The sequence below is a fragment of the Bubalus bubalis genome, chromosome 9, assembly GCF_019923935.1.
Source record: "Bubalus bubalis isolate 160015118507 breed Murrah chromosome 9, NDDB_SH_1, whole genome shotgun sequence".
In the NCBI taxonomy this organism is placed as follows: Eukaryota; Metazoa; Chordata; class Mammalia; order Artiodactyla; family Bovidae; genus Bubalus; species Bubalus bubalis.
The window spans coordinates 87,735,842-87,880,020 of record NC_059165.1 but is presented as its reverse complement, the minus strand read 5'-3'; the positions used below and the strand labels follow the sequence as shown (position 1 = coordinate 87,880,020).

The 144,179-nt window shown below is 38.4% G+C and overlaps 1 long non-coding RNA gene across 1 annotated transcript; it reads right to left on the bottom strand.

Annotated features, from left to right (window-relative positions):
* Positions 1-49,187: 49,187 nt before the first annotated feature.
* Positions 49,188-124,929, bottom strand: LOC112586951. The gene is made up of 4 exons (XR_006641425.1): positions 124,618-124,929; positions 105,200-105,263; positions 52,661-52,791; positions 49,188-50,130 (listed from the first exon to the last, which is right to left on the bottom strand). It is a non-coding gene; the product is annotated as an uncharacterized LOC112586951 (long non-coding RNA).
* Positions 124,930-144,179: the final 19,250 nt, after the last annotated feature.

Below are 144,179 nucleotides of genomic sequence, written 5' to 3'. Positions count from 1 at the left end.
AGGGTTTGAATAAATACCTAACATTTTAGTCTAAGCAGAGTTCAAGCTAGACTCAACACGGTCAGGGTGTTTTTAATCCTTTCTTGCAATCAATCAAAAAACTAGAGTCTATTCTGTATACACAGCAAATCAGGCACTATAACAGAAGGTGGTGGTGATTTTAAAAATCAGGATCCTTGCCCACTTTAGGAAGTTTGCCATCTGAATGGAGAGAAAATTGAATGCCAAAATATCTAGTGATACTTGGGCATTAATGATAAAGGGCCAATAAATGATCTGTGTAGACCACAGGAGCCCATCCTTGCAGCTTGGGGAACAAGCTCTGGGTTGATCTGCCAGAGCTTCATGGTAGAGGAAAAATATAAGCAGGTCTTTTAATGATGAAACACTCCATATGGTTTGAGAAAAATGCACAGGCAGAAAAAATCAGCACATTCCCAGAAAAATGAGGGAAAGTAATCAAGAAGAGTTAAGAATCTGAAGAAAGACGGAGGAGCAGACTAAGAAGGTAAACTTTCCCTAAGGGATACCAAGTGCAGATGCTTACCAAGCATATTGAGTTTCTTTAAGGAAAGCTTTTTACTGCTAAAGGCCGCCTGTCTTATAAGTGAGCAGGGACTTGGGTAGAGACAGTGTTTTCCATTTTTAGTATGCAAGGGTACACTTTTTTTTGCATAAATGTGACTGCATGAATTGTCATGAATACCCTGCAGGTTCAGTTTCAGTTCAGGTTTATGTATGAAGGATGGGACACTTTATGTATGAACAACTTCTAAAAAGTCCTACTCTGGCAAAGAATCCATATATTCATAGCTTTTAGACATATCTGATCCAGAGTTTAGGCTTAAGTCAAAACGGATTTTCCTAGGAAAATGTTAGTAAGTAACATCCCGGGATATAGTCCAGAAATAATCAGTTTCCATTACTTTGCCAACTCCAGGAGTTGGTGATGGACAGGGAGGCCTGGCATGCTGCAATTCATGGGGTCGCAAAGAGTTGGACACAATTGAGCGACTGAACTGAACCGAACTGATGATATCCTCCAAGTTTTATATGGTGAGTTTAAATTGAGAAAGCTTGTTAAAATATATACCTAGGGATTTCCCTGGTGGTTCAATGGCTAAGACTCCATGCTCCCAATGCAGGGGGCCCAGGTTCAATCCCTGGTCTGGGAACTAGATACTGCAACTAAAGATCCCGCATGCTGCAATGAAGACCAAAGATCCTGCATGACAGTACTAAGACCCAGTGCAGACAAACAAATACATATATTAAAAAAAAATATGTATATATTTGTTACAGAAAAGAACTAACTTACTAGTAGCAAATATTTCTTTAATTTTCCTCCCTGTTAAGCTCTTTTCTCATACATTGTTTTTATTCTTACAAAATACTAAACATACGAAGCCACAAACTCAAAACGAGTGAAAGACAATGGCTGAATGTGAGGTTTGTTCCTCTCCATTTCAAAGTGAAAATGTTGTCACTGTCCTAATTCATAAAGGAACCACTCAGGGAATATTTAAACTGCCAACTATATCTCCATGCAATTCATGTAGTATAAGAAAAGCCTTAATTATTCATATTTAAACCTGTGTAAGTGACTCACAATCATTTATTGAAAGCTTTAATAGCCTAGGTTGTTTCATGGAAGAAGGGAAATACCTGCCAGAAAATCCATTAACATGCCAATAATTTCACTGTTTCAGCAAGTGGTTAAGGTGAAATCAAGAAGGGATATATTTGCATTTCAGCTTAAAATAATAAACTGACATTTGCTTAACATTTCTAAGTGAATTTACACATCTTTCCCACAAGCCTTTATTTTTGTATTAGTTGCTTCTAATTTCCAGATATACCCGTGTGTAGAGTTAACACCAAACTAAGCCTGAAGAATTCATTCAAGAGAGGTGGAGACACCAGAGGAGAACAGGAAGCCCCCAGTGACTATTACCACACACGTAGTTGTATAGAGACACCTGGTCAGAGGCACAGGTTCCTTGGAAAGAAAGAATCTGAGCAGATGAGTTGGCATCAGGTCAAGGACAGGTAAGACTTTCAAGAGAAAACAGAGAAAGGGAAGCAAAGAGAACAGGATGACAAATTAAAATCCAGGAGTCTGATCACAGAAAGGAGAGATGGCATGCCAGTTTTAATCAAATTTTAAAAGCTGATGGGATCAGAAGGAAGAAGTCAGAACTTTGGGGTCAAAGAGATGTGCTTGTTCCTTGGAAGGGCTGGACCTTAGAGTGGGGCCTGCTTGATAGCCAGGATCTCTCACAATTGCCCTCAAATGCTTTGCATTCGTTTGCCTCTGTATGTATGTGAACATTCTGCCCTAAAACTTGCAGTCTAAATTTCTATCTTTTTTTTCAGCACCTTTCCATTAGTGAACTTCAGATACAAAAATAGAGGTTCAATAGGTTCCATGGGGTTAAAGTGTGGAAGGAAAGATTTTCTAATTTAGAGTTCTGAGCAAAAGGCTTCCAAAACACTGTCTTTCTTTCTATCTTTTTGCTGTCAATTATGAGTTTCATTTTGCCTGCAGAGAAATTTTGTTCATGAGCAGCTTCTTTCCTATAGGACAGAATAACACTTGTGACAGCATCCTCAGTGCCTCATCATTGATTTATTTTATTCACTATGGTGGCAAAGATTAAAACCAACTCTCCAGTGAACCTGTAGATTCTTACAGAATTCAATTTGAATTCAGCACAAATGAATGAGCCATTAAACATGTTCCCTATTTTTCCTGTCACTGTATGATATTAAATCCTTTAAAATTGTTAGCTGTTCTTAGTAATTTACACTGCTTGAAAATAATATGCAGTGACATAGCAAACAGAAGTCAGATCTACAGCTGATTTAACTCACTGTACTCCAAATCACAATTCATTTTCCCACTGATACATCAGAGTTGTCAACTAGAAGATGTCTATTATCCTTATTACAGTAACAGAATTTCTATTACAGTGTTTATGACAAAATTTCATAGAAAATACTTTCTGTCGTGCCTTGTGAGAGAGCTCTTATTATGTCTCGAAGTAAACTAGATACCCTAGAGATCCTATTGTAGAGAAGCTGGAACAAGAACATGATCTAAATTATTTGTTCTTAGGATGGGAAAGAATAATAGATTTGATGCTGTTAAGTCACTTCAGTTGTGTCTGACTCTGTGCAACCCCATAGACGGCAGCCCACCAGGCTTCCCCGTCCCTGGGATTCTCCAGGCAAGAACACTGGAGTGGGTTGCCATTTCCTTCTCCAATGCATGAAAGTGAAAAGTGAAAGTGAAGTCACTCAGTCGTGTCTGACTCCTAGCGACCCCGTGGACTGCAGCCCACCAGGCTCCTCTACCCATGGGATTTTCCAGGCAAGAGTACTGGAGTGGGGTGCCATTGCCTCCTCCGATAGACTTGATGAGTGATTTCTAATGTTTGACCAGAGTCTAGTATTTTTGTGTTACTATAAACCACCTGATCTTTAAATTAAGAACATCTGGGTGAAGCATTAGTTCATAGAGATTTTTTGTTAAGGTCAATTCTGAATTACTATTTATGCTATGAGTTTATGCTCTTGCTTAGGAAATTAGTTAAGGCGGTAAGTCATTTTATCCCTGTATTTTGTGAAAAGCAGTACTCAGCTAGGTGATACTGGCTGTTACTTTCCAAGAATACTTGCATGCCCGCACCGGAGTTTGAGCATATGCAGCATAAGGGTGGCAGTGTAATCTGAACAGCACCCACCTAGGCAGTTTCTTTTTTCATTCCCACTCAGAAAAAGAAGAAAGAAAAAGAAGCCCTATGGAAACATTTGTCTGTTCCTACTTAGACAGAACAAATCATCTTTCTGTTTACAAAGACCTTCCATTTTACAGGAACATAAAAACTCAGTTGTCACAGCTAGAATTTATCAAACATGTTAAATGTAATACCAACCATGCTACTAGCAAAGCAGTCAGTATTCCGTGGGCAAGGTTGATGAAGGTCTGCCAGGGATCCTATAATTCCTTCTATAACAAAGAAATGAAATGATGCTACAGCAAACAGAAAGGAATTGCTACTTGAATTGGTTCCTCTGAGCTACCTGTATGAAATATAAATTATAACCATATTAGAGATCTTTACGGGGTTTCCCAGGTGGCGCTAGCAGTAAAGAAACCACTAACCTGCCAATGCAGGAGACACAAGAGACACGGATTGAATCCCTGGGTCAGGAAGATTCCCCTGGAGAAGGGAATGGCAACCCATTCCAGTCTTCTTGCCTGGAAAGTTCCTTGGGCAGAGGAGCCTGGCAGGTGACAGTCCATCAGGCCACAGAGAGTCGGACATGGCTGAAGCAACTTAGCATAGTACACAAACAAAAAGTGTTTATTTCACTGCTTTATAAGTATTAGTCAAATAAGTGAATGAATATATTTCACTAAAAACACAATCAGCAATATAATTCTTCTAAGACATCACATTTGAGTCCAATGATTAAAATTTTTACATAGGCGCATATACTTTTCCATTATTGAAAACAATTTACAGAGGAGTCTCTGTCAAAATACCCAATTCTTATATTTAAGTATCATTAAGTTTAAAATAGGAGTCATCTTTGTAAAGCTTCCAAGATTTATTTCTAAAAGACTGAATAAATAAATATTCTGAATTGTACTTATGTCTCAAGCCAAACACTACTTGTCAGAGTCCTGAAAGCAGCAACCTTTACAAAAAAGAAAAGAAGAAAGAAAACCAGGCACTGTTTTCATGTGATTCCTGGAGGCTTCTGCATTCAGAGCCTAGAATAATTGAAAACCACATTTTTTTTTCTCTACAAATACAAATAGAGAGAAGTTGGCCTCCTGAAGATTTTGAGCAATCTCAGACTCAACAACTTCTCCAACATCAATGTGTTGGATCCAGCTGAGACAGTAAGGGGAATACACTTCATACTGGAGGCTTGGTATCAACTACCAGGTCCGGCCCATGGCATCTAACCTTGTCAATGTGGGTGAGGTAGAAACATTCAGTGTGGTCAGTGTGTCTATTCAGTTTAGTTCAGTTCAGTCGCTCAGTTGTGTCCGACTCTTTGGGACCCCATGAATCGCAGCACGCCAGGCCTCCCTGTCCATCACCAACTCCCGGAGTTCACTCAGACTCACATCCATCAAGTCAGTGATGCCATCCAGCCATCTCATCCTCTGTCGTCCCCTTCTCCTCCTGCCCTCAATCCCTCCCAGCAGCAGAGTCTTTTCCAATGAGTCACTCTTCGCATGAGGTGGCCAAAGTACTGGAGTTTCAGCCTTAGCATCATTCCTTCCAAAGAAATCCCAGGGCTGATCTCCTTCAGAATGGGCTGGTTGGATCTCCTTGCAGTCCAAGGGACACTCAACACCACAGTTCAAAGGCATCAATTCTTCGGCGCTCAGCTTTCTTCACAGTCCAACTCTCACATCCATACATGACCACAGGAAAAACCATAGCCTTGACTAGATGGACCTTTGTTGGCAAAGTAATGTCTCTGCTTTTGAATATGCTATCTAGGTTGGTCATAACTTTCCTTCCAAGGAGTAAGCGTCTTTTAATTTCATGGCTGCAGTCACCATCTGCAGTGATTTTGGAGCCCAGAAAAATAAAGTCTGACACTGTTTCCCCATCTATTTCCCATGAAGTGATGGGACCAGATGCCATGATCTTCATTTTCTGAATGTTGAGTTTTAAGCCAACTTTTTCACTCTCCTCTTTCACTTTCATCAAGAGGCTTTTTAGTTCCTCTTCACTTTCTGCCATAAGGGTGGTGTCATCTGCATATCTGAGGTTATTGATATTTCTCCTGGCAATTTTGATTACAGCTTGTGCTTCTTCCAGCCCAGCGTTTCTCATAATGTACTCTGCATAGAAGTTAAATAAGCAGGGTGACAATATGCAGCCTTGACGTACTCCTTTTCCTATTTGGAACCAGTCTATTGTTCCATGTCCAGTTCTAACTGTTGCTTCCTGATCTGCATACAGATTTTTCAAGAGGCAGGTCAGGTGGTCTGGTATTCCCATCTCTTTCAGGATTTTCCACAGTTTATTGTGATCCACACAGTCAAAGGCTTTGGCATAGTCGATAAAGCAGAAATAGATGTTTTTCTGGAACTCTCTTGCTTTTTCCATGGTCCAGCAGATGTTGGCAATTTGCTCTTTGGTTCCTCTGCCTTTTCTAAAATCAGCTTGAAAAACTGGAAGTTCACGGTTCACGTATTGCTGAAGCCTGGCTTGGAGAATTTTGAGCATTACTTTACTAGCGTGTGAGATGAGTGCAATTGTGTGGTAGTTTGAGCATTCTTTGGCATTGCCTTTCTTTGGGATTGGAATAAAAACTGACCTTTTCCAGTCCTGTGGCCACTGCTAAGTTTTCCAAATTTGCTGGCAAATTGAGTGCAGCACTTTCACAGCATCATCTTTCAGGATTTTAAATAGCTCAACTGGAATTCCATCACCTCCACTAGCTTTGTTCGTAGTGATGCTTTCTAAGGCCCACTTGACTTCACATTCCAGGATGTCTGGCTCTAGGTCGGTGATCACACCATCGTGATTATCTGGGTCGTGAAGATCTTTTTTGTACAGTTCTTCTGTGTATTCTTACCACCTCTTCTTAATATCTTCTGCTTCTGTTGGGTGCATACCATTTCTATCCTTTATCGAGCCCATCTTTGCATGAAATGTTCCCTTGGTATCTCTAATTTTCTTGAAGAGATCTCCTGTCTTTCCCATTCTGTTGTTTTCCTCTATTTCTTTGCATTGATTGCTGAAGAAGGCTTTCTTATCTCTTCTTGCTCTTCTTTGGAACTCTGCATTCAGATGCTTATATCTTTCCTTTTCTCCTTTGCTTTTCACTTCTCTTCTTTTCACAGATATTTGTAAGGCCTCCCCAGACAGCCATTTTGCTTTTTTGCATTTCTTTTCCATGGGGATGGTCTTGATCCCTGTCTCCTGTACAATGTCACGAACCTCAATCCATAGTTCATCTACAGTGTGTCTGTAGTGATAATGTATCCAGATCATCAGTTTGAAAATCCCTGTGCCCAGGTTTTCATATGATTATCTGATGCTCAAATAGCCACTGACTGAGTTTTACCTGAGAATTATGACCAGCAAAATCTTGGTTGGGGGGGAGGAAATCTCTAAATTTGAAATGAATACAGATGATTTAAAGAACCCAGGAGACATTAAGATGTGGGTTCGATACTTGGGTCAGGAAGATCCCCAGAGGAGGGCCTGGCAACCCACTCCAGTATTCGTACTTGGAGAATCCCACTGACAGAGGACCTTGGTGGGCTCCAGTCTATAGGGTTGCAAAGAGTTGGACATGACTGAAATGACTTGGCACACATGCACAGATGATTTTAAAGAGAAATATATAACATGATAAGCACTTCTCACTAGAGCCTAGACCTGAATGCCTGACTCTGTAGATAAGAGAATTTTAAGTTCACTGTATCATAGATCTCAACTAAAACCATAATTAATTTGAACCCAGATGAAGAGAAGAGAAAGGAGCAGCAGAAGGTTAATCATTTATCTTCTGATGAAAGATACTGCATTTTGTTCTTTGAGTTATGAAACACAGACACTGATCCTTGCCAAGTTTTCTCTTACTCCCTTTTCCCTGTACCCTAGAAAATAAGTTTTTCACTTGCTATGTCAGAGATCACAGTGCTACAAACTCCCCTCATCTTTGTCCTGAAGAAAGATATCTTTCTTCTTGAAACAATAGAAAGAAACCTATGCCTTCAGCCAGTATTTCTATTACATTTCAAGGACCTTGGGGGTGAAAGGTGTTTCTGTCTCTTTTGAGGTTTGGGTGATGGGTCCATTAGACGGTTAGTGCAGTTTTCATCTGGTGGCAGAATTCACGGTTCCAAGTAGCGAAGAATTACCATCTTTTGTGGGCCAGATGATATCACAAATGGAGGAGGAATAATCATGTACTTTGCCTCATTTTAAATTTGTCCAGGCATTCAGCTACACAAACTATTCCTCTTTGTTCTGTCTTAAATGACAAACTGGGGAAAATACAAAGGAGCACTAAAGAAATTTATCCCAAATTACTGCAGGGAATTGAATTTGTGGCTCAACTGAAATAGGTAACCACTTCTATTTAACAGGCTATAAAGAGGTATCAGATGGCACTGTGATGTATGTTCTTTACGATGACCTTTGGCAGGCTCTGGTGGGGTCCTGAGGCATTTGAGGCAACGATTAATGGTACTGCTTTCTTGCGAATTTTCCTGTTAACACTCTGTGAAGAAGAGGAGTCAAAAGGTTGGTTTCTTATCTAATAGTTTTTTGGTGCATTTATTTCACCTCTTGCAGAAGGACCATCAAAGAAGCAACGACTTTTAGAGGGAAAGAAAGGAAGGAGACATTTGAATGCCAACATTTAGTAATTATGATATGTGGACTGCATTTGGCCTTCAGTTAGGCCTGCTATGATACCTGTCATTTTGTGTTTAGGTATGTAATTTGGACTTAATTAAGGCAATTTTCAACTAATGTATGTTAGAAAAGATTATTCTCCGCAGTGGTTCTCTGATCTTACTTATTGCAAAACAGTGATGTAAATTAATGTAGACAGAAATGGGAAAAAAACTACTCTTAATTGAGGATAATATTCAATAGATAATTATGACTTTTCAAGAAAAGTAAAAAAGTTATATGTATAATTAAATTCAATTTATTAAAGTCACTTTCTACGTCTTTATTCAGATTTTCCAAAGCCATGAGAATAGAGTTAAAAATGTCTCAAACTTCTAAAATTAAATGTGTTGTTTCAATAGAAAATGCCCTTCCTGATTCACAATTAATCTAAAATCAGTAGTACTCATTTTTTCTTTTTGTGCATTGTGTGGCATGTGGAATCTTAGTGCCTAGACAAGGGATCAAACCTGTGCCCCCTGCATTGGAAGCACAGAGTCTTAACCACTGGATTCCAGGGAAGTCCCAAACAGTACTCATTTTCAATGCTTCCAAGCTTCCTTAGGTTACCTAAATTATGTATATTATAACTGTCCTTAAGTCATCTTTTACAGAAAATTTACTAAGTGTTTTGCAAGACAACACTGGGACACTGGAAACCTAAAACTCCACGCAAAGATTCACTCACACTCAAACTGAAAGGAGGAAGGAGAAAAAGGAAGAGCCTGTGGCAAGTTATTCTTAAAAAATAAAATGCAGAATACATACTCATTTTAAGATAGCCACTACTCTGGATTTCATGATATTCCACTATGTGCAAACATTAAAGAAATAAACAAAAAAAAATGAATAAGAGACTTCTATAGAGAATGAAAGGAAACTAGAGATCTTAGATAAAGAATGAAAAAAAATTAAAAAGCAGAGTAAATGAAGGAGTTAGATGAAAAGGAAAAGTAGATAATCTGCATAAGAAAAGAAGTTGTGAAACACTCTTACTAGGATACTTGTCATTTTGCGGACTTGTTGCCTGGTTTCAAATTCAGATAGTATGTAAGTGGACTACTGCTTATCTCTATATAGTGCTGTGGAAAGGGAACAAGGAGAAAGTGGATAATTAACTAGAAGCAATGATTTCCAAAATGAAAAATTTAACAGAAAACAGGATAATTACATGGCACCTATTTCTCAGCATGTGAAGGAAAAACTGAAACACAATGAAAATATTGAGAAATATATCGTCATGAGAGATAGGACCTCACTTCATCATTCAACTGTTAGGAAGTCTACAAGAAAGAAGGGGGAAAAAAAAGAGGGAGGAATTTATCATACAAGTAATACGAGAAAATATCTCAGTCATAATATTTGTACTGAAAGGGCCCATTGAGCAATGCCATCAACAAAACCATCAGGATAGATTAGCAGCAGCACCTAAAATATAGTAGGTAAACAATCGGGATCCGCTAAGAGAATCACCAACAATGGATGCTAAAAAATGAAGAAATGATGCCTTTAGAGTGTGAAAAAAAAGATATTTTATCTATGATTCTATGTTCAGCCCACCTATCAGTTGTTTGAATATTTGATAAACATTTTCAAAAAAGCAAAGATTCAGACTTTATCATCTATTCATTTTTCTTTAATGACGAGAAGATCTCAGGTGTACTCTTGGAAAATAAAAGGAAAATCTGAAGATTAAGTGAAATGGCAGCACTAACCCAGGAGGCAAAAAAAGGAAAAGGGAAAATACAGTGCTTTTCTAATGATTTTACAAATATCAAAACAATTCGCTAACAATTTTGTGCCAGGATTACAATATTAACACACAAAGTATAAAATTATTTAGAACATAAAAATGAACAATTAGCTTAAACCGCAGCGTGTTGTAAAGAATGCTAAAGTGCCGACCTGGGTCTGAGCGACAGGCAGCTTCTTAGATGTTGCTCTGATAGAAGGCAGGCCCTTTTACAGTGGTTATCACAACATTCGTGACAATGCTTGAATTAATGCATTGTATGTAAACTTATGTTACTAATTTTACCATTTTTTATGGATACCGTTAAAATATTTTGCTTCTGATACACAAATATTTCATTATTTTAAAATGGGTACAGTTGTACTGGTATGTACTAGTTGAACAGCAGCTTTGAATGGATCCAATTTTGAAGAGAAAGTGAAGCTCCTACAAGAATATCTCCAAGAAGAAGAATGAAATGGAGTCAAACAGTTGGTAACTCCTGAAAAACTGCTGGAAGATATTTGGGATACAATAAAATTACTTCTCTCAACAAGAAAACAGAAATGTAAGAAACTCATAGTCTAAAAATGAAGCAAGCTCAGAAAGAAGATTTTAAAAGAAAAGAGTATTTAACCTTGATGCTAGGAACATGCTCCTTTGAGATGCACAAGTATTAGAACCCAGCAAAGGGAATGTAACAGGAACATATTACTAATATAAAAATAAGGCAATGATATAAATACTGTTCATCTGAGCTCATCCTTTAAAAACAATCTCTTCTTAAGACTCTTCCGTAAATAATTTATGATAACAGAGGAGAATGTGGATTGTATCAACCATAACAATATTTATGGCAGGTAGAGCTGAAAGAGTTGAAGATATAATTAAGAAGGAATGCTGGCAGTAAATGGTAGGGAGCAAGGAAAAAGTTTGCCTGTGCCTATAAGGTGATGGAGCAATAAGGAGAAATATAAGCATATTATTTAAAGTTAGAAGTAGGAAAAATAAAAATAAAAACAATATTATAACTATTAAATATTGGGAAGGGAAGGAAAGATGTTCCATTTGAGTTAAACCTCATTTTCCATAGTGGAGAAGCAATAGGAAGCAACTATCCCCAACTGATAAGCCAAGGTATAGTAGTATGTTTATATTACTTAGAGGAATGAAGGTAAAAGAGCACCCCTTCTGCCTCTCCCAAACTAAAAACAGAAAATTCCGAGTATTTACTTCCAGGGGACTAGAGCTCAGAAAAAGTGCAGAGCAGAATGTTACCAAGGATAAGGTGTTTAGATTTACTATTTCATAAAAATATTTTAATTATTTGAACACATAAGGACAAAGGAAAGTCATTATAGGAGATTGATAAGTAGCCTGACCAAATCTTTGCTGGGGAATTGGAATCAAGTGGAACCCTGTAACTCCCAACATACCCGCTCCCCACCACCCTGCCCTGGCTAGTTACAAAGGTCCTCTATGCCTCTATGTTCCCTGGCCTCTTGTTTGTAGAAAAGCTGAAATCTACCAGGCCTCCCTGAGTTACAAAAGAGAAGGCTCAAGCAGTTAATGGTTAGGACAACAGAATCACAGATTCAGTGTTTGATGCATATTCCTGAGTTATTTTATAGATACTAGAACTGCCACTTGGCTTCCTTGGTGGCTCAGCAGTAAAGAATCTGCCTGCAATGCAGGAGATGTGGGCTTGATCCCTGGCTCAGGAAGATCCTATAGAGGAGGGCAAAGCAACCCACTCCAGTATTCTTGCTTGGAGATTCCCATGGACAGAGGAGCCTGGCGGGCTACAGTCCAGTGTGTAGGAGAGAGTTGGACACAACTGAAGTGACTGAGCACGCACAGAACTGCCACCAGAGGGAAAAAGCTAACTGCAAGATGACCAGACGGTAGCCATGACATAAATTGCTCCATCTTGAATAGTACTGAATCTGTGCCTAGCACAATTCTAAGAACTGGTGTTAAGAGAATGGGATTAACTGTAACTCATGGTAATCTATACCTTTGTGGGCATCAAAATAATTGTAGTTTTTTTTCTGCCTGTATATTTAGTGGGCAATTAAAACTGTCCACAAAGAGATGCCTCAAACTCATGTTGGTATCTTTCGCTCTAAGGCCTCAATGTTCTTTCTCAGCTTGAAGCAGTTAACAGCTACATAAGATATACCTTCATCCTCATCCCACAGAAATTCCCCCATTCCACAGGAATGATATCTGATGGATGGAATTTGTAAGCAGCTGTTTGCAGGAACCCACCCTCAGCAGAAAACCTGTTTTCTCATGTCACCTTAGCAAGGCTATATTATAACTAACCTTAAACCAGACACTCTCACGTTCCACTCATGTCTGGCCCAAACACACTTTTCAAATCTTTTGATCACAGAATACCTTGCCTAACTTGTTGACTTTTCCCTTAGATCAAAGAAGTAGAAATGAGGAATACGTAATTAACAGATGATCAGTTTTCTTCCCAGACTTCCCCTTCAGTAATCTCATGAACAAACTGTGTGAACAAGATAGCATCTAAAAAAAGACGGTGAGGAGCTCACAAACGTGCATGCAGTGGGAGACGGCTCCCAGTCTGATCCTCTGTCTTGACGATTAGCTGAGATTACTTTCCCCTTGCCCTTTAAAACTTTCATGGCTGAGCAGAATCTTTGGAATTGTTTTTTTGGGGGGCATGAATCTGCCTTTCTCCCCAGATTGCTGGCATTCTGGTGAAATGTGAACTTTTCTCTCGATCAACAACTGCCTCTCAGGTATTGATTTTTGGGCTGCAAGCAGCCAGACCTGAGTTTGGGTAACCGAATGACACCTTAAGAAAAATGGATAATGAGCATGGACATTTTGTTGGGAACACAATTTCTGAAAGGAAAGCAGCAGGACAAAATTTATCCTCAGTTTCTCTATAATGAAACTGAAGTTTAGAGAGTTAAATAATCCAAAGATTATTGATAGTAAATAGAGAGTACAGAAGTAGATATTGATCTCCCAAATTTCAAGCCCTTTATATCCTTTGAGATTCACCCTTTTTCTAAGCTCCTTATATTCATATAAAAGAGCAATATGTTCCAAATCTTTTTTTCATTCTTTTTTTTTTGGTGCTTATTTTCCTACAAAATGAAAACTTAAAAAAATTCTCTCTGCCTTTAAAGTGACTTAATTAAAACCAACTACATAACATATATTAAGGGAAAGAAACAGTGCAATGTGGTAAGATAATGCGTTCTTCTTACTGCAAGTAATTGGTAACCCTGCAATTATCAGGATTCCTGTAATTCCCTACACCCCATTGCCTTAAGACAAAATGACAACTGCCTAGATATCTGTTTAATAAAACATGGAATTTTTGCAAAGCAAAACCCAACTTCACATTGTATGCAAGAGAAACTATCCTTAATAAAGTAATTCAGAATGCTTAAAAATAAAGGGATGAACAAAGGTATGAAAGATAAATGAAAACAATAAGAAAACAGGAGTTATTTCCTGATATCAAATAGACTAAAATTCAGACCAAAAGGCATTGGAAATTAAAAAAAAAATACAACATGTAATATTTGTTAAAATAAAGTGGAAATTAGGCTTGAAGACCCACAAGCAGACAAAACTATTTAGCCACATATGCAAAACTTAATCTAATTAATGCATGTGAAACTTACATAGGTTACCGTAAATGAATGAAAGTGAAACTTAGATTATTTCTTATAAATACCTTTGACAATCACAAAGGAAACATAAGTTATCATCCTAAAGTGATAGAAGAAAATCGCTTTTAACCAATTCTTTGCTCTCTGGAAACACCATTCTGAAAAGCAATCACTGTGAGGTTAAATAAGTTGCTCATTTTCATTTTGTAAGCCATCCTGTAATAATAAGCCTCTGAAGTTCATACCACTTTCCCATCTAAAGTCTTCCTCTTTGTGAACAGTTTGTTCCTTACTCAATAAAATATTCACATCAAGCAAAGTTCTTGGAACTTTTTCTTGACAAACTAAAAGCCACGATTCATAAAGAAGATACAATAATCATGAAATCCATGTACACAGAAATCATTTTCATAAAGCAGAAATTAAAAGGAAGTAAAGGGTAAACAGAAACCACTAAAAAGAGGAGTGTCATAACTCTCCTGTCTAAACTCTCAGTCTAAAATCAAGTAGATAGTAAGTAGGCAAGGATATATAAGACCTATGCAACACTGCCAACAACATATTAGAATAGATACTATGTAAGTCCAAATAGACAATATTTCTTCTTCAACACAAATGAAATATGCACAGCAATTTACTAAATATCAAGTCATAAAGAAATCTCAGTAAGTTCCATAAAATAAAAATAGAAAAAAAAATTCTTTGATGACAATGCAATGAAAACAGAAAATTAATAACAAAATCAGAAAATTCCTCAATGTTTACTGAAGGAAGCACTGTGTGAAATAATTCTTAAGTAAAAGGGGTAATAAAATCTGAAATTTCTATGCTATAAAACAATCAAAATAGACTACATAGCTTATGCAAAAAATTAATATCAATGTAAAACAACCCATGACTATGTAAGAAAGTACAATTTACTAAAATTGAGTCCAATAAAGATAGAGAGCTTGAGCAAATCATTTTCCACAGAAGAAATAAAGTTATCAAATTTCTACCCTACAAAACAAGCACAAGGCCCAGATGATTTCACAGGGAAATAAAATCTAGTCCTAAAAAAAATATGAAGCTATCAAAGTGTTCACTCAATATGTCAGCAAATCTGGAAGACCCAACAGTGGTCACAGGACTGGAAAAAGTCAATCCTCATCCTAATTCCCAAGAAGGGTAGTACTAAAAAATATTATAACCATCAGACAGTTAGTTGCACTCATCTTCCTGACCTTATGCTAGTAAAGTCAGGCTTAAAAGCTGGCATGCTAGGCTTCAGCATTACATGAACCAAGAAACTTCCAGATGTCCAAGCTGGGTTTAGAAAAGGCAGAGGAACCAGAGTGAATTCCTAACATTCACTGGATCATAGAGAAAGCAAGGGAATTCCAGAAAAACACCTACCTCTGTTTCATAGGCTATGCTAAAGCCTTTGACTGTGTGGATGATAACAAACTATGGAAAGCTCTTAAAGAGATGGGAATACCAGAGCATCTTACCTATCTCCTGAGAAACCTGTATGCAGGTCAAGAAGCAATAGTTAGAAGCCTGTGTGAAACAACTGATTGGTTCAGGATTGAGAAAGGAGTGCAATGGGGCTATCTGCTGCACCCTTTATTTAATCTATACACAGAGCGCATCATGTGAAATGCTGGGCTGGATGAGTTACAAGCTGGAATCAAGATAGGTGGGAGGAACATCAACAACCTTGTTGCAGGAAGACGGACCCCTTCCAGGGCCCAAAACTGGGCTCTTGTCTAACACTCGGAAATGAATTGTCCGAGGAGACACATGTGCTGACAAAGCAAGAGATTTTATTGGGAAAGGGCACCAGGGTGGAGAGCAGTATGGTAAGGGAACCCAGGAGAACTGCTCTGCCATGTGGCTTGCAGTCTCGGGTTTTATGGTGATGAGATTAGTTTGCGGGTGGTCTTTGGTCAATCATTCTAATTCAGAGTCTTTCCTGGTGGTGCACGCATCACTCAGCCAAGATGGATGCTAGCGAGAGGGATTCTGGGAAGTGGACGGACACGTGGTGTCTCCTTTAGACCCTTCCTGAATTCTTCCGGTTGGCGGTGGCTTATTAGTTCCATATTCTTTATCAGGATCTCCTGTCATAAAACAACTCATGCAAATAGTTACTATGGTATCTGGCCAGGGTGGGCGGTTTCAATCAGTGTGCTTCCCCTAACAACCTCAGATATGCAAATAATACCACTCTAAAGGCAGAAAGTAAAGAGGAACTTTCTTGATGATGTTGAAGGAGGAGAGTGAAAGAGCTGGCTTAAAACTAAATATTTAAAAAGCTAAGACCATGGTATCTGGCCCGATTACTTCATGGCAAATAGAAGGGGAAAAGGTGGAAGCAGTGACAGATTTCCTCTTTTTAGGCTCTAAAATCATGGCGTATGGTGACTATAGCCATGAAATCAGAAGATGATTGCTTCTTGGCAGGAAAGGTATGATAAACCTAGACAATGTGTTGAAAAGCAGAGACATTACTCTGCCAATAAAGGTATGTATAGTCAAGGCTATGGTCTTCCCAGCAGTCATGTATGGTTATGAGAGCTAGACCATAAAGAAGGCAGAGTGCCAAAGAATTGATGCTTTTGAACTGTGGTGCTAGAGAAGACTCCTGAGATTCCCTTGGAAGGCAAGGAGATCAAACCAGTCAATCTTAAGGAACCTGAGTACTCATTGGAAGGACTGATGCTGAAGCTCCAGTATTTTGGTCACCTGATGCAAACAGCCGACTCATTGGAAAAGTCCCTAATGCTGGGAAAGACTGAGGGCAGAAGAAGAGGGTGGCAGAGGATGAGATGGCTGGAAGGCATCACCGATGCAATGGATATGAACTTGGGCAAACTTCAGGAGATGGTGAAGGACAAGGGGGCCTGGCGTGTTGCAGTCCATGGAGTCGCAATAGAGTCAGACATGACTATGCAACTGAACGACAATGAAAAAATACATTTTAAACATTGTTCCAGAGGATAGAAAAATGAAAAATAACTCCCAAATTCCTTCCATGAAGCTAGTATTAATATAACACTAATACCTAAACTTGAGGAAGATCTCCTCTCTCACACAAACACCATTAACACATAATTAACTAATTATAATGACTATAGTTCAACAGTAGAAGTCTACTAATATATTAAATTAAGAGACTTAAGGAGAAAAATGAGATAATTATCTGAAAAGATGCTTAAAGGTCTTTGAAAAAATTCAACATCTATTCCTTATGGAAGCATTCAACAACAGGGTACTTCTTTGTCCTGTTAAAAAAAAAAAGGCAACAAGCTTGTATCAGATTCTTCTTTTTTTACTGGAGATTTTTGAGAAAGGGAAAAAAAAAAAAAAAAAACTGTGGTACTTTCTAGCAGAAAGACCATAAAGAGTCTTTATCTATAAAATACTTTTATAAGAATAGATCTTTCAGTAGAATAATTGTTTATTTTTTGTGATTCAGATATGGATTTGTAGGGCATGATTTATTGGAAAAAGTTACACAAGCTATTTAAAGGGGCACACGATTGGTCTACTTTGGCTGAAATGATTCTCTGTTCAAGTAATGTTACATATACACTGCTTAAAAGTCTGTATGCTAAATCCAAACCAGAAGACACCTTTATAAGGGAGGGAAAGGACATTTTGGGGATTGTGTTGACAGTCTTATATCATTCCAAAAACAGAACCTATATATTGCTATTATCTGCCCTGTTTTAGTTATTAATAATTTTAGTACTGCATAGGTTCTACACTTTGTATAGAGCATGCTTTTACAATCCTACTCTGGATATTATCTATCCATTTAGAAGGAAGACAATGGGGACAATACTGACAAGGGGTAGAGATAGGTATAGGAATAAAGGTGGAGGTGGAAATGGACATTTGATATGAAGCCAGATTTAGAGACTTTTTATTTAATGTTGCTACCTCATTTAATGGGAAACAACAGTCCTTCTTACCAAAGTAAGGAACAAAGTAAGCGTACTCCCCATCTCCATCTCTATTAAAAACATTGTACTTGGGGCACTGATCAGTGAAATCAAATAAGAAAAAAACAGAGGAAAAAGAATTGGAAATGAAGAAGTAAATAGATCTCTTTGAAGATGATATGACATTCTAACAGGAGAACTCAACAAATCAAAGGTAAACATTACTCAGTAAATTAACTAAGTTAGAAGTGTGTACATTTAATATGCAAAAACTAAAAGCCTTCACTTATGTAACAATGATCAATTAGAAGTTACAAAGAAGAAAAAAAAATCCCATTTACAATTCCAACAGAAAACCTTTACAAATACACTTAAGAAACATATAACACTTAACGAGGAGGCCAGGAAACACTTCTGAAAGATACAAGAAATGCATTCCTTTTTCTTGGACAGAAAGATTCAGCATCGTAAAAAGAGCAATTATTCCTAAATTCATATATGAATTTAATGTGATCTAAATAAAAATACTATTTTTCTAGATCTGAACAGATTTATTGTGATTTCATGTGTAAAAAAATATGAGAAAAGGTAGGCAAACTCTAGGACTAACTCTGTAAAATAGTAAAGCAAGCTAGAAATTATCTGTAATTAAAACAGTTTATCAATTTACATTCCCACTAATAGTACAAGAAGGTTCTCTTTCCTCCATATCCTCTCCAGCATTTATTGCTTATAGGTTTTTTGATGATGACAATTGTGACCAGTATGGGGTGATATCTCATTGTAGTTTTTTTTTTGTAAGTTAATTTATTTATTTTAATTGGAGGCTAATTACTTTACAATATTATAGTGGTTTTTGTCATACATTCACATGAATCAGCCATGGGTGTACATGTGTCCCCATCCTGAACCGCCTCCCACCTCCCTCCCCATCCTATCCCTCAGGGTTGTCCCAGTGCACCAGCCCCGAGCACCTTGTCTCATGCATCGAAGCTGGACAGGTGATCTATTTCACATATGGAAATATACATGTTTCAATGTTATTCTCTCAAATCATCCCACCCTCACCTTCTCCCACAGAGTCCAAAAGTCTGTTCTTTAGATCTGTGTCTCTTTTGCTGTCTCATGTATAGGGTCATCATTACCATCTTTCTAAATTCCATATATATGCGTTAATATACTATATTGGTGTTTTTCTTTCTGGCTTACTTCACTCTGTATAATAGACTCCAGTTTCATCCACCTCATTAGAACTGATTCAAATGCATTCTTTTTAATAGCTGAGTAGTGTATATGCACTGTAGCTTTTTTATCCATTCATCTGCCAATGGACATCTAGGTTGCTTCCATGTCCTAGCTACTGTAAACAGTACTGCAATGAACATTGGGGTACATGTGACCCTTTCAATTCTGGTTTCCTCAGTGTGTATGCCCAGCAGTGGGATTGCTGGGTCATATGGCAGTTCTATTTCCAGTTTTTTAAGGAATCTCCACACTGTTCTCCATAGTGGCTGTAGTTGCATTCCCACCAAGAGTGTAAGAGGGTTCCCCTTTCCCCGCACCCTCTCCAGTATTTATTGTTTGTAGACTTTTTGATAGCAGCCATTCTGACCAGCATGAGACGGTACCTTAATGTGGTTTTGATTTGCATTTCTCTGATAATGAGTGATACTGAACATCTTTTCATGTGTTTTTTAGCCATTTGTATGTCTTCTTTGGAGAAATGTCTGTTTAGTTCTTTGTTCCATTTTTTGCTTGGGTCATTTATTTTTCTGGAATTGAGCTGCATGAGCTGCTTCTATATTTTTGAGATCAATTCTTTGTCAGTTGCTTCATTTGCTATTATTTTCTCCCATTCTGAAGGCTGTCTTTTCACCTTGTTTATAGTTTCCTTTGTTGTGCGAAAGCTTTTAAGTTTAATTAGGTCCCATTTGTTTATTTTTGCTTTTATTTCCATTACTCTGGGAGGTGGGTCAGAGAGGATCCTGCTGTGATTTATGTCAGAGAGTGTTTTGCCTATGTTTTCCTCTAGGAGTTTTATAGTTTCTGGTCTTACAGTTAGATCTTTAATCCATTTTCAGTTTATTTTTGTATATGGTGTTAGAAAGTGTTCTAGTTTCATTCCTTTACAAGTGGTTGGCCAGTTTTCCTAGCACCACTTGTTAAAGAGATTGTCTTTTCTTCACTGTATATTCTTTTTTTTTTTTTTTTTGTCTTTTTAAAAAATTTATTTATTTTAATTAGAGGCTAATTACTTTACAATATTGTATTGGTTTTGTGATACATCAACATGAATCCGCCACGGGTGTACACGTGTTCCCAATCCTGAACCCCCCTCCCACCTCCCTCCCCATACCATCCCTCTGGGTCATCCTAGTGCACCAGCCCCAAGCATCCTGTATCCTGCATCGAACCTGGACTGGCGATTCATTTCTTATATGATATTATACATGTTTCAATGCCATTCTCCCAAATCATCCACCGCCCCCCCCCCCCCCCAACCCAGAGTCCAAAAGACTGTTCTATACATCTGTGTCTCTTTTGCTGTCTCGCATACAGGGTTGTTACCATCTTTCTAGATTCCATATATATGCATTAGCATACTGTATTGGTGTTTTTCTTTCTGGCTTACTTCACTCTGTGTAACCGGCTCCAGTTTCATCCACCTCATTAGAACTGATTCAAATGTATTCTTTTTAATGGCTGAGTAACACTCCATTGTGTATATGTACCACAGCTTTCTTATCCATTCATCTGCCAATGGACATCTAGGTTGCTTCCATGTCCTGGGTATTATAAACAGTGCTGCGATGAACATTGGGGTACACGAGTCTCTTTCAATTCTGGTCTTCTTGGTGTGTATGCCCAGCAGTGGGATTGCTGGGTCATATGGCAGTTCAGAACTAACACCCAAAAAAGATGTCCTTTTCATTATAGGGGACTGGAATTCAAAAGTAGGAAGTCAAGAAACACCTGGAGTAACAGACAAATTTGGCCTTGGAATATGGAATGAAGCAGGGCAAAGACTAATAGAGTTTTGCCAAGAAAATGCACTGGTCATAGCAAACACCCTCTTCCAACAACACAAGAGAAGACTCTACACATGGACATCACCAGATGGTCAACACTGAAATCAGATTGATTATATTCTTTGCAGCCAAAGATGGAGAAGCTCTATACAGTCAACAAAAACAAGAGCAGGAGCTGAGTGTGGCTCAGATCATGAACTCCTTATTGCCAAATTCAGACTGAAATTGAAGACAGTAGGAAAAACCACTAGACCATTCAGGTATGACCTAAATCAAATCCCTTATGATTATACAGTGGAAGTGAGAACTAGATTTAAGGGACTAGATCTGATAGATAGAGTGCCTGATGAACTATGGACTGAGGTTCATGACATTGTACAGGAGACAGGGATCAAGACCATCCCCATGGAAAAGAAATGCAAAAAAGCAAAATGGCTGTCTGGGGAGGCCTTACAAATAGCTGTGAAAAGAAGAGAAGCAAAAAGCAAAGGAGAAAAGGAAAGATATAAGCATCTGAATGCAGAGTTCCAAAGAATAGCAGGAAGAGATACGAAAGCCTTCCTCAGCGATCAATGCCAAGAAATAGAAGAAAAGAACAGAATGGGAAAGACTAGAGATCTCTTCAGGAAAATTAGAGATACCCAGGGAACATTTCATGCAAAGATGGGCTCGATAAAGGACAGAAATGGTATGGACCTAACAGAAGCAGAAGATATTAAGAAGAGGTGGCAAGAATACACAGAAGAACTGTACAAAAAAGATCTTCATGACCCAGATAATCATGATGGTGTGATCACTCACCTAGAGCCAGACATCCTGGAATGTGAAGTCAAGTGGGCCTTAGAAAGCATCACTACGAACAAAGCTAGTGGAGGTGATGGAATTCCAGTTGAGCTATTTCAAATCCTAAAAGATGATGCTGTGAAAGTGCTGCACTCAATATGCCAGCAAATTTGGACAACTCAGCAGTGGCCACAGGACTGGAAAAGGTCAGTTTTCATTCCAATCCCAAAGAAAGGCAATGCCAAAGAATGCTCAAACTACCACACAATTACACTCATCTCATATGCTAGTAAAGTAATGCTCAAAATTCTCCAAGCCAGGCTTCAGCAATACGTAAACTGTGAACTTCCAGTTGTTTAAGCTGGTTTTAGAAAAGGCAGAGGAACCAGAGACCAAATTGCCCACATCCGCTGGATCATGGAAAAAGCAAGAGAGCTCCAGAAAAACATCAATTTCTGTTTTATTGACTATGCCAAAGCCTTTGACTGTGTGGATCACAATAAATTGTGGAAAATTCTGAAAGAGATGGGAATACCAGACCACCTGACCTGCCTCTTGAAAAATCTGTATGCAGGTCAGGAAGCAACAGTTAGAACTGGACATGGAACAACAGACTGGTTCCAAATAGGAAAAGGAGTATGTCAAGGGTGTATATTGTCACCCTGCTTATTTAACTTGTATGCAGAGTACATCATGAGAAACGGTGGGGTGGAAGAAGCACAAACTGGAATCAAGATTGCCGGGAGAAATCTCAATAACCTCAGATATGCAGATGACACCACTCTTATGGCAGAAAGTGAAGAGGAACTAAAAAGCCTCGTGATGAAGGTGAAAGAGGAGAGTGGAAAAAGTTGGCTTAAAACTCAACATTCAGAAAACGAAGATCATGGCATCCGGTCCCATCACTTCATGGCAAATAGATGGGGAAACAGTGGAAACAGTGACAGACTTTATTTTTGGGGAGGCTCCAAAATCACTGTAGATGATGACTGCAGCCATGAAATTAAAAGACGCTTACTCCTTGGAAGGTAAGTTATGACCAACCTAGATAGTATATTCAAAAGCAGAGACATTACTTTGCCAGCAAAGTAGTCTAGGTCAAGGCTATGGTTTTTCCAGTGGTCATGTATGGATGTGAGAGTTGGAATGTGAAGAAAGCTGAGCACTGAAGAATTGATGCTTTTGAACTCTGGTATTGGAGGACTCTTGAGAGTCCCTTGGACTGCAAGGAGATCCAACCAGTCCATTCTGAAGGAGATCAGCCCTGGGATTTCTTTGGAAGGACTGATGCTAAAGCTGAAACTCCAGTACTTTGGCCACCTCATGCAAAGAGTTGATTCATTGGAAAAGACTCTGATGCTGGGAGGGATTGGGGGCAAGAGGAAAAGGGGACGACAGAGGATGAGATGGCTGGATGGCATCACTGACTCAATAGACGTGAGTCTGAGTGAACTCCGGGAGATGGTGATGGACAGGGAGGCCTGGTGTGCTGTGATTCATGGGGTCGCAAAGAGTTGGACATGACTGAGCGACTGAACTGAACTGATGGCAGTTCTATTTCCAGTTTTTTAAGGAATCTCCACACTGTTCTCCATAGTGGCTGTACTAGTTTGCATTCCCACCAACAGTGTAAGAGGGTTCCCTTTTCTCCACACCCTCTCCAGAATTTATTGCTTGTAGACTTTTGGATTGCAGCCATTCTGACTGGTGTGAAATGGTACCTCATTGTGGTTTTGATTTGCATTTCTCTGATAATGAGTGATACTGAGCATCTTTTCATGTGTTTGTTAGCCATCTATATGTCTTCTTTGGAGAAATGTCTATTTAGTTCTTTGGCCCATTTTTTGATTGGGTCATTTATTTTTCTGGAGTTGAGCTGTAGGAGTTGCTTGTATATTTTTGAGATTAGTTGTTTGTCTGTTGCTTCATTTGCTATTATTTTCTCCCATTCTGAAGGCTGTCTTTTCACCTTGCTTATAGTTTCTTTTGTTGTGCAGAAGCTTTTAATTTTAATTAGATCCCGTTTATTTTTGCTTTTATTTCCAATATTCTGGGAGGTGGGTCATAGAGGATCCTGCTGTGATGTATGTCGGAGAGTATTTTGCCTATGTTCTCCTCTAAGAGTTTTATAGTTTCTGGTCTTACTGTTAGGTCTTTAATCCATTTTGAGTTTATTTTTGTGTATGGTGTTAGAAAGTGTTCTAGTTTCATTCTTGTACAAGTGGTTGACCAGTTTTCCCAGCACCACTTGTTAAAGAGATTGTCTTTTCTCCATTGTATATTCTTGCCTCATTTGTCAGAGATAAGGTGTCCATAGGTGCGTGGATTTATCTCTGGGCTTTCTATTTTGTTCCAGTGATCTATATTTCTGTCTTTGTGACAGTATCATACTGTTGTGATGACTGTAGCTTTGTAGTATAGTCTGATGTCAGGCAGGTTGATTCTTCCAGTTCCATTCTTCTTTCTCAAGATTGCTTTGGCTATTTGAGGTTTTTTGTATTTCCATACAAATTGTGAAACTATTTGTTCTAGTTCTCTGAAAAATATTGTTGGTAGCTTGATAGGGATTGCATGGAATCTATAGATTGCTTTGGGCAGTATACTCATTTTCACTATATTGATTATTCCAATCCATGAACACAGTATGTTTCTCCATCTATTTTTGTCATCTTTGAGTTCTTTCATCAGTGTTTCATAGTTTTCTATATAGGTCTTTTGTTTCTTTAGGTAGATTTATTCCTACCTACTTAAAATAAAGTATTTTATTCTTTTCGTTGAAATGGTGAATGGAATTGTTTCCTTAATTTCTCTTTCTGTTTTCTCATTGTTAGTGTATAGGAATGCAAGGGATTTCTGTGTGTAATTTTATATCCTGCAACTTTAGTATATTCATTGATTAGCTCTAGTAATTTTCTGGTGAAGTCTTTAGGGTTTTCTATGTAGAGGATCATGTCATCTTCAAACAGTGAGAGTTTTACTTCTTTTCCAATCTGGATTCCTTTTATTTCGTTTTCTGCTCTGACTGCTATGGCCAAAACTTCCAAAACTATGTTGAATAGTAGTGGTGAGAGTGGGCACCCTTGTCTTGTTCCTTACTTTAGGGGAAATGCTTTCAATTTTTCACCATTGAGGATAATGTTTGCTGTGGGTTTATCATATATGGCTTTTATCATGTTGAGGCATGTTCCTTCTATGCCTGCTTTCTGGAGGGTTTTTATCATAAATGGATGTTGAATTTTGTCAAAGGCTTTCTCTGCATCTATTGAGATAGTCACATGGTTTTTATCTTTCAATTTGTTAATGTGGTGTATCACATTGATTGATTTGGAAATATTGAATCCTTGCATTCCTGGGATAGAGCCCACTTGGTCATGCTGTATGATCTTTTTAATATGTTGTTGGATTCTGTTTGTTAGAATTTTGTTGAGGATTTTTGCATCTATGTTCATCAGTGATATTGGCCTGTAGTTTTCTTTTTTTTGTGGCATCTTTGTCTTTTGGTATTAGGGTGATGGTGGCCTCATAGAATGAGTTTGGCAGTTTACCTTCCTCTGCTATTTTCTGGAAGAGTTTGAGTAGGATAGGGTAGTTTTGATTTGCATTTTTCTAATAATGAGCAATGTTGAGCATCTTTTCTTGTGTTTATTAGTCATCTGTATGTCTTCTTTGGAGAAATGTCTGTTTAGGTGTTCCACCCACTTTTTGATTGGGTTGTTTGTTTTTCTGGTACTGAGTTAAATGAGCTGCTTGTATATTTTGGAAATTAATCATTTGTCAGTTGTTTCACTTGCTATTATTTTCTCCCATTCTGAGGGTTGTCTTTTCACCATGTTTATAGTTTTCTTTGCTGTGCAAAAGATTTTAAGTTTAATTAGAAGTAAATGATGGTGATAGGCAAGTACACTGTACTTAGTCATGTCTGACTCTTTGCGACCCCATGGACTGCTGCCCACCTTGCCTTCTTTTCCAGGCAAGAATACTGGAGTGGGCTGCCATTTCCTTCTCCAAGGGATCTTCCCAACCCAGAGATCAAACCTGTGCCCCTTGCATGGGCAGGCAGATTCTTTACCACTGCACCACTTCGCAAGCCCCATAGAGATCTCTAGTATGGTATAATTTATATTTCATACAGATAGCTCAGATATATGAAAAACTGCTGCACTTGACCCTCTGTAAAAGAAATGCATATTTAAACCACACCAAAACTATTTCTCACTTATCAAGTTAGCAAAAATTTAAAAGCTTGATTACACATTTTGCCGATTAGGTTGTAAAGAAACAGCACTTGCTTATATGTACTTGCTGGAGTACAGATTGTGCAATCCCTATGAAGGTGAACTTGGAAATATCTAGGAAACTAGATAAACATATATTTGTTCACCCAGAAATCCCACAATTATGACCCTACCATGAGATGCAACTTCAATAATCTAAAAATACTTATGTACACATTTACTGATTTTAGTGTTATTTGCGATAGAAAAATGTTGGAAACAACCTAAAAGCCCAAACATAGGAGAAAAAACTATGATTCATGGAATGCAGTTCAGCTGTATATAAAAATAAAAATTATCTCTAAGAACAGAAACAAAACAATTGCTGGGATATAATTTTAAGCAAAGTATAATTCTAAATATAATTCCTCACTAAAAGGAACCAGGACCCCTTGGCATTAATACCAGATATGAGATAGGAAATGTTAAAAGTAAGCCTGAAATAAATTGTAAAGAAACTAAGGAAGTGCCAAACACTGACGAAGAGATGTCAAAAGGACAAAGGAATTCTGTTGTAAGAGCTCCTGCTCGACAATTTGAATATTAAAAAAAAGATTAATAATAGATTATGACATATTGAATAAAAAAATTCATGAGTCTTAGTAAGATGAAAAAGTTCTTTACAGAAGAATATAAACTAATAAATATACAATAAATTATAAAGTATAAAATCACAGTCTAGTTCAACATTCAGAAATTGAAGATCATGGCATCCGGTCCCATCACTTTAGGGGAAATAGATGGGGAAACAGTGGAAACAGTGTGAGACTTTATTTTTTTGGGCTCCAAAATCACTGCAGATGGTGACTGCAGCCATGAAATTAAAAGACGCTTACTCCTTGGAAGGAAAGTTATGACCAACGTAGATAGCATATTCAAAAGCAGAGACATTACTTTGCCAACAAAAGTCCGTCTAGTCAAGGCTATGGTTTTTCCTGTGGTCATGTATGGATGTGAGAGTTGGACTGTGAAGAAGGCTGAGTGCCAAAGAATTGATGCTTTTGAACTGTGGTGTTGGAGAAGACTCTTGAGAGTCCCTTGGACTGCAAGGAGATCCAACCAGTCCATTCTGAAGGAGATCAGCCCTGGGATTTCTTTGGACGGAATGATGCTAAAGCTGAAACTCCAGTACTTTGGCCACCTCATGCGAAGAGTTGACTCATTGGAAAAGACTCTGATGCTCGGAGGGATTGGGGACAGGAGGAGAAGGGGATGACAGAGAATGAGATGGCTGGATGGCATCACTGACTCGATGGACATGAGTCTGAGTGAACTCTGGGAGTTGGTGATGGACAGGGAGGCCTGGCGTGCTGTGATTCATGGGGTCGCGAAGAGTCAGAGATGACTGAGAGACTGAAGTGAACTGAACTGAACTGAAGTAGATATGAAAAGTTTATTTCCATTGGTCAGTGTGATTCAGTAGACTCACCATGGAACTAAAACAGAGAAGCACTTAGGTGCTAATACTAACAAAGACAAAAAATTTAGAGAAAAGTAGAAGAAATAGATCTGGTTCTCTTTCACTTGGGTCCATACAGGCAGACTCTTTCTAGAAGGCATATTACTAATGAACAGAGAAAGCATTCCCAATATCTTTAGACTTTATTGCAAATTTGTCAGCTGTAGAGGTACTACTACCTGCAAACAAATCCATTTTTTGAGTTTTGATCCATTTGATTAACTTCTTTTATATAATTTTTATCTGAATGAATTTCTGTATTTGGCCAGTTTACTGTCAGACTTTTAGTTTCATTTTTTATCCCAAGTATATGTTTAGCACAAGTTCTGTCCTTTTAAATAAATGGACAACTAAATTGTAGATTCTGAAAGTTATTAAAGATTGATGAAGATTTTATCATCCCCATTCATAGCATTCTTCTTGTCCAAAATTAATTCTCTGAATAAGAGAATATAACTATTTCTTAATACTCTCCATCAGCTTTCATAATAAAATTTCACTTTCTTTTTTCATAGACGAATATATGGAAAGCAAAGTAAATCATTTTAAACTTCTCTGCTAGTCTAAGAGAAAAATGAATGACTAATAAAAGCAATAACCAAGGTTCTAGGTTAAAATGGTAGATGGAAAATACACACCTAAATTTACTCCTTTCTGAAGTAGAACAAAATTGGATCTTAAAAACAACAACAGCAAAAAGAACAACCAAAACCCCCAAATACAAACAAAAAAGTTGTCAGGAAAATAGCTACTAATTTTTGAATTGAAAGTCAAATAAATGAATGGTCACTGATTAAGTAGATGTAATACGGACAAACTCCAAAAGCTGCAGTGAAGACTAGCTAGAAACATATCTAACTTACACTCAAAAGGTTCAGGAGCTGGCAATGTCAGGGACCTCCAGTGTTTCTGGAAATGACAGTGAAGGGAGCACTGAGTGGGTAAAAGAATAAAATAAAAACATGGTAAAAGTTGGGAATCTTTTAAAACCCTAGATGTCCTTCCAGACTCCACTCTATAGAGTGAATGCACCTCCCCTACCCCAACAGAAATATGAAAGTCATTCTTCAGAAAAGTTTTAAGTGGAGAATCTCTGGATCTCTGGACTGGTCATACTTAGCACAGTTGTGGGCCTGGAAAATAATAAAAGCAGGGGCACTGGGCTTCCCTGGTGGCTTAGTGGTAAAGAATCCACCTGCCAACATAGGAGATATAGGTTCGATGTGTGATCTGGTAAGATCTCACATGCTGTGAAAAAACTAAGCCTGTGGTCCACAATTACTGAGCCTGTGCTCTAGCGCCCAAGAGCTGCAGCTACGGAGCCCACACACTGCAAATACCGAAGCCTGCATGCCCTAGAGCCTGTGCTCTGCAAGGAGAGAAACCATAGCAATGAGAAGCCCCTGCAACGAGACAGCGGCCCCCACTCACTGCAACTAAAGAAGAGTCCACACAGCAAAGAAGACCAGCACAGCTAAAATAAACAAATTAATAAAATTAAAAAAAAAATAGGGGGACTAAGTGGAGGATAAATAGAGACTATTGAATGCTGCTGGAACCACCAGCTCTGCCCTCATCCTCTCCTCACCTCCCAGAACTCTGGCAGCTAAATCTAACATCTAGGTTGGAGACTGGGAGATCTTTCTCTGGAACATCTGATCAATCCAGAAGGAAATTTATAAAGACATTGACATCTGGAGCTTGGCAGCTAATGATCTGTCAAGACCACCCTACTGTGAAACTATAAATCTGCAAGCTCCATTCCCATACTCAGAACATTCAATCAGCTTTTAAACCCTCATTTTTTAAGTAGACAATAAAGGATCTACAAACATTTAAGGAAAGCTAACTGTGGAAAATTCTGAAGGAGATGGGAATACCAGACCACCTGACCTGCCTCTTGAGAAACCTGTATGCAGGTCAGGAAGCAACAGTTAGAACTGGACATGGAACAACAGAAAAAGGAGTTCCAAATAGAAAAAAGAGTATGTCAAGGGTGTATATTGTCACCATCCTTATTTAACTTATATGCAGAGTACATCATGAGAAACGCTGGGCTGGAAGAAGCACAAGCTGGAATCAAGGTTGCTGGGAGAAATCTCAATAACCTCAGATATGCAGATCAGACCACCCTTATGGCAGAAAGTAAGGGAAAACTAAAGAGCCTCTTGATGAAAGTGAAAGAGGAGAGTGAAAAAGTTGGCTTAAAGCTCAACATTCAGAAAACTAAGATCATGGCATCTGGTCCCATCACTTCATGGCAAATAGATGGGGAAACAGTGGAAACAGTAGCTGACTTTATTTTTTTGGGCTCCAAAATCACTGCAGATGGTTGCTGGGAGCCGGCATATTGCATATTGCATATTGAGTGCAGCACTTTCCACAGCATCATCTTTCAGGATCTGGAATAGCTCAACTGGAATTCTATCACTGCCAGGAGCCAGCGTGAGGAGCTCCACCCATGACAAAGGTCATGAGGAAGGAGGCTCGGCATATGCAAAGGCAGGATCGAGCCTCAGGAGTCCCCCTGGAAATTCTTGAGCATCTACCCCCAAAACCAGAGTCTGCCTACTTTCTGCTTTGTGCTCTCACCTACACCTCTGACTTTACAGGGGGCTGTCCCCCACTACCTCTCTCTGAAAAAAAGAATTAACTTACAGCTCCAGTTAATAAAGTTCCTGGGTGTGATAGTGTTTCAACCTACAAACTCCTTTGGAAGTCCTCTAGCCTGCCTGAATAGGTTTTTCCAGCCACATGTGATTGCTCAGAGCCTCCCAACTGTGAGAGGCAGGAGATGTTCTAAACTGTCTGAATACAGATTCCTTTGAGCAGTTAAAAGATTGATTAGAAATTGTATTGGTGAAGGGTTTTTCACTTGTGGGCCAATGTTTGCTGCTAAGTCTCCATATCCCTTACCTGCTGTGTCCCTGGAAGTGTATTGATTAATATAATTGGTGTAAGTAGTAGCTTTAATGTTTGTAACCTGGGACCCTTGAGTTAATTCTTTTTCTTGTTATAGCCCACCACACCTTTGCTCTGTAGGAATGCAACTTTATCTAATGCTTTTGGAAGGTGGCGCTTGACTTATCACCTTTAGAGAAAAATAAGTTTTCTGAAGAAAGGGTCTTAAAATGTTAACAGGCCTCCGGGCCAGAAGATGATGCAAATCACCTAAGCTTTTGCATATGATAAGTTTGCAGGAAGAAAGCCTGGCTTGCTGCATGACTCTACCCCTTCCCCCATTATCCTCTATGCATAACTTAAGGTATAAAAACTACTTTGGAAAATAAAGTGCGGGCCTTGTTCACGGAAACTTGGTCTCCCCATGTCGTTCTTTCTCTCACCTTCTGGCTGAATTATTCAGCCTCTTTTCTCCACTGAATTTCCTCACTGAGCTATCCTTATTTCAGCCTCTTTTCTTCACTGAATTTTCCTACTGAGCTATCCTTATTCTATTACTCTTTATATTCTTAATTAACGTTTAATTAAGCAGTTGTTTCCTGATCCTCGCCGACGCCGTCCCCGCTTCGAATTCACTGGATCCCCCGGGGCTGGACCCCGGCAATGGTGACTGCAGCCATGAAATTAAAAGACGCTTACTCCTTGGAAGGAAAGTTATGACCAACCTAGATAGCATATTCAAAAGCAGAGACATTACTTTGCCAACAAAGGTCCATCTAGTCAAGGCTATGGTTTTTCTTGTGGTCATGTATGGATGTGAGAGTTGGACTATAAAGAAAGCTGAGCGCAGAAGAATTGATGCTTTTGAACTGTGGTGTTGGAGAAGACTCTTGAGAGTCCCTTGGACTTCAAGGAGATCCAACCAGTCCATTCTAAAGGAGATCAGTCCTGGGTGTTCTTTAGAATGCAAATCACCTAAGCTTAGACTGATGTTGAAGTTGAAACTCCAATACTTTGGCCATCTGATGCGAAGAGCTGACTCATTTGAAAAGACTCGGATGCTGGGAAAGATTGAGGGCAGAAGGAGAAGGGGACGACAGAGGATGAGATGGTTTGATGGCATCACCGACTCAATGGACATGGGTTTGGGTAGACTCTGGTAGTTGGTGATGGACAGGGAGGCCTGGTGTGCTGCAGTTCATGGAGTTGCAAAGAGTTGGACACAACTGAGCAACTGAACTGAACTAAACTGAACAAGAAGTTGTTGTTCAGTTGCTCAGTCATGCCTGACTCTGTGACCCTATGGACTGTAGTCCCTCAGTCTTCCCTGTCCAAGGGATTCTCCAGGCAAGAATACTGCACTGGGTTGTCATTTCCTTCTCCAAATAAGAAGTTAGCAATCAGATAATCATAATCACTAAGGAAAAAAAGCCACTTAGAGGACAAGAACTGTATGGGAAAAGGAAACAAAAGAAAAACAACTATTACTGATACCTTGTTAAATATAAGGATGGCATGACCACATCAGGGAATAATCAGGAAGGAATAGTACTCAAAGAACAGAAAAGTAGATCTCGGAAGTTAAAAACTTGATGGCAGAAAAGAAAAACATTAATGGATAGGAGGGAAGGTTAATTTGAGGAAGTCTCATAGAAAATAGAGCAAAAAGACAAAGAGATGAAAGGGATAAGGGAAAATTAAGAAAATAGGAGTAATTTAAGAGTTTCAACATCCAAAAAGTAGTAGTTCTGAAGGAAAGAACTAAGAAAACAGGAGAAAATCATCCATCAAGTAATTAAAGTCAATTTCCTAGGAATAAAGGGCATTATGAAAAGGCCCACTGAATACCAGACACAATGGATAAAAATAGAACCACACTAAAATATAACGCTAAGAATTTTCAAAATAAGAAGATCTTGAAACTGTCAATAAAGCGAGAAAAAGATTAATAAATCAAAATGAACTTTTCTAGAATAACAAAGAAAATAGTAATAACTTCACAACTCTGAAGGGAAATCATTTTCCAGCTAGAATTCCAGGCTTAATCAAACTATCCGCCTACTAGAAGTGTCAAATAAAGATACTTTCAAACATGCACAAACGAAAACAATGACATTATTTTGCATTCCACTTTCAAAGTGAGGAAGTAGATTAAGAGAGACACAGCAGAGACAAATGAATCCTAGGTTGTCTGCTGAGAACCAGGCATGGCTCTGAATTATTTAAGGTACAGGATGGGTTCTGTAACAAACTGGTCTCCCAAATATAGTGGCCTTAAAAAGACAGAAATTTATTTCTCTCCCATGTAACACTCTAAGTTGAGCAATGAAGGTTGGTGGAACATTTATGCTTCACACAATCATACAAGGACCCTCTCTCCTTCTGCCTTGTTGCTCATCCAGATTGTTGGACAATTCTGATACACTCAGAGCTTGCGGATATATCTATGTATTAGCTTGTGGAGAAAGAATGAGCATAAATTCAGATTAAACAATTAAAGTAGTAGTTCACATACCTCACTTCCACTCTTAGACAGTAAGTAAGAACTTAGTCACATGATCACATCTATCAGAAGTGAGTTTACAAAATATACTTCCTAGTTATACAATGTGTCCAGTTTAAATTCTTCTATTATTGAAGAAAGGAAAAGAAGGCTTTGTGATATTGTATATAGAATCTGCCATAGAGAACAGTCTAACCTGGATAATGTTTTAAAACTTGTGGACAAGCATTGTTGCTCCCTGTATCCATGGCCATCCTTCCCTCTAGAATGAACAGACAGATATAGTGCAAATCAATGGAAACACAACTTTTTAAAATAGGATCTTCAAAAATTATGATGCATGTCAGACACTGAATGATGAAACAATACAGAAATATGCTTCTAACTGAATGGCAACATAAAAGCCTGAGTACTTCTCTCTCAGCCAACGTCTTAGCAAGACCCTCTGGGCTCTCACAAGCCCAAATCAGAAGAAAACATAAATATTTCAAAATAAGAGGAGTTTCTTAATTCCTAATATACATAAGTGTTTGTATTTGCATAGATTATCTCTGTCAGGATATTTAAGGAGCTGGTAACAGTGGTTGCTTGTCAAAAAAAGAACTAGAAATATTTTTACTATTTCCTTTTTGTTAACCTTTTGAATTTATATATTATGCATTTATATCCCATCCAAGAATAAAGGATGAATTTATATCCCATCTAAAAATAAAGTAAAATGCATTCCTTTAAAAAATACAAATGCATATACCCTCTTAACCAGACATTTCACTTCTAGGAATTTATCTTATACATATACCAGTACAGCATTATTCACAGCTAAAACAGAAGAAAACAATCTAAATATTCAATAGTAGGAGACTGATGATATTAATTATGCATATCTACACAATGGAATACAATACAGCTTCAAAAAGGAATGAAAACTGGAAACTGACTAAAACAAAAATATAAATTGTGATAGGTAGCTACATGAGTGATTAAGTGAATGCAGGCTTTGGCTCTGATCATGACTTGATTTCAAAAACATCTAAAATATTACTTTGAAGGAGAAAAAGACAGACTGGAAGACTGAAAATGCAATGGCAGGATATTAAACTTAAATGACATAAGAATGCATAATTGTTTGCCTTCATCTGTGAATCAAAATCTGCTCAAAGTCATACTTCTGTTTAAAATAGTAATGGCAATCATATTGCTGACCTGGAAATGTATAATGATAAATCAGCAAAAACACCAGATTTGGTGTTTATGATTTGGGTCAGTGCTTAGCTCTTTCACTTAATCATTTTGTAGCTAATGCTATAATACAGGGGTCTCCAACCTCCCTGATCCAATGCCTATGATCTGAGGTAGAGTTGATGTAATAATAGAAATAAAATGTACAATAATGCAATGTGCTTGAATTATCCTGAAAACATCCCCTCACCCCTGGTTTGTGGAAAACTGTCTTCCATGAAACCAGTCTTTGGTGCCAAAAAGGTAGGGAACTGCTGCTCTAACAGACACAAAAGGTCTGAAAGCACCTAGTGCTCCCTGAGGTTGGGCTGGGGAGCAGAAGGAGAGAAGGCACAGCACCAGAGTCCACGGGGGCAACGGACTGAGTTACTATGGAAGTTCAGTGTGGGGAGCCAGAAATTGTGTAGATAAAAGTTGGGGTTCAGAATCAGAAAAGATACAGGATGTTAAAACTTAATTCTGCAAGAGACTGAGTCTCTGGTGCCTGGCGTTTTCAACAGGCACCCTGGGCACTGGCAGGCTGGCTCTATTTTGGCAGGATGTTGCCAAGGTACTGGTTGATATTTACACAATCTTGGAAAAGGCAAGGAACCTCAATTTCCTTAGCTGTGATCTGTAAATAACAACACATAACCTGAAATGATATATGTGAAAGGACTCTTACACATGTAAAGTAGTATTAATTTATTTACTACTGCCATCAGGGTAACTACACTGATCTAGAACAAGACCCACATTTCTGTTTGTAGGACTCACCCCTCTCCATGTGCACAAAGCAATTAAAATCACATCTACTACACTTTCACCATCTTACTGCACCATGTTCTTTCCTAAGGCTGTGCTTCATGGTGTCCTAAAGCCATTCCTAACTTGTCCTATATTGGAAGTATCCTAGAGCACATTCCTACAATAACTTCACTGCTTATAATGTGAGTTTTCTGTCCCATGCCATTAACTTCATAAGACTAAACCAGAGACTGTGTGATAGGAATAACATCTTAGGATTCTCTTGCAGAGGGAAGAGAAATCTCCCCTGTGAAATTAGGGGAAAAGAATGGCTCTTCAAAATTGTCTGTAGTGGGTCAAACTGTAAAATTATTCCACAATTTAGTTAGAAAATCAACAGTTCATTGGCTTATGCTCTGCCTGCATTATACCAATGTACACAGTAGCCTTTAGCATTCATAATGTCTATTAAATGGCCATAGGTAACCTCCTTTTGTTTCTAGCATTATGCAGATGATCTTAAATAAAGTCACCTAGCTAAATGTCTATGCTGCTGCTGCTGCTGCTAAGTCGCTTCAGTCGTGTCTGACTCTGTGCGACCCCATAGACGGCAGCCCACCAGGCTCCCCCGTCCCTGGGATTCTCCAGGCAAGAACACTGGAGTGGGTTGCCATTTCCTTCTCCAATGCATGAAAGTGAAAAGTGAAAGTGAAGCGCTCAGTTGTGTCCGACTCTTCGCGAGGCCACGGACTGCAGCCCACCAGGCTCCTCCGTCCATGGGATTTTCCAGGCAACAAATAGACTTAAAAAGTCCTAAACCTGAATGACTGTTTTGATCAGGCATCTCTCATATGTGTTTAGTGTGAGAAGTACCTACGCAGGATAAGAATATAGCACCTTAGGGTGTGCACCCTTACGCACTGCTACAATCTGAAAGAATGAACATGTTGAATAAATGGAAATTTAGGTCAGAGAAAAGTAAGATTTTTTTTTACAGTGCCATAAATTTAGGAGCAAAACATAAGAGATTTATCACTATGGCAGAAGTGGTTAATTGCTTCTCAATCCCCATTCTCCTTTCCTGCTCATTTTTATCTGGGCAGCTTGCCACTTAGCTAAAAGCCTATATTCCCTAGTCTCCCTAATGTGTGGCAATTCCCTGCCTCAAATCTTCTATAAAATCTAATGGAGGATGAATAAATATATATGAAAAAATTATCTGTAAGCTTACCTCTTTGATATACCAGCCTGGAAAGATGGTAATATCTTACTTTTCAGCTAAGAACTGCATTAGCCTGACCTCTGGAACAAGGGGTGATGGAGGTTGGCAAAATAAGTTTGTCTGCATACCTATGCATATGCATATAGGCTCATTTCTTACCATGAACCATAACCAAAAAGACAAAAAAGAGCAAACACGTCTGGAATCAGCTTTGTAACTCTAAAGATGATCTTCTGCTACAACATACTTCTCACAAGACATCCATGCTCTTCTGAGATGACAGAGGAGTTAAGAAAGCATATATCATAGATTTAGAAAAGGGTCAGAAGCAAGGTCAGAAAGAAAAGCCTCAGAAGCAAGGTCAGAAAGAAAAGGGTCAGAAGCAAGGGTCAGAAGCAAGATATAGTCAGAAAACTATATCTCCTGCCAATTCTGATCTTGGATCTTATAACAGATACCAAAGTACTTTTGTTCACCTTGGTTCCCTAAATCTCAGTTCAATGTCTGCAGTTGGCCCTATCTGGTGGGTATTCTTACTTCACACCCACCCTGAAGTCTTGCTTCAGGACTTCTGCAGTTCAAAAAGACTAATTTGCTATGCAACCATATCAAGTAACAGAGCTGGACTGTCCTTAAATAACGATATGGCTTCATTTCCTAAAAATATTGAAGTCACAAAATCTGTTTCTGGACATCACCAAATTTAGGGTCTTGGTCTTTAGGTGTCAAAGTACTACTATCTTCATTTTACAAGTGAAGCACAGGAAGATCAAAGACTTAGCTGAGATCACTCCACTTGTTTTCTAAGAAAAGACAAGAATCCAGGTCTTCTGTTTCCTAAAAGTTACTCTTTTTTTAAACTCCATGGAAAGGGGTTACTTAAAATATCTACCAAAAGAAAAAATACATTGCAGAAATTTCTTCAATTTGCTTATCAGCAAGGGAATCTGTTAGATATTGCCACAAGAATGCTCTGAAAGAAACCACCCACAAACTACCCACTTGTTTTCAGTGGCTTAAAACAAGTCATTTGTTCTCACAGCTCTGCAGGTCAACTGGGATGGCTCTGCTTCATTCTTATCCTTTTCCCAGGACCAGTGAACTAACTAAAGAATGTCCATCCCATGGTGATGACCTTGGCATAAGAGGGCAAGTAAAAACACACGATGCCTTTTAAATACGTCTATTGGCCAAAACAAGTTACATGCTCAATCCCAACATCACTAGGATAAGAACATATACTCCAATCATAGAGGGAGGTGTCACTGAAAAGTAATGTGGCCAAGGATGAAGAGGTACAGTCCTCTTGGGAACTGGTACCAGCCAGAGCAGGGATGGGAGAGATGCTAAGTGAAGAGCTGGAATAATAAACTAGTCTACCATAGCATAATGTATTGGAATAAATTAGAATTTTTATAAAAGTATATTATTTGTAGCCAAATCTACCATGGATGAAGCTCACAACAAATTCTTTCATATTCTTTAAAATTCCTTTAAGTGATTACATTTTCGAGAGGAACCAAATGTAATCCAAAACAATCTTTTTTTTTTTTTTTTTCAGGAGAGAACTGATAAGAAAGACAAAGAACTTGATTGATGAAAATTGACTACAAGCAGTATTTTTAAAGGAATCTCATTTAGAGAAGTAGGTAAAATGTTTATAACTCATAAAAAAAGATGTAATGGGTGAAGCTGGATGAATATCAAAGAGCTGAAAAATTTCAGTTCAATAGAACTTCAACTAACAAGATATGTTCATCACTAAGCTCTGTTTGTTGTGTATGTATAAAATGGATATTTTTTAATGCTGTGCCATCTGCCTATTAAGAAAGTGTCATGATTCTCTACCAAGTAATTGTAATAAGATATCATTCACAAAAACTATTCTTTCATGATACTTTAAGAAGTCAATTCAATAGGGAAAAAGGTTAGAGTTTTTCTTTTTTTTTTGTATTTGTTTTTGTCAATATTGTTGGTGAGCTTACAAGGACATTTCAATGATGAGACTTTTATTTCAAAATAAACTATTCCAACTTATGACACTCTAAATTTTATAATGTAGGAGCTCTTCTAAATAATATGATTTAAATTGACAAGCAGCATAACTCTGCTACAATCACAGGTGCACGATATACTTTTGCTAAGTAAATGTATTTATCATTGAACTGTCAAAAATTGGAATTTAGTTTATTGTTCCATCTTGCTGGAGAAAAAAATCTGAGTTTCTCCTCTGAAGTCAATTAGTACTTCATTTGTAACTACCTGCTTAGAATATGTTAACACCAAAAAAATCTTAAAAGTGTGTTTTCATCATTTGACAAAATATTTCTTTTAAAAATTAAAAAATAAAAGGGCTACTCTCTTGTCATTGCTAGATGAAGTAACAAATATTAAGGAAATGAATGTTAAAATGTTTTTTAGCCAAGACATGGAAGCAACCTAAGTGTCCATCAACAGATGAATGGATAAAGAAGATATAGTACATATACATGATGGAATTTTACTCAGCCATAATAAGAATGAAATAGTACCATTTGCAGCAACATGGATGGACCTAGAGATTATCATATTAAGTGAAGTAAGTCAGACAAATAAAAATATCATATGATATCACTTATATGTGGAATCTAAAAAAAATGATATAAATGAACTTACTTCCAAAACAGGAGTAGACTCATAGACATAGAAAATAAATTTATGGTTACCAAAGTTAAAAGGTGGGGGTGTGGGTTGGGGAGGGAGAAAAATTAGGAGTTTGGGATTAACATATACATACTACTATATAAAAAATAGAAAAACCACAAAAGCTTTTGACTGTGTGGATCACAATAAACTGCGGACAATTCTGAAAGAGATGGGAATACCAGACCACCTGACCTGCCTCTTGAGAAACCTATATGCAGGTCAGGAAGCAACAGTTAGGACTGGACATAGAACAAAAGACTGGTTCCAAAGAGGAAAAGGAGTACATCAAGGCTGTATATTGTCACCCTGCTTATTTAACTTCTATGCAGAGTACATCATGAGAAACGCTGGGCTGGAAGAAGCACAAGCTGGAATCAAGATTGCCGGGGGGAATATCAATAACCTCAGATATGCAGATGACACCACCCTTATGGCAGAAAGTGAAGAGGAACTAAAAAGCCTCTTAATGAAAGTGAAAGAGGAGAGTGAAAAAGTTGGCTTAAAACTCAACATTCAGAAAACGAAGATCATGGCATTGGTCCCATCACTTCATGGCAAATAGATGGGGAAACAGTGGAAACAGTGGCTGACTTTATTTTTTTGGGCTCCAAAATCACTACAGATGGTGACTGCAGCCATGAAATTAAAAGACGCTTACTCCTTGGAAGGAAAGTTATGACCAACCTAGATAGCATATTCAAAAGCAGAGACATTACTTTGCCAACAAAGGTCCGTCTAGTCAAGGCTATGGTTTTTCCAGTGGTCATGTACGGATGTGAGAGTTGGACTGTGAAGAAAGCTGAGCGCCAAAGAATTGATGCTTTTGAACTGTGGTGTTGGAGAAGACTCTTGAGAGTCCCTTGGACTGCAAGGAGATCCAACCGGTCCATCCTAAAGGAGATCAGTCCTGGATGTTCATTGGAAGGACTGATGCTAAAGCTGAAACTCTAGTACTTTGGCCACCTCATGTGAAGAGTTGACTCATTGGAAAAGACCCTGATGCTAGGAAGGACTGGGGACAGGAAGAGAAGGGGACGACAGAGGATGAGATGGTATCACCGACTCGATGGATATGAGTTTGAGTGAACTCCGGGAGTTGGTGATGGACAGGGAGGCCTGGTGTGCTGCGACTCATGGGGTCGCAAGGAGTCGGACACGACTAAGCGACTGAACTGAACTGAACTACTATATAAAAAATAGAAAAACCACAAGGACCTACTATATTGCACAAGGAATTATATTTAATATGTATAATGTCTATTTAATAACATATAATGGAAAATAATCTGAAAATAATCTATATACATGTATGTATGTATAGGGCTTCCTTGGTGGCTCAGTCGTAAAGAATCCACCTGTTAACACAAGAGATGCAGGTTCAGTCCCTGGGTGGGGAAGATCCCCTGGAGAAGGAAATGGCAACACACTCCAGTATTCTTGCCTGGGGAATCCCATGGATAGAGGAGCATGGCAGATGACATGACTTAGCAATTAAACAACAACAACAACAACATGTATGTATAACTGAATTACTTTTCTGTGTATCTGAAACTAACACAACATTGTAAATCAACTATGCTTCAGTATGTAAATGGTTAAAAATTGTTTTTGATGCTCCTATTATGTCACATTTTTAGGGCTGCAGACTGTAGTGAAGAATATATGTAGTGAAAGTCATAGCAAATACATAGAGCATCCACATAGAGAATACACTGAATTTTAAGAACTGAATCATTGAAAAATTACCACTCTTCCAGATTTTTTAAATGCTTTAATTAATAATTTCATTTATGATATTTCCCTTCAGCTTTCTAAAAAATTTTTTTTATTGATATATACTTATAGATTTGATTTATAGAGGAACTCAGGCTAAAAAGAGATCACAGTGAAGGGCACTTATGAACAACAACAAATCAAGGTTTTCTGTCTTTTTCAGTAGCCAGTTCATCACCATCACAGTGCTCCGAGTCAACCCAGAGGGCCAGGGTGGGGAGGGAGGTGCGGGGGTTCAGGATGAGGGGGGACATAGGTACACCCGTGGCCAATTCATGCTGATGTATGGCAAAACCAATCAAGTATTATAAAGTAATTATCCGCCAATTAAATAAATAAATTAAAAGAAAAAGCAATCTCTCTGAAGCCCAGTCTGTAGACGCTGAAGCTACTGCCTTTGAGTAAGGCAAACAAAACCACCTCTCTCTGCCTTCCATGACACCTGGCAGTTTTCATCTGGTAATTTTTTGTCCTCACAAAATGGGATACTCTCAAACAATTGTGAGGAATAATTAATATGATTACAGAGCTTATTAGGAATACTTTTACATTTGGTACATTAATTCTAAAGAGTTCCAAAATATGCAGACCATTTCTGTTTGTATACTATAGGTAACTGGAATAGAATGCTTTATAAGATTTGTTAAATATTCATAATGATTTGTTGAATAAAATAATAAAAACAATACTAAAGACCAACTAGTCTCAAAATTTTAAATAAAGTTTCAACAAAGAACATGGATTTTTACAACGGCTTTAATGTTGGTATAATATGAATAGAAAATAAAGGGTAGCTTGCTATCTATGATATCAATCATGAAACCCTTTTTCTAAGAGGCAAACAGGCAATAAAAATGATCATTTCTCATACATCATCCTATCTAAATCAATGGAAACTTATCCTAATGATTAAAGTGGCTTAAATGTTTAGCAGTACACCCATTTTGTTGTTGTTCACAAAATTAAAATCTCAACATGTTCTTTATTTCATGGATACCTAACAGTGGAAAACACAGACTTAATGATCCACAACTGCTTCACTGGCCACCAATTATGGGGTTTAATTATTATCCTCTTTATTTATGATTTTAGTATAATTGCTTCTAGTTTTTTTTATCTATAAATATCTTTATGGAGTAGATATAATATTGTGCACAAAAAGAACTATCATTGCTTTTGAAATTTAAATTTAGAATATAAATATTCTCATTATTAACAACTTTTACAAGTCATCTTTTAGTCTGTTTACTAAATCCTATATACCTACTACCTAATTATCATTTACTAGGTTACTTCCATTTTAAGTCATTATATATAGTACTATGATGCACATGTCTACATATATTATGGTTTTAGGCATTTCAGATAGGTTTCTTAGGCTGTATTTCATAAGTGAAATTATTGGGCCAAAAACAAGGGAAATTTTCAGACATTATGTTCAAATTCCCAAATTACCTTCCGAATGAATTTATGACCAATAATTCTTCCACTAGTTTTTCATTTGAGTGACAGCCTCATTTCCATCTCACTAGCATTTGAAAGTAAAAGTGTTAGTCACAAGTAGTGTCTGACTCTTTGTGACCCCACTAACTGTAACCCACCAGGATCCTCTGTCCATTGGATTCTCTGGCAAGAATACTGGAGTGGGTTGCCATTCCCTTTTCCAGGGGATAGTCCCAACTGCGGGATTGAGCCTGGGTCTCCTGCACTGCAGGCAGATTCTTTACTGTCTGAGCCACCCGGGAAGCCTTAGTTTTATTCTAAAGGAGACTGTGTTGATCTGAAAGATGAGAAATGACATTATTATTGCTTTAATCTACATTTCTTTCATCACTAATGAGGTTAATTTATCTTAATGATTATTTATATATGATAAATGTTCTGATTATCTAATTTCCAAAAAAGATTTCTTGAAATTAAAATAGTCTATCCAAAAATGATACAAATGAACTTATTTACAAAATAGAAACAGATTCACTGACTTAGAGACAGAACTAGCTACCAAGGGGAAAGCTAGGGAGTAGGGATAGACTGGGAGTTCGCAACTGACATGTACCCAGTACTATATTTAAAACAGGTAATCAACAAAGACCTATTGTATAGCACAGGGAACTCTGCTCAACATTCTGTAATGACCTAAAAGGGAAAAGAATTTGAATAAGAATAGATATGTGTACATGTATAACTCAATCACTGTGCTGTATACCCGAAACTAACACCACATTGTTAATCAACTATATTCCAACATCAAGTTTTTTTAAGTAAAAAAATTCAAAATATTTTAGTCCCCATTAACTTGTCTTTTCATCTGGAATAAGAAATCTCATTTCCTTCTATTTAGTAAAAATCAGACAGTGAAATATTTACCACGTACCCCTCTTATCCTGGAAACTGGCCCTGGCCTTCTGTGACTGCACCTCTCTCTACGAGGCAAGGAGTCCATGGGCCCAAGAGGACATGCTACCTAAAGTCTGTGTGGCCCACTATCTCTGTCCAGATGCCCAGCCCCTGGAATTTCTTCTGTGCGTGGATCTAAGTCTATGCCAGGGATTGTGCGGGCCCAGGCCACAGGCTTCTCCTAGAACTGTCACTGTAGGACCAAGTCCTTCATGGATTTGGACTCTTCCAAATCTCACCTCTTGAGTATGTTGTTTCTCAACTCATTCACAAAATTGATCCCCAGAGCTTTATATTTATGTTGCAGCTGGTTGCAGGACCAAGTTACTAAACACAAGGGAACTGGAGTCAGTACTGATTTGAATTCTGGCTCTGCTTCTTATTAGCTTAAAGACTTTAAGTAAGTGACTTAATGTCTATAAGTAATACAGGATTAGGATTATAGAAGAATTATTTAATATATAAAGCATTTGGCATATAAAGTCACCTGGTAAATTATGGTCTTCATTATAAAAGAAGAAAAAAATCAGGTATTAGTTAATGATGCATTCTCTTCATCTTCTGAGTATGTATCCAGGCAGAATGTGAACTTACGTGTAGGTGTGTATGTGCCTGTGTTTACACATGCGGTCACAGAGACGTAGATTTAAACTAAAACCTGAATGTTAAAGATTGATTAAATTTGGCTTGAAAGGTCAAAAGTACTAAAAACATATTCAATCTACTTTGCATGAAATCACAGCATGATAAAGAGCATCGAACTCAAAATCAGAAAGTCTTATATTCACACTGGACTCTTAGGAAAGTAACCACTCTGAACGTCAATTTGCTTATCTATAAAGTGACAATAACAGTCTTTCTCTGCCCGTATAAAAGTATGAATTTATATATATTTGTTTACTTATTTTATATTTATATGAATTTATAGATATAAATTGTAAAATTTTATCTGCCTTTAATATTAGTAGCAAGTATCTACAGTAGTCACGTAGTGATATAAAGTAGTATCTATAGTTACAGATGTCTGCAGGGATTATAGACAGTACTACCTATAGCAGTTCCTGTGGTTGGTTTATATTCACTATTCTAGTGAGACTATTTTCACTCAGAAGCTAACTATATTCATTAGCTTCCCTGATGTCTTGTTGAATTAGCATTAAAAATTAAATGGAGGGATTCCCCTGGCGGTCCAATGGCTAAGAGTCCATGTCTCCAATGCAGGGGGTGTGGGATCAATCCCCGGCCAGGGAACTGGATGCCACATACCACAGCGAAGAGTTCGCATGATGCAAGTAAAGATCCCAGGTGGTGCAATTAAGATTCAGCACGGCCAGATAAACAAAATAAATAAATAATTAAAAAAAAAAAGGAAAATAAATGTATTCAATGAGACAAGGAGGGATCAAGTCAGTCTGAAAACCTTTAACTGTGGGCACATGGAAATGAATTCAACTCAATCCAATCATCCAGATAGGAAAATAAATGTAATAGACCTCATTATTTGTGTGTGTGTGTGTGTGTGTGAGAGAGAGAGAGAGAGAGAGAGGGGCAGGCTGCATGCCATTGCAGATATAGTGACAAATTAGGCATATAGATTCATTCTGTGTTGAAAAAATAAAAAATCTATGGATTTTTTATGTATCTCAGAAACATAAACAGAGCAACAGGTAAAAACAAACTGCAGAGGGATAAGTAAAAATTGTTACTTTCCAAACTTAATACTAACTCTCTTGGTTTCTTTAGTATATTAAATTTTCTCTGTGTCTTCTCTTGATGCTCTATAGAACCCTTTATATCTGAAGCTTATTTTTTCCATTCTGGAAAATTTACTTCCATTATTTCTTCAAATATTTTCTTCTCTGCAGTTTTACTTTTTTTTTTCTTCCTTCTGAAGCCTCCATTGCATCTTCTATTCCAATCCTTCATACCTCTTTATCCTTTTCTTTTACATTTTTCAACTATTTATTGTTTCCTAATGACTTCTGGTGCTTTCACACTGTGGTGCTAGAGAAAATTCTTGAGAGTCCCTTGGACAGCAAGGAGATCAAACCTGTCAATCCTAAAGGAAATCAACCCTGAATATTCTTTAGAAGGACTGATGGTGAAGCTGAAGTCCAATACTTTGGCCACCTGATGCGAAGAGCTGACTTACTGGAAAAAACACTGATGCTATGAAAGACTGAGGGCAGGAGGAGAAGAAGGCCACAGAGAATGAGATGGTTGGATGGCACCACCGACTCAATGGACATGAGTTTGAGCAAGCTCCGGGAGACAGTGGAGGACAGGGAAGCCTGGTACGCTCTAGTCCATGGGGTCGCAAAGAGTTGGAGATAGACTTAGAGACTAGATAACAACAACAAATGACTTCTGGAGGGCTGCTGAATTTGATTTTCCAATTCAACTAAATTGTTCTTCCGCTATATCCACCAGATATATTCATCCCATACATTAGGTTCCATACTTCAAATAATTATTCATACCTAAATTTTCTACTTGGTTACTCCTTATAATTCTAGTTGTGTTTTACGCTGCTGTTGTCATCCTTTATCTCTTTAAAATTAGTATGGCTATTTTAATTTATTGGCTCAGGTATTAGAACATATTATGATGTAGTAGTAAAAAATCCCAGCCCCAGTGGTTTAACTCAAGCAAAGTCCATTACAAGCCCCAACAGCGCTTCAAGGCAACAGCACGTGGTGTTTGAGCAGCACCGAGGGACGGAGGCTCGACCGCCAAGTAGTTGTACTGTCTAGAGCATGCAATCCATTGGGCCAGCACAGCAGGGGAAAAGTGCTCTGGAGAATTTTGACCTGGCAATTAAAGGCTTCATACAGAAGTAATAAATCATAATTCTGACTTACAAAGAAGTGGCCCAGGACTGGTCACATGATCCTGTCTAACTGTAAAGGGGGAAATGGGCAATTATTCTATTTACCTGGAGAGAAGAAGTTGATATGGATGAACAGTACACACCACTGGAGTCCTTCTGTTCCAGTGCATATGTTTCAGATGACATATACTATTCTATTCACTGCTTTCCTTTTGAGGCAGTTGAACTTGTCAGGTAAAGAGGAAGTTTCATCACTGTAATGTTTAACAACGTGTCCATTTGACTAGGCCACAGTACCCAGATATTTGGTCAAACATCATTCTAGAGGTTTCTCAGTTCAGTTCAGTCGCTCAGTTGTGTCTGACTCTTTCTGATCCCATGGACTGCAGCACACCAGGCTTCCCTGTCCATCACCAACTCCAGGACCTTGCTGAAACTCATGGCCATTGAGTTGGTGATGCCATCCAACCATCTCATCCTTTGTCATCCCCTTCTCCTCATGCCTTCAGTATTTCCCAGCATCAGGGTGTTTTCTAATGAGTCAGTTTTTCCCATCAGGTAGCCAAAACATTGGAGTTTCAGCTTTAGCATCAGTCTTCCAATGAATATTCAGGATTGATTTCCTTTATGACTGACTGCTTTGATCTCCTTGCAGTCCAAGGGACTCTCAAGAGTCTTCTCCAACACCACAGTTCAAAAGCATCAATTCTTCAGCACTCAGCTTTCTTTATAGTCCAACTCTCACACCCATACATGACTACTGGAAAAACCATAGCCTTGACTAGATGGAGCTTTGTTGGCAAAGCCATGTCTCTGTTTTTTAATATGCTGTCTACGTTGGTCATAGCTTTTCCTCAAAGAAGCAAGTGTCTTTTAATTTCATGGCTGCAGTCACCATCTGTAGTGATTTTGGAGCCCAAGAAAATAAAGTCTGTCAACTGTTTCCATTGTTTCCCCATCTATTTGCCATGAAGTGATGGGACCAGATGCCATGATCTTAGTTTTTTGAATGTTGAGTTTTAAGCCAACTTTTTTACTCTCCTCTTTCACTTTCATCAAGAGGCTCTTTAGTTCCTCTTTACTTTCTGCCATCAGGGTGGTGTCATCTACATATCTGAGGTTATTGATATTTCTCTCAGTAATCTTAATTCCAGCTTGTGCTTCTTCCAGCCCAGCGTTTCTCATGATGTACTCTGCATAGAAGTTAAATAAGCAGGGTGACAATATACAGCCTTGATGTACTCCTTTCCAGATTTGGAACCAGTCTGTTGTTCCCCATCCAGTTCTAACTATTGCTTCTTGACCTGCATACAGATTTCTCAGGAGGCAAGTCAGGTGGTCTGGTATGGTCTGGTATTTCTATCTGTTTAAGAATTTTCCACAGTTTGTTGTGATCCACACTGTCAAAGGCTTTGGAGTAGTCGATAAAGCAGAAGTAGATGTTTTTTTTTCGGAACTTTCTTGCTTTATTGATGATCCAGCGGATGTTGGCAATTTGATCTCTGGTTCCTCTTCCTTTTCTAAAACCAGTTTGAAGATCTGAAGTTCAGGTTTCACGTATTGCTGAAGCTTGGCTTGGAGAATTTTGAGCATTACTTTACAAGCGTGTGAGATGAGTGCAATTGTGTGGTAGTTTGAGCATTCTTTGGCATTGCCTTTCTTAGGGATTGGAATGAAAACTGACCTTTTCCAGTCTTGTGGCCACTGCTGAATTTTCCAAATTTGCTGGCATATTGAATGCAGCACTTTCACAGCATCATCTTTCAGGATTTGAAATAGTTCAACTGGAATTCCATCACCTCCACTAGCTTTGTTTGTAGTGATGCTTCCTAAGGATCACATGACTTTGCATTCCAATGTCTGGCTCTAGGTGAGTGATCACACCATCGTGGTTATCTGGGTCATGCAGATCTTTTTTGTATAGTTCTTCTGGGTATTTTTGCCACTCTTCTTGATATCTTCTGCTTAGGCCCATATCATTTCTATCCTTTATTGTGCCTGTCTCTGCATGAAATGTTCTCTTGGTATTTCTAATTTTCTTGAAGAGATCTCTAATCTTTCTCATTCTATTGTTTTCAAGGAATTTTTTAAGATGAGGTTAACATTTAAATCAGTAGATTTTGAATAAAATAGATCAAAATGTGGGTGGACCTCATCCAATCAGCTGAAGGTCTTTTTATAAAAAGACTGACCTCCCTATAGGAAGATGGAATTTCATCAGCGGACAGCCTCTGAACTCAAAGTGCAACATCAGCTCTTCCCTGGGTCTTCAGGCTACTTTGCAGATTATGCACTTGCTTCCTCTATCAAGTGAGTCAATTCCTTAAAACAAACCCAACTCTCTCTTCTCTCTCTCATCCCTTCTCTCCCCCTCTCCATATATACTTATCTCTACTATGGATTTTGCTCTGTTCAACCCTGATTAATACACTAATGAAGCTTGAGTTGTGCACTCTCACTGCCAAATGGTTGTATATTTTTGTACATCTTCAGCAATAAGATATTTTATATGGAATCAGATAAGACTGCTGTCTCTTTCCTCTATTTCCATTTCTATTCTAAAACATATGCGTCACAATAAATCCTGAGTATAAAGTTATTACTAGCTACACCTGTGTAAAAATAGCTCTGGGGGACTTCCCTGGTGGTCCAGTGGTTAATAAGCTGCCTCACAATGCGAGGCACACCATTCAATCCCTGGTCCAGGAAAATCCCACATGCTGTAGGACAACTGAGCCTGCAGTTGTCTGCACCACGACTCCTGAGACCACACACCCTAGAGCCTGTGTTCTGCAATGAGAGAACCACCGCAATGAGAAGCCCTCGCACTGCAAGTTGTTACAACTATAAAAAGCCCGCACTCAGTAATGGAGACCTAGCAAAGCCAAAAATAAATAAATACATATTAAAAAGAAAAAAGCTTCTGGGAATACTAGTTTAGTGCACTATGCTAACTCATCCTGTCTGTATCATGATGTGAAAAAGGTCATGCTGTACTATGAGAATGTGCTTCAGTGTCCAGTACTGAGAATACAAAGGAAGTGGTCTGAAGTACACAAATCTAGAAAATAATATGTGAAAAATGATTCCAATCATCAGATATGTAAAATTATACGAGAATTTGTTTTTCAAACCCTGCCTAGTCAAAATGGAAGCTCTCTGTTCTTAGAAATATACTTGAAAATTCAAAATACATAATCTCAAGTGCAGCATACAATTTATCTTTCTTGACACAATCATGCAAAATAGGATTAATCAGATGTGCTGTGACTATAACACACAAAACTATTGCAGTATCAAAAACATGTCAAGTTTGTGAAGCTGTATGATTTATGTCCAGGTATCAATAAGAAAATCAAAATTTGAACAATCATATAGAAAAGGATAAAATATATTTGTTTTAAAGTCAATTATCTTTGATTATACAATTGTTGACAAAGAGGTGAATGAAGAGAATAAACAAACAAAAAAGGAAAACAGTTTTATAGGAATATGTGTCCTAGTTGTTGCTGTTATTGTTCTTTAGTTGCTAAGTCATGTCCGACTACGTGACCTCATGGACTGTTGCCTGCCAGGCTCCTCTGTCCATGGGATTTCCCAGGCAAGAATACTGAAGTGGGCTGCCATTTCCTTCTCCAGGGGATCTTCTCAACCAGGGACTGAACCCATGGTTAAATAATACAAATAGTTTTTTGAGATTTAGTGATATTTGTGTTATCTGTCAGTTTTTAAATATGTGTACTTTATTGCTATCTCTTGGGTCAGCCTAAACAAATAATCATTTTCACACCTGATTTTGTGTATTTGTAATTTTGTTTTTCTTTTTTTGTAAGATATAAAATGGTATAATTTACAGGCCTCATAATCCTGGATCCACCCCTTCCTGGAAGTCTCCATCATAGATTCCCCTGTAGTCCCCATGGAGCGAGACCAGCGTCGGTAGGGACTCCCTCAATGCGGCCCGCAGGGCTAGGGGCTGGCTCGCGCCCCCAGGCCCCAGAGGCTCAGAGCAGAGCTCACCATGTGGTCTGTGCTGGCCACAACAGGGGCAGAGCGCTGAGCCTGCTGCCGCTTCTCTTATCTTGGAATGTAGCCTGTCAGCCTCTGCGGCGCAGCGGGGTGCTTCAGGGTCATGCTCCCATGTTTCAAGATTTTCTCAGGGTGTCTTGTTCATAAATAGCTGTCAGCAGTTCTCCTGAGGGACAGCAGAGTCAGAAGCCGCCTATGTCAGCATCGTGCTGACGTCACTCTCCAGAGGTCTCGTTCTTGCATCTGCTGAACCCATGTCTTCCTGAGAGTATCAGCTATTCTGTCTGGTTCATGAAAAATGGCACAAGATTACACACTGAATCAATCAGTCCAGGTGAGTTCAGGAGGCAGAGATGAGTCCCCCCAGCTGAGTATCTCAGGCTACACAGAATCCCTGGTGACCTTTTGGCTGGCCCTCCAGCTGGCAGCTACTCCATTCAGGGTTTCTTTCAAGTGAATGACGGAGGTGAATCAACAGAGGCAGGTTCCCTCTGCTCTTGAGGTCGAAAACTAAAAGTTAAGAGGGAAATAAACGCAGGAGAAGAGCTGGTCAGTCCACACATGTGAGTAACTCACGGCTGGAGCAGGCCTTCTTCGACCTGCTGAACTACTCCCTGAACTGGCAACAGCACTGATCCTCTGAGCTGTGGGGAAAGGCACGTGTTTGTAGCAAAACACAACATGAGGCCTTCTAAGCAAGTAAAAGGCAAGTGAAGCTCAACAAAGCTTTCTTTTTTCAAGTTTTAGCATGTATCACATTACCTGGAAGGCTTGTTTAAACATAAATAGTTGGGTATTACTAGCTTTCTGATTCAGTAAGTCTGGAATTAGTCAATAATTTGCATTTCTAATAAGTTTGAGGTGATACTGATGCTACTGGTCTTTGTAGCACGTTGGAGAACCACTGTTCTATCCCATTCTCCCACTTTCTGCCTCTGCTCCAGGCTGCCACCACCCAATTATCCTGTGCAGACAATTCTCAGAAGGTCTTCCATCTATGAGGCCGGGGAGAGTGTTTCTCCTCTGTTAGTTCTTAAATTCATAGTTCCCTTGTGCTTCTATGATTTCTCCAGCATTCATTTAGGAGGACAGAACTTGAAACCTGTTATTTCATCATCTTGGCAAAACCAGAAACCACCCCTCCTTCAACCTCCTCCTGTCTCTTTAGTTTAATATTTACTTAAAACCTGGGTGTGAGTCATCCTGGTTTTGCCAATTAAAAATAAAATAATATAGAGAATGCCTCATTAAACTGTCTATTCCTGTTCAATTAAGTAACATAAAGTACATCAAAACTGCGAAGTTGTCATCTGAAATCATGTCCAACAATAGATTACCTCTATTACAGCAAGTTCTCTCTGGAAAACCCATTAAAATAAAAGGTCAGTTTGATGGAGAAGGAAGTGGTAAAAGATTGTGAAAAGAAAGCAGAGCAGTGCAAAAAGTTTCTAAACTAGAGACTGTGAACCCAAAGCTATAGTTACATAAATTGTAGACCAAGAATTTTCAAACTGTTTAATGTTTCCCTTATGTTGGAAATAAATGTCTTCAGAAACTTGATTATGCCACAGTATTCTAATTATATACATAGGTTTTTAAAAAATCTATTGCCATTTAAGTAAAATGTATAACAACTCATATTAAAGTAATAGTTTATAGCCAATGACTCATTGTAAAGGGGTGAACTGAGTTTTTTTTAAATGAAGGAAAACAAAGAGGAATAATAGAAGAAAGAAAATTTTATAGAAAAGTTTATAAGAAAAGTTTACATATTAAGTAAACTCTATGGTGACACTGGCAACTTGTCAAAGGCAAACCTTTTCATCTGAATCACACACACACACACACACAACCCACAAACAAACACACACACACAAATATTGCCTTTCTTGTCTGTAAGTGACTCTATTTATACTCTTTCAGGTGGAGTTCCTTTTGATTACTCTAAGCATGTCTGCTATAGGATAAAAACTAAACTGCATACCTAAAATTAAAAAAAAAAGATAAAAAAGAAGTGACTGAACTATTAGAAAAAGTTATACATACATTGATATAGTAAACATGTAGTTTCTCACAGAATTATTCTCCTGGGATCCTCTCTCTTCCTACTCCCCTAATCCAACATATAGAGAAACAGGGCACACTTTGAAAAACCCTGCTCCAGTGGATTTAAAAGAACTGAAATCAACAACAGCGCAGATTTAAAAGGAGGCTTTTTCTCTTTAAATTGGGAAGAGTTGAGGATAATATCGCAGCTCCTCAGACACAGCTCTCAAGGGAACCACAAACATAGAGCTCAGTGCCTCAGCCTGGCTGCCACAGACTGTGCTTCTCTTCAAGGGAAGCCGAGGCCCCCTGGCCACGGCCCTGTGCTCCCTGAAGAATGGCTATGAAAGATGAGTGCCAAATTACAGTAATTTAGACCTTTTAGCAATGTTCTGGGAGCAGACAATAACTGACATTCATCTGTGGAGTGGAGCAAGGTTAATGATTCAATCCCATTTTTATTATGAAGGAATCTTACCCTGCTGAAATCTGCCAAAAGAAAAAAAAAAAAGAATCAATATGTATTGTTTCTGCAGTGTTGTTAGGGGTCATAGTTCTAAGGAGAACACTGTTTAAGCTAGTCCTTCGCTTACCATGTAAATTATTCTACCTAAGTGGTTCAAGAAAAATGAGTATATGGGATGCTAACTTGCAGATTCCTTGATGCAGATTTAAGTAAAGTGAAAATCTACTCTCTGGAGTCATGACTGTGGTGAATGGTTCCCTGGTACATGTCAGAAATGTTTGTCAAGACATTCCATTGATCGGGAAATGCCTTTGCCCATCTAACGATAGAGCCTCAGATCCACAGAGAGCAGCTTTCCTGACAGTACTGGTTTCTACTGGATATATGGCTGGCATCTTTAGCTATAATAGAAAAAATGACTACTTTGGAGGTCCAACAAAGTTTGGGAAGTATCAGGGTGCCAGAGAAAATCACTGGAAGATGTCACTTGATTCACAACTTTCTGTGAACACAGAAAGTTCAACTTACAGAGCTCTGTATCCTTGGAGGGAAGTCTTAGTGGACTCAATTCAAAGAGTTTTCTTTGAACATGAAGGCTCCAGCTCTCCATGGGGTCATGCAGCGAGAATGAATTGGTGGTACCTTCACCTGTGTAGTTGCTGAAAACAACAATAAAGAACCTCTTCAACATAAAAAACAAAACAAAGCAAAACCCAAACAGTACAATGCCTGCGCTTAAGATGCTACCATTCTCTAAAGCACAATGTGCTGAATGCTCAAGAACAGTTTTGCAACAAGTAACCTGTTCACTGAGAGAGCAACTATAGGTACATTTTTTTTTCCAAGGCAGGAAATCTGTGAGTGGAGGGGGACAGTAAAGGCCCAGGGTGTCCTCCCCTGCCTCTTTCTCCAATAAAACAGAAAAGAGGCCCTCTGATGGAACTATAAACCCAGAGAAAAACAATAACTCTGTGTGGTTCCCTCAGGGTAATGAGTCCATGTGTCAATTGAAGATTTCTGAATGCCAGTACCTTTATTGAAAAGTATTCTCAGTGGTGGACTTTCTAGTGTTGTAAGAAATCAATGGGGAAGATAATGTGTGGGAAGGAACAGGGACTAGGACTTAAAAAATTCAAGGCTTTGTTATCAGAGGGATTTGGAGTTTTAATCTCACAAAGACAAAAGACATCCTTGAGCTAATTCTTTCTAGTCTCTGAGAATTATTTTCCTTGTCTATGAAATGAGGACTGACAAAATTTTCTCTAAGATCCATTTAAGTTTAAATATAGCACCTGAGGACTCTATCCTGTGCAAAGGCTTAAAATCACTCATCACCCATGATGCCATTCTCTTTTCTACCCTTGGTTTAAGACTGAGGCAGCATTTTGGTGAAGAGACGAGTCAGGCAGTTACTGCTGCTTAGTTGCTAAGTCATGTCTGACCTTTTTTGTGTCCCTATGGACTATAGCCTACCAGGCTCCTCTGTCCATGGGATTTCCCAGGCAAGAATACTGGAGTGGGTTGCTATTTCCTTACCTGTGTCTGAATATTGGCACTTCCACCTATCAGCTTCATAATTCTGAGTAAGTTGGCTAACAGATCTATGCCTTAGTTTCCCCACCCGAAAAATGGAGAGGAAAACAATCTGTCTTATAGGAGTAGCTGTGAGAATTAAATGTGTTAAGTCAGTGATGACTTGCAAAGTACCATAAACATCTGAATGTTTATACAGAAGATTCCACAAAATTGTAGGTTTTTTTTTTTTAAATCACATTTTACTCTCCAGTTCAGTTCAGTTCAGTCACTCAGTCGTGTCCGACTCTTTGCGACCCCATGAATTGCAGCACGCCAGGCCTCCCTGTCCATCACCAACTCCTGGAATGCATTTACTCTCAAGGAGACCAAAGATGGTGGTCCAGCATTCTCACTTTTGCCTCTCAGCATGGATCCATATTCTTCAAGATCCTTTCAGAGGCCGGCAACCATTTCTGTTTACATGACTGTTAGCAGTAAGAATCGATTCTGTTCCGTGAGCTCTCTTGCTGCTATTACTTTAGATATTTGTTTTTGTTGCCTTCACATTGAAACAGCATGGAGAAAACTATTGATTTCACTCTCTGAAATCTGAGAGATCTGTGCTTTTATCAGGCACTCTTCATTCTAAAAATAACTGCTATTCAGCAAGATTTTAATTTTTTCCCCAGGTTTCTTAAGATTTTTTACATGCTGCCTGCTTTTTATCGAGAAGAAAGAGGAGAAACATTTCTATAAAAATCATTTCTTTCTTCAAGAAAAGGAGAAGTATAAAAATGTTGGAGATAGGGTAAGGGAAAGAGCAAGTCTGTGATCAAGCTGTCTGTCTAGTGTGTCTGTGAGTGAGAAGGAAACAGATGGAAGGAGAATTACTACAGGCAGAGAGAAGGAAAGTGACTGAGAGACCAATTTTAAGCAGAATCAATTAAAGGGAAGTAGAAGATTGGAAAAAAAAAAAATAAGCACATGGCACCAAAAGGAGAAAGTCTGATGAAGAGTGAAGAATAATAAAAGCGTATAGTAATTCATGTATGTGACAAATTCAAGCCACATTTGAACAGAAACGCCAAAGGAAACAACAGAGAAGGATCTGATGGGACATTCCCTTCACTCACATAAAGTGATGGTTCTTTTCCCTAATCTTTCTTTAATTTTTTTGATTGAAATACTTTTACTTGCAAATTTCTAAAAGTTATTGCTCTCGTGTGCCATTTTCATTCCTTTTATGATTTTTATTAAGACTAAATAATTCAGTGAAATATAAATATATGTTCTGTCCCTAAGTATTTCCCCTCCTCCATCCCAGGAAGGTGGTTAGATCACCATTCAAGTCATCTACAGAAACGATCTGTGGTGGTACACCAAGAAAATGTGCTTAGGCTTCTGTGTTTATCAGTACGACATTCCAGATATCAAGCCCACTGAAAATAAGAAAAAAACATGGAAAATAAATATTAATCCATATAAATTCTTCCCTGACCTGCCAAGAAACTAAGAAATGGTCAGGGGCTTACAGCAACAATGAAGCTGGGAGATCCCAGCCAGGCTGAGGACATAAGATCTCATTATCCTCCCAGCCGTTTGAGCTTATTCAAAGCCCCTCATTCAAATGGTTTGATCCCTTTTTCCCCTCAGAAGAAATAGTTAGGGGCCAAAAATGAAGTCAAAGAGGGAATTCATAGAGTGCTCAGATATGGTATAAAAAACATTCCAAACATAATGTGCATCCAGGTCACCTAGAGATTTTTTTTAATAGCCAGAGCCCCAGGTTCCAATCACTAAACATCCTGTGATTTTAAGAAGTCCCCTGGTGTGCAGTTAAAGAAATGATAATGCGGACCATTATCCTAGGATCTGCAGAAATTTACCAAGTGAATGCTCACTTTCATGAGACTGGCTGTCTAAATCAACCGAACTGCTGAGCCAAGCTCATGCTGGTATAAAGTGATTCAGATATATGTGAAAAATATGACAGGTATGTAATCTGTATGTATTTACATGGAGAGAATACATATTTTACACATGCCTGGGTATGTGTACACCTCTGCTTGTGCACTTGTGTATCTTTTTTGGTGCTTTATATTCAGAACCAATTATTATTAATTCTATACAACCACACCAACATTGTACTCTTTCTGCAGTATTCTATGTATACAGTAGGATATAGGGAGCAATTTAGAGTTGGTCTATATGAAACCTTTTAAATTTATTTATTTTAGCTTAGTGATATATCTTGCGTAAACGGCTATTCACCTAAAAAAAAAAAAAACTCAAAAAATCCCTTTATAAGTCATATGGAGTTAAGCAAACATCTCAACAGCTTGTGTCATGTATTTCATTAATTTATTCAGCAAGCATTTTTCAATATTCTGTTTAAAATAAGAACTTAAGTAATTCACCTACAGTAGGTCACGTTAAGACCTAGTGAGAAGTGAGGTAAGGGCTCACCTTTCTCTCCTCTACTCTTTCCCAAACTCTACATATTTATTCTAAAAGATTAACCCAATGTATAAAAGCAACTGTAGTTTTTCTTTGGGTCACCTGATGAAATCACCCCAAGAGTATCTTTTTATAAATTTAAAAACTCTACTGATTAAATTCAAACCCCACAGAGAATATTCCAAATTGAGAAATTTAGGTTAAGAAAGATAAGCTTAATTTCTTTAGAAAATAAAATGTCTTCTGTGAATTCCTTGTATTTACTTTTTTAAGATTTCCATTTACTCTATTCAGAGACTGAATGGCAAAATTTCTTCCATGTCAATAGAAGAAGGATTTGTATCTAAATTGTACGATACTGGAATAGATACAGACTACAACTTAAATATTGGTTTTAGGCAGATGTTCATTTCAGAAACTTCTAATATCTCACTTGTATATAATAAAGAACAATGTATATAATAACATTCAGTTAGGGTTTAACATTCTTAGAATAAAATAACAGAAAACACTCACTGCCTGTCTCAGTGATAATATTTCAGAAGCTACTGTGGCCTATTTATGACCAACAGAGAAGAAGTTGGAGGTCTCTATTTCTTTTACAAGTGATGGTGGTTTGGGGAAATAAAGAATGTGTTAATGCTTCGGTAAAGACATGGGTTAGCAATAACATTAGCATTGCTTGTAGGATAGGATCAGAAGCTGGAGACAAGTATGACAGAGATGCAAAATCAAGGCAAATCTATGTTCTTCACCACCTGCCTGTTTCTTTGTGAAAAATAACTTTTATCTGAAAAATTAAAAATAACCTAGAGAGTCCCTTTCAGGTTTCCCGCTGAGGTAGAAGGCCATGCCTGCCTTTTAGTGCTTTATGAATCAGCGAACTTTTTCACAAGCATCGTTTCTTATCTAACAGTCAAACAACTTCAACTACTGTTGTATATTAGATGCTAAGGAACCTTCTTACCTTTACTATAATACTGTATGGTTCTACTCCCACACTGCATTTTTACTTCAAAAACACTGAATTTTCATTTGTTCTGTTACTATAAATGTCTCATGGGTGGAGATTCATTTCTGAAAGCAATAAAAAATTCATTTGGTTCATAAAAGAACTGTTTATGAATTGTACTACCAAAGCTGTTCTTGATATGCTATTAAAACAGAATAGTTGAGAAATCCCATTAAATCTCTAAAGAAATTTTTTAAAGTTACCATTTTAAAGGACTGACTTTATCATTGTTATTCAATATGCCTAAGCAATAGGTCCATTCTTCTAAATCCTAAATAAATAGTCCATTAGAAAAACATGGCCAAATGGTTTTAATCTAGAAAGAGTAGCTATTAAGTAATACCAAAACCAAGCAAATGCATCAGGACTTTAAATTTAAAAATTTTAAAACAGTGAACAAAGTATCTCATTTCTTCTACAACATAAGCAGAAGAAAACTTCTCTAATGTTTCTCCACATGTCACAAATCACAGTATTATTACTACAGATGAAAAGTGTCAATAGAAGAATCATTCAAACACACAACAAATTTGACTCAGAAATTATTTGCTTAACAAATCACCTGCAACGCAGGAGACCCTAGTTCGATCCCTGGGTTGGGAAGATCTGGAGGAGGGCATGGCAACCTAATCCAGTGTGCTTTCCTAGGGAATCTCAAGGACAGAGGAGCCTGGCAGGCTACAGGCCATGGGGTTGCAAAGAGTCAGACATGACTGAGTGACTAAGCACAGCACAGCAACAAATTACAAATTATTTTGGTTCTAAATGAAAAGTTTGATATGGAACTTTATTTGGTGAATCAGTCAAATGAACTCATAATAGAAACTCCAAACTTCTACCCAAAAGGGTTTTAGGGGTTAATAATATGGTTGGAAGGGGATCTTGAAGCTAAGCTTGCAAAGTACTCTGTACTCCATTAAGAATCTGTGACCTATCTACAACAAAGAAGAAGAAATGGAAAGTTGAGGGTGGGGTGTCAGGGGGTCTTAAAGACACAGATGCCCCTAGTAGTGGAGATCAGGAGAGTGGAGATGATGTAGAAGGAAACTGAAAACAAAGAAAGAAAATGAAGCCGTCATGTTCCTCACACACTGCATAAACTACGTGGAAATATCCTTTCAGCTTTAAGCATTCAGGAAAAACTGATCCAGCTAAAAGGGGTCTTTATAACTTGTATAAAGGCAAGTTAAATTTCACATTCAATTTCTTAACAATTACTGCCTCTCCCCTAAAGAGAGGAGATCCTCAGGGGTCATTTGAAAGAACTATCCTGGATTAGAATTTTGCTTCTCCACTATTATCTGTATAATTTTGAACAAGTTACTTGACCTCTCAGATTCTTACTCTTTGAATTTAGAAATTTTACTAATGAGCCTCTAAAGCGGTGCATGGTATACAACAGGCACACCATAAATGTGGATGAATGGATGACTGAATGGATGCTTACCTAGGTTATATGAGACCTGAATAAGCATGTACATAAAATGCGTGACAACCAATAAGAATGCAGCAAAGACTGATTTTTTTTTTCCTTCTCCTACATCTCCCACTACCTACTACTATGACTTCTCTCTCATTCTTTAACGGATCAAAATAAAAGAAGTCAATTATTTAAGGCAAATCTCTAGTTATTTTGATTCCCAGAGAACAGGAGGCCAAGGGAGGTGGGAAGAAAAGGGACAGTGACAGAAATCCAGGAGGTTCCTTCCCTTTCCTCCCTAAGCACCTCCTGACATGGAAGCAGGAAGCATGGGCATGGGCAGAGCTGCTGTCAAAAGCTTCCTTGGAGGCTAGCCTATTCCAAACTCTAGTACTTTCTCTTGGCAAACGGTGACCAGAGGTTTGGATCCAGCATTCACCTACACCAAGGCACTTGGAGGCATATACCGTGACCAGTGAGGAGTCAGTGACTTTGCTGGTAGGGTCAGGAAATAAGTTAGCAGTGGTCAGCTACTGGCTCTAGGCTTTCCTTCTCTAGCCACTCTCAAGGGTAACATCCAACATGACCCCAAGTCCTAAAAAATACATTCACAGATGATGCAAGCCTCTCCATAACACTTAATATCACAGGAATATTCCTGGCCCCAAGTGACCATTTGGAGTAGGAAATGGCAGCCTACTCGTTTGCTTGCCTGGCAAATTCTGTGGACAGAGGAGCCTGACAGGCTACAGTCCATGGGGTCACAAAGAGTCGGACACGACTAAGCACACACAGGTCACCATTAGAGACAGACAGTCTACTGGGAATGCCCAGCTGCACCTAGCAGGATTCTGCAGTCGCCTGAAATATATAGGCTTACTCAAGTACTGTGAAAGGCTGTTTTGAAACACATAATTATGTACCAGAGTATTACATTTGGTTACTTTCAGCAACCTTGTCTTTTTTTTTTTTTTACTGAAGTATAATTGTAAAAAGCAAAAATAAAGACTGTTTTAACATATTGGCAACTCTTGGCAATTGAGTAATTCTATTTAATTCTACCATTTAACATACTGGTGATTCTCCTTGGCAATAGAAGGGATTACATTGAGGAAAACAGAACCAAAATGCCTTTATCAAAGATACTGTCACCTAAAGATGCTGCTGCTGCTGCTAAGTCGCTTCAGTCGTGTCCGACTCTGTGCGACCCCATAGACGGCAGCCCGCCAGGCTCCCCCGTCCCTGGGATTCTCCAGGCAAGAACCCTGGAGTGGGTTGCCATTTCCTTCTCCAATGCATGAAAGTGAAAAGTGAAAGTGAAGTCACTCAGTCATGTCCGACTCTTAGCAACCCCATGGACTGCAGCCTACCAGGCTCCTCCGTCCATGGGATTTTCCAGGCAAGAGTACTGGAGTGGGGTGCCATCGCACAGAGCAAAAACTGACAAAAGGTATTCTTTCTTCTCATGGAAGTTGATGACAACAGCTTAACTTGCCATTCCACCCTTATTAAATTCATCCCCCTAAAAGTTAGGTTTTAGTGCTAGTTCTTCACCTTGGGTCAGAACTAAACATTCTTCTGTCTGTGTAATATCATGAACAGCATCTGGTATTTAGACACAAGCATATTCAAAGCATACATCAAAATAATACAATAGAAGAATACTTCTTTACTGGGATGGAGAGTGAACAAGATCTGTGGAGGGAAAAACGACTCTCAATATTTGAGGAAAATCTTTAGCAATGAACAGTAGGAGACTGTAGAAACTGAAAATGAAAAACAGAAAAAAGTCTCTCTCTAAATCTAATTTCCCTTTCCTAATTCCTTTCGTTAAATTGTTTTCTTCTCCCTCTTCCATTGCATCTGTAAGTGGTTAACTGTGTCTAATGTTCTCAGAAAGACTTTGGAGCAGGGGGTAAGATGCTAAGATCGCTTAGGTATAGGCCTGCTGAAAATGGAGATGTAAAATAGGTACTCCTTAAGTTTGTGTTTCAGACCAGCATTTTAGCCGCCAAAAACCTTTCATATCAGACGAGCTTCAGTTTTAATCATCCATCTTCCTCTTACAAGTTGTGTGGCCTTGGAAAATTTACTTACACTTTCTGACCCTCAACTAACCTTTTGGAAAAAAGATATGGGAAAAATTAGTGTTCCGTGAGTTGAAATTTAATACCAGAGAGAGATTGGAGACAGTTAATTAACATTTGTTGTTGTTGTTTCTGTTAGTCCCTCAGTTGTGTCCAACTCTTTGCGACCCCATGGACTACAGCCCACCAGGCTCCTCTGTCCCCGGAATTCTCCAGGCAAGAATGCTGGAGAATTCCCTTCTCTGGGGGATCATCCTGATCCAGGGATTGAACCCTGGTCTCCTACATTGCAGGCAGATTCTTTACTGTCTGAGCCACCTAGGAAGTCCAATTAACATTTATTAGGCACCTAATATATGCCACACACTGCTCGTTTATATGTTTTCTTTTATGTAGAATTCACAGCAAGCTTTTCAGTTACATGTCCTCTGTTCTGAAAATGAAGAAAGTGAATTTTAATGAAGTAAAGAATGAATGAACCTCTGTCCAAGATTATACAGCCATTAAGTAGCAGAGATTTTAACACAGAGCTCTCTGAGGCACAGACCACACACATTACTGCTATGTGGCCTCCCAAGGGATAATATGGATAGAAATTTTGGTAATATTGGGGCAAAAGGGGTTGCTAAATAGAGCTGTAGTGGGCACAGGACTCGGATTTCCTGATATCATCATAAAACTAAACAACCATAGCAATACTTGTAATTATTGTAAATTATCAGAAAGAGAAAGTAAATACTCAGAATCAAAGATGGACTGTTTATGATATTTCTGAGATTAAACCCTCCAAATAACAGGTCAGTTAAATGGGTACATGGACACACTGAGAGATACATATGCACACACACCCAACTTCATACACGTTTACATACAGGTACACATATGTACACACATACACTCATGTACATGTACACATACATACAGGCACTCAGGTACTTAACATCTGGATTTACAAGGGAAAAAACTTTCAAGCCCATAAATAAAAGCAGAATCTTATTTCAGATTCTCTCGGGATCTTAATTTAGGTTTTAAATTTCCCTTTATAATTCGAAGCATCTGGCCTAGGAACACCCACCCTCGGCTCTGGTATTTGTGATCCATGTGAAAAATTTCAGTTGCTAAGTAGGAACTTCTGGTTTCAAGTGATAGTCCAACTCAGCCCATGCTTTCCGATGATGAAAAGTATAAGTTTCTTCTACCTTGGTTGGCTAAACGTGGGGCCAGCCTGCAGCAGCAGAGGAGGCTATGATAGACACCACCTCCTGCCAAGACAGAACCACTCTCAGCCAAAATGACCTTATCAGACAGTTTCCCAAATTACAGATAAATGAGAATAAATAATTTAAAGAACTGTATCCAAGAAGGGAGCTCTGTGATGTTCAAAAGTTAGAAGAATAGAAAGAAAAGGCAAGATGTTGAAAAAGTCTGGAAATTAGCTTACCTGAGTATCTGATCTAGAACCATCCTTTTCAATCCTGCCTTATTAACTTTGGTATACTCAATCAGAGACAGTAGAAAAATAGAAAGGAACTAAGACATTTAATTACATCTAAACCAATGCTATGATAGTGACAACTTCAAATTTAGAAAGATATCATGAAAAAACTCTGCTTCTGTACAAATTTATTACTGCATGAATGGTAAAGACTTATAACCCAAAATATGATACAAAAAGTAATCTGATTATCTGTCCAGTATGTGCAAAACCAGTTCTCTGGTCAATTTTGATAACTGCTTATTCTTCTTGCATTCAATTTTCTCCCAGAACTGGCTCATATACGTATCTCTGACCTCTGAAAAAAACAGAAATACCAGCTGGTAAGATCCATCCAAGTTCATCTCTAAAGCATGGCCATTATCTGGACTATTAGCTCTGTCCAGAACAGAGCACATTCTTCCCCTCAGTACATTTTCACTAGGCTTGTTACAAGAAACAAGTGACTAATCAGGGAACGCCTAACGTGGCTGGAGATATCACAGAGATGCTTTCAAATACTTGCCCCAACCCAGTGAGATAGGTACTATGATCACACATCACAGGGAGGAAACCGCGATCAGGTTACCTACCCAACGTTTCTCATTATACTGTGACGCTGCAGTTGAAGCCAACACTCTTCATTCCATTCACGTTCCCTGGGATCTTGTGATTTTAAAAATGATGAAAATGTTCATCTAAATAATAAACAGCACCTAGAACCTCCCAGATTTTCTCAAATGTATCTCTTTTAGGAACAGAAAACCCCAGGCACCGGGAAAGGAAAACATTCCAAAATAACCTCAAGGGCTTGATGCTTATTAAATGGCAAGATGGTTCAGTCGAAAAAGCTAATGATGCCAAGGAGAGTCAGATTTTCTCCAAAGCTTCAAGGTGAAGACAAATAAAGCTCTCAGCAGCATTACAGATAATGAAAATCATCAACAATTCCCTGCTTCTACTGTCTTGCGCTGATACTTCCGTCGTGCAGATCACCCTAATTTGATTGCAGGATTTTTTTCCCTTGTTGTTGCCAAGAACTAGAAACACCGTGGGATGTAATAAAGTGGTGTTCTGGGTCTTTTATTGTCATTATTATTCTAATTCAGTTTTAGAAATTAGATGTGACTTTACTGGCTAAGAGCAGAGCTCTCCGTCTTTTCACATAAGGTGTGCCAGTCAGACATCCCCAATCACGTCACCTCTTATTCATCAGTTTTGCAAAGGTGCCCTGGGGAAAGAGCCATGGCAAGCAGAGAAACACCTGTAAAATGCATTAAAAACTCTTCTGAGAATGATTTTTCTCTGGGACTGAGCCACATTTACTAGGCGACAAACAGCCTGCTGGGCATTCATTTTATCAGTCAAGTATGCTCGAAAGCTCAATGTTCTCCCACAGGTCTCACTAACTGTACCTCCACCCTGACATCTTTTTATTTTAAACAATGTCAGAATTAGCTGAATGGTCCTAGTCCTAAGGAAAGGGCCAATGCTGCACTTGAAAAGCACTAAGGTATCCCCAAGAGATATATAACCCACTCTCAAACCAGGCATCCTAAGTTGAATTCAAACTCTGTCCTGAATTAGCTAAATATTTTGTGCAAGTTAGTAAGCCTCGATTTAATTCTCTCCTGTCAAAAAGAGCTTATAATACTTTAGAGGGTGACTGTGAGTATAAAAGACACAATGTCTTTTAAAGTATTCACCATAATGTGTGTTACTTAATGAGAATCTAGAAAAGTGGTTGGTAAGTATATGTTTGTGTCTGTATATAAAACGTAGGGACATTAGCAAAAGGAAAAAGAATGTCTTTGCCACCAAAACCAAGAGTTATATGGCCATGTAAGTTTAAAAAAAATATATAGGTTTGAACATAGGGAAACAGATTTTTTAACCGAAGATTTCCTTAAACTTAAACACACATTAGGAAACCACTAGAGAAAGCTGTAATTAAAAAAACAACAAAAAAAGTGGAGTTTCACGGATGCCAACCAGTCAGCTGAAAAGAGACACACAAATGTTAAATCAACACCCAGAAAAACTGTCCCTAGAGGGCTTCATGGGAGGTCAAGCCAATTTCCACCTCAATCTGAAAGAAAAAACACCAAAGGCAAGCAGAACAAGCTCATGAGATAAATAAGGACACAACAGACTGAGAGAAAAAGGCTTCTCAGGCAAATTACCTAAAGTGAAGATGTCCATGCTCTGTGTATGTCCACAATTCCTTCGGAAACAGCTAGTACAGAGACGTATGAAGAAAAGCCAAGGTTGAGAAGTGCCTGGAAAGTGTCACTGTGTTCTTGGGCTCCCTTTTCTCACTGAGGAAACCAATCGAACTTCCAATCTACCAGAGATGATACTGTGAGGATTAAATAAGATTGAGCCTTTTTTAAAAAAACACCAAACTGTTACACACTGTTACACTGAATGTAAGTTGGGACCACTTAGTAAGGAACAGGTGAAGAGAAGGTCAGGATTTATTATAAAATCTAGAGAAATAATGGAATGAGACCTTGCTACTCAAAATGTATTCTATGAACCAGAAGTATCAGCATGATCTGAGAACTTGCTAGACATGTATCAAAACTGATTGAAACATAATCTGCATTAAAAAAAGATATTTAGGTGATCTGGGTACACGTTAAACTTGAGAGGTATTTGCACACTAGCTTTATAGAAGGAAATATTGAAACTTGGCAGAAGCTGACCATAAGAAAATAAAGCTAAAAATAAAACATGGTGCTAAAAAGACATAATAGGCTCCAAATGGAGACACTTATGCTAAGCCCCACATGAGGAAACCAAGACTTAATACCTAACCTAAATGCTGTTTCAGCCCATGTCAAGAATGTAACCTTTAACCAGTCAACTTGGAATTACCCAGTCAGCACTAGTAAGATAATCTACCCAAAAGATTCCTCCATTCCCTTGAGAACGGTGACCTTGCCTGAAACAATGCATTTTTTGCTAGCCCATGTCAAGAATGTAACCTTTAACCAGTCAACTTGGAATTACCCAGTCAGCACTAGTAAGATAATCTACCCAAAAGATTCCTCCATTCCCTTGAGAACAGTGACCTTGCCTGAAACAATGCATTTTTTGCTAATAATTTCCTTTTACACTCATTCCCTTTCTGCCTTTAAAAGCCTTTCCTTTCCTTCAGTTTGGTGGAGAGTCCCTCTCTATTTGATATATGGGATGCTGCCCCATTCCCGAATCATTTAATGAAGTAAATTTTATCTTTAAGTTTATTTGGTTGAATTTCTCTTGTTAACAGGTTTGGTAGCAGGAAGGGCATCCAAGGGGAACTTCTTACGGCATTCAAGGACAATGAGAAACACAGGTATGGTACCCTAGAACCCCGTTTTGAGTTCATGGTCTTTATTATCACCATTTTCAAGGACCATGGCTAAGTTCAGCAGGGTTCTGAGCTCCACTCTGTTGTGTTGAGCTCCTGATCTAACTGTCTTTCCAGTGCAGGGCATAGCAGATCAGCTTGAGCTGGAAGATAGTTCCATCTGCTATCTGAGTCCCAGACCTTTGGTTCAGTTGGATTGGAACTCCCTCAGTTTCAGTTTACAGGCCACATTTGCTGGAGAATGCTGGTCTGGTTCACACTGGAAATTGTTGGTGGTGTGTACGGTTTTCTCTTGTCTAGTCCACTAACATCTCTTCATTATTGTTACTGTGTTAAGGTACATGTTTCTTTGTCTTGGTTTGTCTAGACAAGGTCTATTGTTAATGGAAATCTTGGGGGAAAAAAACACAAAAATTGAGCACTGGTTGAGTATTTATGAGTTCTTAGAGCACTCACTACACAGAATAAGTTGGTCATGAAACAAGTTGGATTTATCCTAGGTCACCTGCCAAGTGGAAGAAAATTTCCATGCCAGGTAAACTGTGAAACATCACACAGTTCTTAACGGCGTGGCACATCACTTTTAGGTATTAGTTTGGCTCTGAGAACACAAAGGCTTAGCTAAAAATAATTGCAACAATAACAAAGTAAAAAATTGGGATCTTCAAAACACAAAATGTTAAGTGTGCCACCTGGTGGCACACCTGCTTATTTTATGTCTAAGAACTACAGTCCCCAAAGCTATCAGTTCAGTTCAGTCGCTCAGTCGTGTCTGACTCTTTGCAACCCCATGAATCGCAGCACGCCAGGCCTCCCTGTCCATCACCAACTCCTGGAGTTCACTCAGACTCACATCCATTGAGTCAGTGATGCCATCCAGCCATCTCATCCTCTGTAGTCCCCTTCTCCTCCTGCCCCTAATCTCTCCCAGCATCAGAGTCTTTTCCAATGAGTCAACTCTTCTCATGAGGTGGCCAAAGTACTGGAGTTTCAGCTTCAGCATCATTCCTTCCAAAGAAATCCCAGGGCTGATGGACTGGTTGGATCTCCTTGCAGTCCAAGGGACTCTCAAGAGTCTTCTCCAACACCACAGTTCAAAAGCATCAATTCTTCAGCGCTCAGCTTTCTTCACAGTCCAACTCTCACATCCATGCAAAGCTATAAGTATCTACAAACACGGCAAAGTCCTACCAAAGACACAACCTAGAAAGTATGCCCATTATGTGAAACATTTCAAATCAGTTCAGTTCAGTTCAATTGCTTAATAGTGTCCAACTCTTTGTGATCTCATGGACTGCAGCAGGCCAGGCCTTCCTGTCCATCACCAACTCCAGTAGCTTGCTCAAACTCATGTGCATCGAGTCAGTGATGCCATCTTACCATCTCATCCTCTGTCATCCCCTTCTTTTTCTGCCTTCAATCTTTCCCAGCATCAGGTTCTAATGAGTCAGTTCTTCACATCAGGTGGCCAAAGTGTTGGAGTTTCAGCTTCAACATCAGTCCTTCCAATGAATATTCAGGACTGACTTCCTCCAGGATGGATTGGTTGGAACTCCTTGCAGTCCAGGGAATTCTCAAGAGTCTTCTCTAACACCACAGTTCAAAATCATCACTTCTTCAGTGCTCAGCTTCCTTTATGGTCCAACTCTCACATTCATACATGACTATTGGAACAACCATAGCTTTGACTAGACAGACTTTTGTTGGCAAAGTAATGTCTCTGCTTTTTAATATGCTGTCTAGGTTGGTCATAACTTTTCTTCCAAGGAGCAAGCGTCTTTTAATTTTATGACTGCAGTCACCATCTGCAGTGATTTTGGAACCCCAAAATATAAAGTCTGTCACTGTTTCTACTGTTTCCCCATCTATTTGCCATGAAGTGATGGGACCAGATGCCATGATCTTAGTTTTCTGAATGCTGAGTTTTAAGCCAACTTTTTCACTCTCCTCTTTCACTTTCATCAAGAGGCTCTTTAGTTGTTCTTCACTTTCTGCCATAAGGTTGGTGTCATCTGCATATCTAAGGTTATTAATATTTCTCCCAGCAATCTTGATTCCAGCTTGTGCTTCATTCAACCTGGCATTTCATATGATGCACCCTGCATATAAGCTAAATAAGCAGGATGACAATATACAGCCTTGATGTACTACTTTTCCTATTTGGAACCAGTCTATTGTTCCATGTTCAGTTCTAACTGTTGCTTCCTGACCTGCATACAGATGTCTCAAGAGGCAGGTCAGGTGGTCTGGTGGTCCCATCTCTTGAAGATTTTTCCATAGTTTGTTGTGATCCACATAGTCAAAGGCTTTGGTGTAGTCAATAAAGCAGATGTTTTTCTGGAACACTCTTGCTTTTTCAATGATTCAGTGGATTTTGGCAATTTGATCTCTGGTTCCTCTAAATTCAGCTTGAACATCTGGAAGTTCACGGTTCATGTACTGTTGAAACATGGCTTGAAAATTTTGAGCACTACTTTGCTAGTGTGTGAGATGAGTGCAATTGTGTGGTAGTTTGAACATTCTTTGGCACTGCCTTTCTTTGGGATTGGAATGCAAATTGACCTTTTCCAGTCCTGTGGCCACTGCTGAGTTTTCCAAATTTGCTGGCATATTGAGTGTAGTGCTTTATCACAGAATCATCTTTTAGGATTTGAAATAGCTCAACTCAAATTCCATCACCTTCATTAGCTTTGTTCGTGGTGATGCTTCCTAAGGCCCACCTTATTTCACATTCCGATGTCTGGCTCTAGGTGAGTGATCACACCATCGTGGTAATCTGTGTCATGATGATCTTTTTTGTATAGTACTTCCATGTATTCTTGCCACCTCTTCTTAATATTTTCTGCTTCAGTTAGGTCCATATTGTTTTTGCCCTTTATTGAGCCCATCTTTGCATGACACGTTCCTTTTTTTTATCTCTAATTTTCTTGAAGAAATCTCTAGTCTTTCCCATTTTATTATCTTCCTCTATTTCTTTGCATTGATCACTGAGGAAGGCTGTCTTATCTCTTCTTGCTATTCTTTAGAACTCTGCATTCAGATGCTTATATCTTTCCTTTTCTCCTTTGCCTTTCGCTTCTCGTCTTTTCTCAGCTATTTGTAAGGCCTCCTCAGACAACCATTTTGGCTTTTTGCATTTCTTTTTTTTGGGAATGGTCTCTATCACTGCCTCTTGTACAATGTCATGAACCTCTGTCCGTAGTTCTTTAGGCACTCTATCAGATCTAATTCGTTGAATCTATTTGTCACTTCCAGTGTATAATTGTAAGGGATTTGATTTAGGTCATACCTGAATAGTGTTTTTCCCTACTTTCAATTTAAATCTGAATTTGGCAATAAGGAATTCATGATCTGAGCCACACAGTCAGCTCCTGGTCTTGTTTTTGCTGACTATATAGAGCTTCTCCATCTTCAGCTGCAAAGAATATAATCAATCTGATTTTGGTATCGACCATCTGGTGATGTCCATGTGTAGAGTCTTCTCTTGTGTTGTTGGAAGAGGGTGTTTGCTATGACCAGTGTGTTCTCTTGGCAAAATTCTATTAGCCTTTGCCCTGCTTCATTCTGTATTCCAAGGCCAAATTTGCCCATTATTTCAGGTATTTCTTGACTTCCTACTTTTGCATTCCAGTCCCTTATAATGAAAAGGGCATCTTTTTGGGGTGTTAGTTCTAGAAGGTCTTGTATGTCTTCATAGAACCGTTCAACTTCAGCTTCTTCAGCACTACTGGTCTGGGCACAGACTTGGATTACTGTGATATTGAATGGTTTGCCTTGGAAACGAATGGAGATCATTCTGTTGTTTTTGAGATTGCATCCAAGTACTGCATGTCAGACTCTTTTGTTGGCTATGATGGCTACTCCATTTCTTCTAAGGGATTCTTGCCCACAGTAGCAGATATTTCAAATATACAAGATAATTGGCCTAAGTAGTATACCTTAAAGTACTTTATAGGCTTTCATATCAAACAGAATGAAATACTTATTTTAATTGGTATACAAAACATTTCAAAAGGAAGACTCCCAAATAACTTTATTAAAAAGTTTGTTGCTAAAGGCTAACGAGAATTTAAAATACAAGATCATAAACAAAAGTGAAGCAAACCATTAGCTTTACAGCTACAAGAGCTCCGTCAGACACTAAAATTAATACCTGGATCCCCCAACACTGCATACTCCAAGGGGTTGATCTTTACAATGCTGGTCCAGGGATCAATGTCTCAATTATTATCATCTGGAACACATGAAAAGAGATTATCTTCAAAGGGCTTATGCAAATTTTTCGACATCAGACTCACATGCCTTCTTGTCTACTCTCAAAGGAGAACCTTCCTATTGGCCCCTTTCAGAGTTGATACAACTCGGAGAGATTTTCTGGTAAATTGCTCTGGTATTCCCTTAAACAGCTAAGGTAAACTAAAAGTTAATGAAGAACTTTGTCAAATTCTGGAACACTGAAGCTACACCCCCTAGTTTAAACCTTACTTGCCTGAAGTCTGCCAACAGGATCTTCAGAAAACTGACAGAAGCCAGCTGAGGGTAAGATGCTTTACCAGAATCAGCTCTCCTGGATCTCTGTCTGTAGTACTCAGTAGAAAGAAGAAAATAAAATATCTTTTGCAACCTCATTGGGAATGCCTCTTGAGTCCAAAGGGTTGTTTAGTACTGCCAGAAATATTTACTGTTTGTCCCAGCTAAAAAACTTACAAAGTAGCTCTGTGGTCAGAAATTGGCCAAATTGCAAAGCCTACTAGAAACATTTTAAAAGCCTTCTCCCTTAAACTAAAATAAAACTACATATCCAGAGGGAAAGAGAAACATTTTAAAGCCCCTGTAAAAGAATTTATGGGTGGGTCAACCTATGATATCATTTAAGTTGCAAGCCAATTCCTTGAGGAATTGAGAGCAACGGTCCTTAAAAATCTTTGCAAAACTAGAAATGCAGCTCCAGAGGCAATCCAAAGTTTACCTATTCCTTTTTACCAATTTCAAAACCTCCTCTGTTTCTCTTAAATGACTTATAACCTGCGTTCTTACCCTGTACCTTTGAGATGTAAATGATAAAGTACAAACTTCAAGGAAGCAATTCTTATCAGTGAAAGAAAAGGAGGGTGGGGAAAGGTCACTTGAAACGTGGGCAAATGAGATGTTTTAAGTGTACTGAAGCTATGACGTCTCTTCATGCATCTATATGCTCACACGTGTCTCCATACATGTGTATATGTGTGGTATTTTCTACCTCCACTTGGTAATGCCAAAACTAATCTGTAAAGGTATTTAACTGTTCTAAAGAAAATTAAATGCTTATATGAATTACATATTCACAAAATTCTTAAAAATACAATAAAACATAGTCCAATACTTTTCAGGTTCACATGACCTGAGATAATAAGCATTAGTAAATAAAAGCCAGTTTGTTGGTTAAATTAAAGAGGTATGTCTTTAGAGTTATCAACATTAAAAATAATTCTGACATACAACTTTCATTCTAACCTAGATTTATTAACAGTCCATTAGGTCATGTCAGAGCTTAGAAAATTTGTGAGTCAAACTAAACAAAACAAAAAACTTGGGATGATTGCTGACTTTGTCTAATGGCTCATGAAGTTTTTGTGGGTAATATAAACATAAGTGCTGAAGAACAAGTAAACTGAATAGATGTAAGTACGATAAAGAGTTTTAGATGAACTTTTCACAAATCTTTTTGAGATCCTGAAACAAAGTTTTGCTAAGTTAAATTAAATGATAGGGGCGAGAGAATATTGAGATGGTTGGATGGCATCATCGACTCAACGGACATGAGTCTGAGCAAACTCTGGGAGACAGTGAAGGACAGGGAAACCTGGCATCAATGAGGTCACAAAGAGATAGACATGACTGAAGGACTGAACAACAAGTCATTAAATATACAGATCATTTCCAAATGAGTTATTAATTACTAAACACAGGTTTATCCACTTTTGTTTTCCTTTTACAGAGAAGTGGAAAGATCTATCAGTAAATATGTTCTGTGGCACGCTGAAAAATTAGTTATGAGAAATGAACCGAGATCATTCTGTTGTTTTTGATAGTGATCAGGATCTTTAATTACAGCAAGAAGGATCTAGTTTCCTGATCAGGGATTGAACCCAGGCCCCCTGCATTGGGAGCACAGATGTCTTAGCCACTAGACCACCAGGGATATCCGCTTGTGTGGTTTATAGACCCTTAAAATTTTATGGCCTCCATGGCTGTCACCTCTCCAGTCCTGAGTCATAGATTTAAACAGAAATTATCAAGGCATTCATGATTCAGGATTTGCTTCCATTGGCAGGGCCCTACTTCCTTAGTTTGGAGTAAATGCAAATGAGGCTATAACCAGGAATGTTTTCTTAACTCTTGAAAGTTTGCAGAATCTTGAATGTAAAGCAACAAATGACCCCCAAAATCCTTAGACTCTCTGGCCTAAGTTTTCCCTGACAATGCAATAGCCCTTGATTATCTTTTAACTGAATAAGGAGTTATATATGCTGTGGCCAATACTACCTGCTATACCTGGTTTAATATTTCTGGGCAAGGTAAAGCTGTTTCATAACATCCCTGAGCAAGTCACATGGCTTAAAAAGGTGACTCCTTCAATGGGGACTTCCTTTGACTTATTTGATTTTGATTGGTTTGGGTCTTGGGGACAATGGCTCCAAACTGCATCCAGATTGGAACTATCCTGCTTATAAGAAACATAGTAACCTCCTGGCAGTTTGTGGGTTCTTAAAGGTTTTAAATGTAAGCTCACAGCCATTGGCCTCTAAGCATATGATTTCCATAACTAGAACTTCAAAAATAGAACAAAGAGAATGACCATATTAAAAAACCTGAAGTTGTGGCCTGTCATTTATTACAGAGATTAAGCGAAATGTCATGACCAGTGGATACCGCATAAAGGATCAACAAAAGCTTTGAGAACTACAGAACAGTAGCTGAGAGTGACCCTACTGCTTTATAATTTGATTGCATTTCTCAGTTGAGTTGAGGGTCTGATCAAAAGGGGAGGATTTTTTTTTTTTTTTTTGGGTAGGGGAGGATTGCTAAAAAGAAATAACAGGGCCAAAGTAGATTCACTTGTACTAAGCCTCACATAAGCAAAGCAAGACTTAATTGGTTCAGTTCAGTTCAGTCATTCAGTCCTGTCCAACTCTTTGTGACCCTGCAGACTGTAGCAAACCAGGGTTCCCTGCCCACCACCAACTCCCGAAGCTTGTTCAAACTCATGCCCATCAAGTCAGGGATGCCCTCCAACTATCTCATCCTCTGTCATCCCCTTCTCCTCCTGCCTTCAATCGTTCTCAGCATCTGGGTCTTTTCCAACGAATCAGTTCTTTGTATCAGGTGGCCAAAGTATTGGAGCTTCAGCTTCAGCATCAGTCTTTGCAATGAATATTTAGGATCGATTTCCTTTAGGATTGACTGGTTTGATCTCCTTGCTGTTCAAGGGACTCTCAAGAGTCTTCTCTAACACCACAGTTCAGAAGCATCAATCCTTCAGTGCTCAGCTTTCCTTATGGTCCAACTCTCACATCTATACATGACTACTGGAAAAACCATAGCTTTAACTATACAGACCTATGTCGGCAAAGTGATGTGTCTGGTTTTTAATATGCTGTCTATGTTTGTCATAGTTTTCCTTCCAAGAAGCAAGCGTCTTTTAATTTCATGGCTGCAGTCACCATCTGCAGTGATTCTGGAGCCCCCCAAAATAAAATCTGTCACTACTTTCACTTTTGCCTCTTCTATTTGCCATGAAGTGATGGGACCAGATGCCATGATCTTAGTTTTTTGAATGTTGAGTTTTAAGCCAGTTTTTTCACTCTCCTCTTTCACTTTCATCAAGAGGCTCTTTAGTTCTTCATCGCTTTCTGCCATAAGGGTGGTATCATCTACATATGTGAGGTTATTGATATTTCTGCCAGTAATCTTGATTCCAGCTTGTGTTTCATCCAGTCCAGTATTTCACATGATATACTGCATATAAATTAAATAAGCAAGGTTACAATATACAGCCTTGATGTACTCCTTCTGCAATTTGGAACCAGTCTAACTGTTGCTTCTTGATCTGCATACAGGTTTCACAGGAGGCAGGTAAGGTGGTCTGGTATTCCCATCACTTTAAGAATTTTCCACAGTTTCTTTTAATCCACACAGTCAAAGGCTTTAATGTAGTCAATGAAGCAGATGTCTTTCTGGAATCCTCTTGCTTTTTCTATGATCCAACAGATGTTGGCAATTTGATCTCTGGTTCCTCTGCCTTTTCTAAATCCGGCTTGAACATCTGGAAGCTCTCGGTTCATGTACTGTTGAGTCCTGGCTTGGAGAATTTTCAGCATGACTTTGCTAGTGTGTGAGATGAGTGCAATTGTGTGGTAGGTTGAACATTCTTTGGCATTGCTTTTCTTAGGGATTGGAATGAAAACTGACCTTTTCCAGTCCTGTGGCCACTGCTAAGTTTTCCAAATTTGCTGGCATGAGTCCAGCACGCTTTCACAGCATATTCTTTTAGGATTTGAAATAGCTCAACTGGAATTCCATAACCTCCACTAGCTTTGTTCGTAGTGTTGCTTTCTAAGGCCCATTTGACTTCACACTCCAGGATATTTGGCTCTAGGTGAGTGATCACAACACTGGGGTTATCTGGGTCATGAAGATCTTTTTTGTATAGTTCTTCTGTGTATTCCTGCCACCTCTTCTTAACATCTTCTGCTTCTTTTAGGTCCAAACCATTTCTGTCCTTTATTGCACCCATCTTTGCAGGAAATGTTCCCTTGGTATCTCTAATTTTCGTGAAGAGATCTCTAGTCTTTCTCATTCTATTCTTTTCTTCTATTTGTTTACACTGATCACTTAGGAAGGTTTTCTTATCTCTCCTTGCTATTCTTTGGAACTCTGCATTCAGATGGGTATATCCTTCCTTTTCACTTTTGCCTTTCACTTCTCTTCTCAGCTATTTGTAAGGCCTCCTCAGACACCGTTTTGCATTTTTGCATTTCTTTTTCTTGGGGATGGTTTTGTTCCTCTTAATTCTCATTTATATCTGTTTATAACCTACATAACGCTAGTAAAATAATGCTCAAAATTCTCCAAGCCAAGCTTCAACAATACGTGAACCGTGAACTTCCAGATGTTCTAGCTGGTTTTAGAAAAGGCAGAGGAACCAGAGATCAAATTTCCAAAATCTGCTGGATCATCGAAAAAGCAAGAGAGTTCCAGAAAAACATCTATTTCTGCTTTATTGACTATGCCAAAGCCTTTGACTGTATGGATCACAGAAACTGTGGAAAATTCTGAAAGAGGTGGGAATATCAGAACACCTGACCTGCCTCTTGAGATGTCTGTATGCAGGTTAGGAAGCAACAGTTAGAACTGGACATGGAACAACAGACTGGTTCCAAATAGGAAAAGGAGTACGTCAAGGCTGTATATTGTCACCCTGCTTATTTAATTTATATGCAGAGTACATCATGAGAAATGCTGGGCTGGATGAAGCACAAGCTGGAATCAAGATTGCTGGGAGAAATATCAATAACCTCAGATATGCAGACACCACCCTTATGGCAGAAAGTGAAGAACAGCTAAAGAGCCTCTTGATGAAAGTGAAAGAGGAGAGTGGGAAAGTTGGCTTAAAGCTCAACATTAAAAAACTAAGATCATGGCATCTGGTCCCATCACTTCATGGCAAATAGGTGAAGAAACAGTGGAAACAGTGACAGACTTTATTTTTTGGGGTCCAAAATGACTGCAGATGCTGACTGCAGCCATGAAATTAAAAGACGCCTACTCCTTGGAAGAAAAGTTATGACCAACCTAGACAGCATATTAAAAAGCAGAGACACTACTCTACCAACAAAGGTCCATGTAGTCAAAGCTATGTTTTTTCCAGTAGTCATGCATGGATGTGACAGTTGGGACTATAAAGAATGCTGAGGGCTGAAGAATTGATGCTTTTGAACTGTGGTGTTGGAGAAGACTCTTGAGATCCTTTGGACTGCAGGGAGATCTAACCAGTCCATCCTAAAGGAAATAAGTTCCGAATGTTCATTGGAAGGACTGATGTTGAATCTGAAACTCCAATACTTTGGCCACCTGATGTGAAGAGCTGACTCACTGGAAAAGATCCTGATGCTTGGAAAGATTGAAGGCAAGAGGAGAAGGGGATGACAGAGGATGAGATAGTTGGATGACATCACTGACTCAATGGACATGAGTTTGAGTAAATTCCGTGAGTTGGTGATGGACAGGGAGGCCAGGTGTACTGCAATCCATGGAGTCACAAAGAGTCGGACATGACTGAGCAGCTGAACTTACTGAACTGATAACCTACATAAGGTAGCTTTCATCTCCAGCATAGAAAAAGCTAGAGAAAAATCATTCCTTTTACATCAGTGTCTGCTCCATTGAACAGAAGCAATATACAGTGCTGGAGGTAACCTTTGGAAGTAACTTGACAATAGCTCTTCTTGATCTCAACAAATATATATACATATATTTTATTTTTTCTTGTTTACAAGTTTTACAATATCTATAGAACCAGAAAAGTGACACTCTCAAGTCATACCTGGATTCTTTTTATGATACTGTAATGGTTGATACATGTCATTATATATTTAAGACCAACATAATGTATAACACAAAGGTGAACCCTATTGTAAACTATAAACTTCAGTCAATAATGTCTCAACATTGTCTCACTGCTTGTACCAACCGTATCATACTAATGCAAATTGGTAATAATAGGAAAAACTGAGGAGAGTGGTGAGAGAGTATATGGGAATTCTACTTCCTGTTCATTTTTCTGTAAACCTAAAACTGCTTCCAGAAAAGTCCTTTCTTACTAACATTTTACAAACTGTATTGAATAAATTAATTAGAGTCGACATGGGGATAAAAATGGGAAAGAATTCTTGGGAAAAGATCCTGATGTGATAAAACATAATGACAAAGTTGGAAGCTTAAACACATGGCTGATTTATTTCATCATTGGGCTTCTTCTTTCATTTAATATTTATGAAGAGAGAAGCATTTCACCTATGTTATCAAGAAAAAAACAATTATTTGGATCCAATATAAATATCTGTACTGTGTGGGTAAAGTCAAAACGTAAAGACTGAAGTTTATTTCATAATTCAAGTTTAGATTCAAGTTGTCTCTGTGGTGATTGCAAGTAAATTACCTAAACATAGTCATTTCCAACACTGTTAGCTCATAGCACTAGACAAGAATGCCAAGAGAAGAAAAGCCTTAACATTATACAATAAAAAAACAATGTATTTTGTTTCTGGGGTTCAAGATGCACTGTGTTGGAGGCACTCTGAGACAACTAACCAAGTTAGGGTTTGGGATGTTCTATGTTTCTCTACTGTCCTGGGACACAGAAAAGGGAGGCAACAAAATGAGGTTTCTTTATCTGCCATGCAAATTCTGAAATAAAGTATTTTTGTGAGCTTTCTAAGTTGACTGACATGCTATCTCTAATTTGATCTTTGAGTATAACAAATATTAACATTTATGTACTTATATTCCTAAGTATAATTTTATTTTCTACTTATATTATGGATAAAAGAAATGTTCACATACTGAGGTACAAGAAAGTCATTCTGACTAATACATGAGTTAACTTGAATTTTATGTTAACTAAAGCAGTCTGTTTGTGGTCTATCAAACACACGTTTTACATATGCTGTCATTGGCCAGAGGTAAAGAATATCCATGTGAAAATAAATACAAAAAGCCTCCCTTCCTGAGATTCCAATGTTGGTACTCCTCCAGTATTATAAGACTGTCTTTCCCAGTGCCATATTGTGTACTTGTTGATCTGTTTTTCCTTTTTTTGAAGCCCCGAAGGAATGTATTCTTGACTTGTTTGATGTTCTTTAGTTCTGATAAGACATAAAATTGTGCTGAAAATGCTTCTCTGAGGTAGACTCTCCTAATTTTCTGAGAGACTGTCTTCTGAGTTATATTCCTCAGTTTGGCTCAGATAAAACTCTTTTCTACTCCTAGTATAGGTTTTTTATTGATTATTTTCATTGACATGATTAAACTATTGCTTTCCAGGTGGTCTGACATGGTAATGTGCTAGAGCACTAAATCCTCCTGCCTGAAGTGAGACAGGGAAATCTGTCCCATAGACAGGCTGGCAAAGAATGTTACCTGTTGCAAATTGCAGTGAATTTAGTTCAGTGGTACTGACCTGTTTATTTCATAGGTTATTTTGCAGGCACAGTTCTTTGTCTCTACTAATGCACCAGGAAGTAGGAAGGAAGCAGAATGACTTGTTGAAACTCTAGAATAACAAAAAGGGACTTGTTTGTAAAGATTCTGTTCTGCTCCATTAGTTCTCTCTGGTGTAGCTTAACTTCTGACTCTTGAGTTTATTGTTTCACCAGAAGCCATGCTTTGGGTGTTGCTGTATCTTTTTCCTTTGGAGAGAAAGGCTGTGTCTCTGGATCACTTGAGGTGATTTTATTTTATTTTTTTCTAATGAGAGGGTTACATGTACTCAGGTCAGCAACTTCTTTAAGATCCTAACAATGACAATTGTTTCACATGACTCCTAAGTGTCCACAAACGTCACTTTAAGTCATCCAACTACAACTTGAAAAATCCTTGCAGCGTTAGAAACAAACAGCTTTACAATTTAGTGACTGTCTCAGAATTCTTGTGCTAATAATCTAGCATCATTTCTAAGCACTTTTCCCTCTACCTCTCAGAGCTTTTCTGAGCTGCTGTTGCCATTCTGCACTGCATTTTGGGGCACTAGATTTTGAAAGATTTTTGCCACCTTTACTTTGCTAGAAACGGTATAGAAAAGAAGGAAGAGCAGACATCCACATATAAACTGTATATGCCTGGCCACTCCACTTGTTAACTCGCTTTACTCACGAGCAACCTCACAATAGATGGAGAAGCCTCCTCTCAACTCAGTGTCATTCAATGTCATTAGCATGCGGTAAATTTCTAAATTTAAAACATAAGATTCATCCTGACAAATCTAAATATACCATTTTCGTCAATACAGAAATTTGTTTAACCTTGTTTCTTTAGAAGTTCACTGGTCTAAGAGGAGATGATACAAAGGGCAGAGCAAGTCTGATTCTTTCTGACGCCTTTATTCCTTAATGAAAAAACTGTTTTCCTTTCACATACAAAATGAATTAAAAACCCAAATTAAAGAATACTTCCTTATATTAAACATATAATGTTATACAGGGACTGTTAAGCTTCCAAGGGATTCTGGGTAAAAGAATCCAATTTTACAGATTAAAGGTAAAAGTGAATGAAACCATACTTTGAATAGTAATTTCTGAAGCACATATCTCTCTTTATTTTATCAGCACCAAGAATTTATGTCTTTATCCAAGCTCTCCACCATCCATCTTAGAATTGCCTGAAGTGCTAAGGGGAAAATCATTAAGACATTTACTTTTCTTTCCTTCAATAACAATGCCTGTAGGACAGAACCCATTGGGTGAGTGGAAAAAGCCAGGAGAGACCACTGAAAATATAATTACATAAATGAAGATGTCAGTCTTTGACAAAAGAAAAACCAATTTGGCATAAAGTTACCACTTTTAAATACCATTATTTAGTAAACAGAAAATACAATATTACTATAAAATTCTGAAACCTTTTGTTGATAGCCATAGGTAAAACACTACAAAACTAAGCAATTAAAACATGGTCTTAAAAACTAGCTCAAGAATGGCCCTTCTCATGCCTTGGGAATAAAGGAATAGATAGGCCAATGGGATAATCACATAGGTCAAATATATTCCAAAATGATCCAAGTCATTGTGATATTTTTTTCTAGAAGCCTGACTAGGTACTTTGATGTCTCAAGCAAACATTTTGAAAGAGATATGTGCTAGTTTTTGATTGCTATGTAACAAATTACTACAAATTTAGTGGTTTAAAACAACGCTAATTAATTATCTCACAGTTTCTGTGGGTCAGGAGTCTGGGCACAATCTAACTGGGTCTCCTGCTCAGGGTGTCACAAACCTACAATCAAAATGTTGGCTGGGAAGCATCCTTATCTGGAGGTGAGTCCTCTTTCAAGTTTACTCAAGTTGCTGGTGGAGTTCAATTTCTTCAATTTCTATAGGACTGAGGCCCTCAGCTCTGAGAGGCCACCCATTTCTGTAGGCAGTTCAGATGTGGTTGTTTGCCTCTTCAAGGCCAGCAGGAGAGCTTTCTTTCAAGTGCATCACCTAAAAAAGTCAGGCCCATTTGCAAAATTTCTTCACCTCTTCCACATAATATAACCATAGGAGCAATATCTCATCGTATGAACAGGTTCCATTCACACTGTGCACATTAGGGGATTGAACAGAACCCTGGTCATTCAGTATTATCTCAGGTCTTTCATAGGCCCCTTCCAATGAACTTGGTACTGACTCCCATCCCTTTCCTTAAACATAAAACTCCCTACAGACTATAGACCTTCTTTCTTCTCCAGTCTCCATCTATCTTTTCAGCCAGGTTAATATGTCTACAGGTTAATAAGGTCACAGAGAGACCTTGAGTCATTTTCTTATCCCCCTTTTTCTCTGGTTCTCAACGCAAGCTTTTCAAAAGTTCTGACTCTGAAATTCCATACATTCCTCTCTTGCTTGATTTACCTCCTAAAATAACAGTCTCCCTTGAATGGCTTTCTATTCTAGAAAATCATCACCCACTACTTTCCCAGGTTAGTACTGCTATGTTGAGGCCTCACGTGTCCATGTAAAGTGGAATTTGCTGGGTAGGTATTGAGAGAGATGCATATTAACCCTCTATAGTGTTATACTGGGGCCTTGTAACTCCAGGAAACCTCTACCACTTCACAGTCCAGATGTGGTTATCAATTAGTGACAGCTGGTTGTCATGTTATTTCAGATATTTTTACATAACAATGAGACAAGTACTTCTAAGTCACAAATGATGAACTTTAAGGCTCAATTTATTCGAAGGGATAGTTTCAGCTAATATTCCTGCATTTATCTGTGTTTTATAAAGCAAGAGCTGAATTTCTTTCTCTTTTTTAATGATACAGGCTCAATATCTTTATACATATGTATTATTATAAACCTTAAAGAATCATGTGTTTTCTGTTTCAGAATGTATATATATATAATAAAAGAAACATATGATAGGAATGTGAAACTCTAAATTCAAGGTATTGATTATTTCTGGAGAAAGCGAGAGAAATGGGATTAGGAAGAAGAACAGAGAGGACTATGGTCACCTCTGTAATGTTTTAATTCTTAGGTTTCTTGGTAAAGACATAGGTGTTCAATATACTATTGAAGTCATTAAAAAAAGAAACATTTAAAGTTGCTGAAAATGATCCTAAAGACATGCAGAGAAGGAAAAGTCATTTCCTCAAGAAATCTACTAAAACTCAGCAAGAACAGCAATTATCTGTGCTAGCTGAACCACAACCCACTTCCTTCTCCCTGTTTCTCTGCCTAGAGAAATTCCACTCTAGGCAGCCAGGAGCACAGGACTCCTTTTCGCTACAGCCACGTGTCAAGGGCTATAGTGTCTTTCCAAGGAGGGCAGAACATCCACATTTCTCATTCCACGTCACAGATGTTTGTGGCATAGCTAAGTTCCTGGTAAGTGCCATCAAGAGACTGGGGGCTCCCTTTTTCTGTCCAGCTCCTACTCATGGGAAGAGGCCCTACTTATGTATGCATGACACCCTAAGAACACTTAGGTCCCCAGTTCATACATAGGTCTGAGGTTCCAGACTAGGAAAGGCAACAAAGAGGACCAGAGACTACCACCCTCCATCCAGTGCCCAGCTATTAAAGCAGGAGTGTCACTCAGAGAAAAGCAGAGCACTTGTCCCTAAACCCAGCTCTAGCGCATGGCTCAGAGATCTTTGCCCTGGGCAAGAGGCAGGCCATAGACTAGAGAGGTCTGAAGCTCTACCCAAGAGGACTTATTTTTTTGAGTCAGAATGTGAGTAAATCTAAGCCTAAGGATGCGCTCACAGATGATGGAGGTTTTGGTGGAAAGCAGTTACGAGCAAGCTAGTAGATTAATTACTAGCCTAACCAATAAATTAGATTTCCTAGAATTAAATTTCTGTATCTCACTGGAATTAAGTTAACATAAATTTGATGTAGATGCTGACATCTTAAGATGTATATATTAAGCCCTACAGCAATAAATAAGAAAAAAACCCCAATAAGAACTGTAAAAAATCATTAAAGAAATGAAAACATTACATTAGAAAATGTTTAAGGAAAAGAAAGCAGTAAAAAAGGAGTAGAGGAACAAAAATGACATGAGACATATAAAAAACAAAAAGCAAAACTACAAATGCAAATCTTAACTATATCAATATAACATGCTGCTAAGTCGCTTCAGTCGTGTCCGACTCTGTGCGACCCCAGAGATGACAGCCCACCAGGCTCCCCCATCCCTGGGATTCTCCAGGCAAGAACACTGGAGTGCGTTGCCATTTCCTTCTCCAACGCATGAAAGTGAAAAGTGAAAGTGAAGTCGCTCAGTCGTGTCTGACTCTTAGCAACCCCATGGACTGCAGCCTACCAGGCTCCTCCGTCCATGGGATTAAGAGTACTGGAGTGGGGTGCCATTGCCTTCTCCAATATAACACGAGATGTGTATGGATTAAATAATTCATGCAAAAGACAACTGGATAAAAAAATAATATCAAACTATGTGCTATGTACAAGAGCCATACTTTAGACTTAAAGAGACAAATAGATTAAAAGGCAAAGGTGTGAAAAAAGTATACCATGCAACAGCAACCATAACAAAACTAACGTGGCTATATTAATAGTCAAAATATATTTTAAAACAAAAATATTACTAGGGATAAGTACAGGAATTTTATAAGAGTAAATTCTCTTATAAAAGGGTTAATCCATCAGGCATCTACAACAAATTATAAACAGATATGTGCCTAGTAACTGAGCACCAAAATACATGAGGCAAAAACTTATAGAAAATAAGGGAGAAGTAAACAATTAAACAATACTAGTTGGAGACTTCAATATTTCATTTTAAATAATGAATAAAACAACTGGCAGATGATGAATTTGAATGAACAAGGAAATGAAAGCATCAAAACACTTACAAAGCAACTAGACTTAAGAGGCATCTATAGACTACCCCACTCAACAACAACAGAATATACATTCTTTCCTAATGCACGTGGAACATTCTCAGGGTAGGTGACATGCTAAGTTATAAAATAAACCTCATAATATTCTCTAAGCATAATAAAATAACATCAGAACTCAATAATAGGAACAAATTTGGGAAGCTCATAAATACATAAATATTTGGGAAGCTCATAAATACATGGATATTAAACAACATCAGATCAGATCAGATCAGTCGCTCAGTCGTGTCTGACTCTTTGCGACCCCATGAATCGCAGCACGCCAGGCCTCCCTGTCCAACACCAGCTCCCGGAGTTCACTGAGACTCACGTCCATAGAGTCAGTGATGCCAGCCAGCCATCTCATCCTCTGTCGTCCCCTTCTCCTCTTGCCCCCAATCCTTCCCAGCATCAGAGTCTTTTCCAATATACTTCTAAATAATCAATATGTCAAAAAAGAAATTACAAAATACTTTTGAGATAAATGGAAATGAACGCACAGAATGCCAAAACTAACAAAATGCAGCTGTAAAAGCAGTGCTTGGAGAGACATTTTAGACATACTATAGGCCATAAATGCCTATAATAAAAAAATAAGAAAGATCTCAAATCAGTACAATAACCATCTAGCTTAAGACACTAGAGAGAAAAGACAAACTGAACCCAAAGCAAACAGAATATAGGAATAAAGACCAGAGTAGAGGTAAAAAGAAAAATGAAAAAAATGGATAAGATTAATGAAACCAAAAGTAGGTTATTTGAAAAGATCAAAATTGACAACCTTTAAGAGTACAAACTTCCAGCTATACAATGAGTAAGTTATGGATATCTAGCATACAACATAGTGATTATAGTTATTAATACTGTATTTTTACACTTGAAAGTTGCTAAAACTGTATATCTTAAGTGTTATCACCACAAAAAATAGATGACAATTATGTGACATGAAGAAGGTCTTAGCTAATGCTACTGTGGTAATCATTTTATAATAAATAAGTATATCAAATCAACACACTGCATACCTTAAACTTGTACAATATTGTATGTCAATTATATCTCAAAAAATATAGAAAAAATGAACAAACCTTTAGCAAGACTTATTAATAAACAAAGAGAGGAGACTCAAATCGCTAAAATCAGGAATGAAACAGAGGACATTACTACTCATCTTACAGAAATAAAAGTGATTATTATGGAATACTATGAACAGTGTATGCTAATAGGTTAGATAACTTAGATGAAATGGACAAATTACTGAAAAGATAAAAACTACTCAAACTGATTCAGGAAGGAATAAACAAATTGAATAGATCTATAACAAATAAGGAGACTGAATTAGTAATCAAAAAACTATCCACAAAGGAAAGCCCCAGCCCAGATGGCTTCACTGCTGAATTCTGCCAAATGTTTAAATAAGAATTGGTATCAATCCTTCATAAAAAAATAGAACAGGAAGGACCACTTCCCAACTCATTCTATGAAGCTCTACTAATCCAAACCTGACCAAAAAAATCATAAGAGAAAAACTACAGACCAGTATCTCTTAAGAATATAGGAACAAAACTGCTCACAAAATAACCAGCAAACTAAATCCAGCAATACATAAAGAGGATTATATACCATGACCAAGTTGAATATAGTCCAGCTAAAATATTCATACTTAATGGTGAATACTGAATGCTTTCTCTTCAAGATCAGGATACTTCTATCCCACATTATACTGAAGGTCCTGGTGAAGCCAATTAGGCAAGAAAATGAAGTGAATGACATCTAGATTGGAAACACAGAAATAAAATGCTGTTGCTTGACAACATGACCTTGTGTATAGAAAAGCCTAGGGAACTGTTTAATAATTATTACAACTAGTAAGTCCAAAAGGTTGAAAAGAGGCAGAAAGACTCTCAACACACAAAAAGTTTATTGTGATTCTATACACTTACAGTTTATAATCCCAAAAGAAAATTAAGAAAACAATTCCACTTACAACAGTATCAAAAATAATAAAATATGTAGGAATAAATTTAACAAAAAAGTGTAAAACCTGTACCCTTAAAAGTACAAATCATTGTTGAAAGAAATTAAAGAAGATCTAAATAAGTGGAAAGGCTGATGTTCATGGATCAGAAGATTTAATATTGTTAACATGGCTATGTTCTTCAACTTGCTCTATAGATTCAATGCAATCTTGATCATAATTTTCCAACTGAATTCATGGTAAACATGTATATTGTAAGATATCATGAGATAATCAGTGTAAACAGACAAACAAAGCCCTTTCTGGCCAAAGAAATTTGGAAAAATAAGTTAGCCAAAATTAAACAATTTTATTTAATGCAGGACTTTTCAGCAACATTCATATGCTCAAGAGCACTGTCACTTGGCATTTTCCAAATTTATTTAACTACAGATGCCTTTTCTGGAGGGCCATGTATTAATATACCAAGGGCCATTAGTGTTCTCCAACACACATCTTGAGAAATACTGTCCCAGGGGATATTAATTCACTCTGTTAATCTACTTCTTATTGTCTCCCTAACTGACACAATGAGCAACCAGTCAGGAAGAAGGGGGAGTCAGAAAACCAAGTCCATGTGCATAAGCACACATATCTTAGCCTTTTATTAAATTGAAAGCTTCATTGACTGTATTCATTTATGATTACCTCGCAAAAGGATTGCTGGAAAGTCTCACAGAAACTGACCATTTGAATCACACTGAATGCTTTTTAGTGACTGGGCAAAAAGATTTTGCACAATGTATAGATACTAGTGAATGATGAATGGCTTCTCTGATTAGTCCAAAGTTCATAGCTCTTCCAAACTGCCTAACAGCATTCTGGGAAGCAATTAACACACCAAAACAAGGATATGTCATTGTAATCAGCAAAATCTAGAGTGGAGGATCTCTACAGGTCAAATCTAGGTTTATCCAATTAATAAAGAACATAAAAAGAGATGTGGGGAGAATATTTAGACTAAGAAATACTTTTAAAATACTATTTTAAAAATGGGCAAAATTAATTATAGTGTTTAGAGATACACATTGGGGTGGAAATGTTTAAAGAAATGCAAAGACATCACAACTATGAAAATCAGAATAGAGGTAAATTTTATGAAGGAAAGAAGGATTTGTGATTGATAACGGGAATGTGGAGAGCTTCTGGAATGGCTGCCCAAGGCTCTATTCTTTGATCTTTGCAATGGCTCACCTTTTAATAATTCTTTATGTTATGTATAACAATCCATGTTATAGCATTATAAAAATCCATAAATTATAATCATTATGCTATAAGCTGTTTTCTTAATCTGTGTTTAATCTTAATCTGTGTTTTAAAAATGGCTTTATAAATAGATATGCATCAAAGGTTATATATCCACATTTAATTTCTGCAGAAAACTCACCTTCAGAAGAATGGAATAGATCTTAACATCTTTCTCCTGATATTCAGTACCTTCCTATGTCACCACATTAAGGTACATACCATTTCCAGATTCACTAAAAGACAAATGCATATACCCTTCTGATGACACTATTTCTTTCATTTGTTCTTTACATATAGAACTAGATAAAGTATTTGTGTTGTGGGCAACTATTTTCTAAAACTGTTTGTTTTATATTGGAATATAGTTGATTAACAAAGTTGTGTTAGTTTCAGCTATACAGCAAAATGATTCAGTTATACATATACATGCATCTATTCTTTTTCCCAGACCCATGTCCATCGAGTCAGTGATGCCATCCAGCCATCTCATCCTCTGTCGTCCCTTTCTCCTCTTGCCCCCAATCCCTCCCAGCATCAGAGTCTTTTACAAAGAGTCAACTCTTCACATGAGGTGGCCAAACTACTGGAGTTTCAGCTTTAGCATCATTCCTTCCAAAGAAATCCCAGGGCTGATCTCCTTCAGAATGGACTGGTTGGATCTCCTTACAGTCCAAGGGACTCTCAACAGTCTTCTCCAACACCACAGCTCAAAAGCATCAATTCTTCGGTGCTCAGCTTTCTTCACAGTCCAACTCTCACATCCATACATGACCACTGGAAAACCATAGCCTTAACTAGATGGACCTTTGTTGGCAAAGTAATGTCTCTGCTTTTGAATATGCTATCTAGGTTGGTCATAACTTTTCTTCCAAGGAGTAAGCGTCTTTTAATTTCATGGCTGCAGTCACCATCTGCAGTGATTTTGGAGCTCAAATAAATAAAATCTGACACTGTTTCCACTGTTTCCCCATCTATTTCCCATGAAGTGATGGGACCGGATGCCATGATCTTTGTTTTCTGAATGTTGAGTTTTAAGCCAACTTTTTCACTCTCCTCTTTCACTCTTTCACCTTCATCAAGAGGCTTTTTAGTTCCTCTTCACTTTCTGCCATAAGGGTGGTATCATCTGCATATCTGAGGTTATTGATATTTCTCCCGGCAATCTTGATTCCAGCTCGTGCTTCTTCCAGCCCAGCATTTCTCATGATGTACTCTGCATAGAAGTTAAATAAGCAGGGTGACAATATATAGCCTTGACATACTCCTTTTCCTATTTGGAACCAGTCTGTTGTTCCATGTCCAGTTCTAACTGTTGCTTCCTGACCTGCTTACAAATTTCTCAAGAGGCAGGTCAGGTGGTCTGGTATTTCCATCTCTTTCAGGATTTTCCACAGTTTATTGTGATCCACACAGTCAAAGACTTTGGCATAGTCAATAAAGCAGAAATAGATGTTTTTCTGGAACTCTTTTGCTTTTTCCATGATCCAGTGGACGTTGGCAATTTGGTCTCTGGTTCCTCTGCCTTTTCTAAAACCAGCTTGAACATCTGGAAGTTCACGGTTCATGTATTGCTGAAGCCTGGCTTGGAGAATTTTGAGCATTACTTTACTAGCATGTGAGATGAGTGCAATTGTGCGGTAGTTTGAGCATTCTCTGGCATTGCCTTTCTTTGGGATTGGAATGAAAACCGACCTTTTCCAGTCCTGTGGCCACTGCTGAGATTTCCAAATTTGCTGGCATATTGAGTGCAGCACTTTCACAGCATCATCCTTCAGGATTTGAAATAGTTCAACTGGAATTCCATCACCTCCACTAGCTTTGTTCTAGTCACTGGCAAACAAGAGGCAAAGTGCAGACAGGAACAGGGGAAGGGGCAAGGAAGAACTGATATAAAGGACCATGGTGTGGGGCAAAGAACACTGTGCTAGATGATCTAAGTAAGGAAAACCCTGGACTGAACTGCATGAGCATTGGCGTCCCCATTCATATTATAATCTATGTAACTGGTATCTGTTGGAAAATATTCTATATAAATAAAAATTTTAATATATCCCCTGACACCAAGACTGGGGCTGTGCCCCAGGAGATAACATTTGGAAAGAATGACACTACACTAGTTAGTTTGGTAAAAGGAAGCATAGAAGATAAAGACAGGAGGTTGCAAAGGCAAATGTCCCCTCTTGGCCTATGTCATGAGGCAACACTGGCCTTCCTTCTGACCCTTCTCACATCCATAGTGGCACTCTTGAGCAGTATCTGCAATTGTGGGTTTAGTTCTATAAAGAATTATTGTCTCTTACTCTCTTATGCAAAGAGAACATTTAGGAGTCCTGAGGTCTGGAGTATTTAAGCAACAACAAAGTCTTCAGAACTCATTAGTTAACTGAAGCATGCATAGAGGAAAAAAATGTAACTACACAGACATCTGCGTTTGGCTTGATAGAGTAGCTTGTAGAAGATCAATGCTCCCACTGAGAACAATTAGAAAAACTAAAAAAAAGCTACAAAAAAGGAATGATTTGAAGGATCAGAGAGATAATGAATCAACCAAGACAAGAGGATCTACACTGCAGAAAGATGAGAAGCAATTTCCTTTAGGCCACTTTTCCTCTCAGGGGATTTGCCAATTCTTAGAAACCTGTATCAGGCTTACAGAACAAAGGGTGGCAGAGAAGTCATCAGAGTTTTAAGCAAACTCAGGAATACGGAGACAGAATTTGAGGTTTAGGCTGCTGTGGGAGGCGGATGTGAGCCAGGATGCCAATATTCTTTAGATATGCTGCTGCTACTGCTAGGTCACTTCAGTCGTGTCCGACTCTGTGCGATCCCATAGACGGCAGCCCACCAGGCTCCTCCGTCCCTGGGATTCTCCAGGCAAGAACACTGGAGTGGGTTGCCATTTCCTTCTCCAATGCATGAAAGTGAAAAGTGAAAGTGAATTCACTCAGTCGTGTCCGATTCTTTGTCAACTCCATGAACTGTAGCCTACCAGGCTTCTCCATCCATGGGATTCTCCAGGCAAGAGTACTGGAGTGGGGTGGCATTGCCTTCTCCATCTTTAGATATGAGATACACATAAAAGAGTGTAGCCAATATCAAACACCTGCTGTCTTTTCAAGACATTTACTATATAGGGCAAAAGGTTAAGAGGACCACAAAAAGCAGCTAAAAACTACAGAGAAGGTTTTGACAATCTCAAGGTATTGGAGATATAAAAATTGGAGTTCATGACTTATTGAAGAAAAGGTCCCTGGGGGGCACCCTAAACTCTTATTAGGAACCTTGAAGTTCCTAACGGGGAGTCAGGAAAGAAAGAGTAAGACACATACAAAGATTTCAAAAGAGCTACAAGATGGCTCAGGTTCTTACAGGGTAGAGATAACTTGCCCCTCTGATATTAGCAAGAGGATGGGAGAATCTTTCCAGTAGGAAGAAAACATCCACAGCCTCAAAAGTCTCATATGTAATGTCCACATTTATTCAAACTTTCCAAGTGTAGCAAGAAGCAGGATCAAGAAAAAAACAGGTAATAGAAACAGATCTACAGTTGACCCAGATATTGGCCCTATCTGTCACTGACTTTAAATATCACTGGGATTATTAATGTAGTCAAGAAAATAAATGACAAGTGTCAAATGGAAGCTGCGGAACAGAAAGCACAATGACTAAAATTTAAAAGTCTATTCAATGGGTTTAACAGTAGACAGAACTCAACTCAAGAGATTTTGTGACCTGGGAGATCAATTAATAGAAAATATCAAAACTCAAGCACAAGATTTAGAAAAAAACAAAAAAAGAAAAAACAGAGCATAAAAGACATATACAACATATGCAAACTTTTAATAACATGTGACTGGAGTCTAGATGGAGAGGAGCAAGAAAATGGAGCAAAAGTGATAATTGAAAAAATTTTGGCTGAGATTTTTTTCAAAATTATAAAAAGATGTCAAGTTATAGATTTAAGAAGCAGTATGATCTCACAACAAAAGAAATCTACCTTGGCACAACATAACAAAATGCTGAACATCAAAATAAAGAGTTAACCTTAAAAACAGCCACAGAATAAAAGACACATTTTCTCAACAGAAATAACTGAAGCCATAAGATATGGCACAATATCCCTAAAGCACTGAAAGAGAAAAAACTAACAACCCAGATTTCTATACAAAGCCAAAATATCTTTTAAAAGTGAATGTGAAATGAAGACATTTCCAGACGGAAAAAAGTAGAGAATTTGTCAAGACTAGAAATGGACTGCTGCTGCTGCTGCTGCGTTGCTTCAATCGTGTCCGACTCTGTGCGACCCCATAGACGGCAGCCCACCAGGCTCCCCCGTCCTTGGGATTCTGCAGGCAAGAACACTGGAGTGGGTTGCCATTTCCTTCTCCAATGCATGAAAGTGAAAAGTGAAAGTGAAGTCGCTCAGTCGTGTCCGACTCTTAGCGACCCCATGGACTGCAGCCTACCAGGCTCCTCTGTCCATGGGATTCTCCAGGCAAGAGTACTAAAAGACATAATAAATGGAGTTCTTCAGGGAGAAGAAAATTGGTCCTGATCCTAGATGGAAATACAAGACTGTAGAAAGAAATAAAGACCAAAAGAAGGAACAAAAATATTCACAGATAAAAATAAATACTGATCATGCAAAAGAGTAAAATATTTGGCAGGATTTAAAATATATACAGAAATTAAAATTCAATGAATACTAATTTTAAAAGGCAGTTGTAGTAAATGGTAATAGAGGGATCTGAGGCTGTAAAATTATTTAGGAAGTGGCAAAAATATTAATTTATATTAGATTCTAAATAAAGTTAAGGATTCATGTTGTAACCTCTACTGAAAATAAAGAGAAATATAAAGAATACAGGTAAAGCAAAGGAGGAGTAAAAGAATGTGTAACAAGAGAACTTAAAATAATAAAGATAATATAGAAAGATAGTAACAATGACCCTATGTTCGAGACAGCAAAAGAGACACAGATGACAGTCTTTTGGACTCTATGGGAGAGGGAGAGGGTGGGATGGTTTGGGAGAATGGCATTGAAACATGTATATTATCATATGTGAAACGGATCGCCAGTCCGGGTTTGATGCATGAGACAGGGTGTGCGGGGCTGGTGCACTGGGATGACCCAGAGGGATGGGATGGGGAGGGAGGTGGGGGGAGGTTCAGGATGGGGAACACATGTACACCCGTGGCGGATTCATGGCAATGTATGGCAAAACCACTACAATATTGTAAAGTAATTAGCCTCCAATTAAAATGAATAAATTAAAAAAGATAATATTTAATAAAAGTGAAGCAAAAAAGAAATATGTAAAGGTAGAACAAGAGAAATTAAACCACTAGGCAGCAGCCATGCCTAAAGATGCTAATAATTACATCAACTGTAAGTGGTCTAAATGCTCTCATTAAAGGACAAACATTTTTCAGACAAGATTAAAAATAACTATGTGTTGCTTAAGAAGAACAACAACAAAAGGTGAAGGTAAAAGGGGAAAATGACACAAACAGTGACTTAAAAAGCCAAATGAAAACCATTGTAGAAACTGTAAATACGGAAGCAAAAGGCATTTTTAGAAACTAAAAAAAGTCATTTGATAATGATAAAAGGTTCAGGCCTTCAGAAAGATGTAATAATTCTAAAGTTTAAAACACGTAAGGCAAATTGTACCAGAGTAAATCTTAAAAGAACTAAAAACAGAAATAGACAAATATGCAAACTTAACAGGAAAGTTTAGCACACCTCTCTCACAAAGTGATAGGGTGAGATAACATCAGTGAAGATGAGATCTATTTGAATACAAGATTAACAAACTTGCTATGACGTATATGAAATGTTACACTTGGTAGTGACAGAGTGTACATTCCTTCCAGGTGCATATGAAAAGCTTGCTAATGTTGATAAAATGGTGGGCCATAGGGGAAAAGTCACAGCAATTTAAAATAATTGAAATAACTCAGATATGTTTTCTGACCACTATGGAATTAAGCTAAATTTAAGAATCTACCTGCCAATGCAAGAGATGCGGGTTTGATGCCTGGGTTGGGAAGATCCCCTGGAGTAGGAAATGACAATCTGCTCCAGTATTGTTGCCTGGAAAATTCCAAGGACAGAGGAGTTCGGTGGGCTATACTCCATACAATAGCCAAGAGTCGGACATGACTAACAGACTGAGCCCACACAGAATCAAAAAAACGAGAAATTTTCTAACTACTTCTACAAACATACTTCAAAATATTTTAAAAATCTTATTAAATCAATGGGGAAATAATTATGAAAATTAGAAAATTTTAAACTGAAAAATGATGAAAATATATCACTTTTTTGGATACAGTTAGAAAAAAATTTATAGTACCAAATATATGAGGGGAAAAATCCTGAAATTAATTATTTAAGTATCCTTCCTGAAGAAGTTTGAAAATAAATGAAATTTTACTGAAAGAAGTTAAAAGGAGATAATAATTTTGAGAACAGAAGTAAATAAAATAGAAAGAAATATATAACAGAAGTATATAATATGAGTTGATTTTTTGGAAAAGACTAATAAAAATGATAAGTTACTAGCAAAATATTTAAAAGGGAAAAAGAACAAACCTATTACCAAAATGAGAAATGAATCATTTCATCTGTAACACATCATTCCAGATTCTTTATGCACTAAATTAAAAGGATCAAAAGAAGATATTTAGCTTTATCCACTAAATTAAAAAATTCACAAAAAAAGAACAAGTTGCTTGAAAAGTATAATGGACCAAACCTTACACAAGAAGATTCAGAAAATTAAAAATTTTCTATATTTACTTTAAAAATTAAATTTGAAGTAAAACTTAATCTTTTCATGACAAAACCTCTACTGATTGAGGTTATTAATGGTTCACCAGTAAAATTTTCCAAATATTTATAAACAGTTGTTGTTGTTTAGTTGCTTAGTTGTGTCTGACTCTGCAGCCCCATAGCCTACAGCACCCCAGGCTTCCCTGGCCTTTGCTATCTCCTGGCACTTGCTCAGACTCCTGTCCCTTGAGTCAGTGATGCTATCTAACCATCTCATCTGCTGCTCTCTATAAAGAACAGGGTTAATCTTAAAAAAATTCTGAAGATAACAGAAAAGAAAGAAATACTTCCTACCTCATTATATAAAAGAAGGATAATCTTGTTACAAAAACCTGTCAGATACATTATAGGAAAAGAAAACTAAAGGTTTCTGCTTTAAGAACACAAATGCAGTTTTATTTTAAAAGATATCGAACCCAGTAGCAAATTAAAAAAAAAAAAGTAGGATGTCACAACCAAGCAGGGTTTATTTTAGAAATGCAAAACTATTTTAACATGAAAAAAAGCAGCAAGTATAATTTCTTACTTTAACAAATAAAAATCATATGATCAATTAAACATGTAAGAAAAAAGAATTTATAAAATTTAACACCTACCTACGGCTAAAACTGGGGCTTCCCAGGTGACGCTAGTGGTAAAGAACTTGCTTGCCAATGCAAGAGACATAAGACATGTGGGTTTGATCCCTAGGCTGGGAAGATCCCCAGGAGGAGGCCATGGTAATTCATTACAGTATCCTTGCCTGGAGAATCCCATGGACAGAGGAGCCTGGCAGACAGAGGACCCTACAGTCCATAGGGTCACAAAGAGCTGGAACATGACTGAAGCAACTTAGCATGCATATGGCTAAAATAATTTTAAAATTTCTTAACAAATTAAGAGTAAAATGGGAATTTTCTTAAACTAGTAAAGAGTGCCAACATAAAACCTACATGAAACAACAATGGTGAAATATTCAAAGCTTTCCCTCTGAAACTAGAAATGAGATAGAGATGCTTGATATTACCACTTTTATTAAAAATTGTGCTGGAGGTCCTAAAAAATGACATGAGCTAGAAAAAGCAAAAAGTATAAGGGTGTGAAAATAAGGATAATGCCTGTCATAATTCACAAATTACATATTTTCTAAGTACACAATCCAAAAGATTTATAATCTGGAATTAATAGGTGAACTCAGAAAGCATGCTGGATAAAAGGCTAATATAAAATATTAATTATTATATGATTAGAAACAAGTAGAAAATAAAACTTTAAAATACATGAAAATCCTTTAATTCTAGGAATAAATTTAACAAAAGAGGTATAAAACCTCTGCATAGAAAACTATAAAATATTACAAAAAGAAATCGCTGAAGGTTAAGTAAATATAGATAATGCATGACTGTGTAATAGAAACCTTAATATCATAAATATGTCAATTCTCCATAAACTAATCAATAGATTCTATGCAATTTCAATCAAAATCCCAGGAGGTACTTTTATGTTCATTGAGAAAGGTAATTCTAAGATTTAAATAATAAATTCATAAAACAAAAACAGCTAGTATTTGAAAAGAAAATCCTCTACATTGAGTATTATTGTTATTTTACATGGCATCATGTTTACACGGCATTTTAAAATTTCATTTTTTTTTACATCAGTGGAGAGTTTAATTCCTTGTCTTGTGACTCAAACACAGGAACAAAGCATAACTGAGATCTCTGGGAACTGGTGAGACAAATCCAGAATTTCTAATCTATGGATTTACTTACTCAGAATCTGCTAGCTCAATATAGGAACACACAGAATTCAAACAAAAGAACAAATAAAATCTTTAAGGTTTCATAAAATAGCCAAGGTCCTTGTTGAGAGTTGCAAATTTGTTTGGATTTTGGATTGCCACTTAATTGTTGCATGACTTAAGTAATTTAATCTTCTAGGTCTCAATTTCCTCAAGAGTAAACAAGATTTCTTATTTCTCCTAGAAACCATTGTGAGGAAAAAATATAAAAATTGAAAAAACATAGTGTCTTGACAAATAGAAGATATTCAGTGTGAATTTTGTCTCTTCCCTCTTCAGAACAACAATGCTGACCTTGCTAAACTTGTTGAAAATTATCAACTAAATGTCAATTCATTATCTAGGTTGGGTAGCAATTAAACTCACAGTTCCAAGTTGGATAGAAAAGGTAAAAAATCCCAAATTTGTTTCCCTTTATTACAAATTATGCCAAGTATTTTTTGAGTTCTTAGGGAAAGGAAAATCCTGTGGGCTTTACAATTTTATCCATTTTTATTGGGGGTCTGAGTTTGTAGGTACATCTTTGGATCTCAAAGGCAAAATTTGATCCTTGAGAGATAGAAACCTTGAACCAGTGTTTAGAAAGTTTTGATTTTTAATGTTAACCACTAATCAACTGATGGTGGCTGCCTGAAGCCTGTATAGAAAAGGATTCTGAGTCTGAAGCTACCAAAAAAAGTAGCAGCATCTGCCATGGTTGTGGGAGGTGGCAGGGCAGCACACAGGACATGTTTCTGACAGCCCACGCTACCTCCAAGGTATATTGCATTTCAGAATGTGAGAAATCCTCCTAAAGTGAAAAGTGCTTTCAAGCATCCACAGGATAGAAAAGCTGCACTTTGAAGGTACATTAAGTAGCAAAACAAATGATGATGAGAAGTTTGGTTTCTATAAACTACAGGTTTCTATAACCTCTATGTCATAAAAGGTAATATTTCTCAAAATTTAAAAAATCTTCGGATTTTTTAATAGATAAAAAAATAAAGTGAGGAGGTATATAGCAGTGAGAGCACTACTAAGTTTAATGGTTATTATATAGGATACAGGATACATTCCTATAATTTATAATGCAGCTTTGTTTCACAGTGGAGTTGGTCTCCTATGACAGAAAATGGACAGAATGGATATCACTAGGGGTGTGTAACTGATTGCAAAGTCTAAGTATCTAAAGTTTCTATACTTTTCTTTTCACCAGATAAATGACTTATTCCCATTTAGCCCAGGGTATTTATAGCCTGAAAGTACTGGTACTTCAAGACCAGACCTTCAGAAGTTGATAGTGCACACTACATACAATCACACAGAATCAGTGGCACAGATCATAAGCGGTTCCAAAGGCCAATGTTTAGAATCAGGCTGTTTCCAAGCTCACCTGCAGCTCCACTAGCAAGTTCCAGAAAATAGAGCAAATTAAGTCAATATGTATAGTTGATCCTTCTTTCAGTGCTGTGATTTATAAATATAAAAACTGATATGATCTCAGCTCCATGGTAAAATGAGGAATATAGTACATTTCTTTATATATTTTAGTTTTTGTTTTAACACATCAGTACATTTTTAGTTACTTAGAGGTATCTATGAAATATCTTTCTTCCTTGTTAGTTAGCAATTTGAGACAGACTTTTTTAAAGCATTCTTCAATATCATCAGTCCTTGCATACCAGCCTGTCCTGAACTTAAACAGAAAAAAGAAAGCTGCCAAAGCTAATGAACTATGACTATAGAGAATAATTCTGCCAGAGAAATAGTCAATGAATGTTTCTGCAGTTTAAACATTCACTCATCCTCTGGTCTAGGGAGGAGAGTAGAAATAAGTCTCTGTCTTTGCTCTTGTTTCCTTTTAATCATTCTATTCCTTGCTTGCACAATGAGGTCCGATTTTCAAGTGAAGGACCAGATTTAGAACAGCGGCTCAGGAGACTCATGGGATCATTTTACCCAGCATAACATCTATAATTTATGGGAACAATTTGACCTGATAAAATTCTTGGTGTCCTTATCCACTATAATTTCATCTGAACACAGTCTATGTTAATATCAGTTTAGACTCTAACCTCCCTATTTCACTTACTTGTTGCTGTTTTAAATGCAGCCCTGCCCAGTTTCTGGGCAAGGCATCTGATTTAAAGATTATTAGCCAGGACTTTCTTTTTCTTGGATTAAGAAGTCATTTATAGAGCTAAAACACTTTGGAGTTAAGTTAGTTCTCCTGAGAACTTCCAGGTTTAATAACTGCCTAACTATATGCAGGACTTTATATAAGATGGAAAGGATGTATGTATGTATGATACAGTGCCTGACCTTAGAAGCCTTCTATATGTCTGTCAAATTATATCATTACATCCAACAAAGACTCAATGAGCATTAACTACAAACAGGACAAAACTGCATGAGATGGTCTGTCCTTGCTTTTAAGATGATTAGGATTTTTCTCTAAAAAGTTTGAAATTTCTAGTGAAGTAATAAAATACATAGACTATTACAAGTCTTTGTAGTTCTAAATGAGTATATTAATGTACACTTTTGTCTCATCTTCTCAACTGGAAAAGTCTTTTAAGCGAATGACTGTGTGACATATCTTGTTTATATTTCAAGTGTCAAGCCTAATCCAGACAGATATTCCCAAGGAGCCTACACAACTGCTGTGGGATACAGACATTAAACAGTGTTCCTTTCCCCCCCAATAGAGTGTGATAAGTGCTAAAATAGAGATGTTATCAGATACCAAAGAAGGATAAGGAAAGAATAACTCATCTGGAAGAAGTTTAAGAAACGCTAGTTGAATAAATGAACAAAAATGCTAAAGTGAAGTAGCTTGAAATTTAAGAGCTTAAATTATTTTGTTTTTTATACAATTTTAAAGGTTACTTTCCATTTACAATTATTACAGAATATTGGCTATATTCCCCATGTTGTACAATACATCCTTGAGCCTATCTTATACCCAATAGTTTGTATCTCCCCTATCCCTATGTTGCCCCTCCTTGCCACTGGTAACCACTAGCTTGTTCTCTGTATCTGTGAGTCTGTTTATTTTATTTTATTTTTTTAACATACTCACTTGCTTGTTGCATTTAAAAAATTGCATATATAAGTGATACCATACAATAATTGTCTTTCTCTGACTTATCTCACTTGGCATAAAGCCCTTCAAGTTCAGCCATGTTGCTGCAAATGGAGAAATTTCATTCTTTTTTCCATGTGAGTAGCATTCCATTGTGTGTGTGTGTGTTTGTGTGTGTGTATATATACTGCATCTTCTTTATCTATTCACCTGTTGGACATTTGGGTTGCTTCCTTATCTTGGCAATTATAAACAATGCTGCTATGAACATTTGGTGTATGTACCTTTTCAACATTTGGTGAATGTATCTTAGTGTTGTGGCGTTATTTTTTTGGATCTATATTCAGAAGTGGAATTGCTAGGTCATACTTTTAGTTTTTTGAGAAACCTCCATATTGTTTTCCACAGTGGCTGCACCAATTTACATTCCCATCAACATCGTAGGAGGCTCTCTTTTTCCCACATCCTTGCCAATATTTGTTATTTGTGTTCTTGTTGATGGTAGAGATGATCAATTTCTATTATACCTTATGAAACAGTCTGGATATTCAAGTGACATTGCTTTTTGGAGTGAAGATTCTTATTTTTATCTACAACCAAACAACTTCTTAAGAGTTGTATTTTGTTTTACTTTAACCACAGCAATGACCCTCTGCTCCCAAACTGGAGAAAACACAAAGTGGAATCAAAGACAAGATCTTTGGGACATTCTTTTGAACTGCAACTTGAAGAATTTTGTGTTGATTGAACTGCTTTAAACAGAAACATTCTGGAAATTCTCATCTGTTATCAGTGGAGCCAACAGAGGGTGCCAGTGATGGTAGTTATCCAGCAACTATGGCCTATTATGCACCAGACATCCCAGTAGACACTGGTGAGAGATGTAGAGTAATACAGTGATTCTGGCCTCAAGAAAGTCAGATTAAAGGTAGTTCAGATGGTAAGGAATCCTCCTGCAATGAGGGAGTCATGGGTTCAGTTATTGGGTCAGGAAGATCCCCTGGAGAAGGGAATGGCTACCCACTCCAGTATTCCTGCCTGGAGAATTCTATGGACAGAGGAGCCTGGTGGGCTACAGTCCATGGGGTCACAAAGAGTCAGACATGACTGAGTGATTAACACTTTCACATCATAAATGAGCAAGGAAAGAACAATTTTAAAATCTGGGCTACACTGCTTTTTTTATCGTGCAGTCATGCCACTCTTTACTTTAAGCTATTGGTTCCCAAACTATGGACCCTGGCCCAGAAACATTAGCATCAGCTGAAACTTGTCAAAATGCCAATTTTCATATCCCAGTTTACACTTACTGGATCATCATCTGGGGATGGGGCCAAACAATGCATGTTTTAACATGTCCTCTAAATGGTACTAATAATGAACACTAAAATTTGAGAACTACTTATCTAGGCCAACTCCTTATCTTTTCACTATAAACACCAATATTTCAACCATGACTAAATCATGTCTTCTGAGTTACTCATTAATTTATGGAAATAAGAAAGTGATACAATGGTTATAAACATTAAACAGGAGCTTTCAGATTTAACATTTTTTCACTTAAATGCTAATATATCCCCCCATCAATTTATGGTCCTGGTATAGTGTCTTCTGTGGCAGGTTTTTTTTGCCCTCTTTCTTCTGTAATACTAGTCAAAGTGCTTGACACTGGGTTAAACTATAACATTTAAAACACGAACATATATAAATATAAAGCCATTTTAAAATAGTTTAAAAAACTTCAGTGATCCCTGGCATATTGTTTGCTATAAAATTAACTTTGGTCTAAAAGATTTACGACCATAGCATAAACTCTGGCTTCTGGTAGATTAATAAGAGTCAGTATGAAGCGGAGGTAGACATAAAGAGTACAGAGTCAACTAGATCTGCTTCCTGGGTGGCTCAAGTGGTAAAGAATCTGCCTGCAATGCAAGAGACCTGAGTTTGATCACTAGGTTGGGAAGATCTCTTAGAGAAGGGCACGGCAACCTACTCCAGTATTCTTGCCAGGAGAATCCCATGGACAGAAGAGCCTGGAGGGCTACAGCCCATGGAGTTGCAAAGAGTAGGAGACCACTGAGTGACCAACAGTTTCACATTCACATTTTCTCCTCCAAAGTAATATTTGGTGATGTCATTCTATTTCATAATCAGGAGTGGATATCAGCATCTCTGAATACTCAGACCACTTCAAAGAAGAAAAATAAGTACAACTAGTCAGACTTCACTTTATTTGTTGAAGTCTTTAAGGGTGTTTCATGAAATGGGTGGACCTGTTGTCATTACATGTCAATCCCACATGCCTGTTCAGCGTAAATATTTGCCTTAGAAGAGACAGGCAAGATCATGGCTATGTGCATCTGCTGATTTCTCAGTCAAGTCATGTTAGTGAAACTACCAAAGTAACTTCCTTCCTCTCTGATTTCCTTTGAGGAAGAGATTTTAAAAAAGTTAGAATATATTAAATAGGAGCCCCTCCCCCATCCCCATAGAACCTCATCAATTCTGAAGTTCAGAGGTGAGTATAGAAGTGAAGAATTTGAGATGAGACATTTTGCCTTTTCTTTCTAATTTTCTTGCTTGACACCAGTTCATCAGTCATATAGAACCCTTGGTTAGAAAATCATAAACAAAACAAAAAAAAAAGAAAATCATAAACATAATAACCAGTCTATCTAGGAATTTCACTCTTTAAATATATATTTAAGTAAGCAAAATTTAACCACATATTTTGTTACAATATATTCTACATAGGAATTCTTTGTGTTCTGGGTTATTTTGCTGCCTTTCCTGCCTTCTCATTTTGGGTCATTTATCTTTTTATTAGATCTCTCCACATCCAGTCCAAGAAGAAAACATTTTGCAGGATATATCAATGGGACAACCTTATTTCCTATAAACAGAACCAAAATTAACAAGTTCCCTTGGTATCTCTAATTTTCTTGAAGAAATCTCTAGTCTTTCCCATTCTATTGTTTTCCTCTATTTCTTTGCATTGATCCCTGGAAGGCTTTCTTATCTCTCCTTGCTATTCTTTGGAACTCTGCATTCAAAAGGGTATATCTTTCCTTTTCTCTTTGCCTTTCGCTTCTCTTTTCATAGCTGTTTGTAAGGCCTCCTCAGACAACCATTTTGCCTTTTTGCATTTCTTTTTCTTGGGGATGGTCTTGATCCCTGTCTCCTGTACAGTGTCACAAACCTCCATCCATAGTTCTTCAGGCATTCTGTCTATCAGATCTAATCCCTTGAATCTATTTGTCACTTCCACTGTATAGTCGTAAGGGATTTGATTTAGGTCATACCTGAATGGTCCAGTGGTTTTCTCTACTTTCTTCAATTTGAATCTGAATTTGGCAATAAGGAGTTCATGATCAGAGCCACAGTCAGCTCCCGGTCTTATTTTTGCTGACTGTATAGGGCTCTCCATCTTTGGCTCCAAAGAATATAATCAACCTGATTTTGTATTGACCATCTGGTGATGTCCATGAGTAGAGTGTTCTCGTGCTGTTGGAAGACGGTGCTTGCTATGACCAGTGTGTTCTCTTGGCAAAACTCTGTTAGCCTTTGCCCTTCTTCATTTGTACTCTAAGGCCAAATTTGCCTGTTACTCCAGGTGTTTCTTCACTTCCTACTTTTGCATTCCAGTCCCTATAATGAAAAGGACATCTTTTTTGGGTATTAGTTCTAGAAGGTCTTGTAGGTCTTCATAGAACTGTTCAACTTCAGCTTCTTCAGCATTATTGGTCGGGGCATAGACTTAGATTAATGTGATATTGAATGGTTTGCCTTGGAAACAAACACATCATTCTGTCATTTTTGAGACTGCATCCAAGTACTTCATTTCAGACTCTTTTGTTGACTATGATGGCTACTCTATTTCTTATAAGGGACTCTTGCCCACAGTAGTAGATATAATGGTCATCTGAATTAAATTCACCCATTCCAGTCCATTTTAGTTTGCTGATTCCTAAAATGTCGATGTTCACTCTTGTCATCTTTTTGACCACTTTCAATTTTCCTTGATTCATGGACCTAACATTCTAGGTTCCTATGCAATATTGCTCTTTACAGCATTAGACTTTACTTCTATCACCAGTCACAATAGAATGGGAAAGACTAGAGATCTCTTCAAGAAAACTAGAGACACCATGGGAATTTTCATGTAAAGATGGGCACAATAAAAGATAGAAATGGTATTGACCTAACAGAAGCAGAAGATATTAAGAAGAGGTGGCAAGAATACACAGAAAAACCATACAAAAAAGATCTTCATAACCTGATAATAACAATGGTGTGATCACTCACCTAAAGCCAGACATCCTGGAATGTGAAGTCAAGTGGGCCTTAGGAAGCATCACTATGAACAAAGCTAGTGGAGTTGATGGAATTCCAGTTGAGCTATTTCAAATCCTAAAAGATGATGCTAAGAAAGTGCTGCACTCAATGTTCCAGCCAATTTGGAAAACTCAGCAGTGGTCAGAGGACTAGAAAATGTCATTTTTCATTCTAATCCCAAAGAAAGGCAATGCCAAAGAATGTTTAAAATACTGCACAATTGCATTTGTCTCACACACTAGCAAAGTAATGTTCATTGTTCTCCAAGCCAGGCTTCAACAGTATGTGAACCGTGAACTTCCAGATGTTCAAGCTGGATTTAGAAAAGGCAAAGGAACCAGAGATCAAATTGCCAACATCAATCGGATCACTGATAAAGCAAAAGAGTTCTAGAAAAACATCTACTTCTGCATTATTGACTATGCTAAGCCTTTGACTGTGTGGATCACAACAAACTGTGGAAAATTCTGAAAGAGATGGGAATATCAGACCATCTTACCTGCCTCCTGAGAAATCTGTATGTAGGTCAAGAAACAAGTTAGAACTGGACATGGAACAACAGACTGGTTCCAAATTGGGAAAGGAGTACCTTAAGGCTGTGTATTGCCACCCTGCTTGTTTAACTTATATGTAGCATACATCATGAGAAACACTGGGCTGGATGAAGCACAAGCTGGAATCAAGATTGCTGGGAGAAATATTAGTAACCTCAGATATTCAGATGACACCACTCTTATGGCAGAAAGCAAAGAAGAACTAAAGAGCCCCTTGATAAAAATGACAGAGGAGAGTGAAAAAGTTGTCTTAAAACTCAACATTCAGAAAACTAAGATCATGGCATCTGGTCCCATCACTTCATGGCAAATAGATGGGGAAACAGTAGAAACTGTGACAGACTTTATATTTTGAGGGGCTCCAAAATCACTGCAGATGGTGACTGCAGCCATGAAATTAAAAGACGCTTGCTCCATGGAAGAAAAGCTATGACAAACCTAGACAGCTTATTAAAAAGCAGAGACATTACTTTGCCAACAAAGGTCCATCTAGTCATAGCTATGGTTTTTCCAGTAGTCATGTATAGATGTGAGAGTTGGACTATAAAGAAAGCTGAGCACCAAAGAATTGATGCTTTTGAACTGTGGTGTTGGAGATGACTCCTGAGAGTCCCACAGACAGCAAGGAGATCCAACCATTACATCCTAGAGGAAGTCGGTCCTGAATATTCATTGGAAGGACTGATGCTAAAGCTGAAACTCCAATACTTTGGCCACCTGATGTGAAGAACTGACTCATTGGAAAAGATCCTGATGCTGGGAAAGATTGAAGGCAGGAGGAGAAGGGGACGACAGAGGATGAGAAGGTTGGATGGCATCACTGACCTGATGGACATGAGTTTGAGTAAACTCCAGGAGCTGGTGTTGGACAGGGAGGCCTGGGGTGCTGTAGTCCATGGGGTCGCAAAGAGTCGGACACAACTGAGCGACTGACCTGAATTAACAAGTAGTCTCAGAGGAAGGGAGTCTCCACCCACAGTTCATGAGGATGAATCATAACTGGTCTATGTTAGCCATGGAAATTTCACTTCATTTGGCAGTAAGTGGTCTGGAGTCAGCCCAAGACCCAGTTCTGACTAATGAGATAGAAGAGAGAGTTTGAACAATGAAGATACTCAGTATACACAGAAAGAGATCATGAAGCATAATATCTACTTGACACAATCATAAAATTAAATCTGAAAGGTAAAACAATTTGTGTGAGGGAACCTAAATTACATACGGCAGATCCAGGACACTGACTGGTGAGAGGATAGAGGATCACAGAAGGCTCTCCAGAGACATACTCTTTGTAGCTTTTTAGTTCATAGATCAAACAGCCATTGGTGTGAAGTCTAGAATTAGATTGAAGATTTTGGAATACTGTGAAGGCGTCTCCTCTGACTCCTAGAGTGAAAGTGTTAGTTACTCAGTTGTGTCTGACTTTTTATGACCCCATGGACTGTAACCTGACAGGCTCCTCTGACCATGGGATTCTCCAGGCAAGAATACTGGTGTGGGTTGCCAACCCCTTCACCAGGGGATCTTCCCAACTCAGGGACTGAACCTGGGTCTCCTGCATTGCAGGCAGATTCTTTACCATCTGAGACACCAAGGAAGCCCAAAGTGCTTAGCTTTTCAGGCAAAAGAATTAAAAGGACCAGTCATATTATGTATAGGACTAGAAAGCTGAGTGATCAGATGACTGAGAAGATCTGTAGCCTTTATTATGAAGGCCTAAAACAATAACCAGGAAATCCACAGTCATACTGATGCTGGAGGGTTAATATGGAAGAACTCTAGAAACTTCAGCCTACGTCAAAGAGAAGCAATCATTTTCCTCCTATGTATTAGCCAACTCTTTTGCTCCCATCTACCCTGAACACTCAAGAAGCTGCATATTGGAAGTGAATGAGTGAGACTTTCTAGAGTGAATTTTCCAGTTTAGCATCCCAGAGGTTATCATGACTGTGCTGTGCTACCTAATGGGGAGAGTGAAGTGGTAGGGAGTGAAATCATAATTCAAACCTCACAGTAACAAGCATTTCATTAGAAGTTGCAGACACCCCTCTGCTTAAATTTCATGAAGCAACATACTCTCTCAAACACGGATAAAAACATGGTGTCCCTGTTTTACAGAGAAATCACAACTCTGCTTAGCAAATTTAACAAAGATTAGATAAAGTCACTGATTTATGATAAAAAAATATATACAGGTAATGTCTACTTTAGAGAACTTTGGTCTTTTAGAAATATTCAAGAAAATAAGTTAATTCATCTTTTAGTACAGTCAGTAATTCACCAGTTTTTTTTGGGGGGGTTTGATTTTGGCTATAGCTAACCTCAACATCTGGTTGTCAATGTTGATCACTGGGAAGGCTGTGCCTTTATGGCGACAGGGTGTGTAAGATATCCTGTACCTTTTGCTCAATTTTGCTGTGATTTTAAGACTGCTCTAAAGATAAAGTCTACTTAAAAAAAAAGAACTCTCATTCACCATGACAACTGAGTAGATTTCAAGTGTGATTAAAAAAAAAACAAACCTGTTCTTGAAATTAGAATGGACTGAATCAAACTCTCCTACAAATATGTTACTTACAATATTCTGAGGATTAGTGAATTATCCTATCAAGTCTCTGGAAATAGGAAACTGCCAAAGACCAGGGAAGAAAGCATCTTCTTCTGTTCTTGTTCTGGACAATACCAGTCCTCTAGAGCAGTAAGGAAAGGACAGCAAACTCAGCTGTAAATATCAAGAGTAGTTCTAGTTCTGGCAAACTTACCTGGGGCTCCAGCATGGTGACTTTCAACCATTCTCCAGTTCAAGGCTCTTCCATGAAGAATGCACTGAGTGGATCAGAAGAAACAATGCATAAAGAAAACAACATGATATATTAGACTTCAGCCAAACAAAGCCAATGGACAAACAGTACTACAGCCCCCAAAGATTTCTCTCGATTGGCTTTAGTGTTAAATCCACTCTTTTTTTTTTTTTTAAGCTCCAAATTCTTTCCCTCATAGGATCACCACTTTGTTTTCTGTACAAAGGCCTCTCAAACTCCCCTACCATATACTTAAACTTTTACTAAGAGGTCAAATAAAATCTTATGCTAAGTATTTTATAAAAAATAAATAAATAAATAAATAGGGTGGGAGGAAACTTTTGGATGTGATGGATATTTTATGGCACTCATTGTGGTGATGATTTTATGAATGGGCATTTATGTCCAAACTCAAGCTGCAAATATTCAATATGTACAGATTTTTGAATGTCAATCACAAATTAAAAAAAAAAATCTCCAAAGAAAATCAACTCCTTCCCAAATCTTCAAAAGGAACTGATTGAACCACATTTAATTCTGCCTTTCATTACCATTTATATTGTTTGCAAATAGTATCTCATTTTAACCTCATTATCATATTACATATTCCACCACAGAGGTATGTTTGAAGGTTCAGTCTTTATTGAGAGGACTGAATTCTACTTGACAAACTTCCTACTGTGCTCTTATATGACACAATTTCATGATTGCAATAAAACAAAGCATAGTCATATCTCTCTCTCTCCCCTCCTTCCAAATACTGTTCCTTCCTTTGTCATAATAGATTCTCCTTTTGAAAATTCTCTTTGATCAGTACAATTTATTCAATTATTTTGTGTCAGCTTTATTGAGGTATTATTTACATGCAACAGTGTACAATTTTAAGTGTACACTGCAGTGAGTTTTGACAAATGTATACAATGGTAAATACCATTACAATCAAGATATGGAGTATTTCCATCACCCCTAAAAGTTCCTTCATGCACTTTTGTGGTCAATTCACTTCCCTCACCCAAACCAGTGACAAGTACTTATCTTTCTTTGACTATACTTTCACCTCTTCTAAAAGTTCGCATGAAGGGAATCAAAGCATGTGGTCTTTAAGTATGGTTTCTTTCACTTAGCACAAGACTTTCAAGATTCATCCCTGTTGCACTCATCATATGGTAAGTATACGTTTAACATTTTAACAAACTGTCAAACTTCCCCAAGTGGTTGTCACATTTTGCACCTCCACTAGCAACACTGAGAGTTTCTGTTTCCACAAATATTGCCAAGACTTGATACTGTTAGTCTTTTTAATGTTAACCATTCAAGTGGGTGTACAGTTGCATCTCACTATGAGTTTAAGTCTATCATCTTGCTATCTGATTTTACTTGTCCTGTTTTTCATTGTTCTATTTCTCCTCTGTTTCTGTCTTCTTTTGAATTTGTTGATTTATTAATTATTGTTTGTGATATACCTCAACAAACCTCAAATGACTTCCAATCAAGGCCAATTACTTATAACTCTAAAGACTTTATTCAGTCAATGGGAACTTAGTTTATTTCATGACCCATTATTTTAAAATGGATCTGAGACTTTAACCACACACGATCAACATAAAGAAGAGAGGCTGGTGCTTGCATTAAGGAAAGGGTAAGGATCAGTAGAGTGGTGGTGAGGAAAGCACAAATGTGGCAACAGAGCTGGTGAAAATTCAGCTCTTTGTTTTTAGTGCTACTACACAGTCTGATGCTTTTGAACTGTGGTGTTGGAGAAGACTCTTGAGAGTTCCTTGGACTGCAAGGAGATTCAACCAGTCCATCCTAAAGGAGATCAGTCCTGGGTGTTCATTGGAAGGACTGATGCTGAAGCTGAAACTCCAGTACTTTGCCCACCTCATGCGAAGAGTTGACTCATTGGAAAAGACTCTGATGCTGGGAGGGATTGGGGGGAGGAAGAGAAGGGGACGACAGAGGATGAGGTGGCTGGATGGCATCACTGACTCGATGCACATGAGTTTGAGTGAACTCCGGGACTTGGTGATGGACAGGGAGGCCTGGCGTGCTGCGATTCATGGGGTCGCAAAGAGTCGGACACGACTGAGTGACTGAACTGAATTGAACTGACTAACACAGTCTTGAGAAAGATTCCCTTTAAGAAAATCATTTACGTAGGAAAAACAAATATTGTTTTCAACTACATTCTCTGTTTTTTTTTTAATTTTATTTTATTTTTAAGCTTTACATAACTGTATTAGTTTTGCCAAATATCAAAATGGATCTGCCACAGGTATACATGTGTTCCCCATCCTGAACCCTCCTCCCTCCTCCCTCCCATTCCATCCCTCTGGGTCGTCCCAGTGCACCAGCCCCAAGCATCCAGTATCGTGCATCGAACCTGGACTGGCAACTCGTTTCATATATGATACTTTACATGTTTCAATGCCATTCTCCCAAATCTTCCCACCCTCTCCCTCTCTCACAGAGTCCATAAGACTGTTCTATACATCAGTGTCCCTTTTGCTGTCTCGTACACAGGGTTATTGTTACCATCTTTCTAAATTCCATATATATGTGTTAGTATACTGTATTGGTGTTTTTCTTTCTGGCTTACTTCACTCTGTATAATAGGCTCCAGTTTCATCCACCTCATTAGAACTGATTCAAATGTATTCTTTTTAATGGCTGAATAATACTCCATTGTGTATATGTACCACAGCTTTCTTATCCGTTCATCTGCTGATGGACATCTAGGTTGCTTCCATGTCCTGGCTATTATAAACAGTGCTGCGATGAACATTGGGGTACACGTGTCTCTTTCCCTTCTGGTTTCCTCAGTGTGTATGCCCAGCAGTGGGATTGCTGGATCATAAGGCAGGTCTATTTCCAGTTTTTAAGGAATCTCCACACTGTTCTCCATAGTGGCTGTACTAGTTTGCATTCCCACCAACAGTGTAAGAGGGTTCCCTTTTCTCCGCACCCTCTCCAGCATTTATTACTTGTAGACTTTTGGATCGCAGCCCTTCTGACTGGTGTGAAATGGTACCTCATAGTGGTTTTGATTTGCATTTCTCTGATAATGAGTGATGTTGAGCATCTTTTCATGTGTTTGTTAGCCATCTGTATGTCTTCTTTGGAGAAATGTCTATTTAGTTTTTTGGCCCATTTTTTGATTGGGTCATTTATTTTTCTGGAGTTGAGCTGTAGGAGTTGCTTGTATATTCTCGAGATTAGTTGTTTGTCAGTTGCTTCATTTGCTATTATCTTCTCCCATTCTGAAGGCTGTCTTTTCACCTTGCTAATAGTTTCCTTTGATGTGCAGAAGCTTTTAAGGTTAATTAGGTCCCATTTGTTTATTTTTGCTTTTATTTCCAATATTCTGGGAGGTGGGTCATAGAGGATCCTGCTGTGATGTATGTCAGAGAGTGTTTTGCCTATGTTCTCCTCTAGGAGTTTTATAGTTTCTGGTCTTACGTTTAGATCTTTAATCCATTTTGAGTTTATTTTTGTGTATGGTGTTAGAAAGTGTTCTAGTTTCATTCTTTTACAAGTGGTTGACCAGATTTCCCAGCACCACTTGTTAAAGAGATTGTCTTTAATCCATTGTATATTCTTGCCTCCTTTGTCAAAGATAAGGTGTCCATAGGTGCATGGATTTATCTCTGGGCTTTCTATTTTGTTCCATTGATCTATATTTCTGTCTTTGTGCCAGTACCATACTGTCTTGATGACTGTGGCTTTGTAGTAGAGCCTGAAGTCAGGTAGGTTGATTCCTCCAGATCCATTCTTCTTTCTCAAGATTGCTTTGGCAATTCGAGGTTTTTTGTATTTCCATACAAATTGTGAAATTATTTGTTCTAGCTCTGTGAAGAATGCTGTTGGTAGCTTGATAGGGATTGCATTGAATCTATAGATTGCTTTGGGTAGCATACTCATTTTCACTATATTGATTCTTCCAATCCATGAACATGGTATATTTCTCTATCTGTTAGTGTCCTCTTTGATTTCTTTCACCAGTGTTTTATAGTTTTCTATATATAGGTCTTTAGTTTCTTTAGGTAGATATATTCCTAAGTATTTTATTCTTTCCGTTGCAATGGTGAATGGAATTGTTTCCTTAATTTCTCTTTCTGTTTTCTCATTATTAGTGTATAGGAATGCAAGGGATTTCTGTGTGTTGATTTTATATCCTGCAACTTTACTATAGTCATTGATTAGTTCTAGTAATTTTCTGGTGGAGGCTTTAGGGTTTTCTATGTAGAGGATCATGTCATCTGCAAACAGTGAGAGCTTTACTTCTTCTTTTCCAATTTGGATTCCTTTTATTTCTTTTTCTGTTCTGATTGCTGTGGCCAAAACTTCCAAAACTATGTCGAATAGTAATGGTGAAAGTGGGCACCCTTGTCTTGTTCCTGACTTTAGAGGAAATGCTTTCAATTTTTACCATTGAGGATAATGTTTGCTGTGGGTTTGTCATATATAGCTTTTATTATGTTGAGGTATGTTCCTTCTATTCCTGCTTTCTGGAGAGTTTTGATCATAAATGGATGTTGAATTTTGTCAAAGGCTTTCTCTGCATCTATTGAGATAATCATATGGTTTTTATTTTTCAATTTGTTAATGTGGTGTATTACATTGATTGATTTGCAGATATTGAAGAATCCTTGCATCCCTGGGATAAAGCCCACTTGGTCATGGTGTATGATCTTTTTAATGTGTTGTTGGATTCTGACTGCTAGAATTTTGTTAAGGATTTTTGCATCTATGTTCATCAGTGATATTGGCCTGTAGTTTTCTTTTTTTGTGGGATCTTTGTCAGGTTTTGGTATTAGGGTGATGGTGGCCTCATAGAATGAGTTTGGAAGTTTACCATCCTCTGCAATTTTCTGGAAGAGTTTGAGCAGGATAGGTGTTAGCTCTTCTCTAAATTTTTGGTAGAATTCAGCTGTGAAGCCGTCTGGACCTGGGCTTTTGTTTGCTGGAAGATTTTTGATTACAGTTTCAATTTCCGTGCTTGTGATGGGTCTGTTAAGATTTTCTATTTCTTCCTGGCCCAGTTTTGGAAAGTTGTACTTTTCTAAGAATTTGTCCATTTCTTCCTCGTTGTCCATTTTATTGGCATATAATTGTTGATAGTAGTCTCTTATGATCCTTTGTATTTCTGTGTTGTCTGTTGTGATCTCTCCATTTTCATTTCTAATTTTATTGATTTGATTTTTCTCCCTTTGTTTCTTGATGAGTCTGGCTAATGGTTTGTCAATTTTATTTATCCTTTCAAAGAACCAGCTTTTGGCTTTGTTGATTTTTGCTATGGTCTCTTTTGTTTCTTTTGCATTTATTTCTGCTCTAAGTTTTAAGATTTCTTTCCTTCTACTAACCCTGGGGTTCTTCATTTCTTCCTTTTCTAGTTGCTTTAGGTGTAGAGTTAGGTTATTTATTTGACTTTTTTCTTGTTTCTTGAGGTCTGCCTGTATTGCTATGAACTTCCCCTTAGGACTGCTTTTACCGTGTCCCACAGGTTTTGGGTTGTTGTGTTTTCATTTTCATTCGTTTCTATGCAAATTTTGATTTCTTTTTTGATTTCTTCTGTGATTTGTTGGTTATTCAGCAGCGTGTTGTTCAGCCTCCATATGTTGGATTTTTTAATAGTTTTTCTCCTGTAATTGAGATCTAATCTTACTGCATTGTGGTCAGAAAAGATGCTTGGAATGATTTCTATTTTTTTGAATTTACCAAGGCTAGCTTTATGGCCCAGGATGTGATCTATCCTGGAGAAGGTTCCATGTGCGCTTGAGAAGAAGGTGAAATTCATTGTTTTGGGATGAAATGTCCTATAGATATCAATTAGGTCTAACTGGTCTATTGTATCATTTAAAGTTTGTGTTTCCTTGTTAATTTTCTGTTTAGTTGATCTATCCATAGGTGTGAGTGGGGTATTAAAGTCTCCCACTATTATTGTGTTATTGTTAATTTCTCCTTTCATACTTGTTAACATTTGTCTTACATACTGCGGTGCTCCCGTGTTGGGTGCATATATATTTATAATTGTTATATCTTCTTCTTGGATTGATCCTTTGATCATTATGTAGTGACCATCTTTGTCTCTTTTCACAGTGTTTGTTTTAAAGTCTATTTTATCTGATATGAGTATTGCTACTCCTGCTTTCTTTTGGTCCCTATTTGCATGGAAAATCTTTTTCCAGCCCTTCACTTTCAGGCCGTATGTGTCCCCTGTTTTGAGGTGGGTCTCTTGTAGACAACATATGTAGGGGTCTTGTTTTTGTATCCATTCAGCCAATCTTTGTCTTTTGGTTGGGGCATTCAACCCATTTACGTTTAAGGTAATTACTGATAAGTACGACCCCGTTGCCATTTACTTTATTGTTTTGGGTTCGAATTTATACACCATTTTTGTGTTTCCTGTCTAGAGAATATCCTTTAGTATTTGTTGGAGAGCTGGTTTGGTGGTGCTGAATTCTCTCAGCTTTTGCTTGTCTGAAAAGCTTTTGATTTCTCCTTCATACTTGAATGAGATCCTTGCTGGGTACAATAGTCTGGGCTGTAGGTTATTTTCTTTCATCATTTTAAGTATGTCTTGCCATTCCTTCCTGGCTTGAAGAGTTTCTATTGAAAGATCAGCTGTTATCCTTATGGGGATTCCCTTGTGTGTTATTTGTTGTTTTTCCCTGGCTGCTTTTAATATTTGTTCTTTGTGTTTGATCTTTGTTAATTTGATTAATATGTGTCTTGGGGTGTTTCGCCTTGGGTTTATCCTTTTTGGGACTCTCTGGGTTTCTTGGACTTGGGTGATTATTTCCTTCCCCATTTTAGGGAAGTTTTCAACTATTATCTCCTCAAGTATTTTCTCATGGTCTTTCTTTTTGTCTTCTCTTCTGGGACCCCTATGATTCGAATGTTGTAGCGTTTAATATCGTCCTGGAGGTCTCTGAGATTATCCTCATTTCTTTTAATTTGTTTTTCTTTTGTCCTCTCTGATTCATTTATTTCTAACATTCTATCTTCGAATTCACTAATCCTATCTTCTGCCTCTGTTATTCTACTATTTGTTACCTCCAGAGTGTTTTTAATTTCACTTATTGCATTATTCATTATATATTGACTCTTTTTTATTTCTTCTAAGTCCTTGTTAAACCTTTCTTGCATCTTCTCAATCCTTGCCTCCAGGCTATTTATCTGTGATTCCATTTTAATTTCAAGATTTTGGATCAATTTCACTATCATTATTCGGAATTCTTTATCAGGTAGATTCCCTATCTCTTCCTCTTTTGTTTGGTTTGGTGGGCATTTATCCTGTTCCTTTATCTGCTGGCTATTCCTCTGTCTCTTCATCTTGTTTAAATTGATGAGTTTGGGGTGTCCTTTCTGTATTCTGGCAGTTTGTGGAGTTCTCTTTATTGTGGCGTTTCCTCGCTGTGTGTGGGTTTGTACAGGTAGCTTGTCAAGGTTTCCTGGTTAGGGAAGCTTGTGTCGATGTTCTGGTGGATGGAGCTGTATTTCTTCTCTCTGGAGTGTAATGAAATGTCCAGTAATGAGTTATGAGATGTCTATGGTTTTGGGGTGACTTTGGGCAGCCTGTATCTTGAAGCTCAGGGCTGTGTTCCTTTGTTGCTGGAGAATTTGCTTGGTATGTCTTTCCCTGGAACTTGTTGGCCCTTGTGTGGTGCTTGGTTTCAGTGTCAGTATGGAGGCGTTTGATGAGCTCCTGTCAAGTAATGTTCCTTGGAGTCAGGAGTTCCCTGGAGTCAGGGTTTGGACTTAAGCCTCCTACTTCCAGTTATCGGTCTTATTTTTACAGTAGTTTCAAAATTTCTCCTTCTATACAGCACCATTGATAAAACATCTACGTTAAAGATGAAAAGTTTCTCTACTGTGAGGGTCACTCAGAGAGGTTCACAGCGTTACATGGAGAAGAGAAGAGGGAGGAGGGAGTTAGAGGTAACCCAAATGAGATGAGGTGGAATCAATAGTGGAGAGAGTGGGCTAGCCAGTAGTCACTTCCTTATGTGCACTCCACAACTGGACCACTCAGAGATGTTCACGGAGTTATACAGAGCAGAGAAGAAGGAGGCAGGAGACAGAGGTGGCCAGAAGGATAAAAGGGGGGAATGAAAAGGAGGGAGACAGATCCAGCCAGTAATCAGTTCCCTAAGTGTTCTCCACCGTCTGGAACACACAGAAATTCACAGAGTTGGGTAGAGTAGAGAGGGGTTAGGGAGGAGATACAGGTGACCTGGTGGAGAAAATGGAGAGTCCAAAGGGAGAGAGAGCAGTCAAGCCAGTAATCTCGTACCCTAGTGAAAAATGGGTCCTGAAGATTGGGTTCTTAAAGGTACAAAATTGGTAACAAATACATGAAAGGAAAAATTAAAAACCTAGAGTAGAGTTTGGAATTTCAAAAATGTGATGTTAATGAAAAAAAGAAGGAAAAGAAAGAGAGAAAAAACAAACAAAGAAAAATAAACAAGGTTGCGAAAATTATAAAGAAACTACAGGTACTAAATTGATAACTAATATCAAAAAGCAAAAATTAAAAATCTAGAGTAGAGTTTGGAATTTCAAAAATACAACGTTAAAAAAAAAAGAAGAAGAAAAATAAAGAGAGAAAACAAACCAACAAAAACAATGTCGCAAAAATTATAAAGAAAATACAGGTACAAAATTGATACCAAAAAGCATAAATTAAAAATCTTGAGTAGAGTTTGGAATTGCAGATATACGATGTTATATAAAAGAAGAAGAGAAAGAAACAGAGGAAAAAAAAAGTCACAGAAATTATGAAAAAAACTATAGGTACAAAATTGATAACATATACCAAAAGGCTAAAATTAAAAATCTAGAGTAGAGTTTGGAATTTCAAAAATACAATGTTAAAGAAAAGAAGAAAACAAAACAAAACAAAACAAAACACGGTCAAAAAATTATAAAATATATATATGAAGTTTGCTGAAGAAGAAAAAGAAAAAAAAAAGGGTCTTTTTTAAATTTTTTTTGCAAAGTAATAGTTATAAAAGTGAAAATTAAACGACAATAGAGGACTTAAAATTTTTAAAAAAAAATTAAAAAAAAAAAGAAAGAAAGATTGATCGTAAAAATAGTAAAAATATATCTAGGTCTTTCTCTGGTTTTGTTGTGAGTATTGTGGGTTCAGTTCATTTTTGGCTAGTTCCTTAGTCCGACTTATATTTCTCAAGATCTATAGGCCCCTTCCTATGTAATCCGTAGTAACCACAGGGTTTTAATCTATGGCCTGTAGCTTCCAAGGCGTTTCCCTCTGTTATAGCTTCTTCTGTTTGCTGGTCTCTTCAGTGTCTGGTTCCTGCCCTGACACAAAGGGGACGGTGGAGGACACTATTTTTTTTTTTTTTTTTTAAATTTAGGCTCACTTGTTCAGCTGTGCTGTGGGGAGGGAGGGAGGGATGCTGCAAACAGATAACACTGGCGTGCGCTCGCAGTGCCTCAGCCACACTGGGTCTGCCCCTGCTCACGGCGCGTGTAGCCTCCCTGCCCACACTGCTCGGGCTCTAGGTTGTTCCGCTGGGAACAATCAGAGGCCGGCCCTGGGCTGAGCTCCCAGGTCCAAGCTGCTCAGGTTCAGGCACTCAGGTAGTCCTCAGAGGCACAGACTCGGTTGGGCCTGCGTTTTGTGCCCTTCCCAGATCCGAGCAGCTCAGGTGATGAGGTGTTTGGCGGGCGCCAATGCTGCGACTTATCGCCTCCCCGCCACTCGGTTATCTGGGTGTAAAACTGGCGCACCTTCTCAGGCAGATGTTGACCGTCCAGACCCCCAAGAAGTTTTAGTTAGCAAAGAAGCCTGCTTACAGTTTTATAGATAGTGTCTCTCTGGGGCTGCGATTGCCCCCTTCCGGCTCTGGCTGCCTGTCACCGGAGGGGGAAGGTCTGCAGCCGGCTATCTCTGTTCAGTCCTTTGGTCTGTGCGCGGGCCTGGCGATGTCTTAGGCTAGGGCTGGCTTTTCGCGTGGTAGATATCCCACAGTCTGGTTTGCTAGCCCAAATTATTTCGCTCAGATAGCACTCAGGACAATCGGCCCGATTCTTACTCTAGGGACACAGCCCGCGCCGCACTTCCCTGCACAGCCCCCGCTTGCTAATGCTGTGTGCAGGTGTCTGCGCCGTAGGGCTCACAATCTGCGATTTTTAATTGTTTATTTTTTTTTTTCCCTCCCTTTTATCTTGCCCTCTGGGCTTCCAAATCTCGGCACAGATTCGGCAGTGAGAAGGTTTCCTGGTGTTTGGAAACCTCTCTTTTTAAGACTCCCTTCCTGGGACGGAACTCCGTCCCTCCCTCTTTTGTCTCTTTTTTTGTCTTTTATATTTTTTCCTACCTCCTTTCGAAGAGTTGGGCTGCTTTTCTGGGTGCCTGATGTCCTCTGCCGGCATTCAGAAGTTGTTTTGTGGAATTTACTCGACGTTTAAATGCTCTTTTGATGAATTTGTGGGGGAGAAAGTGTTCTCTCCGTCCTACTCCTCCGCCATCTTGGCTCCTCCCCCTGTTTTCAACTACATTCTCTGTTGATGTGACAAATTTTATTAAGGGTAAACAAAAAGGAAATAATCTTTAAATAAAATAAAAATAGCTAGATCCAAAGAATGGCGTCCTGATTTTTGGTAAAATACAGTGTAAACCCGGGGATTAAATTTGTAGTACAACATAACTTGAAGACCTATTCCCTATGCGTTGCACCTGGAGCCACAACAGGAGAAACACATCATTTCCATATGAATAAGAGAGTGGTAGTTGGAGACACAGCCTCTCCTTCTGCTAAGATGAATCAATTTATGATGAGTGAAACACCAGTTAAGGGTGAGAGTGAAACACAGAAATGAAAAAACAAAACAAAACAAAACACACTGACAAACCAAAACAAGAAACAGTGACCCTCCAGAATAAGAGCAGGGAATTTTTTCTCTCCACAAAGCAGGAGCTAGTTCTTCAGTACTGCTTATAACACATCTACAGCTATCTTTATAAATAGCTCAACTGAAAGTATGTTTATGAATAAAATTCATTATTTAGAGATCAACATGAACAAGTTAAATGGCCATATTTATTTTCTTACAGGGTGGGAAATCATGCTATTTTATCTAGTTGTTATAGTGAGTAGATCAAAGCAACTAAGTCATAGGGACGGAAAATTTCCTGGCAAGGAAAGGACTCACCATGAGCAAGGAATACACTCAATTAAGTTTTTCTGATTCATTTCTTCATTCTTCCCTCCCTCTCACCTTCTCTTCCCTTCTTCCTTTCTATCACCGTGTACTGGTGCTCAGTAATAGGCAATTAATTGAAAACAAAACCAGAATCGGTTAAATTCAGTCAAAATATGGGTATCTCATACATGTTAAAATCAGATTATCTCTGTAAAAGAGTCAATCATTTCTTCTTCTTTTGCTTCTTGTCAGACTCCCCTGGAGATATGTAAATTATTGATTCCATCTGGTTTATTGCTGTCTGAGTGCTTATTTTTTCAAGGCAGGTGTAAATAAAGCTAAGTGACTTTTCAGAAAAGCTGCACAGTAAGGTTATAAACCTGAAGTGTAATTCTCCTCTTCCAGATGCCACCCCAGACAGAGACGTTTACAAAAGGAAACCTACTACAGGACCTTTTAGGGTCTACTAAAGTGATCAGCTGAGGGGAAAACTATCAAGCTATAGGTGTAGCCAACTATTTTAATACAATCTTTCTGAATGGTAAAGTTGGGTGCATTATAATTTTCTTCTGGATTTTTCTCTCTTTCTTCTACGGTGCAAGGTAAGGTGGAGGTAAGAATGACAACACTGATTCTATACAGAATGTCTTCCTTTAGTCTGAGCTGGGACTCATTGTGAGGTGTTTCCTTCTTACTGACTCTTCTTATTTTCTTCCTCTACCTACTATTTTTGCTTCTGTCATCTTCTGACATGAAACTTATCTGCCTAAGTACACCATCTCCAAACTAAATGAAAAAACGATGAAGAGGAAAAAAGTTTTTTTTAACTCGCAGAAGTTTGCATCTCTGCTGCTGCTAAGTCACTTCAGTCGTGTCCGACTCTGTGTGACCCCATAGATGGCAGCCCACCAGGCTCCCCTATCCCTGGGATTCTCCAGGCAAGAACACTGGAGTGGGTTGCCATTTCCTTCTCCAATGCATGAACGTGAAAAGTGAAAGTGAATTCGCTCATTCGTGTCCGACCCTCAGCGACCCCATGGACTGCAGCCTACCAGGCTCCTCCATCCATGGGATTTTCCAGGCAAGAGTACTGGAGTGGGGTGCCATTGCCTTCTCCAAGTTTACATCTGTAAATCAGTCCAAAAAAGAGTTCTGGGCAAGACTCAAACCCTATATACTTCCCAACGCATGTGGCATCTTTCTGCTCTAATTAGATACTATATCATGTATGAATTAATGGTTTATTAATTTTGTCTTAAATTAATGTATTATAATATATAACCTACTAGAGGTTTAAAACACGACTGAAATACAGAAATAATTATCTCCATTAGTATATTTATGGCATAGCCATAGTTTCTACATGGCCAAGCCATACAAAAACTCATGTTTGTGCTGGATAATGGTCCAGGCATATTCTGAGTATAGCTATCAGTGAGCACAAATTAGATATTGTACTCTGTAAAATAACAAAAATTATCAGATAAGCCATGATAATCTGGAGAAAAAAATCAATTCCTTATGTTAAAGCCTCTAAGATTTCCCAGTTAGTTATTAGTATTAACAGCAATTTCCCAGGACTTTTATTAAGGAATATTGAGTTCCAGTTCTCACGTAGTCTCCACAAGATCAGTCAACAACCATGCTGGCATCCCCATGAACTATGGAATCATCTTGATTAACTGACCTCTCAGGCAAAAAATGTACCAACGTAGCCAAGGTGAGAAACAACAAATGCAGCAGAAAGTAACACAATGCCGTAAAGCAATTATACTCCAATAAAAAATAACAAATGGAAAACAACAGCAACAAAACCCCAAGCAAATGCATGTTTAGACTCATTTTGGTGTAGTTAAAAAGCCTGACATTGAAATCCAATGGACATGGGTTCCACTCTCAGTCTGTCAGTTACCGCCAGTTCAGTTCAGTTCACTCACTCAGTCGTGTCCAGCTCTTTGCGACCCCCTGGACAGCAGTACACTGGCCTCCCTGTTCAATGCCAACTCCCAGATTTTACTCAAACTCATGTCCATGGAGTCGGTGATGTTATCCAACAATCTCATCCTCTGTCGTCTCCTTCTCCTCCTGCCTTCAATCTTTCCCAGCATCAGGGTTTTTTCAAATGAGTCAGTTCTTTGCATAAGGTGGCCTAAGTATTGGAGTTTCAGCTTTAGCATTAGTCCTTCCAATGAATATTCACTCATTTCCTCTAGGATGGACTGGTTGGATCTTCTTGCTGTTCAAGGGACTCTCAAGAGTCTTCTCCAACACCACAGTTCAAAAGCATTAATTCTTCGGACTCAGCTTTCTTTATAGTCCAACTCTCACATCTATACATGACTACTGGAAAAACCATAGCCTTGACTAGATGGACCTTTGTTGGCAAAGTAATGTCTCTGCTTTTTAATATGCTGTCTAGGTTGGTCATTGTTTTTTCCCAAGGAGCAAGCATCTTTTAATTTAATGGCTGCAGTCACCATCTGCAGTGATTTGGAGCCGCCAAAAATAAAGTCTGTCACTGTTTCTACTGTTTCTCCATCTATTTGCCATGAAGTGATGGGACCAGATGCCATGATCTTCGTTTTCTGAATGTTGAGCTTTAAGCCAACTTTTTCACTCTCCACTTTCACTTTCATCAAGAGGCTCTTTAGTTTCTCTTCACTTTCTTCCATACGGGTGGTGTCATCTGCATATCTGAGGTTATTGATACATCTCCTGGCAATCTTGATTGCAGCTTGTGCTTCCTCCAGCCCAGCGTTTCTCATGATGTACTCTGCATACAAGTTAAATAAGCAGGGTGACAATATACAGCCTTGACATACTCCTTTTCCTATTTGGAACCAGTCTGTTGTTTCATGTCCAGTTCTAACTGTTGCTTCCTGACCTGAATACAGATTTCTCAGGAGGCAGGTCAGGTGGTCTGGTGTTCCCATCTCTTGAAGAATTTTCCACAGTTTGTTGTGATCCACCCAGTCAAAAGCTTTAGCATAGTCAATAAAGCAGAAGTAGATGTTTTTCTGGAAATCTCTAGCTTTTTCGATGTTGGCATGTGATCTCTGGTTCCTCTGCCTTTTCTAAATCTAGTTCGAACATCTGGAACATCATGGTTCATGTACTGTTGAAGCCTGGCTTGGAGAATTTTGAGCATTACTTTACTAGCATGTGAGATGAGTGCAACTGTGCAGTAGTTTGAGCATTCTTTGGCATTGCCTTTCTTAGGGATTGGAATGAAAACTGACCTCTTCCTGTCCTGTGTCCACTGGGAGTTTTCCAAATTTGCTGGCATATTGAGTGCAGCACTTTATCATAGCATCATCTTTTAGGATTTGGAATAGCTCAACTGGAATTCCACTACCTCCACTTAGCTTTGTTCATAGGGATGCTTCTTTTTTTTAATTTTATTTTTTAACTTTACAATATTGTATTGGTTTTGCCATATATCAACATGAATCCGCCACAGGTATACACGTGTTCCCCATCCTGAACCCTCCTCCCTCTCTGTACCATCCCTCTGGGTCTGTGATCCAAAAGTCTACAAGCATAGGGATGCTTCTTAAGGCCCACTTGACTTCGCATTCCAGGAAGTCTTGCTGTAGGTGACTGATATACCATTGTGATTATCTGGGTCATGAAGTTCTTTTTTTTTGTATGGTTTTTCTGTGTATTCTTGCCACCTGTTCTTAATATCTTCTGCTTCTGTTAGGTTGATACCATTTCTGTTCTTTATTGTGCCCATCTTTACATGGAATGTTCCCTTGGTATCTGTAATTTTCTTGAAGAGATCTCGAGTCTTTCCCATTCTATTGTTTTCCTCTATTTCTTTGCACTGATCACTGAGGAAGGCTTTCTTATCTCCTCTTGCTGTTCTTGGAACTCTGCATTCAAATGGGTATATCTTTCCTTTTCTCCTTTGCCTTTCACTTCTCTTCTTTCCTCAGCTATTTGTAATGCCTCCTCAGACATCCATTTTGACTTTTTGCATTTCTTTTTTCTTGGGGATGGTCTTGATCCCTGTCTCCTGTACAATATCATGAACCTCCATCCATAGTTCTTCAGGCACTCTGTCTATCAGATCTAATTCCTTGAATCTATTTGTCACTTCCACTGTATAACTGTTAGTGATTTGATTAAGGTAATACCTGAATCCTCTAGTAGTTCTCCCTACTTTCTTCAATTTAAGTCTGAGTTTGGCAATAAGGTATTCATGATCTGAGCTGCAGTCAGCCTCCAGTCTTGTTTTTGCTGGCTGTATAGAGCTTCTCTATCTTTGGCTGCAAAGAATATTATCTATGTTCAGTGTTGACCATCTCTTGATGTCCACGTGGAGAGTCTTCTCTTGTGTTGCTGGAAGAGGCTGTTTGGTATGACCAGTGTGTTCTCTTGGCAAAACTCTGTTAGCCTTTGCCCTCTTCATTCTGTATTCCAAGGCCAAATTTGCCTGTTACTCCAGGTATTTCTTCACTTTCTACTTTTGCATTCCAGTCCCCTATAATGAAAAGGACATCTTCTTTGGGTGTTAGTTCTAAAAGGTCTTGTAGGTCTTCACAGAACCGTTCAACGTCAGCTTCTTCAAAATTACTGGTCACGACATCAGATCAGATCAGTCGCTCAGTCATATTGTGATATCGAATGGTTTGCCTTGGAAACAAACAGAGATCATTCTGTCGTTTTTGAGATTGCATATAAGTACTGCGTTTCTGACTCTTTTGTTGACTATGAGGACTACTCCATTTCTTCTAAGGGATTCTTGCCCACAGTAGTAGATATAATGGTCATCTGAGTTAAATTCACCCATTCCAGTCCATTTTAGTTCACTGATTCCTAGAATGTCGACGTTCACTCTTGCCATCTCCTGTTTGACCACTTCTAATTTGCCTTGATTCACAGACCTAACATTCCAGGTTCCTATGCAATATTGCTCTTTACAGCATCAGACCTTGCTTCTGTCATCAGTCACATCCACAACTGGGTATTGTTTTTGCTTTGGTGCTATGTCTTCATTCTTTCTGGAGTTATTTCTCCACTGATCTCCAGTAGCATATTGGGCACCTACCAACCTGGGGAGTTCATTTTTCAATGTCCTATCTTTTTGCCTTTTCATACTGTTCATGGGGTTCTCAAGGCAAGAATACTGAAGTAGTTTTGCCATTCCCTTCTCCAGTAGACCATATTTTGTCAGAACTCTCCACCTTGACCTGTTCGTCTTGGGTGGCCCTACATGGCATGGCTCATAGTTTCATTGAGTCAGACAAGGCTGTGGTCCATGTGATCAGATTGGTTAGTTTTCTGTGACTGTGGCTTTCGGTCTGTCTGCTCTCTGATGGAGAAGGATAAGAGGCTTATGGAAGCTCCTGATGGGAGAGACTGACTGAGTCTTCTGATGGGTTGGGCCATGCTCAGTCAGTCAGTTCAGTCACTCAATCATGTCTGACTCTTTGCAACCCCAAGAATCGCGGCACGCCAGGCCTCACTGTCCATCACCAACTCCAGGAATTCACTCAAACTCATGTGCATCAAGTCGGTGATGCCATCCAGCCATCTCATCCTCTGTCATCCCCTTCTCTTCCTGCCCCCAATACCTCCCAGCATCAGGGTCTTTTCCAATGAGTCAACTCTTTGCATGAGGTGGCCAAAGTTTCAGCCTCAGCATAAGTCCTTCCAATGAACACCAAGGGTTGGTCTCCTTTAGGATGGACTGGTTGGATCTCCTTGCAGTCCAAGGGACTCACAAGAATCTTCTCTAACACCACAGTTCAAAAGCATCAATTCTTCGGTGCTCAGCTTTCTTCACAGTCCAACTCTCACATCCATACATGACCACTGGAAAAACCATAGCCTTGACTAGACGGACCTTTGTTGGCAAAGTAATATCTCTGCTTTTTAATATACTGTCTAGGTTGGTCATAACTTTCCTTCCAAAGAGTAAGCATCTTTTAATTTAATGGCTGTAATCACCATCTGCAGTGATTTTGGAGCCCAAAAAAATAAAGTCTGACACTATTTCCACTGTTTCCCCAACTATTTCCCATGAAGTGATGGGACCAGATGCCATGATCTTAGTTTTCTGACTGTTGAACATTAAGCCAACTTTTCCACTCTCCTCTTTCACTTTCATCAAGAGGCTTTTTAGTTCTTCTTCACTTTCTGCCGTAAGGGTGGTGTCATCTGCATATCTGAGGTTATTGATATTTCTCCTGGCAATCTTGACTGCAGCTTGTGCTTCTTCCAGCCCAGCATTTCTCAGGATGTACTCTGCATATAAGTTAAATAGCAGGGCCCACCGGCTGCGACAGATTGCGCAGAAGAGCACTGGCTGTGACCGACAGCACAGAAGTGCAGCTGAGAGGAGCTACCCCATGCCCGAGGTCAGGGGCATAGGCTTAGACGAGCTGCCCCACACCCGATTCAGGGGCAGTGGCAGAGATGAGCTACCCCACATCCAAGGAACAGTGGCTGTGTGGGCGCAGAAGGGCAGAGAAGAGTTACTCCATGCTCAAGGTAGGAGGGGTGACTTCGTCCAAGGTAAGGAGCAGCGGCTGCACTTTGCTGAAGCAGCCATGAAGAGATACCCCACATCCAAGGCAAGAGAACCCAAGTGAGACTGTAGGTGTTGTGAGAGGGCATCAGAGGGCAGACACACTGAAAGCATAATCACACAAAACTAGCCAATCTGATCACACGGACCACAGCCTTGTCTAACTCAATGAAACTAAGCCATGCCAATGCCTGGCCACCCAAGATGGATGAGTCATGGTGGAGAGGTCTGATAGAATGTGGTCCACTGGAGAAGGGAATGGCAAACCACTTCAGAATTCTTGCCTCGAGAACCCCATGAACAGTATGAAAAGGCAAAATGATGGGATACTGAAAGAGGAACTCCCCAGGTCGGTAGGTGCCCAATATGCTACAGGAAATCAGTAGAGAAATAACTCCAGAAAGAATGAAGAGATGGAGCCAAAGCAAAAACAATACCCAGTTGTGGATGTGACTGGCGATAGAAGCAAGGTCCAATGCTGTAAAGAGCAATATTGCATAGGAACCTGGAATGTTAAGTCCATGAATCAAGGCAAATTGGAAGTGGTCAAACAGGAGATGGCAAGAGTGAACGTCGACATTCTAGGAATCAGCGAACTAAAATGGACTGGAATGGGTGAATTTAACTCAGATGACCATTATATCTACTACTGTGGGCAGGAATCCCTTAGAAGAAATGGAGTAGCCATCATGGTCAATAAAAGAGTCCAAAACGCAGTACTTGGATGCAATCTCAAAAATGACAGAATGATCTCTGTTCATTTTCAAGGCAAACCATTCAATATCATGGTGATCCAAGCCTATGCCCCAACCAGTAATGCTGAAGAAGCTGAAGTTGAATGGTTCTATGAAGACCTACTAGACCTTTTAGAACTAACACCCAAAGAAGATATCCTTTTCATTATAAGGGACTGGAATGCAAAAGTAGGAAGTGAAGAAATTTCTGGAGTAACAGGCAAATTTGGCCTTGAAATATGGAATGAAGCAGGGCAAAGGCTAATAGAGTTTTGCTAAGAGAACGCATTGGTCACAGCAAACACCCTCTTCCAACAACACAAGAGAAGACTCTACACATGGACATCACCAGATGGGCCATGCTCAGTAAATCTTAAATCCAATTTTCTTTCCATGCTGGGGCTGTGTTCCCTCCCTGTTTTTTACCTGGGGCCAAACTATGGTGGAGATAATGAAGATTATGGCGACCTCCTTCAAAAGGTCCCATGCACTCGCTCAGTGCCCCCGACCCTGCAGCAGGCCACCATTGACCCACGCCTCTGCCCGAGACTCCTGGACACTCACAGGCAAGTCTGGGTCAGTCTCCTGTGGGGTCACTGCTCCTTTGTCCTAGGTCCTGGTGCACATAAAGTTCTGTTGTGACCTCCAATAGTCTATTTCCCCAGTCCTGTGTAAGTTCTGGCAGCTCTATGGTGGGGTCAATGGTGACCTCCTCTAAGAGGGTTTATGCCATACTCAAGTCTGCTGCACCCAGAGCCCCTGCCCCTGCGGTAGTCCACTGCTGCCCTGTACCTCTACAAGATATATTCAAACACAGTTCTGCCTCAGTCTCTGCCGGTTCCCTGGGTCCTGGTGTGCACAAGGTTTGTTTGAACCCTCTGAATGTCTCTGGCAGGTATGGGGTTTGATTCTAAACATGATTTCGCCCCTCCTACCATGTTGCTGGGTCTTCTCCTTTGCCCTTGGATGTGGGGTATCTCCTCAAAGTCCCTCCAGCACCATGCAGCCACCGCTCCAGTGCCTATCATCTTGCTGGGGCTTCTCTGACCTGTCAGTTACCACCAATGTGGTCCTAATAAGTCCATTAACTCTTACAGGTCTCATCTGAAAAACAAAATTGTTGTATGGGATTGCTCTGAGGATTAAGTAAGATGATGTAGGCATAACACCTATACAGCAGACCCTCAACTAACGACAGCTCTCTCCTTTCATTCTGTTTATATTTCCAACTTCTAGGTTAAAAAGGATTCTTGGTCTTTAAGGTTATGTGAAATCTTTCTCTCTCTTCTTCAAAAGCATTTGGCAGATAGGAGGTGCTGAATAAATGTGAATGCTCTGTCAGATCTTTACGTGCCTCACCAGGATGCAGGCCTCCACTGAAGCATAACCCCTTTCACATATTACCTGACTTCATCCACACAGCAGCTGTGAAGCAGACCAGTTCTCATGTCCCCATTCCTTACTCCAGAAGCAGTGAGTCAGGCTGAAATAAACAAGGAGTGCATAAGTGTCTGTAAATGTGGTTTAAACAACACCCATTTCTGGGGTAGATGAACATCAAAGCATTAATGCAGATATACACATTAGAGAAAACAAAATTTTAGAATTTGTGCCCTCTTATTTTTTTTGTTAAAACTCTTGTTCTGACCACATCTAGAGTCATCATTTTTGTGTGTAAAGACAGGGTTCAGGGTTTACAAAACGATGTTCTTTTAATTTTTCAAGGACAAACTTGAATGCATTTGTATATTACACTTTTTAGCAATAACAGCCAAGATTAGCAGAAAAGAATATAAATTTGCCTCTTTTATTCAAAACATTTATATGCTGTGTAACTTTATAAAGTTAAGTATTGTCAGCTTCACATACTTTGTTTTATTTGGGTTATTCATCAAAGGATATGTGAATAAGAGTCTATTTTAAAACACACTGTCTGAAATAACATTTTTTAAAGGGATAATAGTTTTGAATCCAGTGTATTTTTCATTCACTTTATGACTCCCCACCCATTATATGAGTAATAGTCATTATTTCAGGGAGTTGTTGGAGACTTCCTAGAACAAGTAAGTCATTATTCAACTTTGAGCTTCAAAATTAAATTATTCCTGAGTTTACAGTCAGATGATAGTCTTGAGAACCAAGCTTTTCTGGGAGGAATATGTTTTCGAAATTTCAAAATCTTTTTACATTGCAAAAGCAAAACAAAGGTGTCAGAGGTTTTTTTTTTTTTTTCCTCGGTCTTAATATACAGAGAAGAAAGGATATAAGGGAAGTCTTGGACATAAAGGATGAAGAAGCCTTTCTAGTGTACAGAGGACTTTGAGAGCTCTGGAGGAGATGAAATTAGGGTAACTCTCCCTGAGTCCCTGAGATGGAGCCAGATGCTCCTGGACCAAAGATGGTGGGACAGGGAATAAGATAGCTGGAAGTGGAAAGTCGTGAGAACATACTGCTTTCCCATTTCAGGCTATAGCCAACAACAACAAAAAAAGCCTCCGAGTGGTCCTGTAGCCCTTGGATTGGCCACAGTAGAGCTGACACTGTGTGTGACATGTTCAGGCGCTCACTCCTCTGTTGCCTTGTGGATGGGGAAGGGGTTGGAGGGAGAATGGGGAAGCTGGCAGGCAGCTAATAATTAAGAAATGCTTTGCCTTCCAGAGGTTTTGGGAGAAAATAAATGGGGTGGAAAGTGGCTGGAGAGCAGATGGAAAATGCACTGACTCTCAGGGGTTTAGCCATTCAAACACACACCTAGTCTGAAGTCAGTGAGGCCTACCTGAGGTCTAGACATATATCCTCCCACATCATAGTGTTACCCGAACTCCTTGTGTCAAGAAACCTCACAGAAAGAAAAGGAAAGGTGTCCTGAAAGACTAAGCACCCACCACCCAATAAAACGTATTTTAAAATGAAAAAGAATGAGTCATCTTGAGTGGGCTGTTTTGTGGTGAAGGCGGTTTAGTGTTTGCTACTGAATGGAGGCTGAATGCTGAAGAATTGATGCTTTTGAACTGTGGTGCTAGAGAAGACTCTTGAGAGTCCCGTGTACTGCAAGGAGATCCAACCAGTCCATCCTAAAGGAAATCAACCCTGAATACTCACTAGAAGGAATGATGCTGAAGCTGAAGTTCTAATGCTTTGGCCACCTCATACGAAGAGCTGACTCAATGGAAAAGACCCTAATGCTGAGAAAGGTTGAGGGCAGGAGGAGAAAGGGGACGACAGAGGACAAGATGATTGTATAGCATCACCAACTTAATGGACACAAATCTGAGCAAACTCTGAGAGATAGTGAAGGATAGGGAAGCCTGGCATGCTGCAGTCCTTGGGGTTGCAAAGAGTTGGACATGACTTAAAGCTAAACAACAACACCTGAATGGGAATGGGGGCTATTGAGCAAGGTGAGATAGTCATATAATTAATTAACATGCCTGCATATCAGAGTTGCATCTTTTGCTACACTTTGGAGAACCAATGAAGAAGTTCTGATTTTCCCAAAGTTCAGGGCTTGCACTGAATGAATAAGAAATCAGAAAGCATTTTACAAGATTATATACTGTGTCAGAATTTCGAAAAGTCTTAAATTAACTGTATAAAATGCTACTGAATATTGTTCTATGCATTCGCTGTTTTCCTTGATCAGTATTTATTCTTTAGTGAAAAATCAGACATTTCCAGATGGAAAGCAATAGATCCTCTACAATATCCTGAAATATTCTGCACTATCCTGAAAGCCAAAGAGGACATAACTCAGAGAGGCATTCAAATTGGTACTTCTAAACATTAAGGGCACCAGAAGGATCTGGAGACTTCCTGATGCACCAGGCTAACCTGTTCATGGCTGGGGACTATGGAAGTCTGGGGTTGACACCGGAGCAGGGTGTTACTCAGAGTTCGGGGCAGCACTTCTTTACAAGTCATTTAAGAAGAATGTCAGTGTTTCAACAACCAGCAAGACCATGTATACTGTATCTAATCTGTCTTGGGTGCAAGAGAAGAGAGGAGTGGTCACAGCAGCAGTAACGACATTCCTCATCCCCTTAGCAGATAAAACAAAGTGTAGACAATTTGCAGGGCTGAAGCTCCTCATTTCTGGGCCCCAGCATCCTGTTTTCTTACTCCCGCCTCTGAGAGAAAAGGACCTGGAAGAGGTTCCTGGCTGACCTTGGAGCTACTCTCTGAGGGATGTGTTGATCTTCGCCTGCAAGTGCTCTGTAAGTAACAGCAGCCAATGCAGATGAGAATGAATGATGCATTCATGGTAAATGTGTCTACATGTATGTGTGTTGTGTCTCTTGAGTTTTGGGGCTTCACTTAGCAGAGGGGTCAAACCAATTCATCTTTTTTTTTTTTTTTTTTGTCCAAAAGAACCTAAAGGCATGAATTTGAGGAGGCCCTAAATATGAATTGTCTAACATCCAGATTCCAAAATTAGCAAGCTAGGTGGGGGTTAATTTATATTCTAGAGTATGAGAGCTCCAGCAAGACAGTCCTTAAAAGGCAAACTGGCAAAACCAAAACATTTATCTGTTTCACACCCCAGCACTATTAATCTAAAATGAAGGTTTTTTTAAATTCAAGACCTTGACCAAATGTACTGAGCATTCTTAAAGGCAACCCAATAAAACCAGTAAATTAAATTGAGTTTTACCCCAAACAGACCTTGGAGATAATGAGATCATCCCTCAGTAAGGTCACCTGAAGGATGAGGAAACTGGTATCTTCAGTTGCCTCCTTCACTGGCTGAGTCTGTCTTGGGGATATCAACTTCCCAACATTCTGATCTGCTCCAAGAAGGGGTTAGGCATGCCAAAGAAAGTCCTCTAAAGGAAAGTAAAAAATACAGGCATGTCTCCACAAATGACCCAATTTTGTTTCTTTTAATGGCTGAGTAATATTCCATTGTGTATATACACTATATCTTTCTTATCCATTCATCTGTCAATGGACATTTAGGTTGCTTCCATGTCCTGGCTATTTTAGTGCTGCAATGAACACTGGGGTGCATCTGTCTTTTTCAATTCTGTTTTTTTCAGGGTATCCCAGTAGTGGAATTGCTGATATACACACTGCTGCTGCTGCTAAGTCACTTCAGTCGTGTCCGACTCTGTGAGACCCCATAGACGGCAGCCCACTAGGATCCCCAGTCCCTGGGATTCTCCAGGCAAGAATACTGGAGTGGGATATACACACTAGCATGTGTAAACTAGACAGCTAGTGAGCACTTGCTTTATAGCACAGGGAGCTCAGCTCAGTGTTCTGTGGTGACCTAGATAGGAGGATAAGGGGAGGGTGGGAAGGAGGTCCAAGAAGGAGGAAATATATGTATACATAATAGCTAATTCTTCAAGAGATGGGAATGGAAAATTCTTCAAGAGATGGGAATACCAGACCACCTGATCTGCCTCTTGAGAAACCTATATGCAGGTCAGGAAGCAACAGTTAGAACTGGACATGGAACAACAGACTGGTTCCAAATAGGAAAAGGAGTACATCAAGGCTGTGTATATTGTCACCCTGCTTATTTAACTTACATGCAGAGTACATTATGAGAAACGCTGGGCTGGATGAAGCACAAGCTGGAATCAAGATTGCTGGGAAAAATATCAATAACCTCAGATATGCAGATGACACCACCCTTATGGCAGAAAGTGAAGAAGAACTAAAGAGCCTCTTGACGAAAATGAAAGAGGAGAGTGAAAAAGTTGGCTTAAGGCTCAACATTCAGAAAACGAAGATCATGGCATCTGGTCCCATCACTTCATGGCAAATAGATGGGAAAACAGTGGAAATAGTGACAGACTTTATTTTTTGGGCTCCAAAATCACTGCAGATGGTGACTGCAGCCATGAAATAAAAAGATGCTTACTCCTTGGAAGAAAAGTTATGACAACTTAGACAGCATATGAAAAAGCAGAGATGTTACTTTGCCAACAAAGGTCTGTCTAGTCAAGGCTATGGTTTTTCCAGTGGTCATGTATGGATGTGAGAGTTGGACTATAAAGAAAGCTGAGTGCCGAAGAATTGATGCCTTTGAACTGTGGTGTTGGAGAAGACTCTTGAGAGTCCCTTGGACTGCAAGGAGATCCAAACAGCCTATCCTAAAGGAAATCAGTCCTGAATGTTCATTGGAAGGACTAGTATTGAAGCTGAAACTCCAAAACTTTGGCCACCTGATGAGAAGAACTGACTCACTGGAAAGACCCTGATGCTGGGAAAGACTGAAGGTGGGAGGAGAAGGGGATGACAGAGGATGAGATGGTTGGATGGCATCACTGACTCAATGGACATGAGTTTGAATCAACTCTGGGAGTTGGTTTTGGACAGCAGGGACTGCCTGCTGCAGTCCATGGGGTCACAAAGAGTCAGACACGACTGAGTGACTGAACTGAACAGCGAATTTACTTCACTGTATAGCAGAAACTAACAATATTGTAAAGCAACTGCTGCTAAGTCGCTTCAGTCGTGTCCGACTCTGTGTGACCCCAGAGACGGCAACCCACCCGTCCCTGTGATTCTCCAGGCAAGAACACTGGAGTGGGTTGCCATTTCCTTTTCCAATGCATGAAAGTGAAAAGTCAAAGTGAAGTCGCGCAGTTGTGTCCGACTCTTAGCGACCCCATGGACTACAGCCTACCAGGCTCCTCCGTCCATGGGATTTTCCAGGCAGGAGTACTGGAGTGGGGTGCCATTGCCTTCTCCTGTAAAGCAACTAAATCCAATTATAAAAATACATGCAGTAGAAGCGATCAGTGTGTATAGGGAATGGAGAGTTAACAATGTGAATATGGCATTTGGGCAACTCAGAATCAGAAAAGAGTAAACCAGGCATTTCTGGAAGCAACAAAAAAGTGTTATAAATGAACACCAGAAGGCAGCAGTGTTCTGATAGAGCCAACACAAATGGAAATTATCAGAATTTGTTTAGCTTGTAGATTTAAGCTATCATTCTGTCTGACTATTCTTTGACATTCATTTCACTCAACTGAGTAGATCTATTAAGAAGACTGAAAAAGACAAAAATGGTTTGGAAAAAGTTGACTGCTAGAATCCAAAGTCAACTATGAAAGCTAAATCCTTCTCTGTATAACTCTAATGAGATGACATTTAAGGTAGACCAGTTATATTTAAGAAATAAAAAGAAGGCAAATTTTTAAAATCTTTGGTTTCTTAGGTGCTTGAGATTATAGTGCTGGGGAACTGTGGGCTGCATATCTTCAGAAGTGAAACTCAAATTATGTTTATTCATATTTAAGAAATATACTTCTTCTCTCAAATCATTTAAAAATACAATTATGGTTGACCATCATTTAAAAGAGCTGTTTAAACTTCATAGTGGGGCTATTTGGAATAAGGAATTCTTAAAAGTGTCAGAGAGGAAAAGGGTTTGTGTATGTGTGTGTATTTCTTCTTCTTCCTCTCTTTTTCTTTCAACCCAAAGAAACATTAGTCTCAGCATTGATCTCTAGTCACAAACATTATCTCTGGTGTCAGAATAGCTGTGCTTACTTTATTTCAAAGCTAGAATAAATGTAAGGTCTAGAAAGCTATGGTTTTTCAGTAGTCATGTATGGGTGTGAGAGTTGGACTATAAAGAAAGCTGGGCGCCAAAGAATTGATGCTTTTGAACTGTGGTGTTGGAGAAGACTCTTGAGAATCCCTTGGACTGCAAGGAGATCCAACCAGTTGATCCTAGAAGGAATCAGTCCTGAATATTCATTGGAAGGACTGATGCTGAAGCTGAAACTCCAATACTTTGGCCACCTGATGCTAAGAACTGACTCACTGGAAAAACCCTGATGCTGGGAAAGGTTGAAGGCAGGAGGAGAAGAGGACGACAGAGGATGATATGGTTGGATGGCATCAGAGAATCAATGGACATGAGTTTGAGCAAGCTCCAGGAATTGGTGGTGGACAGGGAAGCCTGGCCTGCTGCAGTCCATGGGGTCTCAAAGAATCGGACACAACTGAGTGACGGAACTGAACTGAGAACTTACAAAAGGGAATATTTGAGAAGGTGCCAGCGCCAGTGCAAAGAAGGATAAGAGACAAAATTTGAAGAGATATTCAAGGATCATGCCCACATGCCCTTCCCAGGAGACTGTACCAGATATCTGGGAAACAGTAACAACCAAAGCAGAGAGGCTAATGAACCCCTCAGAAACCAGACAAGTTCTAGACAGTCCTAAAATTACATGTACAGTTCACTGTATGCAAAAGTAGCCTGTACTTATTACAAGGGGATGATTTACACAACAGTTTGGATTAATCAAGTGCCTTGATAACATACATTGGAACTGATATGGGCTGATAATAATTGATCTAAAAATGTTAGCTAGTAAACATTTACGAACATTATATACTGCTTAGTGCAGATACTTTGAAATGTTTGAGCATTTTTATGAACCCACATTATTTAGAAAAATAATTTTATAAAATAAAATAGTAAATACATATCTAATACTGCCTGGAATATTCTTATATCTATCCAACACATAAGCAGTATACTAAACAATTAAAGAAGCCCTACGGAAATTACCATGCAGGTCAATGGGTGAAGAAAAAGATCTGAAAGCCAGAAATACATTCTTATTGAGAGAAGAATACAGTTGAACATTATGGTATGGATAAAGTGTGGATGGATTTACTTTATGGTATGGATTCCAAATTTCCTTATTCCAAAAAGCATAACTATGACCCCTGCTACTGCTCTTAAGTTACAGCAACAAGGGGACTTCTGTGGTGGTCCAATGGTTAAGAATATGCCTTGCAATGCAGGGGATGTGGGTACAATCCCTTGTCAGAGAACTAAGATCCTACATGCCACACTAGGGAGCCTGTGTGCTGCAACGAAAGACCCTACACGATGCCACAAAAATGCCAACTACTACAACTAGGACCTGACGCAAATAGTAAATATTAAAAAAAAATTACAGCAACAAGTAGATCCAACATTCTACATTAAAAAAAGAAAAACTTAAGATTAATAGGAGCTATATTTATTTTTTCCTAAATACTTTAAATTTTTTTATTTTTAATTGGAGGATAATTGCTTTACAACATTATATTGGTTTCTGCTATATATCAACATGAATCAGCCATAGGTATACATACGTCCTCTCCTTCTTGAACCTCCCTCCCATCTCCCAGCCCATTCCACCCTTCTACATTGTCACAGAGCACTGGGTTTGAGCTAACAAAGTTTTGAGCCAATAGGAGCAAATAGAAGCTATTTTTAAAGTACAGATTTAATATTTGAACTAGAAGGTTATTTAGCCTACATAAAAGAAACCTGTTTACTAACCATTAATAATCACTGATGTCAATAATATATATAAAAATCAATATTCTTTTGGAAGAAAATTTAAACCTAAGAACTTAAACCTAGTTTAAAAAGGCCATTTACCAAGTTTTAATTCATAAGTATGCCTGAATCCTATGCTTCTATTTGCTAGCTTTGTGCCCACAGAAAATAGGTTATTCTAATTTTCATATTACCAGTAACCTACACTGATTATAGACTAAACTATTATTATTATTATTTAGATAAGAAAGTATTTATACCAGTACTTGACAGGGAGTAGATTTCCAAAAAGTTACTTTTACTTAAATAAGTATTTTCACATTTTTATGATATGAAAAAATGGTATATGGAAAAATATAAGGATTTGATATTGGATTTCACTTTTCATAAAATAGAGATGTAGTTATGTTTTTTTCAATTTGTGTAGGTAGGGGAGTCCACCAGGCTGAAGTTTTGGCTTATGGACCTCTTGAGGAAAACTGTTGTACCTAGAATTGCCGTATCAAACATTCCATTAGCTAGAGTTCCACAAAAGTGTGTTAATATTCCTCCTTAATGCAATGCTTCAACACCGACTGAAACTTTTATATTAATATTTGGAAGTACTGTTTTAAAAATAAGATAAGTAACAATCTTTCTCCATGTTGTGGATTATTTGATATTCTTCAAATCTTTAACAATAGTTTGGGAAGTATTGTGACTCTTATGCATCAAAATGAATCTCAATATAGTTAAGATTGTGGATTCCCAGGTGGCTTTAGTGGTATGGAATCCACCTGTCAATGCAGCAGAAGCAAGAGACGAAGGTTCATTCCCTGGGTTGGGAGGATCCCCTGGCATAGGACGTGGCAACCCACTCCAGTATTCTTGCTTGGAAAATTCCATGGACAGAGGAGCCTGGCAGGTTACCGTCCATGGGGCCACAGAACTGAGTGACTAAGCGCACACACACACATAGTTAGGATTTACTGAGAAGGCACCCATTCATTCATTGCCTAATATGTGTTAGTCTGGATTAAGCTTATAGGATATTGTGTTACATGTGAAGACAAAGAGAGTTTCTGTCTGCAATAATCTTTAATTATATTGGGAAGACATGTAACGAATAGGTAAAAAAACAAGAACATAGGAAATTCGGGTTATAGTGAGTGTTATAAAGGATGATGTGGTCAGTATCAGCTGAGTTAGGTATATACAGTAATCTACGAAACTGCTCAGATTAAAATCATGACCAATTGTATCACTATTAACTTGAAGAACTTGATGAAATAACCAGGAATTCTGAGAAATTATTGAAAAAATAAAAGATAAAATAGGAACTGGCAGAGCTGAAATAATAAGTGTGGAGTAAATTGAAATGGAATTGAAAATTCAGAAAATACATGAGATTTATAATGCATAGATTGAGAAAAGTGAACACAACAAAATTCAAATTCAGTTCAGTTCAGTCGCTCAGTTGTGTCCAACTCTTTGCGACCCCATGGACTGCAGCACACCAGGCTTCCCTGTCCATCACCAACTCCCAGATGTTGCTCAAACTCATGTCTATAGAGCTGGTGATGCCACCCAACCATCTCATCCTCTGTTGTCCCCTTTTCCTCCTGCCTTCAATCTTTCCCAGCATCAGGGTCTTTTCCTAATGAGTCAGTTCTTCGCATTAGGTGGCCAAAGTACTGGAGTTTCAACTTCAACATCAGTCCTTCCAAAGACATTCAAGACTGATTTCCTTTCGGATGGGCTGGTTGGATCTCCTTGCAGTCTAAGGGACTCTCAAGAGTCTTCTCCAACACCACAGTTCAAAAGCATCAATTCTTTGGTGCTCAGCTTTCTTTATTCAAATTAGGAAAAATTCAAATTAGGAGCTTAAAATTATTAGACAATGTGTTAGATATGCAAGATCTAATAAGTATAAATTAGTCTCCTAAGAGGGTAACTGAATTAATAGAACACAAAAAATTTAGAAGTAAAAATATACATCAATAAAATTTTCCATAAATAAAAGAACAGTTGAACATATGAATTAAAAGGTATTAGTTTCTCACAGGAAAACAAACACAGAACAATCAACATTGAAACACAAATGAATAAAATTATTTGGTTTAAAAAATGAAGGACAGTCTGGATATTCAGAAAACAAAATTAAATTACTAATCAAGGCAAAAACATCAGCTGGGAGTTTCAAACTGATTCAAAGCTAGATAACTTAGAGAAATACCTACACATCTCTAGAGAACAAAAGTGGGTGTTATCTCAAAAATTTTATACCCAGACAATTGTCTTTTAAGCACACATTCGAATAATCAAGGAATATAATTCCATGAAGCTTTCTTCCAAAAATTAGTAGGTTATTCTCTGTCTCGGAGATCACTAAGGGAATACTGCCACACAGTGTCCCTATGGCTTCTCAATTTTTAATGTTTTAGTCTTACTGCCTTCTGTTATTTTATCACCATTAAGTAACCAAGAGTGAAGTAATTCTTACTGCTTTCTAAGAATCATTCCATGTTTCTCCTAAATAAAAGATAAATACAGGGACTATGGCAAAATGCATGCATTTAGTTGTAAGCATAAAGTCACTGTGAAGATATAGCTCAGGAGAGAACAACATTTTAAACAATATTATTACTTAATAATATAACTAACAACATGTGGAAAAGAGAAAGAAGAGAAAACTGACAGCTTGGCAAATAAATTGATTTCTTCTATAGAAATGTCAACAGATTTCATGCTGATAAATCAAGGAACAGAGTTTATCAGTCAAGATAAGCTGGACTAGGTTATGATACATGAACAACTAGTCCCCAAATCTCATGGTTTAACATAATGAATGTTTACTTCACACTCATGCTAAATGCCAATCATGGGTACAGTGATACACTATTCTATATTATCTTCACTCTGACAAAATAAGAGTGAATTACAACCTGAAACATTAACAGACTTCATGGTAGAGGAAAGGGTCTCAGATTGGTAATTTCAATTTCTACTCACAACTCATCAGCCAGAATTCATCCCAGGAACTTAACTAAAACACAAAGTTATCAGAAAAGTTTCAAATTTTGGAAAAGCTTCTTATTTTGGAATAAGAGAATTGGAATATGTAAAGAGCACTGATCACTACCATATCAAGACATAAATACATTTAAGTGAATTAAAAACAACACCAAAATGGCTAAGAAAAAGCAATGAGAAAAATTAGGAAGTGGAGGAGAGGAGAAAATAAGAAAGATGGGAGGAAGTGGAAGTTTACTCATAGATGGGAGGTGGTGAATACTATTTAATGAAATAGAGAATGAGTATACCATGGATCTCTGCTGTTCAATATGGTAGTCACTAGTCACATGTGAGTATTTAACTTTAAATTAATTACAATGAATTATATTAGCTCAGCTGGTAAAGAATCAGCCTGCAATGCAGGAGATCCCAGTTTGATTCCTGGGTCGGGAAGATCCCCCGGAGAAGTGATAGGCTACCGACTCCAGTATTCTTAGGTTTCCCTGGTGGTTCAGCTGGTAGAGAATCTACCTACAATGCAGGAGACCTGGGTTCCATCCCGGGTTGGGAAGATCCCCTGGAGAAGGGAAAGGCTGCCCACTCCAGTATTCTGGTCTGGAAAATTCCATGGACTGTATAGTCCATGGGGTTGCAAAGAGTCAGGACTGAGCCACTTTCACTTTCATATTATAATTTCACTTTCTCACTCACACTATACACATTTTGAGTACTTGATATTCAACATGTGGTTAATAGCTACTGCACTGAACAGCACAGACATAGAACGTTTCCATAGTCTTGAGAATTTCTTTTTTATACTGCTTCTATAAAAGATGTTTGTTATTATGAAGAAAAATATATGAAGAAAAAAATTATTACTCTTTAAAATTATGAGAAAGAAAATGCACATGCACAAGGCAGTTAAACCACAGCCAGACAGTAATAGAAAATAAAGTGAAATAAAATTTAAAACCCTCAGAAATTAAAATGTAAAATATGAATAACATAATTAAGAACAAAGATGTATGTCACTCCAACAAATTTGACTATAAAAATAAACTCACATAAGATCACATGTGAAAACCCAAATACATATAAACATACAAAATCAATTATGTTTTTGAATGCTTATCATGGGCCAGGCAACTAATATAACCATGTAGTATATATTATCTCATGTAATTATAACAAGTTATAAGGTAGGTATTGTGTTCCTTCCACAAAACTGATTTATTGAAGCTCTAACTCCAAGTACCTCAGAACATGACTTTTTTTTTTTGGAGAAAAGATCTTCAATGCGATGGTGAAGTTAAAAGAGGCCATTAGGGTAGGAGCCTAATGCATTATGGACTTCCCTGGTGGCTCAGCAGTAAAGAATCTTCCTCGAATGCAGAGATCACCTGCAATGCAGGAGACCCAGGTTTGATCTCTGGGTTGGGAAGATCCCTGGAGAAGAAAATGGCAACTCACTCCACTATTTTCGCCTGGGAAATCTCATGGACAGAAGAGCCTGACAGGCTACAGTCCATGGGGTTGCAAATAGTCGGACACGACTTAGTTACTAAACCACCACCACCACCACCTAATGCGTGATGACTAGTGTCTTCATAAGAAGAAGAGGCAGGAGGTGCCCATGCACACAGAGGGATGACCATGTGAAGACGCAGCAAGAGGGTGGTTATCTGCCAGTCAAGGAGAGAGGGCTCAGAGTGATCCAAACCTGCGGGCACCTTGATCTTGGCCTTCTAGTTTTCAGAAGCATGAGAAGACACATTTCTATTGTTTAAGTGTCTCAGTTTGTGACATTTTGTTATGATAGTGCTAACAAACTAATACAGTAATATTAATATATGTTTTATTATGACAAAACCAAATGGTGAGGTGTTAAATAATTTGACAAAGCTTGAAAACAGCAGAGGCTAACTGTGAAGCCAGGATATCTGATTCCAAAGCTTGTCTGCTTAACTCTTTTTCTAAAATTAGTCATGAATTTAACATAAAGCCAGTCTCAATGATTTCATGATTGTACAGTGAAATTAAGCAAAAAAAAAAAATTAAAAAGATCATTAGAAAATTACCAATTGCTGGAAATTGAAAGATAGACTCTAAATAATTCACTGGTATGAAAAGAATATCAAATCCAAAATTTAAATATACTTTGAACTGAATTACTAAGATGATACCAAAAATGAAAACTTGTGGGTGCAACTAAAGCAGCCTTTAGATGGAAATGAGAATCCTTAGACATGTATTAAAGAGGAAAAAAAAAAAAGTTAAAAAGTAATGATCTAAGATTCAATTTCAATAAATTAGAAAAAACCCAGTATATTAAACCTAAAAAAGGAGAAGTGAAGAAATAATCAAAAAGAGCTGAAATCAACTACAGAGAAAAATCAAAAAAGAATCAACAAAACCAGACACTGGTCCTTTAAAACCGATGAGCCTATAACAAGATTGATCAAGAAAAAGAGGGGAAATTTTATTCAAGATCATTAAAAGTGTTCATGAAATGAACAAATGCCTAAAAAAATTTAGCCAAGTTGATTAATTATAAACAGAGCACCTGAAAAATCCTAGATTAATAAAGATATTGAATGCATTATTGAAAATTTTCCCCCAAAGAAATATGACTTTCCTGGTGGCTCAGACGGTTAAGCGTCTGTCTACAATGTGGGAGACCCGGGTTCAATCCCTGGGTCGGGAAGATCCCCTGGAGACGGAAATGGCAATCCACTCCAGTACTATTGCCTGGAAAATCCCATGGACACAGGAGCCTGTTAGGCTACAGTCTATGGGGTCACAAAGAGTCAGACACGACTGAGCGACTTCACTTTCACTTCACTTTCAAAGAAATATAAGGCCAACAAAAGATATGTACTAAAATATTCAGAGCAGCACTAGTCATAATAACTACTTCAACCTGGAAATGTTCATAAAACCAATATGTCCATCAATAAGGAAACAGATATATTAAGTATAGTATTGTATTGAATGGTATACCACAACGTGAGGATGAGTGACTTACATTTACACATAATAAAACTAATAAGCATAGTATGAATAAAAGAAGTCAGGCACAAGAGTACAAATTGTATAAATCTATTTATAAAAGTTGAAAAGAAGAAAAACTAAGCTATAATGTTAGAAGTCATGTTAGAAGTGATGATTTCCCTTGATGTAAGGGAGAAAAGGTAAGGTAGTGATTCAAAGGGGCAAACACTTCCGGATTTCATGTGCTGTTTTGATTTTAAATCTGTTTCCATGAGTATATTCCCTTTGTAAAAATGCATTAAGTGGTACACGTGATTTTTGTACATTTTATTACTTTAATACTTCAATAAATCTTCATACAAATATAAAGGGAGAATTAAAGAACTATGGCATGTATTAGGAAGAGAAAAAGTGCCCTTGAAGGATTCTCAGGTTCTCTGATTTTAAAGAGAGTTAAAATTCTAACCAATATTACAGTAAGTCAAGATTGCATGTTATATTCTCTAAAACCAAAACAGCAAATTAGTAACATTGAGTTAAAAAACTACTGAACAGACTTACATGGTCATACCTACACTCAGAGAATGAGATTTGAATGAGGAGGAAGGCTGAAAGGACCGATGGCCCTGTTACCCTGATCACATCCATGAGGTAAACCATAGCATCCGTCACCCTCAGCGCCACAAGCCCAGGGTCCCCAGGCAAGTTCTATCTCCCCAAGTCAGTGCAACTTGGAGCATTTCTCCCTTATTATTTCCTCTCTCACAGCAATCTTTATCTCTAACTTATGCAGTGCTGATATATGAAGATACGTCAAGATCCTTGAGAGTAAGACAATCATGTGAAAAAAGGGCTGTCTTTCCCACCATGAGCAGAACACTGCAGACTTTATCATTAAATACCAGTTGCATATTTTTTGTTCAGTGAACCCATCCTCCTAAAACCTTGGATCTCCTGCTTTCTTTCCAGGGGAGGTTTTGTTGTTATTTTTGCTTTGTTTTTTTTTTCTAAAGGATGTCCTCCCTGAATCTTCCTGACATCACATAATCAGAAGCTATTAAAGATTAATAAATTTGGCTATTGTGAGAGTCAATATATTATACATAAATCTGTCCACCTATCTATTTTGTACCTTGTGCCTTATGTGAAATAGACCCAAGCAAGAAACAATTTTTAAAAAATAATGATCCATTAAGTAAATATTTGATTTAGGAATCTGGGGAAAAAAGGATGCAGAAAAAAATAAACATCTTCAAAGAGCTAACAGTAAGATGAGAGATGGTGATATAAATAGATAAATTATTAATCAATGTGATGAGTGCTTTGATATGGATTCACAGAGAGGAACACTCCCCTGTTTAGAATGAAAGGTAGAGCAAAGCAATTAAATAATAGCATTTCAGTTAAAGTGATAGAATTACTAAATTTATATGGGACACAGAACAGCATTATACACTTTAAGTAAAATTCCAGGGGGAATAATGTGTTTGTAAAAATGGGGCACGTCCACTATTACATTTACAAAAAAGGGGAAGTTTCTACAAATTTAATTACATATATATTTCTACCATAGTGTCAGGTATTGAGCCACATATGTACCATAATTCTCATACACAGGTTGATCTTCAAAATAACCCTGAAATTTAGGAATTATTACAGCAGTGTCAAAGATAAGGAAGCTGAGGTTCAGTGGATTTAAACTTTTGCTTAAGGTCAAACAGCTAGCAATTGGTAGAGTGAGGACTCAGCCCTAAACTTGTGTCCAATATTGATATAGTCACCTTCTTATACTACATCATGCAGCAGCCTCGAGTTCCTCAACACAGACATAGACATAATTCACAACAGAAATTAATATGCCAGTGACATACTAGTGAAAGAAAAGCTGAAAGATGAAAGGGGGAGGTGAAAGCAACAATCCTGTGTCCTTCATGTAACTGCTTACCCATGCAGAAAGCTGGTCCCATTAAGGAGTTAGAATATATGGCATAGGTAAAATAAATTAAAAGGAGCTGAATGAATCAAGAGCAGTTAGATTTGGAGGAAAGTGCATTTATTATTCTGTACACCTTGGCATGTATGATTGATGTCAATTTGAGGCTTTATAGAGTAAAAAGTGCTGACAAACAAGTGAATCACTTTATTAATGTGCTATAAAAGGATAAATGAAGCTTGGAAACTTTCTTTGCACTAGGCTCAGCACATTGGGAAGGCTGGGAAAGGTAAACACCTCCTTGGGATGATCTATTGCACCTTTGGCTCAGTTTTTCAACTGTAATCTTCCCTTAGAGTTCCTAGAGGCATTAGTTCTCCATGCTCAACATTTCAAAATACTTGGTCTTACTTTGACACATCTAACAATACTTGGCTACATTATCATATTCATTTTCTAGCCTACAAACCTTCCACTCATCTCTTATGTGAAGTCAGCTTTCCTGAATGGTAGACTTATCAGGTGTCTTCCTCAGGACTTCCAGAGAAAATACATGGAATCTGTATATCCTAGGAGGAACAAATCAATGTCACAGTGGGAGTCACGGGCCCTCGGAAAATCCAGCAGCCCATCCATTCTCCAACATCACACTCCCATGAAGCTTTTTTGCAACCAGAAACTCATTTCTATATTCTTAGGGGTTTTACTTTTCCAGAGTTTCTTCTCTAAATGAAAAACTCATAGACTGTTATTAAATAAAATGTATCTGGGAAAATCTAGGAAAAAGGTGATAGAATCTCTAGAAGGAATTCAAAGGCAGCATATACATATTCCTTGACCGAGGATAAATGTCTTCTTAGGCTTTCAAATTCCTTGTCAGTAAGCGTTTCCAACTTTCTCAGATGCCAGGTCAGCCTTTCATTTAGATGTTCAAGCTGGTTTTATAAAAAGCAGAGGAATCAGAGATTAAATTGCCAACATCTGCTGGATCATCAAAAAGCAAGAGAGTTTCAGAAAAACATCTATTTCTGCTTTATTGACTATGCCAAAGCCTTTGACTGTATGGATCACAATAAACTGTGGAAAATTCTTAAAGAGATGGGAATACCAGACCACCTGATCTGCCTCTTGAGAAACCTATATGCAGGTCAGGAAGCAACAGTTAGAACTGGACATGGAACAACAGACTGGTTCCAAATAGGAAAAGGAGTATGTCAAGGCTGTATATTGTCACCGTGTTTATTTAACTTCTATGCAGAGTACATCATGAGAAACGCTGGGCTGGAAGAAGCACAAGCTGGAATCAAGATTGCTGGGGGAAATATCAATAACCTCAGATATGCAGATGACACCACCCTTATGGCAGAAAGGGAAGAGGAACTAAAAAGCCTCTTGATGAAGGTGAAAGAGGAGAGTGAAAAAGTTGGCTTAAAGCTCAACATTCAGAAAACGAAGATCATGGCATCTGGTCCCATCACTTCATGGGAAATAGATGGGGAAACAGTGGAAACAGTGGCAGACTTTATTTTCTGGGGCTCCAAAATCACTGCAGATGGTGATTGCAGCCATGAAATTAAAAGATGCTTACTCCTTGGAAGGAAAGTTATGACCAACCTAGATAGCATATTCAAAAGCAGAGACATTACTTTGCCAACAAAGGTCCATCTAGTCAAGGCTATGGTTTTTCCTGTGGTCATGTATGGATGTGAAAGTTGGACTGTGAAGAAGGCTGAGTGCCAAAGAATTGATGGTTTTGAACTGTGGTGTTGGAGAAGACTCTTGAGAGTCCCTTGGACTGCAAGGAGGTCCAACCAGTCCATTCTGAAGGAGATCAGCCCTGGGATTTCTTTGGAAGGAATGATGCTAAAGCTGAAACTCCAGTACGTTGGCCACCTCAGGCGAAGAGTTGACTCATTGGAAAAGACTCTGATGCTCGGAGGGATTGGGGACAGGAAGAGAAGGGGACGACAGAGGATGAGATGGCTGGATGGCATCACTGACTCGATGGACATGAGTTTGAGTGAACTCTGGGAGCTGGTGCTGGACAGGGAGGCCTGGGGTGCTGCAATTCATGGGGTCGTAAAGAGTCGGACATGACTGAGTGACTGAACTGAACTGAAATGAGAGGGACTGTTCCAGAAAGAGGCTGGTATGCACTGAAGTCACACATGTGAAAATAAAGTGTTAAAATCCCATGTGTTGTGCTGTTTAGGACCTCAGGGCATCTAGGTGAAAATTCCAAGAAGATGCCCTATCTGGGGGCAGGACCCATGGTTCAGCAAATAAACAGCTGGATTTCAGTTCCTACTCCCACCCTTCCCAGAAGCAATTGTGTAGTTCACCCAGAAACCACACAGCCATCCATAAGGTTCTCTGACTAGGCTTTGTCTAGCTGCACTGATGAAAAAAAAAAAAAAGGACTAGCCCTTATAGTCAACAAGAGAGTCCAGAATGCAGTACTTGGGTGCAATCTCAAAAACAACAGAATGACATTGGTTCATTTCCAAGGGAAATAATTCAGAATCACAGTAATACAAGTCTACACCCCAACCACTAATGCTGAAGAAGCTGAAGTTGAACGGTTCTATGAAGACCTACAAGACCATCTAGAATTAACCCCAAAAAAGATGTCATTTTCATCATAGGGGATTAGAATGCAAAAGTAGGAAGTCTAGAGATACTTGGAATAACAGGCAAGTTTGGTCTTGGAGTACAGAATGAAGCAGGGCAAAGGCTAACAGGGCTTTGCCAAGAGAACACACTGGTCATAGCAAACACCCTCTTCGAACAACACAACAGATGACTCTACACACGAACATCACCAGATAGTCAACACCGAAATCAGATTGATTGTACTCTTTGCAGCTGAAGATGGAGAAGCTCTATACAGCCAGCAAAAAAAAGACTGGGAGCTGACAGTGGATCAGATCATGAACTCCTTATTGCTGAAATCAGACTGAAATTGAAGAAAGTAGGGAAAACCACCAGGCCATTCAGTTATGACCTAAATCAAATCCCTTACAAATATACAGTGGAAATGACAAATAGATTCAAGGGATTAGATCTGATAGAGTGCCTGAAGAACTATGGATGGAGGTTTGTAACATTGTACAGGTGGTGGTGATCAAAACTAACCCCAAGAAAAACAAATGCAAAAAGGCAAAATGGTTGTCTGAGGAGGCTTTACAAATGGCTGTGGAAAGAAGAGATGTGAAAGGCAAAGCAGAAAACATGTATATTATCATATGTGAAATGAATCGCCAGTACAGGTTTGA